The following is a 144,179-nucleotide window of genomic DNA, read 5'->3' on the forward strand; positions in this document are numbered from 1 at the left end:
CATGAGTACAGTGGAGGTAAACCTAGGCATTGAGTGATGATGAGAGACGTTTTGTCTCTAGAGGCACCAGTTAAGCCAGGTGAGATCACCGAATGTGTGGGGGGTGGAACAAAAGGGCTATCTAAGGCAATAGACAAGGCATATTGACATTATGGAGAGGCAATGGGGCTTTGGTGACAAAACTCATGGCACTGTGATAGACTACATCCAAATTGCTGAGTAGAGTGTTGGAGGCTATTTTGTAAATGACATAGTCGAAGTCGAGGATCAGTAGGATAGTCAGTTTTCGAGGCTATGTTTGACAGCATAACTGAAGGAGGATTTGTTGCGAAATAGGAAGTTGATTCTAGATTTAATTTTGGATTGGAGATGCTTGATATGGGTCTGGAAGGAGAGTGGCGCAATAGCGTCTCCACTTCATAAGGCCGTTGAAGAAATTTGGCATGCCACCCCAGGTTCTCTCCAAATACTACCACTGCACCATCAAGTGTCCTGACCAGTTGCATCACAGCCTGGTACAGGAATTGTTCAGTCCAGAACCATAAGGTCATCCTGGTAAAGACGGCCCAGTACATCACTGGGACCGTGCTCCCACCCATCCAGGGCATCTACTCGAAACAGTGCCCGAAGAAGGCCCACAGCATTATCAAGGACCCCACACACCCCAGCCACAAGCTGTTCACCTCCTTACCGTCGGGCAGACAGTATCGGAGCGTGAGGTCTGATACCTAAAGACTCAGAGGCAGTTTCTATCTACAAGCCATCAGACTGCTGATTACTTGAACTGGACTGACCACCTGCACTCACTCACGCACACACACAGATATACACACACATACAGTACATTCATGCTACACAATCACATCACAACTACTGATACCAGACTCGTATTATTATTACTAAATACTGCACAATTTAAAAACTTGGTCATCGATCCCTGTTTTCCCCAAAACACAAGTAAATATTGGACTATATATTGTGCCTTACTATATATACTTAAAGTGCTTATTATATCCTACTGAGTGATCTACTTTATGTTTGTATCTTTTATTATTTCTTAACGGCTGTCGTCGGGGGAAAGAGAGGACCAAGGTGCAGCGTGGTAAGTATTCATTATTTTGAATGTAAATCTGAACACTATCAAACAAGCAACAAAAGAACAACCAAAACAGCTCCGTCAGGTGCAAAACACACTAAACAGAACATTTCTACCCACCACCCATAGTGGGAAAACAGGCTGCCTAAGTATGATTCTCAATCAGGGACAACAATTGACAGCTGCCTCTGATTGAGAACATACTAGGCCGAACTCAAAAACCAACATAGAAAAACAAACATAGACTGCCCACCCAACTCACGCCCTGACCATACTAAAACAAAGATATAATAACAGACCTAAGGTCAGAACGTGACATTAATGGTGTTGATAATGGTGTTAATGGTGTTGCATTATCAAGAAATAACCTGCAACCTGAAATAACCTGCAAGTAAGCACTTCGTTGGACGGTGTATACCATGTGTATCCCGTACATACGATTAATTAAAACTTGAAATTGAAACGTGAAAATAAAATGGTTTAACATGCACCAGTCTATGGTAACAAGTCATGGTAAATGATACAGCAGATGTCAGTTTGATCATTACTCATGCAGCCCTACTCAATGCATCTCCTATCCTTGTTAGATTGATGTTATTCAATCAAGTTCCTCTTCCAATTGTTTCAAAATAAAAGCTATGTACTTTCTCTTTTCTGTCTAAAACCAGAGCAAGCCCACATCCCATTCACACAGAAATTAAAGAGTGTGTCATCAATGTAGCTCAGCCAGAGCAATCAGACAGTTATCCTGTTTGTCCTGCTTATCCCCTGAACAGGCTCTGGTTGGGCTCTACTGTTCTACAGAGTGATAAAACATTATTCATGGGCCCCCTGGGAGGGGCAGTAGCTCCTGGACCCTCAATACAACAGTATTTTGGTGAAGTTTAGTGTTGAACAGGAGCAGGGTAAACATTGACAGAGAGGACAGGAGAGGCAGGTGGCAGAGGATGAAGAAAGGCTCAGGACAGTCAGGACACACACAAGTTCTCATGTCCTCTGTTTGGCTTTGGTTTTGTGGTGGGAGAGAGCCTCTCCTGAATCAACAATCCGAACCAAAGTCATGATAGAACTCTAAAAGTATGCCCTGCAGTTAGTTTTGTTCCATCCAAAGCGAGAACAAACAGATCAACAGAGCCAGGCAGAGAGCCCTTGTCTGGACACATTGAACGAACTCTGTCCCTCCCAAACAAACAGCTCTACAAAGCCTCCCATCCAGGCCTCCCTGGTTCCTTCTAGCACAGTGACACTTAACAGTGTTTCAGAGGCTGCCAATGGAACATCAGTGTTTCCCTGACACAAAGGCTTCAGAAAAAGCCAAACATGGTACAAAACACGGAGCACATTACAGCCATTTAATCAGTGGGCTTATGGGGAGAGGCCCTCTCGATGGCGCTGGCTCTGGAGCTGTAGCTAATTGTCTGTGCATTGTCTCTGCCTGTCCTGGACAAGAGAGGCTCTGTCAAAGCACCAGCGCATGGCTGGGAGAGGAACCAGAGTGCCATGTTTGTTTTTGAGGTGTTCTCCTGTATTGCCGCTTGTATTGTCCATGTGGGTTGTGGTTATTGTCTACTGGCACGATAACCCACGGAGGAGCATACATGTGGGAGTCAGCCTGGAGCCCTGGGTACTACCGGTAGCACTGCTTCTTTGTGGGTCTCCACCTGCACAGACTCTTCCCTGGCTCAATCATTCACAGTCCGTAATCCCTCATCTGACAGAACACACAAAACAACCAAACCAAGCTCTTTTCAGGGTCTAAGCACTTTTTAATCCCCATACCGACTAAATAAGTTTTATGTTCTGTTTAAGTGTGCTTTTCAGGTTCAACATATTTCTTTTCAATCCAGGAAACAAAGAGAACTCCTGTTGTTGTGGTACATTTCTGTCTGTTGTTAGTCTATTCAAATACTCTTGAGTTGAAAAAGCAAATAGATGCATTTTGACTTGTAGATTATTTCCATAGCAAAAGTTAAACGTCTGTTTATTCCATTTATGCTAATAATATGGTAGTTGATGTAAAAAGGGATAATGAAAACAGAAATCAATTGCAGAATCTAAAATATCAAATTCAACAGGAAAAGTGAAACATAGGTATTCATAACACAATCTGCAGTTACTTTGGTTTACTTTGCTTTGGTTTCCCATGGTTTCAAATGCTGTGCTCTGTTTGGAGAACGAGAAAGGAGATTCACTCACTATCTATCCGCAGTCTGTAAAACAACTTTCACAAACGTTGTATATAACCCTTGCAACAAGCTCTCAATCACAATGCCAAATTAAACATTTATCCACATTTCTCCAAAGTAACATTTCTAAGTTGCTCCAAATGTAAAATTTCAACGTTTTTTTACACCCTGGATCGACTCCTCCTGTTCAGTATCATTCCATTTCTCCACACATAACATTTTGAAGATACTTAGAACATTAAGGGTTAAGGTTTTGGATGGGGTTAAAACGTTCAGTTTAGGGACTCATTCGGAATGGTTAAGTTAAGGGTTAAGGTTTGGGATAAAGGGAAAAAGAAAGGGGGATACCTAGTCAGTTGTACAACTGAATGCATTCAACTGATCGAGTTAGGTTGCATTGTCAAACTAACACAATTCGATATGGGCCCAATTCAGACTTAGGAAACGCATGACTTTCCTACTTCCCTACATTACATAAGCCATCAACAAAGATGATGGATACAATTTGGGATTTTAACTTTCCTGACCGGGACAGTAATATAATAATAATATATCCCATTTAGCAGACGCTTTTGTCCAAAGCGACTTACAAGTCGGCTGGGGCCACTACTTTTACATATGGGTGGTCCTAGCGGGAAACGAACCCACGACGCTTGGCGTTGCAAGCGCCATGCTCTACCGACTGAGCAATACTGGAATATAAAAGAAAACCAGAAACCCTGAACATATGAGTGGAAATATTATTAATGAGCTAGCAGTGCTGTGTGTGTGCTCATCCGGAAAACGAGTGTGTGTGGCATTTGACAATTCAGTATGGGGTGCAAGTCCAACTGACCATCAGCTGGCTAGAGATTGTGTGTGTGGTGTAACGTTACAGATTCAAATAACCCATTGAATGTCAGAATACAACTATAGGATTATATTAATTCTAGGTTTAATAGTTTGAAGCTAGTATAAACTGCCAAAACGTCACAACCTACCTAGCTAGCATAAATGTGAAGCAATAGATTTATGGGAACATGTAGCACAAATATATTGCTTCACATTTATGCTAGCTAGGTAGGTTCTGATGTTTTGGTAGGGACATGTCAGTTTTAGCTAGTTGGCTGTCACTGGCTAGAAATTGTGTGTATGGTGTACTGATTCAAAGAAACCATCAGATTAAATTTCAGAATAGAATTAATTATATGGCTGATAGATTTAAGTTAGTATCCATTGCAGATCTCCTCTTATGAGAGCAGGTAGCATTGTTAGTCTCTGCTCGTTAGCTAGTTAGCTAGCTTAGCTTGCTAGCTAACTAATTAATATTGATCTCAGATCTACTTAGCTAGCTAGTTCTTACCAGTGTCTGGATGTCGGCATTTCAGAGCAAATTCAACCATAATTTTCCCCTGGGAATGCTGTGCCATGGGGTTGTATCCCTAGATTAGCAATGTATATGTGTGTAGCTGTCAGTCAGTGTCATACAGGTTCGACTGCATCACTATCAGAATAGAATTATATGAAACCAAAGTATAACGCAGTAACTGCAGCCAAGGGTAGGTTGAAACCAAGCTAAAAGGCAGTAAGTTCACTTGGTTTCACAGTAACGTTTTGCGGTTACTGCTAATACGACCCCCATTTTCTCCAAAACACAATAGAGGCAGGATACTTCTCCACATGATGAAGCATACATTTAAAGTAACAAAAAATAACATTAACTCATTTTCAACCAAATGAGCAGTTACTGCCTTTTTGCTTGGGAGAGCAGCATAGGATACACAGAGGGGTGTTGTTACCCTTGCTTTTTATCCATTGAGATATAGATTCATGGAATAACTTGCGAATTGAAGGAAAATTATGAAACACATAGAGATTTTTAAAATTATTATATAATATTTGTATTTTAATCAAATCACTGTATTTTTGATTCATCAATATATTGTGTGTGTAACCCTCCAACCCCCATCCACTCATTCCAGGGTTTTTCTTAATTTTGTTGTATTTTCTACATTGTAGAATATAGTGAAGACATCAAAACGATGAAATAACACATATGGAATCCTGTAGTAACCAAAAAAGTGTTAAACAAATCAAGATATGTTTTATATTTGAGATTCTTCAAAGTAGCCACCCTTTGCCTTGATGACAGCTTTGCAAACGCTTGACATTCTCTCAACCAGCTTCATGAGGTTGTCACCTGGAATGCATTTCAATTAACAGGTGTGCCTTGTTAAAAGTTAATTCGTGGAATAATTTTCCTTCATAATGCGTTTGAACCAATCAGTTGTGTTGTGACAAGGAAGGGGTGGTATACAGAATATAGACCTATTTGGTAAAATACCAAGTACATATTATGTCAAGAACAGCTCAAATAAGCAAAGAGAATCAACAGTCCATCATTACTTTGAGAAATGAAGGTCAGTCAATCCGGAAAATGGCAAGAACTTTGAAAGTTTCTTCAAGTGCAGTCGAAAAAACCATCAAGCTCTATGATGAAACTGGCTCTCATGGAGGCCGCCACAGGAAAAGAAGACTCAGAGTTACCACTGCTGCAGAGGATGAGTTCATTAAAGTTAACAGCACTTCAGATGGCAGCCCAAATAAATGCTTCACAGAGTTCAAGTAACAGAACCCTGCGGTACCCCAATAGAGACTGCCAGAGGTCCAGACAACATGCCCTCCGATTTGACACACTGAACTCTGTCTGCAAAGGCAAGGCTATTGAGTCTGCCGATAAGAATACGGTGATTGACAGAGTCGAAAGCCTTGACCAGGTCGATGAGGACGGCTGCACAGTACTGTCTTTTATCGATGGCGGTTATGATATGGTTTAGTACCTTGAGCGTGGCTGAGGTGCACCCGTGACCGGCTCGGAAGCCGGATTGCACAGCGGAGACGGTACGGTGGGATTCGAAATGGTCAGTGATCTGTTTATTAACTTGGCATTCGAAGACTTTAGATAGGCAGGGCAGGATGGATATAGGTCTGTAACAGTTTGGGTTTAGGGTGACCGCGGCAGCTTTCCAATCTTTAGGGATCTTGGATGATACGAAAGAGAGGTAGAACAGGCTGGTTATAGAGGTTGCAACAATGGTGGCAGATATTTTTTAAAAGAGAGGGTCCAGATTGTCAAGCTCAGCTGATTTGTACAGATCCAGGTTTTGCAGCTCTTTCAGAACATCTGCTGTCTGGATTTGGGTGAAGGAGAAGCTGGGGAGGCTTGGGCAAGTAGCTGCGGGGGAGGTGGAGCTGTTGGCCAGGGTTGGAGTAGCCAGAAGGAAGGCATGGCCAGCCGTTGAGAAATGCTTTTTGAAATGTTTGATTATCATGGATTTTTCAGTGGCAACCGTGTTACCTAGCCTCAGTGCAGTGGGCAGCAGGGAGGAGGTGCTCTTGTTCTCCATGGACTTTACAGTGTCCCAAAACATTTGGGAGTTAGAGCTACAGGATGTGAATTTCTGCTTGAAAAAGCTAGCCTTTGCTTTCCTGACTGACTGTGTGTATTGGTTCCTGACTTCCCTGAAAAGTTGCATATCGTGGGGACTATTCGTTGCGATTGCAGTCCTCCACAGGATGTTTTTGTGCTGGTCGAGGGCAGTCAGGTCTGGAGTGAACCAAGGGCTATATCGGTTCTTAGTTCTGCATTTTTTGAACGGGGCATGCTTATCTAAGATGGTGAGGAAATTACCTTTAAAGAACGACCAGGCATCCTCGACTGAAGGGATGAGGTCAATATTCTTCCAGGATACCCAGGCCAGGTCGATTAGAAAGGCCTGCTCGCAGAAGTGTTTTAGGGAGCGTTTAACAGTGATGAGTGGTGGTCATTTGACCGCGGACCCTTAGTGGATACAGGCAATGAGGAAGTGATCACTGAGATCCTGATTGAAAACAGAGGAGGTGTATTTGGAGGGTAAGTTGGTCAGAATAATGTCTATGAGGGTGCCCATGTTTACGGATTTAGAGTTGCACCTGGTGGGTTCCTTGATGATTTGTGTGAGATTGGGGGCCTCTGGCTTAGATTGTAGGACTCACGGGGTGTTAAGCATATCCCAGTTTAGGTCACCTAACAGAACAAACTCTGAAGCTAGATGGGGGGGCGATCAATTCACAAATGGTGTCCAGGGCACAGCTGGGAGCGGAGCGGGGTTGATAGCAGGCGGCAACAGTGAGAGACTTATTTCTGGAGAGGTAAAAAAATATATAATTACAAGTTCAAACTGTTTGAGTATAGACCTGGAAAGTATGACAGAACTTTGCAGGCTATCTCTGCAGTAGATTGCAACTCCTCCCCCTTTGGCAGTTCTATCTTGACGGAAAATGTTGTAGCTGGGTATGGAAATCTCAGAATTGTTGGTGGCCTTCCTAAGCCAGGATTCAGACATGTCAAGGACATCAAGGGTTGACGGAGTGTGCTAAAGCAGTGAGTAAAACAAACTTAGGGAGGAGGCTTCTGATGTTGACATGCATGAAACCAAGGTTTTTTCGATCACAGAATTCAACAATTGAGGGTGCCTGGGGAAATGCAGGGCCTGGGTTTACCTCCACCTCACCCGCGGAATAGTGGAGGAATAGGATGACGGTACGGCTAAAGGCTATCAAAACTGGTCGCCTAGAGCGTTGAGGACAAAGAATAAAAGGAGCAGATTTCTGGGCGTGGTAGAATAGATTCAGGGCATAATGTGTAGACAGGGATATGGTGGGGTGCGGGTACAGCGGAGATAAGCCCAGGCGCTGAGTGATGATAAGAGAGCTTGTATCTCTGGATAAGCTGGTTATAATGGGTCACCGCATGTGTGGGAGGTGGGAGAAAGGAGGTATAATGAGTGGAACTAGGGGCTCCATTGTAAACTAAAACAACGATAACTAACCTAAACAACAGTATACAGTATACATATACATATTGACATATGAGAGAGACATACAGCGAGGCATAAAGTAATCACAGGTGCTGATTTGGAGAGCAAACTAAGACAACGGGTGAGACAACAACAGCTAATCAGCTAAAACAACAACAGGTAAAATGGCGATGACTGGGCAGAGAGGGTCGGTTAACTGCACACAGAGCCTGAGTTCGTGGCTGGGGCCGACAGATATTTTTTTTAAATAATAATAAACAGAATGGAGTACCGTGATTAATGGACAGTCCAGCGGGCATCAGCTATGTAGCCAAGTGATCATAGGGTCCAGGGGGCAGCAATAGATGGAACAGGGAAGCCGCGGTGTAGTCGTTACTACGCTAGCACGCGGGCAACACGGCGTATAAAGTTAGTAGCCCGGGGCTAGTAGAAGCGTCTGCTCTGATTTCGGGGCAGCTTCGGGGCAGGGGCGTTAGCCACTATAGCCACTCGGTAGCAGCGGTGATCCAGTGCCAAGGTCCAGAGCTTACGGATCCGGTGGAGTAGTGGATTCTAGCCGTGTTTGGGTGGAGTCCGGGTGAACAACTGAGTAGGCCGGGAGGTGGGCCTCAGGGATAGTTTCGGTACTGGGTAACTCGGTGGGTGCTAGCTAGCTGTGAAAATCAGGAGAATGGTCCAGGGATTTCATCAGGAATCCGGTGTTGTAGAGGGGAGACAGTTCATTACTGGTAGGCTGGCAAAAATTATCCAAACTAAAAAAAGTGCTGGTACCTGTGTAGAAGGTAAAGGCCGCTAGCAGTGGCTAACAATGACTAAATAGCTTGTAGCTAATTAGCTGGTTAGCTTCTGATGGCTAGGTGGTTGTTGCTATAAGGTTTAACAATTAAAAAATAATAGCGGTTCAGTATCACATTGGGTGAGGCAGGTTACCGGAAGGTATAATTGAACTAAAATGGAGAAGAGATTGAGAATAAAATTGAAATATATACAAAAATAAATAAAAATACAAAAGTACACGAGAGGACGAGCAAAACACGTCTGCACTGCTACGCCATCTTGGATTACTTCAACAGGACAATGAGCCGAAACACACCCCAGGCTGTGTAAGGGCTTTTTGACCAGGAAAGAGAGTGATGGAGGGCTGCATCAGTTGACCTGGTCTCTACAATCACCCGACCTCAAACCAATTGAGATGGTTTGGGATGAGTCGGACCGCAGAGTGAAGGAAAAGCAGCCAACAAGTGCTCAGCATATGTGGGAACTCCTTCAAGACTGTTGGAAAAGCATTCCTCATGAAGCTGGTTGAGAGAATGCCAAGAGTGTGTAAAGCTGTCATCAAGGCAAAGGCTGGCGACTTTGAAGAATCTCAAATATAAAATATTTTTTGATTTGTTTAACACTTTTTTGGTTACTAGATGATTCCATATGTGTTATTTTAGTTTTGATTTCTTCTTTATTACTCTACAATGTAGAAAATAATAATAAATAATCTCTTACTGTAGGCCTTCATATGACACTCTCTCCTTGAGGAAAGGGGGGATGTCATGATCCCTTTATTATAGCTATGACAATCTTTCCCACTTTGTGTGTGTGCCACCATAAGTCCTCCCATGATCAGCATTTCACTCTGATCACACTGGAGGTGAGGACAGATCTCCCTATGATTGAACTGATCCACTCCTCATTTTACCCAATTCACATTATCTCTGTAGCTAAAAGTAAACTGTGGAAGCAGTTGTTTTGGCTCTTCCCCAAGTTCACTCAGTGTTGGGAGTGTGATTCATCAATGTGTAGTTTATAGTGTATAGGATAAGAAGAGTAGGAGGGAATGGATAGACAAATAAACAGCACCTACAAGTGGGAAGCACATACAGCTTAAGTTAAAAGTTTTGAGAATGACACAAATATTAATTTCCACAAAGTTTGCTGCTTCAGTGTCTTTAGATATTTTTCTCAGATGTTACTATGGAATACTGAAGCATAATTACAAGCATTTCATAAGTGTCAAAGGCTTTTATTGACAATTACATGAAGTTGATGCAAAAAGTCAATATTTGCAGTGTTGACCCTTCTTTTTCAAGACCTCTGCAATCCGCCCTGGCATGCTGTCAATTAACTTCTGGGCCACATCCTGACTGCTGGCAGTCCATTCTTGCATAATCAATGCTTGGAGTTTGTCAGAATTTGTGGGTTTAAGTTTGTCCACCCGCCTCTTGAGGATTGACCACAAGTTCTCAATGGGATTAAGGACTGGGGAGTTCACTTGCCATGGACCAAAAATATTGATGTTTTGTTTCCCGAGCCACTTAGTTATCACATTTGCCTTATGGCTAGGTGCTCCATCATGCTGGAAAAGGCATTGTTCGTCACCAAACTGTTCCAGGATGGTTGGGAGAAGTTGCTCTCGGAGGATGTGTTGGTACCATTCTTTATTCATGGCTGTGTTCTTAGGCAAAATTGTGAGTGAACTCACTACATTGGCTGAGAAGCAACCCCACACATGAATGGTCTCAGGATGCTTTACTGTTGGCATGACACAGGACTGATGGTAGCGCTCACCTTGTCTTCTTCGGACAAGCTTTTTTCCAGATGCCCCAAACAATCGGAAAGGGGATTCATCAGAGGAAAATGACTTTACCCCAGTCCTCAGCAGTCCAATCCCTGTACCTTTTGCAGAATATCAGTCTGTCCCTGATGTCTTTCCTGGAGAGGAGTGGCTTCTTTGCTGTCCTTCTTGACACCAGGCCATCCTCCAAAAGTCTTCACCTCACTGTGCGTGCAGATGCACTCACACCTGCCTGCTGCCATTCCTGAGCAAGCTCTGTACTTGTGGTGCCCCGATCCCGCAGCTGAATCAACTTTAAGAGACGGTCCTGATGCTTGCTGGACTTTCTTGGGCGCCCTGAAGCCTTCTTCACAACAATTGAACCGCTCTCCTTAAAGTTTTTGATGATCCGATAAATGGTTGATTTAGGTGCAATCTTACTGGCCGCAATATCCTTGCATGTGAAGCCCTTTTTGTGCAAAGCATTGATGGCGGCAAGTGTTTTCTTGCAGGTAACCATGGTTGACAGAGGAAGAACAATGATTCCAAGCACCACCCTCCCTTTGAAGCTTCCAGTCTGTTATTCGAACTCAATCAACATGACAGAGTGATCTCCAGCCTTGTCTTCGTCAACACTCACACCTGTGTTAACGAGAGAATCACTGACATGATGTCAGCTGGTCCTTTTGTGGCAGGGCTGAAATGCAGTGGAAATGTTTTTTGGTGATTCAGTTCATTTGCATGGCAAAGAGGGACTTTGCAATTAATTGCAATTAATCTGATCACTCTTCATAACATTCTGGAGTATATGCAAAATGCCATCATACAAACTGAGGCAGCAGACTTTGTGAAAATTCTTATTTGCGTCATTCTCAAAACTTTTGGCCACGACTATACAGTGGGGTCCGCAATTATTGGATCTCTTGATATAGATGAGCAGGAAATACTATACAAAATAGATAATACAAATGCTGATGTTTATTGTATACACCCCAAAAATATTATTTTATGCTAATACATTTTTCATCAGAGAAAGAGATTAATGTAATGACACTGAGCCTTTTTCTAAAAAAAATTATGAGATTGGAGAACAAATTGAGAGGGATATTAGACCATTTCTCCTTACAAAATCTTTTCAGATCCGTGATATCCTTCATCTCCTAGGGTTAGACACTTGGTTAAAGGGTTATGTTTAGGGTTAGCTAGCTTGCTAAGTGGTTGCATAGTAGACTAAAAGTTGTAAGTAGGTGCTAATTAGCTCAAATGCCAAAGTTGTCCGTGGTGATATTTGAACAACCTTTGGGTTGCTAGATGTTTGCGTTATACACCTACCCATCCATCCTGACCAGCCACCCTTCTTGTGTTTTTGCCTTAAGTAAACTTTGTCTTAATTTACCTTACCAAACGTAACATATCATACTAATTTGAGTGTCCCTGGATTTACATTTACTATGTTATGTCTTGTCTATGATACCAGGCTGCAAAATCAACATTTTGCAATTGCCATCTCAGTCTCCGGCCTTGAACCCTATTGAAAACATGCGGTTTGAATTGAAGAGGATAGTCCAAAAGCGCATACGAAGGATATCAAGGATATGGAAAGATTCTGTATGGAAGAATGATCTAAGGTCCCTCTCAATGTGTTCTCCAATCTCGTAAAACATTTTAGAAAAAGCCAAAAGATTGTTATCTTTGTAAGGGGTGGGTGCGGGAGTATTGCAAAAAACAGGGCACTTTTTTATTACTTATTGAGCAAAATCTCCTTCTCTGAGCAATTGTATTAGTATAAAATAATAACATTTTGAATTTGTTTCAAGCATAAAATATAGCTAAGTATTTGTGTTTTTTAAATTTTAAAGTAGGTTTTGGTCATCTTTATTGAGGGATCCAATAATTCCAGACCCCACTGTATGTGATCAGCTGGCAAAATGTGACATTTTCGAATTTTCGAAAGAAATCAAGACTGGACAGCTGAACTCTGCCATGTTGTTATCGTATAAATCCTCATATTGGTCTTAGATGTCATGTATCTCACTTATGGACACACTCCAGTGACTCTGGCAGGAGGCGAAGACAAGTCAAATAGTATCAGTCTCACTGTGTTTGGGTTGGTGTCAAGTCTGCTTACGCACTGAGGAGTCTCCTTTCACAACCACATCCCACTGTACATAATTGCAAAGTGGTGACATTCACAGCTTTGGAAACCACCGCCACACCACCGCCACCTTTTGTAATCAATATGGATCTATACTTAACACACTTAATATCATGCAAGACTCAAGGGGCAAAAGAAATACAAGAAACTACATCCAACCATTCATGATAAAACTGCATGAAGTCTAAATCATGAATGCTCCAATGCAATAGAGAGCCAAAGATATACAATGTCATGTAGTGCCAAGTTATTGATCCAACCCAAGGCCTAGACATCTGTCTCTTTAGAACAGACTTCTACCCCAATTAGTGTGTCACAAATCCCCCCAAAAAGGCTGAACGCTGCAAACAACCATACTGTAGAAATACCATCCTCCCCATACAACACTTGCCAGTCACATTGTGTTAAAGGTCCCCAAAGCACACACATCTCTGGGTTGCTCCTCTTTTCAGTTTGCTGCAGCTAGTGACTGGAACGAGCTTCAACAAACACTCAAACTGAACAGTTTTATCGCCATCTCTTCATTCAAAGACTCAATCATGGACACTCTTACAGACAGTTGTGGCTGCTTCACGTGATGTATTGTTGCCTCTACCTTCTTGCCCTTTGTGCTGTTGTCTGTGCCCAATAATGTTTGTACCATGTTTTGTGCTGCTACCATCATGTGCTGCTGACATGTTGTGTTGCTACCATGTTGAGTTGCTACCATGTTGTTGTCATGTTGTGTGTCATGTGTTGGTGCTATGCTATGTTGTTGTGTTAGATCTCTCTTTATGTAGATTTGTGGTGTCTCTCTTGTTGTTTTGTACTATATTTTTATTTAATTGTTAATTCCAGCACCCATCCCCGCAGGAGGCCTTATGGTAGGCCGTTATTGTAAATAAGAATTTGTTCTTAACTGACTTGCCTAGTTAAATAAAGGTTAAATGAAATTAAAAATTTAAAAATTAAAATACAATCCATTTCATATTATTCTTTACCATAAATCCGAGACCCTCCATTTAGCATCATATGTTACATTTCGTACCGTATGGTATTCATTTGTGGAGGATCATCATCCATTTTATATGATATGTTAGGAATTTGCAAAATGTACAATATGTTCCGAATTTACAAAACTAAAAATATGTTACGAGTTTGCAAAACATATAATATGTTACAAATTCTAATTTGTTGTGGCTATAGTTAGCTAGGTGGCTAACGTTAACATTGGCTAGCTTGTTAACATTAACTAGACAGTTAGCCATTAGGTATGTTTGGAGGCCGAGCAAAGCGTTGGACTGTGTGGGAGAGTCTGCACTGGGCCATCAGCGTCCATCTTGTATCTTTCTTAGAGATTTCAGCATGCTGTATCTGGGTGTCTGTCTGGGCTGAGATGCTGCAGCAGCTGAGGGTCTGATATACTGAGGCCCATCTGAATGTGTAGGCTATGAAGAGGTAACTGCCAAAAAAAGGAAACAAAAACATAAAGTGTCTTAACAGGGCGTTGGGCCACCACGACGGAACTCTATTGGAGGGATGCGACACCATTCTTCCACAAGGTGTTTTGTTGATGGTGGTGAAAAACACGGTTTTAGGAGCCACTCTAGAATCTCCCATAAGTAGTGCTCAATTGGGTTGAGATCCCGTGACTGAGAGACGCACGCACGCACCCTTTAAACCCCCTATGCTCCTTTGAAACCCCTCTTTCAAAGTCACTGAGATCTCTTCTTCTAGCCATGGTAGCCAAAATAATGGGCAACTGGCCATTTTTATACATGACCCTAAGCATGATGCGATGTTAACTGCTTAATTAACTAAGGAACCACACCAGTGTGGAAGCACTTGCGTTCAATATACCCTGTACTTTGTATCCCTAATTTACATAAATACCTGTAAATCCGAGACACTTGGATGCATTATTTTGTGGATGTCCATCAGCCATTTCGTATGATATGTTACGAATTACAATTTGTATGATATGTTACGAATTTCCTAAACGTACAATATGTTACGAATGTGGCTAATGTTAGCTAGGTAGCTAGGTGACTGACACTAATATGAGCTAGCTTGCTAACGTTAGCTAGACTAGGGTTTAGTGTTACATTTAGGAGATAGGTTAAAGGATTAAGGTTATGAGTAGGAATTGCCTACTAATTTCTAACTAATTGGTTGATGATGTAATTGGAAACACTTATCTTCTATCTTTAGAAATAGAAATGCAACATCTTCACATACAGTATGTTGATGTTGGGGTGGTGCTGGAGATGATGAATATGAAGTAAAAAAATTGTAAGGGAAACTGATTTTGTCCCAAATGTCAAGTTTGTAACCATACACTTTAAAATCCCATTAGCCTGTTGTCCTCAGGATCTTTATGCAAATATGTTGGGATATCCCTGTCTTTTAGAACATCATTGCTACTAGCGCCTTGATGCCTGTAGGTTCTCCATTCCTAAGGTTCTGACCTTTCAATGTATTGTTTTGTGGTTGAACTGTGCTGCCAGAGACCCAGAGATTCTATCAGAGCTGTAGCCAAAGCTTTCCCCTCTCACCTGGGTTTACTCCGTCATACCCAGCGCACTGACAGAGAATATATTGTATTTGTAATAGCACAATGGGGATAGTGTCCACATATAACATGTTTCACACAACAATGCCTAACACAGAAAGGCCTGCGGCGAGAGTCCATTCTGATGGACAGAGAAGGGGAGAGACGGTTATAGGACTGAGCAGGACTTGTAGGCGTTCGGCACAAACAGTCCCTTGACAGAAAGAAACAAAAGAACGTCTGCCAATTTTCAGCCACTGCCCTTCATGTGAATTTTGTCACTCAGGTCTGTAAATTGACAGGTGATAAGTTCACAGATATCCCACCTGACAGGTTTTGAGGGACAAAGAGAGGAATGACCCTTTCAACAGGTATCCTTGGACCCAATGAAGGCCTCCTCTAGGCTCCAGGCCATGGCAGGTACTCCATGGTGGGGGGTCACGTCACTCTGGATGTAGAGACCCCACTCTAACACACACTCTGAGAGGCCAGTCAGCTAAACACACATTGACAGCTGTCATATGGTACATGGCATCATTAACACACAGACCACTAGATCTATGACATCTTCCTTACAAGTTCCCTAATACCAACGTGTACAGCAGGAGAGAGACCCAAATTCATCATGACACATTTTCATCCTGAACAGGAGAGAATGAATCCTACTGAGGTTGTTGCCCGGAGCAGAGGTGCCCGTCACTCAGGCCGAGAGAGAACGTCATAAAAGGCCACTAGTTTCCTGATGAGATCTCATCCGTCTCTGTGACACCAGCAGGGACAGGACGATGAGAGTGGGGCACAGGAGGAGGGAGGGGGCAGGAGCAGATTTTTCAAAGGAGAAGGCCTGTAGCCCAAGGGCTTGGTGTCATTTAGATCCAATCACAATCCAGCACGTAATCAAAACTGACAGGTTGCATATGTTAAAAAGCCAATCTTTGCTGCCAGCCAAAGATCCCCAAAAATAACAAAAACAAAACCTGGAGGGGAGAGCAAAAATGTCTTTAGACAAATGTGTTTTTTTTTTCTCTCTGACTTTTTGTTAATCTTACCTGGTCATCCATAAAAACATATAGTTAGCCACAAGGCATGTTTGGTGGCCGAGCCGAGCGTTGGACGGTGTGGGAGAGTCTGCCCTGGGCCCTCAGCGGCCATCTTGTGTCTGTCTCAGAGGTTTCAGCATGCTGTATCTAGGTGTCTGTCTGGGCTGAGAGGATGCAGTAGCTGAGGCTCTGATATACTGAGGCCAATCTGAGTCTAGTTGACCAACTCTGCATCTAAACGTGTGTTTGAAAGTGAAACCATGTTTTACTTCTTATAGAGACTATTACAAATAATAGTTTATTTATTTGGATAGGAATAAAAAAACTTACAAAAAAGTAATTGCACATGTTGTTGTTGGACATTGCTTTCTTTCATCAGATTCATGTTTTTTTACTGAATGTGCAAGCTGTATACACGTAACTGCCAAAATAAAGGAAACACAAACATAAAGCGTCTTAATAGGGCGTTGGGCCACCACGAGCCGCCAGAACAACTTCAATTTGCCATGGCATAGACTCAAGATTCTACAAGTCTCTAAAACTCTATTGGAGGGATGCGACACCATTCTTCCATGAGAAATTCCATCATTTGGTGTTTTGTTGCTGGAGGTGAAAAACACTGTTTCAGGTGCCACTCCAGAACCTCCCATAATTAGTGTTCAATTAGGTTGAGATCTGGTGACTGAGGCACGCACGCACACCCTTTAAACCCACTATGCTCCTTTGAATCCGCTCTTTCAAAGTAACTGAGATCCTATCTTCTAGCCATGGTAGCCAAAATAATGGGCAACTGGGCATTTTTATGCATGACCCTAACCATGATGGGATGTTAATTGCTTAATTAACTCAGGAACCACACCTGTGTGAAAGCACCTGCTTTCAATAAACTTTGCATCCCAAAGTCTGTGTACGATATACCAATATACTTTTTTAGATTTTACTCAAGTGTTTCCTTTATTTTGGCAGATACCTATACACTGTGTGTCCCCAGAGCAGTGACCTCTGTGTGTTTGTGCCTCATCTGCAGCACCATGTCCCTGTTACACACAGGAGGCCAAGCCACCGTTAGTGTCACTGAACTGTCACTCACCCTGGGAAGGACAACCAGGTCATCAGCTGTGGGATGCAACCCTCCCTATTCTTTTAAGATAATAGAGCATGAGGAAAATGTATCTGCAGAGAATATAGACGTTGTGAAATAATCCCTTTTGAGTTCTTCTGCACTGTGGTACGTTTTGTCAAATCATAACAGATAAACTTAACCCCTGACCCTTGACTTGGCACCATTATTGTGAAAGGGTAGGCATTCTTTGTCTGGAGACTGTTATCACAGGACACAGTGTACAGAAAACTGTCAATAACAGATTGTGGCATTTGGGCCATGGGGAGGGAGTGACAATGGCCAGGCACACAACCACTTTCTACCCACACCTTCTCTTCCTCCATCCCACCCTCTCATCCCTGGGGCTGGACACTCAGAGGGACCAGGAACAAGCTACAAAGTTCAGATCTAATGCTCCCCGGTCCCATTCCCCATGTCCAATGTGAATTAGTTATTCTAGGAGATTTTAACCTGGATTGGCTTACTCCAGCCTCTGATAGTTTGACGAATTGTTCACTTGACTTTAACCTGACTCAACTAATCTCCAAACCTACACAAATTAATGTAAGAAACCAAGACAATTACACGCTGATTAACCCTTATTTTGACAAATATTTATTGAGTAGTGTCTTTGGTAATGACATCAGTGATCACTGTCCTACTGAATGTATTAAAAACATTGATCCTCATATGATTATGAAGACTACCACGTGTATTAGAGATACCAACATTGAAAACATTGATCGTTGTATGATTATGAAGACTACAGTCGTGGCCAAAAGATTTGAGAATGACACAAATATTAATTTCCACAAAGTTTGCTGCTTCAGTGTCTTTAGATATTTTTGTCAGATGTTACTATGGAATGCTGAAGTACAACTACAAATTGTGAGGGAGCCCACTCCCTTGGCTGAGAAGCAACCCCACATATGAATGGTCTCAGGATGCTTTACTGTTGGCATGACACAGGACTGATGGTAGCGCTCACCTTGTCTTCTCCGGACAAGCTTTTTCCAGGTTCCCCAAACAATCGGAAAGGGGATTCATCAGAGAAAACGACTTTACCCCAGTCCTCAGCCGTCCAATCCCTGTACCTCTTGCAGAATATCAGTCTGTCCCTGATGTTTTTCCTGGAGAGGAGTGGCTTCTTTGCTGTCCTTCTTGACACCAGGCCATCCTCCAAAAGTCTTCGCCTCACTGTGCATGCAGATGCACTCACACATGCCTGCTGCCATTCCTGAGCAAGCTCTGTACTTGTGGTGCCCCGATCCCGCAGCTGAATCAACTTTAGGAGACGGTCCTGGCGCTTGCTGGACTTTCTTGGGTGCCCTGAAGCCTTCTTCACAACAATTGAACTGCTCTCCTTGAAATTCTTGATGATCCGATAAATGGTTGATTAAGGTGCAATCTTACTGGCAGCAATATCCTTGCCTGTAAAGCCCTTTTTGTGCAAAGCAATGATGACGGCACGTGTTTCCTTGCAGGTAACCATGGTTGATAGAGGAAGAACAATGATTCCAAGCACCACCCTCCTTTTGAAGCTTCCAGTCTGTTATTCGAACTCAATCAGCAAATTGCCATCACATAAACTGAGGCAGCATACTTTGTGAAAATTAATACTTTTGTCCACGACTGTACATGACCAAAAGTACGTGGACACCTGCTTGTCGAACATTTCATTCCAAAATCATGGGCAGTAATATTGAGTTGGTTACCCCTTTGCTGCAATAACAGCATCAACTCCTCTGGGAAGGCTTTCCACATGATGTTGGAACATTGCTGCGGGGACATGCTTCCATTCATCCACAATAGCATTAGTGAGTTCGGGTCACTGATGTTGGGCGATTAGAACTGAACAGGCAGTCGACGTTCCAATTCAGCCAAAAGGTGTTCGATGGGGTTGAGATCAGGGCTCTGTGCAGGCCAGTCAAGTTCTTCCACACCGATTTCGACAAACCATTTCTGTATAGACCTTGCTTTGTGCATAGTGACATTGTCATGCTGAAACATGAAAGAGCCTTCCCCACACTGTTGCCACAAAGTTGGAAACACAATATGATCTAGAATGTCATTTTATGATGTAGCATTAAAATTTCCCTTCAATGGAACTAAGGGGCCTAGCCCGAACCATGAAAAACAACCTCAGACCAACAAAATGCAAATTAATTACTTAAAAATCATACAATGTGATTTTCTGGATATTTGTTTTAGACTCTGTCTCTCACAGTTGAAGTGTACCTATGATAAAAATTACAGACCTCTACATGCTTTGTAAGTAGGAAAACCTGCAAAATCGGCAGTGTATCAAATACTTGTTCTCCCCACTGTAAGTATTCAGACACTTTAATCAGTACTTTGTTGCTGCACTTTTGGCAGTGATTACAGCCTCGAGTCTTCTTTGGTATTGGATGGTGTCAGGTTTTTTCCAGATATGACGCTTGGCATTCAGGCCAAAAACTTCAATCTTGGTTTCATCAGACCAGAAAAGTTGTTTCTCATGGTCTGAGAGTCTTTAGGTACTTTTTGGCAAACTCTAAGTGGGCTGTCATGTGCCTTTTACTGAGGAGTGGCTTCCATCTTGCCTCTCTACCATAAAGGCCTGATTGGTGGAGCGCTGCAGAGAGGGTTGTCCTTCTGGAAGCTTCTCCCATTTCCACAGAGGAACTCTAGAGTAATGGCAGAGTGACCAACGGGTTCTTGGTTGACTCCCTGACCAATGCCCTTCTCCCCCAATTGCTCAGTTTGGGTGGGTGGGCAGCTCTAGGAAGACTCTTGGTGGTGCCAAACCTCTTCCATTTAAGAATTATGGAGGCTACTGTGTTTTTGGGGACCTTCAATGCTGCAGACATTTTTTGTTACCCTTCCCCAGATCTGTGCCTCGACCCAATCCTGTCTCAAAAGGACAATTCATTCGACCTCATGGCTTGGTTTTTTCTCTGACATGCACTGTCAAATGTGGGAGCTTATACTGTATAGACAGGTGTGTGCCTTACAAATCATGTCCAATCAATTGAATTTACCACAGGTGGACTCCAATCAAGTTATAGAAACATCTCAGGGATGATCAATGAAAACAGGATGCACCTGAGCTCAATTTCGATTCTCATTGCAAAGCGGCTGAATAATTACAATGCCTTGCGAAAGTATTCAGCCCCCTTGAACTTTGCGACCTTTTGCCACATTTCAGGCCTCAAACATAAAGATATAAAACTGTATTTTTTTGTGAAGAATCAACAACAAGTGGGACATAATCATGAAGTGGAACGACATTTATTGGATATTTCAAACTTTTTTAACAAATCAAAAACGGAAAAATTGGGCGTGCAAAATTAGGTCGCAAAGTTCAAGGGGGCCGAATACTTTCGCAAGGCACTGTATGTGAATAAGGTTATTTATAATACAGTTCCTAACATTTCTAAAAACCTGTTTTCATTTTGTCATTATGGGGTATGGTGTGTAGATTGCTAAGAAGCAAAAATATATTTAATATATTTTAGAATAAGGCTGTAACGTAGAAAAATGTTGAAACAGTCAAGAAGTCTGAATACTTTCCCGAAGGCACTGTATACAGTATCTAATGCAAATAGCATTACTTGGCAAAGAAGGGTAGAAAAAAGAGGCAGTTTGAGCTTACCCACAACTATCTGTGGTCAAAGTTCAAAAGACTAGCACCCCCCAACCCCCTAATTAAATGGCTATGGATTCCTAAAGTTTAGCATTGCAGGCTATTCATTGAAATTTACATTGGAAGTAGCAACATTGACTGTGGCTTCGAATTGAACATAGTTTGAAGCAATTAAACAGGCCACAGAATTACATTTACATCGGAATGTATGCTATGTATTAATGGCGTCAATACAATAGACAAGAATTGGCTTCGTGACCACACTCTAAAGTTTCCAAAACGGTTAAAATAATGTCTGTGAGTATAACAGAACTGATTTGGCAGGTGAAAACCTGAGAAAAATCCATCCAGGAAGTGGGATTTTTTAAACGTTTGTAGTTTTCTATTGAATGCCATTACAGTATCCATTGACTTAGGACTCAAATTGCACTTCCTATGGCTTCCACTGGATATCAACAGTCTTTAGAAATTGTTTTAGGCTTGTATTCTGAAAAATGAAAGCCCCGGCCTCGAACTCAGGTCCTGTATGTACCTAACTGACCGGCTCTGCCCATTCATTGCCATTTAAATACCCATTGTGGTCTAAGCTCTCCTGATCAACACCTGTGATTGCCTTATACCTCTCTCTAATGTCAATTTGCCTTGTCTATTGCTGTCTTGGATAGTTCTTATTGTTTCACTTCACTGTAGAGCCCTCAGTCCCGCTAAAAATGACTTAGATATCTCTTTTGTCCGACCAAAAACACATGCAGAGACCTCACCTGGCTTAACTGCCTCCAGAGAAGAAAACTCTCATCGTCACTCAACGCCTAAGTTTACCTCCACTGTACTCACATCCTACCATGCAATTGTCTGTACATTATGCCCTGAATCTATTCTACCACAGACAGAAATCTGCTCCTTTTATTCTCTGTCCCCAACGCACTAGACGACCAGTTCTTATAGCCTTTAGCCGTACCCTTATCCTACTCCTCCTCTGTTCCCCTGGTGATGTAGAGGTAAACACAGGCCCTGTAGCCCCAAGTTCCACTACGATTCACCAGGCGCTATCATTTGTTAACGTCTATAACCGTAAAAACCTTGGTTTCATGCATGTTAACATCAGAAGCCTCCTCCCTAAGTTTGTTTTATTCACTGGTTTAGCACACTCTGCCAACCCTGATGTTCTAGCCGTGTTTGAATCCTGACTTAGGAAGGCCACCAAGAATTCAGAAACTTCCATTTCCAACTACAACATTTTCTGCTAAGATAGAACTGCCAAAGGGGTCGGAGTTGCAATCTACTGCAGAGATAGTCTGCAGAGTTCTGTCATGCTATCCAGGGCTGTGCCCAAAGTTTACTTTTAAAAATCCACCTTTCCAGAAACAAGTCTCCCACTGTTGCCACTTGTTATAGACACCCTCAGCCTCCTGCAGTGCCCTGGACATCATATGTGAATTATTTGCCCACAATTTATCTTCAGAGTTTGAACTGTTAGTTGACCTAAACTGGGATATCCTTAATACCCCAGCCATCCTACAATCTAAACTAGATGCCCTCAATCTCGCAAATTATCAATGAACCTACGAGGTACAACCCTAAATCAGTAACCATGGGCACCCTCATAGATATCATCTTGACCAACCTGCCCTCTAAATACACCTCTGCTGTCTTCAACCAAGATCTCAGCGATCACTGACTCATTGTTTGCGTCCGTAATGGGTCCGCGGTCAAACGACCACCCCTCATTACTATCAAACGCTCCGTCATTAGAGGATGCCTGGTTATTCTTTAAAGGTGCTTTCCTCAACATCTTAAATAGGCATGCCCCATTCAAAAAATGTAGAACTAAGAACATATATAGCCCTTGGTTCACTCCAGACTTGACTGCCCTTGACCAGTACAAAAACATCCTGTGGCGTTCTGCATTACCATAGAATAGCCCCCGCGATATGCAACTTTCAGGGAAGTTAGAAACCAATACACACAGGCAGTTAGGAAAGCAAAGGCTAGCTTTTTCAAACAGAAATTTGCATCCTTTAGCACAAACTCCAAAAAGTTCTGGGATACTGTAAAGTCCACGGAGAATAGGAGCACCTCCTCCCAGCTGCACACTGCACCGAGGCTAGGAAACACTGTCACCACCGATAAATCTACGATGATCGAGAATTTCAGTAAGCATTTTTCTACGGTTGGCCATGCTTTTCACCTGGCTACCTCTACCCCAGTCATCAGTTCTGCACCGCCCACAGCAACTTGCCCAAGCCTCCCCATTTCTCCTTCACCCAAATCCAGATCGCTGATGTTCTGAAAGAGCTGCAAAATTTGGACCCCTACACATCAGCTGGGCAATACAATCTGGACCCTCTCTTTCTAACATTATCCACCACAATTGTTGCAACCTCTATTAATAGCCTATTCAACCTCTCTTTTGTATCGTCTGAGATCCCTAAAGATTGGAAAGCTGCCGTGGTCATCCCCCTCTTCAAAGGGGGAGACACTCTAGACCCAAACTGTTACAGACTATCTATCCTACCCTACCTTTCTAAGGTCTTCGAAAGCCAAGTTAACAAACAGATCACTGACCATTTTGAATCACATCGTACCTTCTCAGCTATGGAATCTGGTTTCGGAGCTGGTCACGAGTGTACCTCAGCCACGCTCAAGGTCCTAAACGATAACATAACCACCATCGATAAAAGACAATACTGTACAGCCGTCCTCATCGACCTGACCAAGGCTTCAATCACCGCATTCTTATCGGCAGACTCAACAGCATTGGTTTCTCAAATGATTGCCTCGCCTGGTTCACCAACTATTTTTCAGATAGAGTTCAGTGTGTCAAATCGGAGGCCTGTTGTCTGGACCTCAGGCAGTCTCTATGGGGGTGCCACAGGGTTCAGTTCTCGGCTGGACAGTTTTCTCTGTATACATCAATGATATCACTATTGCTGCTGGTGATTCTCCGATCCACCTCTACACAGAGGAAACCCATTCTGTATACTTCTGGCCCTTCTTTGGACACTGTGTTAACAAACCTTCAGATGAGCTTTAATGCCATACAACACTCCTTCCGTGGCCTCCAACTGCTCTTAAATGCAAGTAAAACTTAATGGATGTTCTTCAACCGATCTCTGCCCGCACCCTCCCGCCCGTCCAGCATAACTACTCTGGACGGTTTTGACTTGTGGACAACTACAAATACCTAGGTGTCTGGTTAGACTGTAAACTCTCCTTCCAGACTCACGTTAAGCATCTTCAATCCAAAATGAATTATAGAATCGGCTTCCTATTTCACAACAAAGCATCCTTCACACATGCGGCCAAACATACCCTCGTAAAACTGACTATTCTTCTGATCATTGACTACAGCAATGTCATTTACAAAATAGCCTCCAACTCTCTACTCAGCAAATTGGATGTAGTCTATCACATTGCCATCCGTTTGGTCACCAAAGCCCCATATACTACCCACCCCTGGAACCTGTATGCTCTCGTTGGCTAGCCCTCGCAGCATATTCATTGCCAAATCCACTGGCTCCAGGTCATCTATAAGTCTTTGCTAGGTAACTTGCCCAAACCTTATCTTAGCTCAATGGTCACCATAGCAGCACCCACCGGTAGCACGTGCTCCAGCAGGTATATTTCACTGGTCCCCCCCAAATCCAACACCTTCTTTGGCTGCCTTTCCTTCCAGTTCTCTGCTGTCGATGACTGGAATGAATTGCAAAAATCACTGAAGCTGGAGTCTCATATCTCCCTCTCTAACTTTAAGCATCCTCTGTCAGAGCAGCTTACCGATCATTGCATCTAGACACAGCCCATCTGTAAATAGCCCACCCAACTACCCCATCCCCATATCGGTATTTTCTTTTGCTCCTTTGCACCCCAGTATCTCTACTTGCACATCTATCACTCCAATGTTTAATTGCTAAATTGTAATTATTACGCCACTATGGCCTATTTATTGCCTTACCTAATCTTACTACATTTGCACACACTGTATATAGATTTTTCTATTGTGTTATTGACTGTATGTTTGTTTTTCCCATGTGTAACTCTGTGTTGTTTGTGTCGCACTGCTTTGATTTATATTGGCCAGGTCGCAGTTGTAAATGAGAACTTGTTGTCAACTGCCCTACCTGGTTAAATAAAGGTAAAATAAATAAAAAATAAATAAGCAAACAGGAAAATGCTCATCCAGAGGCGACACTCCTGGTGGCCGGGGACTTTAATGCAGGGAAACTTAAATACATTTTACCTAATTTCTATCATGGTGCCCCGGGTTAATGAGTTAATAATTGCTTGATTCAGTTAATCACGCAGTTAGAAACTTTTAATAATTCGATGAACAACAGATGAACAACAGTAGCCACATTAACTAATACAACGTCACGACACCGACAACACCGACAACAACGAGACAGCCTGTAGGGAGGATGTCAGAGACCTGACCGAGTGGTGAAAGGACATCAACCCTCAACGTGATCAAGACAAAGGAGATGATTATAGACTACAGCGAAGGGAGGACTGAGCATGCCCCCATTCTCATCGACGGGGATGTAGTGGAGCAGGTTGAGAGCTCCAAGTCCCTTGGTGTCCACATCACCAACAAACTAACATGGTCCAAGCACACCAAGATAGTTGTGAAAAGAGCATGACAAAACCTATTCCCTCTCAGGAGACTGAAAAGATTTGGGATGGGTCCTCAGCTCCTCAAAAGGTTTTACAGCTGCACCATCGAGAGCATCCTGATGGGTGCATCACTGCCTGGTATGCAACTGCTTCGCCTCCGACAGCAAGGCACTACGGAGGGTAGTGAGTACGGTCCAGGACATAAGCTTCTTGCCATCCAGGACCTCTATACCAGGCGGTGTCAGAGGAAGGCCCTAAAAATGGTCAAAGACTCTAGCCACCCTAGTCATAGACTGTTCTCTCTGCTACCGCATGGCAAGCTGTACCGGAGTCTAGGTCCAAGAGGCTCCTAAACAGCTTCTACACCCAAGCCATAAAACTCCTGAACATCTATTCAAATTGCTACCCAGACTATTTGCACCCCCCTTCTACTCTGCTGCTACTCTCTATTAGTATCTATGCCTAGTCACTTTAATATCTCTACCTACATGCACATATTACCTTAATTACCTCGACACCGGTGCCCCCCCACATTGAATCTGTACCGGTAACCCCTGTATATATCCCAGCTTTTGTTATTTTACTGCTGCTCTTTAATTATTTGTTACTTTTATCTCTTACTTTTTTTTAGGTTTTTCTTAAAACTGCATTGTTGGTTAAGGGCTTGTAAGTAAACATTTCACTATAAGAATACCTGCTGCTGTATTCGGCACATGTGACAAATAAAATGTGATTTGATATTGATTTGATTTAGTATATAAAACAAATGAAAAAATGTGGGCTATTACTGGCTATAAACTGTAAATTATTAGGTGTATCACTTTCTATCATCTTCGATTATTTTTAATGCATTTGCTCCTAGTGTGGTTGTTTTGTTTTTAAAGTGGCAAATAAATCAAATCAAATTTAAATCACAAAAAAATGTAGGCTAAGGTTTATAGATCACAACGAAAAGAGCTTGCAGCCTCTGGCTGGCTGTGTTTGGCTGGAAGGTGGAAGAACTAATTTGAGATTAGCAAAACTCTTGGCTATTGTCTTTCAGATGAACTCAGGGCTCGATGGCTTGCCTTGGGCATATAGCGGTCCGCTGAGTGGAGGCTAAATGCCAGAGATGCAAAAGCGGCCTGCAGAGGGCTTATAGTGGTCCTCTGAATGGGGAGATGCAAATCACGTCTTGAGCGGCAAGCTCCATTCGCCTGCTGGCAGTAGGAATTTAGAGCCTTGGGTGTAGCAACAGCAAGAAATAGCAAGCAAGGGGACATTTTTTTGCTATCAGAGTAGCATAAAACTGTTAGAATTGCTATTCCACTGTTGTGTAATACATGCTCTTTATTTTTCTCCATTACAGAAAACTCCTTCCACCATTACTTCCTTTTTCAATTCTGTGTGTGTCTGTCTGTGTGATATGAAAAGCATGAATTGTATCTCCTACTGATTATTCTACATTCTCTAACCGGGACAGTACCTATATTTTAAACCGGCACCTCTATCAGTGGCATTCTCTTTGGTCTGAGTGACAGCAGCAGTCCTCCTGTCATGCTGACCCTGTTTGTGAAGATGTCCTCACCAGTGGTACCAGCCAATGTGGACCCCGAGGAAGACCCCTGCACGCTGGTCCTGCCCCCCAAGAAACACTGGAGAGAGGCCCTGTCTGACTGATGCAGCTAATTTACCTAGTTTAATAAGCTATCTATGAACAATCTGCTGTCCTCTCATCATGTATTACCAAATAGCTGCAGAATAAATATAAATAAAATCACACAGTCAATATACAAAAGAGATGGTCTGATATCAAAATTTAAGTTCATGCCAAAAGGCTTAAAAGTTTTTAGTTTATAGTGCAGTACCAGTATTCTCAAGTGTAGAATGTGCATATCACCCTCTTTTTCTTCATTTCAGTAGTGCCCTCTCTAAAAGAGCCACAGTGTTAACATTTCATGCTACTCTGTGATTGCGATACACAATGTAGTTGTCTTTTCATCCTACAAGAACTCCTATTAGTTATTGCAGAACTACTTTTGTGCTCTTTATTTCCTCCTAGCTGTTTGCAGAGGAGCTAGTGTGTTTTAGCTCTCCCCAGCACAGTAATAAAATCAGTGTGGCTGCCTGCCTGGCTCCGTGTGCTGACTATAACTGGTGCAGGCGGTCTCCAAGGAGGAGCATTGATCTAAAAGCCCTCTTCCACTCATGTCTCATGTCTCCTCTGGGTGGATTTTCTCCTCGGCTTCACACTGAAAGAGCATCTCTACTGGCTTGGAAACATGGCGGACAGGTCAACCACAAGTTCTTGCAGTCAGCAGAAAACTTCTTACTGCAGGGTCAGTGAGAGTGTTCTGCATGGTGGTCAGAGGAAGGGAAGCAGTGGGCAAAGAAGAGCTCGACTCCTGGCGCCAGAGCCCTCTCTTTCTCTCTCTCTCTCACTCTCTCTCTTTCTCTCTCCCTCCCTCCCTCTCACCCTCAACCATCTACTGCTGTGGGCTGAGGCGGCTGGGGAAGCAGGAGGAGTAGGGATGGGAGAGAGAATGATATCAGCTCACACTGCTGTGTGTAGAATACTCACTGAGCCGTGTTAAAGAGACAAATGAGAGAACTAGCACACAGAGCAGAACTCTGCACGCCTGAGCTGGATTGTGAAATCAAGCGAGGTCAAACTTCCTCAGGTCTGTAAAGGTGATGACAGGAAAACTGGGATATGACTTATTGATTAAACATCATCCTTTGCATGCTGTAACGTCGAAGCGACTAAAAAAACCTGTTTGTCAACATTTGCCAGGGGTCCCCATAAGAATGTTTGCCTCACAAGTGCACTCCAATTCCATAAAGCACTGTCTTGAAATATTCATTATACAGAATTTACTTTCATCATAATAACTGCAGTCACTTCAGCTTGTCTAAACATTAGCACGTAATCCTACAACAACACAGATGGCAGAGAAATACACTTAGTGAAGGCCTGTGAATAATGCATATCTCAACTATTTCATACAGTAGGTAAGCGGTCCAGTTACAGTGTCTTACACATAAAACCACCTAGTGTATTTTTAGGAAATTTATAATATACAGACCAGAGAGAGACGGGGCATGGCAAAGACAGTGCCTTCAGAAAATATTCCGACTGTCACGTCCTGACCTTCGTTCCTTTTTCATGTCTCTATTTTAGTTTGGTCAGGGCGTGAGTTAGGGTGGGCATTCTATGTTTTGTTTTATATGTTTTATATCTCTATGTGTTTGGCCTGGTATGGTTCCCAATCAGAGGCAGCTGGCAATCGTTGTCTCTGATTGAGAACCATACTTAGGTAGCCTGTTTTCCTATTTTGAGTTGTGGGTGATTGTTTTCTGTTGTGTGTCTGCATCAGCTGTTCTTTCGGTCATTGTCTTTGTTATTTTTGTTATTTCTGTGTTCATTAAATAAATATGGACACATACCACGCTGCACCTTGGTCCTCACCTTCTTCCACCTACGACGATCGTTACACAGACACCTTGACTTTTTCACATTTTGTTCTGTTACATCTTTGTTCAAAAATTTACTAAATGAATTGTTTTCCCTATCATTCTACACACAATAACCCATTATGACAAAGCGAAAACAGGTTTTTAGACATTTTTGCCCCCTAAAAAATGTTTAACTACAGAAAAATAGATTATTTACATAAGCATTCAGACCATTTGCTATGAGACTCAAAATTGAGCTAAGGTGCATCCTGTTTCCATTGATCATCCTTGAGATGTTTCTAAAACCTGATTGGAGTCCACCTGTGGTAAATTGATTGGACATGATTTGGAAAGGCACACAACTGTCTATATAAGGTCCCACAGTTGACAGTGCATGTCAGTGCAAAAACCAAATAATGAGGTCAAAATAATTGTCCATAGAGCTCCGAGACAGGATTGTGTTGAGGCACAGATCTGAGGAAGGGTACCAAAATTATTCTGCAACATTGTCGGTGCCCAAGAACACAGTGGCCTCCATCATTCTTAAATTAAAGAACCACCAAGAACCACCAAGACTCTTCCTAAAGCTGGCTGCCAAGCCAAATTGAGCAATCAGGGGAGAATGGCCTTGGTCAGGGAGGTGACCAAGAACCTGAGTTTGCCAAAAGGCACCTAAAGGACCCATGAAAAATAACGTACTAGGTCTGGTTATTTATTACTTTTTTAACTGCATTGTTGGTTAAGGGCTTGTAAGTAAGCATTTCACTGTTGTATTCAGCGCATGTGACATATACAATTTGATTTGATGAAGCCAAGATTGAACTCTTTGGCCTGATTGCCAAGTGTCACGTCTGGAGGAAACATGGCACAATCTTTACGGTGAAACATGGTCGTGGCAGCATCATGCTGTGGGGATGTTTTTCAGCGGCAGGGACAGGGAGATTAGTCAGGATCGAGGGAAAGCTGAGCTGAGCAAAGTACAGAGAGGTCCCTGATGAAAACCTTCTCCAGAGCACTCAAGACCTCAGACTGGTTCACCATCCAACAGGACAATGACCCTAAGCACACAGCCAAAACAACAAAGGAGTGGCTTCGGAACAAGTCTCTGAATGTCCTTGAGTGGCCCAGCCAGAGCTCGGACTTGAACCTGATTGAACATCTCTGGAGAGACCTGAAAATAGCTGTGCAGCAACACTCCCCATCCAACCTGACAGAGCTTGAAAGGATCTGCAGAGAAGAATGGGAGTAACTCCCCACATACAGGTGTACCAAGCTTGTAGCGTCATAGCCAAGAAGACTTGAGGCTGTAATCACTTCCAAAAGTGCTTCAACAAAGTACTGATTAAAGGGTCTGAAAATGTGACATTTATTTTTTATTTGTAAGAAATTTGCAAAAATGTATAATTGTTTGTTTTTTTGTCATTATGGGGTATTGTGTGTAGATTGATGAGGGGAAAAAAGATTTAATCAATTTTAGAATAAGGCTGCAACGTAGCAAAATGTGGAAAAAGTCATGGGGTCTGAATACTTTCAGAGTAAACTGTATGTCCCAGAAAACCATAGCAAATGCATGCATGACTACACTGCTTTCACAACACTACATAACATTTAGATAGGCTACAGTAACTAGAGATTACTGTATTTTCAAATCAATGGGGTGCAATTCATCAAGCAATGTGCAGTCTTTTCCAAAGAAAACTGCTCAAACTGCTCAAATATTTTATCAAGTTTCTTTCTTCTGGATATACATGACAATGTGTTGTCTGGTTATGACGTTACATTTTCTTTAGCTCTCTGACTGCTATAAGTTGCATTGCTGTTTTTTCTATCCCTTTAATAATAATGGAGGGGATCAGCAGCACAATGGCCACATAAATGAAACATAGAGAAGAAGCCTTTCAGAGGCACCAGATAACAGGACGCACATGGAGATGTGAATTATTCACACTCTGTACATCACAGTCATGATCACCCCAAGGATGGTAGGTAGGGCCCAACTACCTCTACCATGTTTGGACAAGGGAGTTGTGGACAACAACATGATTTGACCAATAAACATCAAATTACATACAATATGTAAATATGTCCCAAAATCAGGGTTGGAGGGGGCACTTATGCGTACAACCACAAATCCAGTAATAGTTATGTGTGTGTTTATATTTGTCCTATTTCACACATGTTCAAGTGTGTATTATACACATGTGAATTGGAAATGTGTTTTTTGCATATCCCAACTCCGCTTCAGACACCCTCAGAGAGTGGGGCCACGCCAGGCTCTGCCATTATCAACAGCAACCCTGGAGTAATTAGGGTTAAGTGCCTTTCTCCAGGGCACATCAACAGATTGTTCACCTTGTTGGCTCAGGGATTCAAACTAGCAGCCTTTCAGTTACCTTCCCAGCATTCCAACTGTAAGGATATTTGCTGCCCAAACTATGAACAACAGACAAGAGTGGATTAAGCTTTAAACAAAAGTGTCTACATAAAAACATTGTCTGTTACAGTATGCAATACGGACTGTATATGAATTGACCTGGAAATATGAGAAGGCTTCCAAAGCATTACTGTAGTAGAATTTGCACTAATAGATTGCATGAAAGATACAACATTATTAATCTCAATAGCAGGACAGAACAAAGAGGGCAACAGAGTATTCATCAATGGGCTCCTATGGTAAACACACAGAGTGTAAGCTGAAACAAAGGAAAGTTAAATGTGAATTGTAAACTGAGGTTTTGGACGTCATGTATTATACATACCAGCTGCTTATTATCACTGCTTTGAAACCTACACCCACCTTCACAATGAAGAATTTATGATGCATAACCGCACAGTAATATGACAGCATTTTAAGGGCAACATTTTTACAGAAATGTACAAACAAAGATGGTAGCTGAGTTGTGTCAAACAATGGCCTCTGTAGACATCTAGTGGATTAGCAAGGCAATGGCCTCTGTAGACGTCTAGTGGATTAGCAAGGCAATGGCCTCTGTAGACATCTAGTGGATTAGCAAGGCAATAGCCTCTGTGGACGTCTAGTGGATTAGCAAGGCAATGGCCTCTGTAGACATCTAGTGGATTAGCAAGGCAATGGCCTCTATAGACGTCTAGTGGATTAGCAAGGCAATGGCCTCTGTAGACATCTAGTGGATTAGCAAGGCAATGGCCTCTGTAGACATCTAGTGGATTAGCAAGGCAATGGCCTCTGTAGATGTCTAGTGGATTAGCAAGGCAATGGCCTCTGTAGACGTCTAGTGGATTAGCAAGGCAATGGCCTCTGTAGACGTCTAGTGGATTAGCAAGGCAATGGCCTCTGTAGACATCTAGTGGATTAGCAAGGCAATAGCCTCTGTGGACGTCTAGTGGATTAGCAAGGCAATGGCCTCTGTAGACATCTAGTAGATTAGCAAGGCAATGGCCTCTGTAGACATCTAGTGGATTAGCAAGGCAATGGCCTCTGTAGACATCTAGTGGATTAGCAAGGCAATGGCCTCTGTAGACGTCTAGTGGATTAGCAAGGCAATGGCCTCTGTAGACATCTAGTGGATTAGCAAGGCAATGGCCTCTGTAGACATCTAGTGGATTAGCAAGGCAATGGCCTCTGTAGACGTCTAGTGGATTAGCAAGGCAATGGCCTCTGTAGACATCTAGTGGATTAGCAAGGCAACCATGTTTTAGAAAGGAAAGACAAACCAAAAGGAATTAATTGCAAAATAGTATCTTTGTGTTCTATTTTTTGTCTTGGGAGAGAAGGCTATCCTTTGGCCACAGAGCGAGGAGCCTCTGTCTGAGTGAGAGGTGGATGTGATTGCACCAGGTAGCCTTAGCCCTTGATCTCTGTGTAAAGTGTAGGGCCATGTCTAAATTGGTTCCCAGAAGCTGTCCTCATTCTCTGCATCAGTTCAACATCCCAGTAATGTATTGCTGTGGAAACACCAAAAACATATTTTACACAGGCACTCACATATCACTCACTACACACATTCAATTCATCAGTGTATCAAAGACACCCAGCTCTATGGAGCTGGAGTCTCCTTCAGAGAGGTGTTCTGGTACTGAAAGCAATTCACAGCACTACACTTAACAGCATGGAAGGAGGTGAAATTCAACCAGAGAGTACACTTATCAGAGATCTGAGCTTATTATGTTAAATTGGAAGCTCAATTTGCCCTCTTACATCAAAGTGATGACCCCCTTCACTTCAGACACAAAAGCAATACAACTTCTGAACTACATCAAGGAGAAGGCACTATCAGTAACGTCCTCAAATAACAAATCCTCATCTCTACTCGTCCCTCTCCTTTTTCAACCTTTCTCTTTTCAAACTATGATCAGTAAGGCTATATCCTTTATAAACAAATAGTAAGCCAACGGCGTGTGTTGCACCACAATACCAGGGATCAAGCTGCCTCCTTAGCCTCCCGTTGCGGTGGAAAGGACAGACTCCGGTTACCTGCTGTCCTTCTCAAGCTTGTTTGCCATTAAATATTACAATGCGTGATAGAGTGGAGGTGAATGTGACCCCTTTTCGAGCTGTCAGTCAGGGAGAGAAAGAGCGCTCAGTGGCAGGTAGGGTTACGGCCCTGCTGGAATTGGTACACACTCGGCTCCAGTTGCCCGTGACAGGGGATCACTTTACCTACGGCTGCCACATGAAATAGTCCATTCCAAGTGCCCGGCCTCCGTGATGGGATAATTACTTATTCATCACGGTGGCGAAGAAGGGGAGAGTTGTGAATGGGGGTCCTTGTCAGCTGCAGCGCAGGACACAGCTGACACAAGAGTATCTGTTACCCGTCCCAACACTCCCCCCAGCCCAACCCAACCCTCCACCTTGAAGATGCCTGCCACAGTCTCAGCTTCAGTCACACCGACACAGCAGGAGGCCGGGAGTCTCCTCTGGAATGTAGATAACAATCCCACATCCGAGTGAACCCTCCCATCCCAAAAACTACTGCACCCACACTAAGTGACCATCATAGATCATCATACCACCTGCTGTTGTTCATCTCATAAATTCATGAGGTTAAAAGGGTAAGATAGGGAGCACCGTGGTAATTTCTGAGGTGATAGTGAGATGTTCAGGACATACTGGATTACACAATCCACAGAAGTGTATCTGAGGGAGGCTAATGTGGCTGAGATAAGGTATTTGCCAGTGTCCTTTACACACAGGGCTTGGTTAACAGGTTATCAGTCTGTCTTTTCACTCGGTGGAGGTAGCCTGATACCCAGTAGCTCCTGGGCTGTGAGGAGAGAAAGGAGAGAAAGTGGCTCGGCCTGTGTGAGCCTGAGACCTCTCTCTCTCTCTCTCCCTCCATCTCCAGAACGGCTGTTCAGACACCTGAGAGCGGCCACGGTGTTTGGGCGGTGTGAAATCTCACACGGCCGGACGCTCCAGGGAACCTCTGGCTCAACTGAGCTGGCACAGCCTCACAGTGACTCCAGCAGCTCTCCTCTGGTTCCCCTGGTCTCCTCTCCCCCAGACCCCACTGCAGGGCTCTCAAGTGAGCCCCTCTCACAAAGCATCTGCCTGTATCCTGGGAGTCATGCACTAACCAGAAGGTGAACTCCATTCAATATTTATCACGGGGGCTCTCAGATCACTGTGAAGCCGGGCAAACGCTTTAATTAAACTGGAGCTTGCCTCAAAAGCTGCATTCAAGGATGTCAATCAGCGATAGAGGGATGGAGTGAAACCTTATCCGGCCACTTTCCTTCTCGCCGTGGCAATAAAGGGGCCAGGGCCCCGGTGCCCATTGTAACAGTCTGCCAGTCTCCAGGAACGTGTAACTGAATCACCCCGAGCCCATTGTACCGATTGTAAGCAATATGTTCCTCTGTGTGATGGGTGAGCACATTAACACAGATTCTTTTCACTGCAGGACTCCAGAAACCCAGGGTGTTTGTTACAATGCATTTGATTTTCAGCGACTCCTGGCATAGAGGGACAAAGAGTGATGATAGGCTTCCACTGGCCTTTTTAGTCATTTTATTACAGCATTTTAGACCCTTTATTGTGAAAAGTAATCTGTATTCCTATCAAAATGAATCATAATTACTGGTCATTTGTTCACATCTTGTTGAGTGTTGTAGAAAAGGGCTATACATTACTCTACTGCCAGAAAAGAAAACAGCTTTATCTTACCCTCCAGACCTTTACTCACAAGGTAAAGCACAACCTCCCCTGGTAATTTGACATTTGAATTGGACTATTTCCAAGCCATTTCCCTTGATCTGTGCATGTGGTTATGTACATATCCAGAAGGCATTATTGCTGGGAAAATACTGGCTGGATTCTGCTGCACTCCAGACAGGAGACAGAGCATGCAAACACAGATTAAATCAAAAGATGGAGACACTTGCAGTGTTAGTAAATATCCACTGGGTGGCAGGGTTGTACTGTGATCTTTATGTGGGTTTACCTAACCCTATCGTCCACTTTTTAGACTAGACGACATCACCTTCTGTTTAAGGAGGGGAAGGACCTCAACCTTAAGGCCTAGAATGTTCCCTGCACAATTCCCAACAGATTAAGAAAAAGCAAAATGGAAATTTTATTACAGCGTTTAAATAGTTTCACAAGGGTTACGGAATGGGTGATGGTTATAAATTCAAAATACTCTATCCTGTCTAGCCGAGCACCAGATCTATCCCGGGGAGCTGGAGCCCGCTTCCAACCCATGTCCCTGCCCCAGGCATCTGCAAGGGAAATAGTGATGTGGAAAAGAAAAAGAGAAGGAAACGCACAGCAAACCAGGGGCGGACTGGCTATCTGGCATGTCGGGCTAATGCCAGATGAGCTGGTTCATGTTTTGCCTAGTGGGCTTGTCTAACTTCATTCCTCAAGGGAGGAAGGAAAAAAAAATGGGCCGTGTGGGGGCCTCAAGAAAATAAATGGGCCGGTGTGTTAGAAATGTCAGGACCGATTTTTCTTCAATGTTGTCCCTGCAGCAAACCACAAAGAATACCAAAAAGGAGAAAGCTTGTAAACACCCCGCTTTGCAAGCCCTGTACATGCACCTAGACTGGCTCCCATTTCACCATCCCTCCTATTGGGTTGGAGCTACGAGATGAGATAAGGGCCGAGTCCAACCGTGTTCTGGATCAGACGATTCCCGTGCATAACCTAAACACAAGATTGGATTCATTCACATTACAAAGTTTTACACGTTGCGACAGAGAAAATGTATGTAAGTACAATATCTCGACTGCAAATCTACACACACACACCACACACAACCACAGCACAGCAGCACATTCCCACGCTCTTCTTTATTGTGGTCAGCAAACAAGTGTTAGAGATGCATGCCCCCTCCCTACTGTACGAGTGGTAAATTATAGAAAAAATATCCATTGTAGGAAAAACTGACATCATACAATAAAAAAACAAAAACAATTATAGCCTAAGATCCTACTCCTTAAGTCACATTCCAATTCAAGTTACATCCCTACCAGTGGAGGCTCTTCAGAGGAGGAAGGGGAGGGCCATCCTCCTCTGTGAGGAGGGGGTGCCATCCTTCTCTCCTCTGCGGCAGGTCGGGGAAAGGCGAGAGTTCATAAACCAGGTCAGAGTCCAAGCAGTACCAGACGATAGGCAGTCTCGAGGTCAGCCAGGCAGGATGTCAGAAACCAGATCCGAGTCCAAAACAGTACAAGGGGATAGGCAGGCTGGTAGTCAGAACAGGCAGGCTGGTAGTCAGAACAGGCAGGCTGGTAGTCAGAACAGGCAGATTGGTCAGGCAGGCGGGTATGGAGTCAGTACAGGCAAGGGTTGAAACAAGGAGGACTAGAAACAAACAGAGACGGCGAAAAATAGGAGCAAGGAAAACCGCTGGTTGACTTGGCAAACAAGACGAACTGGCACAGAGAGACAGGAAACACAGGGATATATACACCAGGGATAATAAGCGACACCTGGATGGAGTGGAGACAATCACAAGGACAGGTGAACCAGATCAGGGTGTAACACCATTCAGCCACAAGAACGTTAGTGAGGTCAGGCACTGATGTTGGCTGATGTTGACCTGGCTCGCAGTTGGCGTTCCAATTCATCCCAAAGGTGTTTGATGGGGTTGAGATCAGGGCTATGTGCAGGCCAGTCAAGTTATTCCACGCCGACCTCGACAAAACACTTCTATATGGACCTCGGTTTGTGCACGGGAGCATTGTCATGCTGAAACAGGAAAGGTCCTTCCCAAAACTGGGGGGAAACTGGGGTCCTTCCCCAACTTTGCCACAAAGTTGGAAACACAGAATCATTTAGAATGTCATTATATGCTGTAACGTTAAGATTTCCCTTCACTGGAACTAAGGGGCCTAGCCCGAACCATGACAAACAGCCCCAGACCATTAAATCCACTCCACCAAACTTTACAGTGAGCACTAGGCATTCAGCGTTCTCCTGGCACCTGCCAAACCCATATTAGTCCTTCGGACTGCCAGATGGTGAAGCGTGATTCATCACTCCAGAGAACGCGTTTCCCTTGCTCCAGTGTCCAATGGCGGTGAGCTTTAGACCACTCCAGCTGACATTGCAGCATCCGGGTGTCCACTACAGAGGACATTTCTTGATAATCTCTTATTTAGCTCTTATTTAATGTGAAAAATATATTACACTGTCCCGGCAACTCACTTAACTATTCCTGAGATATTCACTTACTAGAAACAATTTGAATACCAAACACAAAAATTATAAATAATAATTGCACACTTATTTTCAACTTTCCATAACATTTTCTAAAGTTGTCAGGGTCACACCCCCACACTTATTATCACAGAAAATACACAAATGTAATCTCAAAGGGACAACAGTGGCTTGTATGGCCTCAGAGATATGACCAAGAACTGATGGACAAAAATGTATTGCTGGGTCTTAGGAGGAGCTCTTAATTGCCAAGAAACATTCACTGATGCAGTCTCAATTACCATTGGGTCTTCAATGCCACTTGCTCCTTCCACTCTTCTCAATGCCTCCAAATAAGAGACCCACTGGACAACCCTTTTTCTCACCACCTCTGTCTCCTTCATCCTAACAAGGCAATTTGTGGATTTGGGTGCATGTTCGTCAACACAGTTGCAGTATATAACCTCAGCTGGCATACACTCAAAACATTTTGAAGAATCTTAGGGTTCTTGGCACTGAAAATGGCACCCCAAAAAGTTGTTTAAAGAACCCCATAGGAGGTGGGGGTTCTTGCAGGAGCCTAATTGCCCAACTGAACCATTTGGATTTGAATTTGAAAGGATTGCAGGTTAAGGCACTTAACTGAAACATGTAAAGATCTCCTCAATTTAAGGTAAGGTTGTCCCTTGTATGATCTACATTGATATTGTTTTATGATGATACCATCTTTTCATATTTGTGCAAATATTTCTAAAACAGAAAATGGACACAATTCAATGGATATGAATCAACAAAGAGGTAAGAATGTGTAGGCTATATCCAGGCTGTATCACAACCGGCCGTGATTGGGCGGCACACAATTGAAGAAGAGTCCCATAGGGCGGCACACAATTGGCACACCAGCATAGTCCAGGTTTGGCCGGTGTAGGCCGTCATTGTAAATAAGAATATGTTGAAGGCTAGCTGTACTGGGTGCAGATGACTGAACTGCTCACTTTTCTGTCTGTGTCTGCAGGTATACAGACAAGGAGGCATACAAAGGTATGTCAATTGGTATTGGTATGTTATGCATATCACATTTACCATCCTTCTCCTTTACCTCTTCAATGGATATCCCATAGGCCTCTACATTATGGACAATGTGTGTGTTTGAAAACTATTATCAAAACAGTTTTTTTCATTCACGTTCACCATGAATACTGTTGTGTGTTTTGTTAATCATCTGTATAATTATATTTATGGGATTCCCAGACTTCACCCTCTCTACACCTCTGATTAATATAACAGGACACCTGTTACAACAAAATCATTGTGGCTATGGATACGGAGAACATCAAGACATTAACATCAACATGCAAGAGGATATACCCATTGGACTTGGGGCTCTGTTGGGAGTTTACCTCATATTTGGATTTTTAAATGCTGCTTTGCCACTAAAATCATAATAAACACTGAGAACTAAAATCTTGTGTTATTGTTGTTATTGTTATACATATTATTATAATTAATAATAACAGAGGAGGGGTAGTTTAAAAATTAACCCCAAAAGGTTCTTCAAAAGGTTCTTCGAGGATCCATTAAAAGGGGTTCTTTGAAGAACTTATAGGGGTTCCACCACAGTTTCAATTTGAAGAACCCCTGAAGGATACTCCAGGAGCCTTTTCTTTTTAGGGTGTACATTATTCTTCCCTATCTGCATACACTGGATGCATGCCCAAATGTTGTGCATGTATAACACTGGAGCGGCTTGTGCACCAAAGCTCTTGCAAAGGTACCTCATAAAGCCTAGCTTTACATGATAAAACAGTCATATGGACAGAATGTGTTTCCTTACTCCATCCACCATACAGTCCACGTGCACCAATCACTTCATCTACTTTTTCTGCGTAAACTTCACGCGCAACCCCAAAAATAGCCCCCTTGAGAAGGGCTTTGCTTTGGAAATCCATACACAAAATATTCCAATCGCAAAGCATGCTACCAATCACAAAACACGCAAAAAAATCTGAATAAGATCACTTCTTGTGACTCTCACCCAAGCCACCTTACCCAAACGCCTCCATGATACTCTTTGAGAGTTCAAACATTTACCAATATCTGAACAAGAGAGCCTCATCGAAATTGCAACGTGGTTCTGTAAAAATGTACTTTAATCAGAAGCCACTGCAAGATTTCTGGAGAGGGCTGCACTCAGAGTTTCTTGCCTTGGCAAATCGCGCTGTTAAGACACTGATGCCCTTTGCAACCTCGTACCTATGTGAACTCGGCCCTCACTAGCATGCAAACTAAATGCAGGCACAGACTGTGTGTGGAACATGATTTAAGAGTGAGACTCTCTCCAATACAATCCAACATTGCAGAGTTATGAGCATCCTTTCAAGCACATCCTTCTCATTAACATGTGTTGAGTAATTCACAATTTTTGATGAACAATACAGTTTTATATGTAAGATGGCTAAATAAAGAGAAAAAATATTTATTATTATTATATTATTTTTGCCCTGGTCCTATAAGAGCTCGTTGTCACTTCCCACCAGCCGGGATGTGACAAAACTCATTCTTATTTTTAATAAATGTATCATATAGTGTGTGTGTTGCAGGCTTACAATGATGGCTAAAAACAACATTTGAGAGTGCGCTGATCCTGGTGCAGCTGGAGGTTGAATGATTGAAGGGGTACGGGACTATAAAAATGTTAGGAACCACTGTCTTAAGGTATCTAAACTTTTACTACGGAGTATACCACCCCAGGCCATACTGGACCAAACACGTGGGACAGTACAAAGGTTTTCTCATTGGGCACACCTCCTCCCAGTCAGTTCCAGTTATGGCTCTTTCTGCCCTCCTCCTGAAATCGTCGCGCAATCCGATTGGTCCTCCGCTGCAGCGTGAGGCCAAAAGTAACCCATCTTCGCATCACACCATTCGTTGATGTCAAAAACGTCTCTTGTAGTTGCGTTAGGTCATCATAGTGTGATTTTTGTTTGGAAATGCATGTCTGAACCAGAGTGAATAAATAATCACCCATTTTGGGATAAAATATCCAGGATTGCTTGTCGGTTTATTTCACACGGTGAGTATCTTAAGCTCAATACGAGTACACTGACTGTCTGTGTACAGTATAACGCTAAGTAGCTAGCAGCCTGTATATAACTACACCTTGCATGCCATTGTGCTAGCTAGTCAGATGCCGGTCTGACTAGCTAGCTAGCTGCAAATGTCAGTAACCAACGATGTCTTATATGATACGCATTCACATCCACCAGATTTGTATTGCGACGAAGGCGTTTTGATTGATTTGATTGTAGTTAAACCATAACGCGACACAAAATTAGTAGTTACTAGCATGATTTGATGTAGCTACTGTAGCTAGCTAACGTTTGTTACTTTGCTCGACATAGGATTCCCATCCATAAGATTCACCAGTTTTGGGCCGGTGCGGGGGAGACATTTATTTCCCCATCATTAGTCAACATGGACTCGATGGTAGACGTAACATAGTAAACGTAAATCCGGAGTACTCTATTTAGTTTGCTATGTTTCGTTTAGTTCGTATGGTATGTATTAAAATGCGGCTAATCATCCAATTCGTATGCTATGCTGCAAATGTCAATTCTTTGTGGATAATGTTTATTAGGCTATGATTTAGGATTGGGCAGTGGTTTCTACTAGTTATGGGTACTTTTCAGCCGTGTACTTTGTCCACTTAAATTAACTATGCTACTTTTTTACAATTCGCAAGGCCGAAAAAAGTCAGCAAAGCCCTCTCCCGCTTGAATGGAAGATGGGAATTAACTCGGCTACTGTTCGTTTCGCAAGTCAGAAAGTCGTCAGCTGAGCCATCTCTCTTTAGGATGAACGATATGCATCTTCTAGCGATCTATTGATGCATATCACGAAGTGAGCGATGACATAGAAACACTACTGGTTTGACAGTCTGCTGTCTGTCACGCTTCACTATACCTGGGTGTGTGTGTTGTGTACGCTGTTGATGCAGTCAAATTTCTTTACATGGATGGAGAGTGCATGATATTCTTTCAATGTCTATGTGAGTCCTTGTATAATGTAGTAACAATGAGTCCAAATCCACTTAGCCTATTGTTTTGGCACGTTAATTTATTTTATTTTGCGTGTTTCATATGCAGCCACGAAATGCTGGTGCGTAGGCTTACTGTGATTTGATTTACGAACTGCAAACTTGACTAGTTTATAAATGGGCTCGAACTGACTAAATACAATATCATATCCTTGCCATTAATGCATAATATAATGTAGGTATGTCTATGGTATCGTAACAGGACAAGTAAATGAAAGATCTTGTTTTTGATATGAACTCGTTAGTAGCCTACCAAATCGCATTGGTAAGAGCCATTAATTTGACTCTCTAATTTGTAGCCTTTTTGGTGGTTAAATTATGAAAACATTAGATGAAGATGATGAGTCCTCCTCACTGCAGGAACAAAAGGTAGGTTAGTGGAGCAATGGCCTCACTCTGGTCCAAAATATGATAAAATAAAATGGATTGAATTGTTTTTAAAGCTAATGACACTTGTGGTATTTTCAGAGATTGATATAGGTCTACTAATTTGATCAGTGTTGACAATGGACTGTTGTTTTCAGTGTAGGAAGGCCCATGATTAACACCTGCTTCATTCTTCAGTCATACCTGTATTGCAGATAGCTGAGAATTCATCTTAAAAGGAAGTTTAAAGCCTGTGGAAGTCAGCAGAATCTTAAAATTATTTAATAAGAAATCTGTGGGTCAGTTGTTAAAATAGTACTTTTTTTTTAAATAAATGACATAACGCAGTTCACATTTTGAAATTCTTTCAATAATTTAACTGCTGTTCAGTCTTTTCTCAACATTTATGGACCCAGAACTTAATTGAGCATCTCTTGTTTATTTTAGAGACCAATTTTTCTGTTGGTGGAAAAATAATGTCCTATTAAAAACATACTTTATGTAAAGTTGTTGGTGCTATAGCTTGAAAAATAAACACGTGACTTTTGGTGACAAAATACTGTTTGTTTCTAACATTATAACTGTTTGCCTCAAGAAATTGAAATCTGCTTCATGTTTTATTTCCGTGATACTGGTATTGTGACAACACTGCAAGAGTGTTCAATAATTTCACTGTGTATTTAGGATGGAATCAAGCTAAAACACTGAAGTTGTCCGGGATAAGATTTGAACACGCAACTTCCTATCCACCCCGAACAATCGCCCTACTTTAGTTTTTGTCTTAAGTAAACTTCTTTCTTATGTAACCATATCAAACGTAAGATATCATACTAATTTGAGAGTCCCGGATTTACATTTACTATGTTATGTCTTGTCTATGATACCAGGCTGTTAGAGCCCTGTTGTAAAACATAATGTATTATCATGCTGGGTAGCTATGTCTTTGATCACTTAAATTATGTCTGCGGTGCTGGGCTTGTTTTTCAGGTCCAGCAGCTTAAACTGCTGCTGATAAGGTGTGTCTGTCTTCTGGTTGCTCTGCTCATGCGCAGTTGCAGTTTCGAGAAATTATACCCCCTCAAAGACTATCAAGGCAGACCATGCCTCTCAAAACAGTCAACTAGCAGTAGTTGACTTTGTGGTTTTGGATTGGAGTTTGTTGTAGCTATGAGATATATTACAGTAAGCACTTTATTTAAGAAGGATTGGGAGGTATTGCAATCTACCATTCTTTTTGCAATATGAATGCAGCGTCAGTATAATTGTTGTGCAACTCAACTCACTGAAGTCTGACTAACAGCAGCCCATGACAGGATGACCCTGTCATCACGCTGTGGCCTGACTTTAGTACTCTGTCTATCTCCTGCTTTATAAATACATGTGGTTTTGATTCCTCTCCCTCCAGTGTTCACAGCCTGCCAGGGTGGTGACAGTCCAGCCATGGCCCAGCAGGATGCGCCTGCCAATAAGGCTGCTGCCCCAAACCTGGCCGTGCTGAACTCCAATTTTATCATCGGCTCTGTGTCAGAGGAGAACTCTGAGGATGAGTTTTTGGGGAAGCCAGACCTGACGCTGGGCCTGGAGGAGAAGGAGCGCTCCATATCCCCCACCTCTAGCCTCAGTTCAGAGAACAGCAGCTACGAGATGGGCTTTGACAACATTGACGGACCCCACATGAGGTCAGAACCCAGGCTTTTCTTGTTTGTTTTACCTGAGTCTCTGTTTGGTTTGTATTGTTTATCCAGGCATGGCATCCACACAAGTGTTTAATCATACATGGTCTTTACGGAGGTTACCGTTATCTCAATAGATTATACAAGATGGTACTGCACTAGGTTTGATTGCAACAACAATCTTCCCCCAGTCATATGGGAGGAAGAAACCTCCAATACAGACCTGTCTCCATCAGATGAGTCTGGAGGGGAGTATTCTGAAATGGCAGCAGGAGGAGAACACTGGGTTCAGTTCAGTGCTAACCCCCTGGCTGGCTCCCTCTTCTCTGCTGTGTGTGTTTAAAAACGTGGCCAGGCCAGCTTCACACCCTGCCTGCCTGCTATAGAGGAGCTGTGTGTTCTGGGAGGACTGGCCTCCCTGCTGCTGCTGTCCTTCTGCCAGCAGCCTCAACCCAGAGCTCTCCCCGGAGCCTTGTTTCACCAGCTCTCCTTTGTATTCAGCGGCTCTTCTTACAGCTACCGGGACTAGGCTGTAGAGAATGGAAGTTGTGAATGAGTGTGGTATACATCAGACTTGATTTGTATGGTTAAGTGGCAAATATGGTGCTGGCAGGAAAAATATGGCTACATTTGTACATATAGTAAGTTTTGGCTGTTTTGTTTCTCACTGTTTTTCTTGTTGCAAACTTGTTTTTTGTGTAGGTTATTTGGTCTAGATAGGTTAAATTAGAGTATATGCCTGCCTCAGCCCTGGCTGCTTGTTGGAATTGAAGCATTGTAATAGAGACTCAGGCTGTGACAGTCATGGAATTTTGGATGATGTTATTGGTCAGCCAAATGATCGCTGTCACCGTTATAACCCTTTGAATAAAAACAATGATATATACATTTCTATATTACACTTTCTTATATCATCTGCGCCTGACTGCATGTGCTCTTGCTGCAGGGAAGGGCGTGTTGCCTAGGCAACCGAAAAGGTGTCAACCACAACACCTTGCTTGTTTCAATAAGGAGCAACACAGTTTCATCACATTGTAGAGCAGAGATCATCAACTAGGTTCAGCCGTGGGTGGACTTTTCTTCTTCTTTTGAGTGGATTGTCAGGGGGGCAGGAACATCTTTGCAAATAATTTGTATACTGCAAATTGACCGCAAGAAGCCCAAATATATTAATGTATTTATTTAGGCTTCTTGCGGTCAATTTGCAATGTATATAAGTTATTTGCAATGATGTTCCGGCCCCCCTGACAATCCACTAAAGAAAAGAAATTGGCCTGTGGCTAAATCTTGTTGATCCCTGCTCTACAATGTGATGAAATATTATATTTGACTAGAACATATTCATTTCAAACCTTGCTTATGTTTGTGTACGGTCACATGCACTGAGTGTACAAAACATTAGAACATGCTCTTTCTGTGACAGCTTTCACCTGGTCAGTCTATGATCCCTTATTGATGTCACTTGTTATATTCACTTCAATCAGTGTTGAAGGGGAGGAGACAAGTTAAAGAAGGCTTTTTAAGCTTTGAGACAATCAAGGCATGGATTGTGTATGTGTGCCATTCAGAGGGTGAATGGGCAAGACACAGATTTAAGTGCCTTTGAACAGGGTATGGTAGTAGGTGCCAGACGCACTGGTTTGTGTCAAGAACTGAAACGCTGCTGGTTTCTTTTTACGCTCAAGTTTCCTGTGTAAAATGACTGAATTTGGCCAGCAGGCCACCAGTTGGGGGGGGGGGCCCTTTTTTAGAGCCCATGTTAAAGCAGAAACGGACTCAACCGCACAAATGCCCGGCTGTCCAGTCTTCAGTCAGCTTTTTTAGAATACGTAGATGGTGTCATGGTTATTTTAATGCTGGTTTTCATCCATAAATCATCGGTTACAGTTATACAGTGATTGTGCCAGCCCTAATAGAGACTGGTTAGAGTCAGGCCTACAGTCACTCTAGCAGTAAGGTTTTAGTGTTCTAGTGGTGCAATACCCCGAGGAAGTAAATATTCACACTGCGGTTCACCTGTCAGCTAGGCCTAACTCTTTCATACACCTCGGGCTACATGCCATGGTTGGACAATAGCAGTGTACACACTCCTATATTAACCAATTGGCAATCATTTGGTGGTAGGATAGAAAGAAAACAATTAAAATGTACAGTGGGGGGAAAAAGTATTTTGTCAGCCACCAATTGTGCAAGTTCTCCCACTTAAAAATATGAGAGGCCTGTAATTTTCGTCATAGGTACACTTCAACTATGACAGACAAAATGAGAAGAATACAAATCCTACAATGTGATTTTCTGGATTTTTTATGAATTTATTTGCAAATGATGGTGGAAAATAAGTATTTGGTCAATAACAAAAGTTTATCTCAATACTTTGTTATATACCCTTTGTTGGCAATGACAGTGGTCAAATGTTTTCTGTAAGTCTTCACAAGGTTTTCACACACTGTTGCTGGTATTTTGGCCCATTCCTCCATGCAGATCTCCTCTCGAGCAGTGACGTTTTGGGGCTGTTGCTGGGCAACACGGACTTTCAACTCCCTCCAAAGATTTTCTATGGGGTTGAGATCTGGAGACTGGCTAGGCCACTCCAGTACCTTGAAATGCTTCTTACGAAGCCACTCCTTCGTTGCCCGGGCGGTGTGTTTGGGATCATTGTCATGCTGAAAGACCCAGCCACGTTTCATCTTCAATGCCCTTGCTGATGGAAAGAGGTTTTCACTCAAAATCTCATGATACATGGCCCCATTCATTCTTTCCTTTACACGGATCAGTTGTCCTGGTCCCTTTGCAGAAAAACAGCCCTAAAGCATGATGTTTCCACCCCCATGCGTCACAGTAGGTGTGGTGTTCATTGGTTGCAACTCAGCATTCTTTGTCCTCCAAACATGACGAGTTGAGTTTTTACCAAAAAGTTATATTTTGGTGTCATATGGTCAGATGAAATTCTCCCAATCTTCTTCTGGATCATCCAAATGCTCTCTAGCAAACTTCAGACGGGCCTGGACATGAACTGGCTTAAGCAGGGGGACACGTCTGGCACTGCAAGATTTGAGTCCCTGGCGGCGTAGTGTGTTACTGATGGTAGGCTTTGTTACTTTGGTCCCAGCTCTCTGCAGGTCATTCACTAGGTCCCCCCCGTGTGGTTCTGGGATTTTTGCTCACCGTTCTTGTGATCATTTTGACCCCACGGGGTGAGATCTTGCGTGGAGCCCTAGATCGAGGGAGATTAGTGGTCTTGTATGTCTTCCATTTCCTAATAATTGCTCCCACAGTTGATTTCTGCAAACCAAGCTGCTTACCTATTGCAGATTCAGTCTTCCCAGCCTGGTGCAGGTCTACAATTTTGTTTCTGGTGTCCTTTGACAGCTCTTTGGTCTTGGCCATAGTGGCTTGGAGTGTGACTGTTTGAGGTTGTGGACAGGTGTCTTTTATACTGATAACAAGTTCAAACAGGTGCCATTAATACAGGTAACGAGTGGAGGACAGAGGCGCCTCTTAAAGAAGAAGTTACAGGTCTGTGAGAGCCAGAAATCTTGCTTGGTTGTAGGTGACCAAATATTTATTTTCCACCATAATTTGCAAATTCATTAAAAATCCTACAATGTGATTTTCTGGATTTTTTTCTTTTCATTTTGTCTGCCATAGTTGAAGTGTACCTATGATGAAAATTACAGGCTTACTTTACTTTACTGCTTACTTTTTAAGTGGGAGAACTTGCACAATTGGTGGCTGACTAAATACTTTTTTGCCCCACTGTATATCAGATCAAGGTTTAACTAAACATCATGCCAAAGTATTTACCGACAGTCTATTTGGTGTTGACTGAGCTTTCAGACTTATGATGTGCCAGTTTGACAAAGGAGGCATGTTTTTGTTGTTGATCCTTTTTTAGTGATCAGTTGTAGTCTCACAGCTCTCCACAGCTGCCCTCTCATGTCTGGTTGGGCTTCAGGGGACAGGGGAGTATGTGATGAGGGAATGTGAGCGTTGATGGTGAAACTGGACAGTGGGAGAGGAGACTCTCCTCCCCCACCCCCCTCTCCTATAGGGCAAGGGGGAGCTCGGCTTAGCTCTGTAACGGGAAGTGCCATTCTCTGGGGGGCTTCATTCAGAAGCCTCTGTCTGAATGTAGCATACCTGCTGAGGAGAGCACAGATCTCCCCAATATCCTCATGATGCAACAGTGCAGTGTCAGGCCACAGCAGCCAGCCAAACGCAGACTGGGGGCTCTGCCTCCGCCACACCCTCCTGGGTGAATGGATGCCTGCTCCTCCTCCCCATCCTCCCACTGGCTCTCTCTGTGGGTGTAACCTAGTTTATTTTTCCCTCAGTGGAAACACAAGAGTGTGCAAAGCTGTCATCAAGGCAAAGGATGGCTGCTCTGAAGAATCTCAAATATAAAATATGTTTGGTGTGGATACTACATGATTCCATGTGTAATTTCATAATTTTGATGTCTTCACTGTTATTCTACAATGTAGAAAAACTTTGGACTGAGTAGGTGTGTCCAAACTTTTGATTGGTACTGTACATTTTTATGCTAGATTGTGTTATGTTTATGCTGGGAAATGGTGAACCTCATCAACTGTCCACTCTTAATGCGGAAATAATGTTAGTTGTTCACACAGACCAAGCATGTCTGGGCTGCACCTGGTCAAGCAGGGGCGAGATCGCCGTCGCATCGACCTGCAGAGAGATTTCACTGTGGCCTCCCCCGCCGAGTTCGTCACCCGCTTCGGAGGCAATAAGGTCATCGAGAAGGTGAGACCAGGGCTTCTTTAGATTCTGTTGCCTAGTTTTACCACATTGACAGAGTATTTCAGAGACTAGTCCCCCACTCACATCTCTTCCTGTCTCAGGTCCTCATTGCCAACAATGGCATTGCGGCGGTTAAGTGCATGCGCTCCATCCGCCGCTGGGCTTACGAGATGTTCCGCAACGAGCGTGCCATCCGTTTTGTCGTCATGGTAACCCCCGAGGACCTGAAGGCCAATGCAGGTGTGCTTTACATTACGGAAGCATCACCACTAGTAACAGCAAAGTGACTAGTCTCTACCCATCCTCTCCTAACTCTGCTTAATAAACAAGCAGACCCTCGAGTCTCCCAGGGATGGACCAGAGTAGGCTGTCTGGTTTTGTCCTGCAATGCACTGAACAGTCAAGCGTGACCTTGTTCAGAAGAAAATGCTCTGTCTGATGGTGTAGAAAGGCAGTGCATTCTGAAAGTGCTGTCATGTGTAAATAGTTTGACACTGATGGTTTAGATGAGATGATATTGAGAGACAAAAGGTCAGATTAAATGTTGGACTGTTATACATGCTATCTTATGTGCAGAGCGAAATGGTTTTCACTCCACTATCTTCTACAGAGTACATAAAGATGGCCGACCACTATGTGCCGGTGCCAGGAGGGACCAATAACAACAACTATGCCAACGTGGAGCTCATTCTGGACATTGCCAAGCGAATACCTGTGCAGGTACTGCTAGACATTCATTTATTTAGGCCTTGAGTAGACCTTCTTTTAAATAACGATTGAACTTTCTTGAAATCTGTATTTGAACTTGTTGTTTTTATAATTCTTGTCTTGTGTCTCCAGGCTGTATGGGCTGGGTGGGGCCACGCCTCAGAGAATCCCAAACTCCCAGAGCTGCTCATGAAGAATGGCATTGCCTTCATGGGTAAGACTGTTTTCTACTGAGTCTAGTTCTTTCTTCACACACAGAGCCATGGATACTGCTTTTAGCCCCCCTGGGCTGCGCATGAGTTGGCCTGTAAGATGTGTTTCGCTCCCACTTCCAGGTCCTCCTAGCCAGGCCATGTGGGCACTAGGGGACAAGATCGCCTCATCCATCGTGGCTCAGACAGCTGGCATCCCTACCCTGCCATGGAGTGGAGCAGGTATGTCCGTGCACTGTTTAAAAAATATATATTTTTCATTAACCTTTTATTTAACCAGGCAAGTCAGTTAAGAATTAAGAGCAAATTCTTATTTACAATGACTGCCTACCAAAAGGCCTCCTGCGGGGACGGGGGTCCGGGATTAAAAATCAATAATAAATACAATATAAATATAGGACAAAACACACATCACAACAAGAGACAACCCAACACTACATAAAGAGAGACCTAAGACAACATAGCAAGGCAGCAACACATGACAACACAGCATGGTATCAACATAACAACAACATGGTAGCAGCATAAAACATGTTACAAACATTATTGGGCACAGACAACAGCAAGAAGGGAGAGACAACATTACACAAAGCAGCCACAACTGTCAGATTGTCCATGATTGAGTCTTTGAATGAAGAGATTGAGATAAAACTGTCTAGTTTGAGTGTTTGTTATAGCTCCTTCCAGTCGCTAGCTGCAGCGAACTGAAAAGAGGAGCGACCCAGGGATGTGTGTGTATTGGGGACCTTTAACAGAATGTGACTGGAGGATGAGGGCTGCAGTAGATATATCAGATAGGGGGGAGTGAGGCCGAAGAGGGTTTTATAAATAAGCATGAATATTTCTGATGTCTTAAGTAAGTGTGTTGTCAAATGGCTCCCATTGTGTGTGTGTGTGTGTGTGTGTGTGTTAGACTTGGGCGGGATATTTTGAAATACACACAGTGCATATATTTTCGTTGAATAATTGTTTTCACAAAAATCTAATTGAGCCAGTCACATGGTGTTTGTCTCAAAGAGCACACAGAGCAAACAGAAGTTTTGTGATGTGATGAACCAGTGTGAGAAAGGTGATCAAGTTATACTTGAAATTCACTAGCTACTAATGTTTGTCAGCTGAATATCTTATAACTATAAGTTAACTATCTAAGATGTGCCAAATAAATGTTTTCCAGCTCAGGGCTTCAGCTATGCATTTGGTTTGCTAGGCTATGTGGGGTGGCCAGTCCTCTTCTGGCTGTGCCAGGTAGAGATTATAACAGAACATGGCCAAGATGTTCAAATGTTCATAAATGACCAGCATGGTCGAATAATAATAAGGCAGAACAGTTGAAACTGGAGCAGCAGCACAGCCAGGTGGACTGGGGACAGCAAGGAGCTGGGATTTCTGTGCTTGCAATTATTTTATGTTTGCTTGCATTTGTTAGCATTTAGCTAGCGTCCGCTATGGGAATTCGCTAGTACTTTGTTTGCATTTCTTTGCATTTGTGAGGGGTGAAAAAAATGGAGCCCCTGCCGGTAATACCAAACACACTAGTATGGTACAGGAATGGTATGGAAATCTGGTAACCGGCCAACCTGTGTGTGTGTGTGTGTGTCTCAGGACTCACAGTGGATTGGACAGAGAGTGACCAGAAGAGGAGGATCATCAACGTTCCCCCTGATCTGTATGAGCTGGGCTGCATCCATGATGTGGAGGCGGGACTGAAGGCTGCGGAGGTGGTGGGCTACCCCGTGATGGTGAAGGCCTCCGAGGGAGGTGGAGGAAAGGGCATCCGCAAAGTCACCTGTGCTGAGGACTTCCCCAACCTCTTCCGACAGGTGAGAAGTCCAGTCTCATTCCAGTATCACTAGAAGGTTGAGCTGAAATACATGATCAGTATGATTATGATGCCTTCTCTCCTTGGCTCCTCAGGTCCAGACCGAGGTTCCAGGCTCACCCATCTTCGTGATGCAGCTGGCCAAACACGCTCGTCACCTGGAGGTCCAGCTCCTGGCTGACCAGTACGGCAACGCCATCTCCCTGTTCGGCAGGGACTGCTCCGTACAGCGGCGACACCAGAAGATCATAGAGGAGGCTCCCGCCACCATCTCCACCTCAGCCGTTTTTGAGGACATGGAGAGGGTATGGCACAATTTGTGCTATTGGATGGGAAGAGCTATGCCAATATGTTTCATTTGAGAGAGACTATGACCAGAGGGACTTGTTGACCTGTGGTTTAGTTGCCGGGTTGTGACTGAGTGTCTATTCCTCACTCCTCAGTGTGCAGTGAAGCTGGCTAAGATGGTGGGCTACGTCAGTGCTGGCACAGTGGAGTATCTCTACAGCCAAGATGGCAGCTTCTACTTCCTAGAACTCAACCCTCGTCTGCAGGTGGAACACCCCTGCACTGAGATGGTGGCCGACGTCAACCTGCCTGCTGCACAGCTACAGGTCTGTGTCTTTTTAGTTTTACTATCCTTATCGGTACCAGAAGTCTTCACAAAGATAGTGAAACAAGGACAGTTTGTGTATTTTAGGCTTAGGTGTTTAGGTTTAGGGTTAGGGAAGCTAGGATTGTGAATGGGAATCAATTGTTTGGTCCCTACAAGTATAGTAAAAGAAACACGTGTGTGGTGTCCTGCCCTGCTCATGTTCAGTCTGTTGTACGTCTCTGTTGATGACACACTTCACTGTTCTCAAAGGTGTTTTATCCCAGGCCTCTGTCTCCATGGTAACTGGCTAGATTAGAGCGAGCTAAACTAAGCTACTCCAGCAACAGCTTTGTCTAGATGCTGCGAAGAAGGCAGGCGTCTGTCTGTGCTGTGGTGGAGGGATCTGCTGTCTGTCAACCTCTCTGCAGCAGAGACACGATCTAATCTCACTAGGCAGGAAGGTACAGACCACAATGGGATACAACAGCGCTTTGACTCCTGAGTTACACAAAGGTCCAGGCAGGAAGAGTCCATAGGAGAAAATTCATAACCGTGTTCTAAGTGAGAGAAAAATATCTGTTTCTTTCAAGATACAATGTTCCTCTTGTCAGCCAAATAAAACCCTAGCTACCATTTAGGAAATAAAAGGGACATTTTCCTTTGATAAAATTGTTAATAATGATCATGTCATTTCTAAACATTGGACTTTTCAATTAGTTTGACGGAATATTCTTAGTTCTACAGACTATAATGGTCTTCCTCCTCAGATTGCCATGGGGATCCCCCTGCACCGTATTAAGGACATCAGAATGATGTATGGGGTCCAGCCCTGGGGAGACTCTATGATTGACTTTGAGGGTCTGTCCACGGCCCCCTCCCCACGTGGACATGTCATCGCTGCCCGCATCACCAGTGAGAACCCGGATGAGGGTTTCAAGCCGAGCTCGGGCACGGTGCAGGAGCTGAACTTCCGCAGTAACAAGAATGTGTGGGGATACTTCAGTGTGGCTGCGGCCGGAGGCTTGCATGAGTTTGCAGACTCCCAGTTTGGCCACTGCTTCTCCTGGGGAGAGAACCGAGAAGAGGCCATCTCGTGAGTACACACACACACACACACACACACACACACACACACACACACACACACACACACACACTAGAAATACTCATGTAAAGTTTGTTGTGTTGTCAGTAACACCCAATGATGTATGGTAACACCTCTCCTGTGTGTGTAGTAACATGGTGGTGGCCCTGAAGGAGCTGTCTATCAGAGGAGACTTTAGGACCACAGTGGAGTACCTCATCAAGCTGCTGGAGACTGAGAGCTTCCAGCACAACACCATCGACACAGGCTGGCTGGACAGGCTCATCTCAGAGAAGATGCAGGCGGAGCGTCCTGACACCATGCTGGGCATAGTGAGCGGGGCTCTCCATGTGGCTGACGTCAACCTGAGGAACAGTGTCTCCAACTTCCTGCACTCTCTAGAAAGGTCAACACTATTTTAAGCATTGAAGAATGTTACAACTTTAGTCCAGAGAGAAGCTGCAGTGCTCCAGTCACTTTGGGATTGCTATTGATTATGACCCTACACATCTCTACACACACACACACACACACCCTCTCTCCCCCTCTGCAGAGGCCAGGTGCTGCCTGCACACACCCTTCTCAACACCGTGGATGTGGAGTTGATCTATGAGGGTACTAAGTATTGTCTGAAGGTGACACGTCAGTCCCCCAACTCCTACGTGGTCATCATGAACAGCACCTTGGCCGAGGTAGACGTCCATCGCCTCAGCGACGGGGGCCTGTTGCTCTCCTACGACGGCAGCAGCTACACCACCTACATGAAGGAGGAGGTGGACCGGTAGGCTGGATGGAAAGAATAAAAGCGTTCTTTTATTAAAATAAATATTGAGGCGTTTGCTTGGGGTTGATTTTAGAATTGGGCAATAGACTGAAAGAGAATTTCTCCCAGGTATCGTATCACCATTGGGAACAAGACGTGTGTGTTTGAGAAGGAGAACGACCCGTCCCTGCTTCGCTCGCCCTCAGCAGGGAAACTCATCCAGTACACCGTGGAGGACGGGGGGCACGTGTTCTCTGGCCAGTGTTACGCTGAGATAGAGGTGTGTGTGTGACATATGGTTGAGGTTTGGTTATATAGGCGAGATGTGGTTTGGCCATGGTCACACACTCCATTAATGGAGTGAACAGGCATGTAAACCGTGTGTTTGTGTCTCTGTTTCAGGTGATGAAGATGGTAATGACTCTGACTGCGCTGGTGTCCGGCTGTATCCACTATGTGAAAAGACCCGGTGCCGTGCTGGAGCCTGGCTGCGTCATCGCCAAGCTGCAGTTGGATGATCCTGGCAGGGTACAACAGGTCAGTGTGGCAGGGCGTGTCTGACACTGGGGGGATTTGGAAATATTTGACTAAATATGCTCCTTTTGTAATTTGTACCTGAAATATGGAGAAGGTGTACAGAACGTTCCATGTGAGACTTTAGAAGTATTTTGTAACGTGCGTGTCTCTCAGGCGGAGCTGCACCACGGGGCCCTGCCCGTCATCCAGGCGGCGGCGTTGAGAGGAGAGAAGCTCCACAGGGTCTTTCACAGCACCCTGGACCACCTGGTGCACATCATGAGTGGCTTCTGCCTGCCTGAACCATTTTTCAGTGGAAAGGTAAGTTGTGCACTACTACTGTACACACACAGACACACACTAGTATGCGCCCAAAGATGTAAAAACAAAAGATGCCAATATTCTGTCTTCATACATGAATCTGTTTTAAATTGGTAATATTGTGTGTTTCCCCAGCTAAAGGAATGGGTGGAAAGGCTAATGAAGACTTTTCGGGACCCCTCCCTGCCACTGTTGGAGCTGCAGGACATTATGACCAGTGTGTCAGGCCGGATCCCCCTCGCTGTAGAGAAATGCATCAAGAAGGAGATGGCCCAGTATGCCAGCAACATTACCTCTGTGCTCTGCCAGTTCCCCAGTCAGCAGGTACACACACACACGTTGTATTATTCAGGCTGCTTATTACATTATTTATGATTATATGGAGAGTGCATTGGGAATACACCAGACTGATTGTACATATTCTTTGGTCCAGATTGCCAACATCCTGGACAGTCATGCTGCCACTCTGAACAGGAAGTCGGAGAGAGAGGTGTTCTTCATGAACACTCAGAGTATTGTACAGCTGGTGCAGAAGTGAGTCCTGCTCTCAGCTTCAGGGATTTAAATTGTTGATGATAAATACACATACTTTGTTCACACTGATTCTCTGTGCCAGACCATGTCCATGTTGTCTCCGTGTCCAGGTACCGCAGTGGCATCCGTGGTCACATGAAGGCTGTGGTGATGGACCTGCTCAGACAGTACCTCAAAGTAGAGGTCCAGTTCCAGCATGGTGAGGAACATTACACTCTACTGCAAACATCTGCAGGCTGTTAAGCAATGGGTATCCTGGGTTGGTAATAGGGGGAAAGGAAAGGATGAGCCATTGTTTTTTTTTTAGTCCTGTTGGTCTTTGTTTTATAAATACGATTCAAAGGTCTTCTCTCAGGATTGCAGTTGCACTATTTGTCCATGTGAGGGCACTGTTAGACAACACACATTTCAGTTGCAATCCTGTTTTGTGTATGTGTGATTCCAGGACACTACGACAAGTGTGTGTTCACACTGCGTGAGGAGAACAAGAGCGACATGGCCAACGTGTTAAACTACATCTTCTCACACGCCCAGGTCACCAAGAAGAACCTCCTGGTCACCATGCTTATTGTAAGTCCTTCCCTCCTTTAGGAATTAATCATGACCAATGTATTTCTAAGTGTTTGTGTGACACTGTTGACTGTGTGTTTTCCTGTTTGTCTAAGACCAGAGTTTGTGTGTGTGTGTTGTAGGACCAGCTGTGTGGTCGTGACCCCACCCTGACTGACGAGCTGATGGCCATTTTGACAGAGCTCACCCAGCTCAGCAAGACAACCAACGCCAAGGTGGCACTGCGCGCCCGCCAGGTCAGCCCTCATCACTTCCTGTCTCTCTGAAGGGTCTCTTCCTGTTATTGTTGTCATCTGCTCACTCCCTTCCGTCTCCTCCTCAGGTGCTGATCGCCTCCCACCTCCCATCCTACGAGCTCCGCCACAACCAGGTGGAGTCCATCTTCCTCTCTGCCATCGACATGTATGGACACCAGTTCTGCATCGAGAACCTGCAGGTAGGGACCATGGCTGTTGACTTTTTATTGGCATTGCTGAAGGCAGTATATTGAGGATCTTTGTTACTTTTTCACAGCCTTTTCAAGATTCTGAATTCTCTCTCGTTCTTTGTAGAAACTGATCTTGTCTGAGACGTCCATCTTTGATGTGCTGCCCAACTTCTTCTACCACAGTAACCAGGTGGTCCGGATGGCTGCCCTGGAGGTGAGAGGAAGCAGATCGTGGTTTTTGGATTCAAATCCACAGTAGCTGTTTGCCCAGAGAATTTAACCGTATTTGCCAATGAACTAAGAGGGACATTTCAGGGGATTAAAGGAGACAATCCTCCACTGTAGCCAGATCTCTACTGTGTTAACTCTCGTGTCTGTGTTCCCCACCCCAGGTGTACGTACGTAGAGCCTACATCGCCTATGAGCTCAACAGCGTCCAGCACAGACAGCTGAAGGACAAAACCTGCATTGTAGAGTTCCAGTTCATGCTGCCTACCTCCCACCCCAACCGGTACACACACACACACACACACACACACACACACACACACACACACACACACACACACACACAGGAGATGGTTCTATATGGGAGGTGGTTTCGGAAAGTATTCAGACCCCTTCACTTTTTTACATTAGACTTTTTCTAAAAATTGATTAAGTGAACTGTTTACCTCATCAATCTACTACACACAATACCCCATAATGACAAAGCGAAAACAGGTTTTTAAAAACAGAAACCTTATTTACATAAGTATTCCGACACTTTGCTATGATATTCGAAATTAAGCTCAGGTATATCATGTTTCCATTGACCATCCTTGATGTTTCTACAACTTGATCGGAGTTCACCTGTGGTAAATTCAATTGATTGGACATTGATTGGATTTGGAAAGGCACAGGCCTGAATGCCAAGAGTCAAGTCTGGAGGAAACCTATGGTGAAGAATGGTGGTGGTGGCAGCATCGTGCTGTGGGGATGTTTTTCGGCAGGGACTGGGATCGAGGGAAAGATAAACAGAACAAAGTACTTGGTGAAAACCTGCTCCAGAGCTCTCAGGACCTCAGGCTGGGGTGAAGGTTCACCTTCACCTTCCAAAAGGACCCTAAGCACACAGCCAAGAAAACACAGGAGTGGCTTCGGGACAAGTCTCTGAATGTCCTAATTAAGTGGCCCAGCCAGAGCCCAGACTTGAATCCAATCGAACATCTCTGGAGAGACCTGAAAATATCTGTGCAGCAACGCTCCCAATTCAACCTGACAGAGCGTGAGAGGATCTGCAGAGAAGAATGGGAGAAACTCTTCAAATACAGGTGTGCCAAGCTTGTAGCACAATACCCAAGAAGACTTGAGGCTGTAATTACTGCCAAAGGTGCTTCAACAAAGTACTGTATAAATGGTCTCAATACTTATGTAAATGTGATATTTCAGCTTTTATAAATCTGCAAAAATGTCTAAACCTTTTTTTTGCTTTGTCATTATGGGTTATTGTGTGCGTGGATTGATGAGGTAAGAAAACAATTTAAATCACTTAGAATAAGGCTGTAACGCAACAAAAAGTGAAAATAGTGAAAGGGTCTGAATACTTTCCCAATGCCCTTTATATGGGAGGTGTTTCTACATGGGAGATGAGCACTAACAGAGACCAGAGTTTTCAGGAGACTGTCTTTCACCATCTCCAGAAGGGTCCAGCTCTCATCCACGGTGCCATGCTTCGTTTACCCACATTCCACTGTGTTCAACCCCTGAGAAACGCTCCTCATGTGCAAAAGCAGGTGTTCTGTGAGAGATCAAATACTTTCTCTGGTTTACGGAAAAATGTCTGAGTGGAAACTACCTAGTCTCCTGTCAGCATAAGAGTCCACTTTTGTCGATCTGTCCACTGGATGACTACAAGATTGACGTATTCTGAAGATCTGTTTCAGTAACACACAACCAGGACTTGTACTGTACATGTTCAGCGTTTGTGTCGACTGCCCGTTACTGATCCCAAATACATAGATGTTCTGTGTAATGTTGTGGATGATCATGTCTTTGCTTCTTGCTGTTGTGCCCATGTACAATTTTGATATGGCTGATAAATAACTGTGATCCAGTGTGTTGACCCCCTCAGACATGAGGGGTCGTCTCCCATTGACTGCTATGCTCAGCTTGTTGCAGGCACCAGCTTTAACCTATTTTAAAATGTTTAACCCAGTTGCATTAACCAACCATGATTGGCTTCCTCTTTGGAACTAAGCTAGCTGCGTGCATGTCTCCCACCTCGGGAATGAACCAATACCCTGACCAAAGAATAGACGTCTAGGGAGGTTTAGGACTATTGTTGCATTTCTGGAGGATCAATCCTAGAGTGCAATGTGTATGTTTATGAGACAATCCATTTGTTGTAATGATCCTTAGTCTGACACCACTGAGCATCCAGCCCATGTGCTGCCTGCCATTTGTAATACATGGTTAGTTCATGAAGCCCTTGAAGTCAACCATAAGGCCTATGTCATGTGTTACTCCTGACAACCTAACAAATTCTAACAATGTTCAAAATGTACCATATGAGACGCCAACCATATCCATAATACATAGTCTCACACTTGTATGATTGACACACACACTTCTCTGAGCCCTGACTGTTTCCTTAAAATGATGCCTAACTAACCAATCAGTGTTGTTTGATTGCAGAGGGAACATCCCAACTCTAAACAGGTATAGTACACATTCTTCTTATTGCAACCAATATGTAGACTTCAGTGGAGGCTGGTGGGAGGAGCTCTAGGAGGACGGGCTCGTTGTAATGTCTGGACTGGAATGGGTGGAATGGTATCAAACATATGGAAACCACGTTTGACTCTGTTCCATTTATTATATTCCAGCCCTTACAATGAGCCTGCCCTCCTATAGCGCCTGCCACCAGCCTCCTCTGGTAGACCTGAGACGCTCTAGACTAGAAAGCAGCATGGTCAACAATCTGCAGAGAAACTTTACTGAAAGCCTTAATGCCTGCAACATTTAGAATTTAATCAAATTGTAATTCTTCCATTTACACTTAACAATTTTTAATGCAACATGTAAAGTGTTTTTTTTTCATGAGCTGTAATTAAAGAACACAGACATTTTCCATATCCACATAAAAGATTATTTTTCTCATTGCGTGCACAAATTTGTTTACATCCCTGTATGAACTAACTCAGTAAAATATTTTAAATTGTTGCGTATATATTTCTGTTCAGTGTGGGTGTAGATTATATATAGATGGATTGCATCTTGTGGCAAGACAAGATAACATTGGGCATTATTGAAATGTTTGGCTATACTGCTTGTTCTGTAAAGTGTTACAAGTTATTCCAAAAATAAATCTGATTTTTACAATTGGCGCTGAATATGTTTGATCACGGATCATTTACTAAATCAATGGTAACAGCATGGCATGATGCAGCATACTGAGCTTCTGTCTTTCTGTGGGTGTATTGTCGGTGTATGTACGCTACATTGTGTGTATGCAAATCATGGATCTTGTGCCGTTTTTCCGGTGAGAAAAGGGGAGTCAAAAGATGTTGACTACATGTACATTAACTTTGTAATATTCTGGGGCAAAATGTTATCAAATAGTGCTCTGTGTGAGATCGGATGTCCGGTTTTGCTTTGTTAGCTGTGTTCTGAATGTGCTGCCTGCTACTGTCCTGTCCTCTCAGGAGACTGTCTGCCCTGCCTCTTCTACTTAAGCCTCTGTCTGTGGACAGGAAAATACAGGACACTAAAGCACAGGATGATAAAACAAAGGATGACTCTAAAACGGAGCAGAATAAACCTCCAGATACGGATGACTCTGTGGACAGGTTGGGCCCTAAAGCAGCCTCTAGGCTATATATCATTCTGTGGGCTAACAGACTTCTGGGCTTAACCTCTCTAAAGGGGGACTTGGTCTCTGTGTGGAGGGGAGAGGAGGACCTCTGAATACTAAAAACACCTGGGGGAACTTTTGGGTCTTTCTTCCATGTTTGGCTGAGGGGAAAATCTACAATGCTTCCATGTCCACTAACATTATACAGATGTGCTCCTCCACATAATCTACAGTACCACTCAGCGTTTGAACACTGCTGCTGGGCTGCTCCATGAGTATTACATCCAGATCTATAAGAGGCACATTTAGTTCTTATATTCCGATCGTCATTCACTGATCTGTGAGAGCATGGTGCTATATTACTGTTGGTTTGGAAGTGAATGAGGAGTCAATGTTCCTTCTGTCCCAGCAGTTTATCACAGAGATGGTAAATACTGGTGTGTGTGATAGAAGTGGCTGGTGGGGGGCTCTTAAAGGTGACTCTCCTTTGGACCAGAAATGGGCTCTGTCCTACTCTGGGTGGGTGAGTGAATGTGTTTGCTGCAGGTCCCCTGTCTAATGGCTGTCTGTATTGTGATCCCAGGATGTCGTTCTCGGCTAACCTGAACCACTACGGCATGGTGCACATGGGCAGCGTGAGTGACGTCCTCCTGGACACCTCTTTCACCCCACCCTGCCAGCGCATGGGAGCCATGGTCTCCTTCCGCTCCTTCCAGGAGTTCACCAGGTGAGGGCTCTTTTGACCTTTTCAAAAGCATTACATTATAACTTTATTATTATCCCACATTGGGAAATGGCATTATTGAATTAGAGCTGTAATACTTAGATTTTACCTTAAGTGTCTGTCTGTGGTGTCTAACCGTGGTCCTTTCCACTCCCTCAGGGACATTAAAGACGTGATGAGCTGTTTCTCTGACTCTCCTCCTCACAGCCCCACCTTCCCAGAGGGAGGGAACCCTGTGCTCTATGGAGAGGAGGACACCAAGGTCAGAACGTTCTGCTAGAACTGATTCGGAGGTGTATTGCAACACTAGAGTATTGTGACTGAGAGCCCTTTGTTCACTGCTACAAAGTAGAATGACCTTGCTTTTCTTCACATAGTTGCAATATTCACGACTGAAATGATTGGCACCCTTGATACAGATGCGCAACAAAGACTGTTAAATAAATAATAGAAATACTGAGCTACGTTGGATGCAATTTATTTTAAAGAGATTAATACAATTGCTCAGAGAAAGAGAGTGCAGAACAAGTCATATTTTATCTTCTCAAAGGTAGCGGTCAAAATGATTGGCACCTCTGTTTTCAGTACCTGTGGTTTGAATTAAAGGGGGGAAAGATGGATGCATAATGAGTTGTCCAACTGAATGTATTCAACTGAAATGTGTTTTCCGCATTTAACCCAACCCCTCCGAATCAGTGAGGTGCGGGGCCTGCAACCTTTCAGTTACTGGCCCAACGCTCATAAACGCCAGACTACCTGCTGGGCAGTCCATAAGTGCAGACTAAGGATATGGAAAGATTATGTATGGAGGAATGGTCTAAGATACCTCCCAATGTGTTCTCCAATCTCATAAAACATTTTAGAAACAGTCTGTCCTGGTATCCTTGCAAGGGGAAGGTGCTGGAGTATTGAAAACAGGGGTGCCAAAAATGTTGACCCCTATTTTTTTGGGAGAAAAAAGTATTACTTGTTAAACAAAATCTATTTCTCTGAGCAATTGTATTATTATAAAATAATACATTTTTCTCAACAGCTTACAATATAGCTCAGTGTATGTATTGTTTATTTCATGTATTTTTTTGCTCATCTTTGGTTGCGTTCCCGTGCTCAGGCGTGGCATGGATCAACCATTGATTGCGTGCCTCGTCATCGACGGATTGCTGTAACATGTATGTGGTTAGCTGATACATAATATACCTATCCAGGCTTTGTAAATCTGGCATGTGTCCGCAAAACCCAGGTGGAGGAACGCGCCCAATATCAAGGGTGCCAATCATTTTGGTTGTGACTACTTTCTTTGAATTGTATGACTGAGGTTTTCCTGCATGTGTTTGTGTCCCAGAGTATCCAAGATGAGCCCGTTCACATCCTCAACGTGGCCATAAAGACTGACAGTGACATCGACGATGACGGCCTGGCTGCCATGTTCCGGGAGTTCACCCAGTCAGAGGTCAGATGAGCCTTTCAGGAAATACAACTGGACACATTGGCATTTTAGTCATTTAGCAGACACTCTTATCCAGAGTGACTTACAGGAGCAGTTGGGGTTAAGTGCCTTGCTCAACGGCACATCAACAAAAAAAGAATTGCCTGGTCTGCTCGGTGACTCAAACCAGCAACTTTTTGGTTACTGGCCCAACGCTCTTAACCGCTTATGCTACCTGCCTCCCAGTTGCTCACACTTTCTCTTCCTCTGTCTTCGTTCCCCAGAAACCCCTGCTGTTTGAACATGGCATCCGCAGGCTGACCTTCCTGGTAGCTCAGAAGGTGAGGACTAAGATTCCCACTCCCCTACTCTACCCTTGGTTTTCTAAGCAACTCTCTGCCAATCACCATCTTATCTTAATCACAGTGAATCTCCAGACATCCAGACAGAATGAGACTCACTTTTTTAATTTGGAATGGCCTATAATCTGTCTAATTTGGCTGTTTTGTTTGCTTGCCATCTTTTCCCTCTGTATCCATGTCTTGCCTTTGCTGTGGGGTTTGTGCTGACAGGATTTCAGGAAGGCAGTCAACTATGAGGTGGACCAGAGGTTTCATGTGAGTAGCCTGGGAGGATGTGGATGATGACTGTGAAACAGTACAGTTTGTCTTCCTGTATTGTCAACTCTTTCCTTTAAGCACTCAAAGTAGCTTTTAGATTCTGGGATAAAATGAAAGCATTTGAGACTAAAGACATTTGGGTAAATGCCAGGTTCCCTTTCTCCCCGCATCGTGACTTCAGCCCTTTGACTCTGTCGTCATTAGTTAAAACAGCCACAAAGTCATCATAATGGCTAAACCCTACTCATTTAAACATTTTATTTTCTTAAAATCTGATTTTAAACCTAACCTTAACCTTATGCCTAACCTTAAATTAAGACCAAGAAGCCAATTTGGACTGTCGCTGTGTTATCTACTGGAAACACTTTAAGAGGAGAACGGGTCCCGATGAGAGCTAATTACTGCCATTGGTGTGGCTGCCCTCGTTATGTGTGTCGGAACAAATTTTTATTTACGACAACATATACCAGCAAAACCCGGACGACGCTGGGCCAATTGTGCGCCGCCCTATGGGACTCCCAAAGACAACTGGTTGTGATGCAGCTTGGATTCGAACCAGGGTGTCTGTAGTGAAGCCTCTAGCACTGAGATGAAGTGCCTTAGACCACTGTGCCACTCGGGAGTAGCCAACCCTCTTCACAGACTACACTGGCCAGTGTATTCACGCATATTAAATCGTGTCTTCTCTGTTATAGAGAGATAGGGGATGTGATGTACTAACACCATTGTGTTGACAGCTCTCGTGATCATGTACACATCCAGTTGATGAGTGTTTGCAATTAGGCCAGTATTGTTTGGCCAAGTGAGGTACGATCATCAAAGACAAACCTGCCAACCAGGCTTCTAGCTTGAGCATTCAGAAATACAAAGCACTCCCTGTTGGAAAGATAATGTTTTATTCATTGGTTCAGATGTGACTGCTGCCTGTTGCGGTCTGTCATTATGTAAAAAGGCAGTTTTAGGAAAATACACTGTAATTTCACCCTCGGACACCAGGTCAAATAGGAGATCAGGGCTGTTGAATGTTAAACAGGCTGTTGCTGATCAGACTGATGCCATAGTGTTCCTCTTCAAGCTCACAGCAATTCACATGATTGCGCTCATCACAGCTTATTGAGGGAGAAATGTAGCCGCTTAGTCTTGTTAGAATGTCGCTGTCATTTTCACCTGCAGTCGTTGGGTTCTCTAGATGTCATGTCTATTTTTAGTCTAGATGGTTCTGTAACATTAGGTTATTTTCATACTTGGTCCCTTTCAGACAAAACGTTTTTAACCCAGTGCGGTCGGCTTAATGTTTTGGTGGAGTGTACAATCCGATGCCTCAAAAGAGCCCCCATAGCGAAGCGAACTGAGAGTGAGGGGTTTTTCACATATAGTCCTCTTTAAAGTGACCTCTGGGGCAAAAAACAGCAAAATAACCATTGTCTTTGTATTCACACTGCCCTTGCCTTTTTGCCAGTTCACTTGACCTATTTTGTGGTCCGAGTCCTCTTTACATTCACATTGCTATCTAGAAAGGAACCAAGATCTTTTCCCAACATTGACTCAATGCACTCTGGGTTTTTACAATGTGCAGGAAAAACCATTCCATCAGAACGTGTTATCAGACAGCTAGATATACCTACTTACAGTTTGGAAGCTTTTAACTGCGTTTAGTTAGAATATGAGACAAAATACTTTTAATCAGAAGATGCTATTAACAGGTTTGAATAGTGTAAACATATTTTCTAAAATAAATTCTAGCTCTTAAAGGGACAGTAGCCTACATTGGGTGTACAATTGTCAATTAGAGCATTATGAAGCTCTCTTAGCCTAGAGATCACATATTGCAAGCAAATCATCTGAACCTGCACGTTATCTCTCTTTTGTAGCACCAATGTGAGGGGTTATGGCAGGGGAAGCGGTGTAGCAGTAGTCTAGTGTGAGGGGTTATAGCAGGGGAAGTGGTGTAGCAGTAGTCTAGTGTGAGGGGTTATGGCAGGGGAAGCGGTGTAGCAGTAGTCTAGTGTGAGGGGTTATGGCAGGGGAAGTGGTGTAGCAGTAGTCTAGTGTGAGGGGTTATGGCAGGGGAAGCGGTGTAGTCTAGTGTGAGGGGTTATGGCAGGGGAAACGGTGTAGCAGTAGTCTAGTGTGAGGGGTTATGGCAGGGGAAGCGGTGTAGCAGTAGTCTAGTGTGAGGGGTTATGGCAGGGGAAGCGGTGTAGCAGTAGTCTAGTGTGAGGGGTTATGGCAGGGGAAGCGGTGTAGCAGTAGTCTAGTGTGAGGGGTTATGGCAGGGGAAGCGGTGTAGCAGTAGTCTAGTGTGAGGGGTTATGGCAGGGGAAGCGGTGTAGCAGTAGTCTAGTGTGAGGGGAGGGGTTAGTCTGGTGAGGGGAAACGGTGTAGCAGTAGTCTAGTGTGAGGGGTTATGGTAGGGGAAGCGGTGTAGCAGTAGTCTAGTGTGAGGGGTTATGGTTATGGGGGAAGCGGTGTAGCAGTAGTCTAGTGTGAGGGGTTATGGTAGGGGAAGTGGTGTAGCAGTAGTCTAGTGTGAGGGGGGGTTAGCATGGTTATGGGGAAGTGGTGTAGCAGTAGTCTAGTGTGAGGGGTTATGGCAGGGGAAGCGGTGTAGCAGTAGTCTAGTGTGAGGGGTTATTAGCAGTAGTCTAGTGTGAGGGGTTATGGAAAGCGGTGTAGCAGTAGTCAGGGGAGCGGTGTAGCAGTAGTCTAGTGTGAGGGGTTATGGCAGGGGAAGCGGTGTCGCAGTAGTCTAGTGTGAGGGGTTATGGCAGGGGAAGCGGTGTAGCAGTAGTCTAGTGTGAGGGGTTATGGCAGGGGAAACGGTGTAGCAGTAGTCTAGTGTGAGGGGTTATGGTAGGGGAAGACGGTGTAGCAGTAGTCTAGTGTGAGGGGTTATGGCAGGGGAAGCGGTGTAGCAGTAGTCTAGTGTGAGGGGTTAGTGTGAGGGGTTATGGTCAGGGGTTATGGCAGCGGTGTAGCAGTAGTCTAGTGTGAGGGGTTATGGGAAGCGGTGTAGCAGTAGTCTAGTGTGAGGGGTTATGGCAGGGGAAGCGGTGTCGCAGTAGTCTAGTGTGAGGGGTTATGGCAGGGGAAGTCGGTGTCGCAGTAGTCTAGTGTGAGGGGTTATGGCAGGGGAAGCGGTGTAGCAGTAGTCTAGTGTGAGGGGTTATGTCAGGGGAAGCGGTGTAGCAGTAGTCTAGTGTGAGGGGTTATGGCAGGGGAAGTCTGGTGAGGGGTTATAGCAGTAGTCTAGTGTGAGGGGTTATGGCAGGGGAAGCGGTGTAGCAGTAGTCTAGTGTGAGGGGTTATGGCAGGGGAAGCGGTGTAGCAGTAGTCTAGTGTGAGGGGTTATGGCAGGGGAAGCGGTGTCGCAGTAGTCTAGTGTGAGGGGTTATGGCAGGGGAAGCGGTGTAGCAGTAGTCTAGTGTGAGGGGTTATGGCAGGGGAAGCGGTGTAGCAGTAGTCTAGTGTGTGGCGCAGGAATGACAAGCGAACCTGGGGAGCTTTGTGTTCACATTTCCCTAAAAAAGGGAGCTGTACAGAGGATTTCAAGCAAACCAAACTCAGACCACCTCTCAATGGGTTTGCTTTGGAGGCTCTTTCGAGGGGTCTGAGTTCCATTGGAATGTTCATACTGGATAAAAAATTAAGCGAACCACACGAGTTCACAAAAATGGTCTGAAAGAGACCAAGTGTGAAGAGGACTATATGTGAAAACACACTTAGTTGGTAGGGATCCTTGAATTCCTGCACTCAAAGCCCTAACTGTCATTCTTAGCCGGTCTTAACCAGTAGAACTGGTAGGTTGGCAACGTGTGTTCTTTGTAGCATGAGAATCTGTTTAACTCTCTCCTCACCTGTCTGTCCCACACAGAGAGAGTTCCCCAAGTTCTTCACCTTCCGGTCCAGAGACAAGGTTAGTATCTTCACACTGTCTTTGTGTCAATATGAACACTGGCTTTATGGGCTACCATCAAATAATAGGGAATGGTCTGCTCAGTGGTAGTGGTCAATAAACGGGTTGAATCCATCCCAGAACGATAAGGGAATTCATATTTGAAGTGCAAACACCGACTGAATATATTACTGAGATGAAAGATGAGCCCAAATGACCATGTTTCTCAATGTGTAGACTAGAGTTACAGTGGAAGAGGTAAGCCAGTTTCAACTAGGCAAGTGTCAATTTCACATAATGACTAGAATTGAGGTGAGGCAATTTGAATAAGATGGTTGCAGAAGTACCTTTCCTCTGTCCTTGCTCACCCCTTCGTTGGCACTGAAAGTCTCTCTAACAGGCCGAGGCCCCTGATAGTCTCACTACAATGGCACCACAAACTCATTACCGTAATTATCTATTTAATGACGTCTCCATTTAAGAGAAATTACATCCATTAGCAGGCTGAGATTGCCTTTGATTTAATTTACTTAATGCAGTGTATGGCTGGCGGGCACCCTCTACTCTTATACAAACCAAATGCTCATGAAACAGCCAAGTTCCCTGAGTTCTGCATATTAATATCGGGGATGATGGTAGAACAGCCTTAACGTTGTCATTTCTAAGCCTTGAGGAAAGATCATTCCCATGTCTTGAACCCTCATTGGTTGGTGTGACCGTATCTTGCTGTGGGTGGCTGTGTCCTGCTGTCTGTGGCGGTGTCTTCTTGTGCGACTGCCTTGCTATGTAACGTACTGTCACCATGCGTCTCCAGTTTGAGGAGGACAGGATCTACCGTCACTTGGAGCCGGCGCTGGCCTTCCAGCTGGAGCTGAACCGCATGCGTAACTTTGCCCTGACCGCCATCCCCTGTGCCAACCACAAGATGCACCTGTACCTGGGCGCTGCCCGCGTGGAGGTGGGCACAGAGGTCACAGACTACCGCTTCTTTGTCCGGGCCATCATCCGTCACTCAGACCTGGTCACCAAGGTGAGAGCAATATTGACACACTGCTTTGTGTGTGTGTGTGTGTGAGAGTGTGTTTTGATTGTTACACCTGTTCAGTTTGTATATGACCCTCTGACCTCTGCTTCCGTCCTGTGTCTTATCTCCAGGAGGCGTCTTTTGAGTACCTCCACAACGAGGCAGAGCGTCTGCTGCTGGAGGCCATGGACGAGCTGGAGGTGGCCTTCAACAACACCACCGTACGCACCGACTGCAACCACATCTTCCTCAACTTTGTCCCCACCGTCATCATGGACCCCTCCAAGGTCAGTGGTAGCACACGCAAGACCTGTACCTGCATTGTGTACATTGGTTTTGTACATGTTGTGTTTTGGTATTGTATATGTTTATAACAAATTTCTCTCTGTGTAACCATGCTCAGATTGAGGAGTCGGTGCGCTCTATGGTGATGCGTTACGGCAGTAGGCTGTGGAAGCTCCGGGTCCTGCAGGCTGAGCTGAAGATCAACATCCGGCTGACGCCCACAGGCAAACAGATCCCCATCCGCCTGTTCCTCACCAACGAGTCAGGCTACTACCTGGACATCAGCCTGTACAAGGAGGTCACCGATTCCCGTACGGGACAGTTGGGGCCTAAAGACCGACAGGTGGGGCACTCGCATGTCCCTCATGCCCCACACTCCCATCCAATCACAGGCCGGGGAAGCAGCTTCATACATAAGCCTCAGCTCCCAGAATGCACCTTTAATGGGCCACTCTTGGTTCTTGACATGCCAACTGTGGATCAGTCAGTCCACTGTGTAAAGTGGAGCTGAGTGTTCTATAAGTGTACTGGCCAGCCTGTTGGACAAGACTAGCAGTGATCATGATATTTTCCTTTTATATAGGAGAACAGCCATCAATATGTCATCCCATTCCAGGGTAAATGATCCATAAATCAAATGGTCATTGGCAGAGAGCATATGCAGGAGCTAAGAGTGTAGTAGTGGGGGAATTATTTTTCTTAACCTGTCTGGACCATAGTGGAGAGATACTGAAATGTAACTCTTCCCATTTGTATTCAGGGCAGGTACCTTTATTCATTTAATGACTCTGGGTTCTATTTTGGAGGTGGTAGGTGCTAGGTGAGGATCCGGTGCATTGAGCTTAGCCTTATTCGTTAACACATAAGCACCGGTGACGCCAGACCTATTCTTACCTTATGCTACTGTAGGTCCATGAGAACGTCTCAATAGCCAGATGTGTTCGATTAACGCTTCTTTTCTTCAATGACTTCTATTGTGTTCTCATTCTAAGGAGTCGATATGCTCCTGTCTCTAATGTGAAATGACCGCTCAGGTTACCAGGTCTAGTCAAAGAACCTAATCAGACGATGTGCTCAGCTGATTGGGATTTGAAGTATGTAGATATAACTGATTCCACAACTCTAAACACCTTTCTCACCATTTCATGTTTATCTTGGAATACAGTCCATGCCTGACGTCTGTCTGTCATTACAATTTGGGTTCTGTGTTGTTTTTGTGGATGTGTGTGTGTGTGCTGCAAAGGGCAGCTAGTGTCTGTGTGTGTTGAGTGACTCTGTGTCCCCTCTCCTCCAGATCATGTTCCAGGCATATGGGGACACGCAGGGGCCTCTACATGGCATGCTCATCAACACCCCATATGTGACTAAGGACCTGCTGCAGTCCAAACGCTTCCAGGCCCAGTCCCTGGGAACCACCTACGTCTATGACTTCCCTGAGATGGTCAGACAGGTACGGGCCGTGACACAACGGCCCACAGTGGTCTCCGTTGATGGTGTACATAAAAACATACATACAATCATGTCAGTTAAGAACACATTCTTATTTAGCCTACCCCGGCCAAACCTTAACCCGGACAATGCTGGGCCAATTGTGCACTGCCCTATGGGACTCTCAATCACGGCCGGTTGTGATGCAGCCTGGAATCAAACTACGGTCTGTAGTGACGCCTCTAGCACTGAGATGCAGTGCCTTAGACCGCTGCACCACTCGGGAGCCCTGTTTGGGGTCAACTGCAGTTCAACTCAGTCAATTCAGAAAGTTAGTTGAAATCCAATGCATGAAATTAAGATTTCACATTGTAAAATAATGGGAAATGTCCAATTCATTAATTAAAATGTCTAACCTGAATTGAAATGTAATTGACCTCAACCCTGCATGTTATCACTTTCCAGTAAGTTTGTTATATTAAGAGTGAGCAGCAGTCCCTCGTGTCTCTGGCTCCTCTTTCCTCCAGGCTCTAAAGAAGCTGTGGCAGTCCACCAAAGCCTTCGCCCACCTGCCCAAATGCCCTCTGCCCTCTGAGCTGCTCACTTTCACGGAGCTGGTCCTGGATCCACAGGGACAGCTGGTGCAGATGAACCGTCTACCAGGAGGGAACGAGGTGAGAAGTAACTCCTTTTTAAAGTTGCAGTTCCATTTCTGATCTGTAGGTGTCTCTGTGTTTCTTTGGCAGGATTGTTCAGGAGCTGTTTGCCAGGTTATTGTATTGCATGGGTAAATGTATTGTCTTTGTGAAAATGCATACAACAGTAATGTCTCGACTACATAAATGAATGTGTACCTGTGTGTGTCCCTCTAGATTGGCATGGTGGCCTGGCGGATGACCATCAGGACCCCGGAGTACCCGGCAGGGCGTGAGATCATTGTGATCAGTAATGACATCACACACAAGATTGGTTCGTTTGGGCCGCAGGAGGACCTGCTGTTCCTGCAGGCCTCGGAGATGTCCAGGGAGAGTGGCATCCCTCGTATCTACATCTCTGCCAACAGCGGTGCCCGCATCGGCCTGGCAGAGGAGATCAGACACATGTTCCATGTGGCCTGGCAGGACACGGCAGACCCCTACAAGGTCAGCTGGCAGAAGGGGGCATGGCGGTGTAGACCTTCCATTGAAGAATTGAAACTATTTTGATTTGGAGATTAGTGTTGTAGCTGTCTGTTAGCAGATGGTTCTATTGTGATGCTGTTTTGTACTATAGGGATTTACTGTTCTTTTGTCTGTGTTGGTGTATTCCATTGGGGACCACGTTGGAAACCAGTGATGTTGGCTTTAATGTGGAATCCCCTGGGTTGTACTCTGCATCTTTTTTTCCCAATAAATGAATCAATCTACGTACGTCCCTCGCAGTCTGCTGATGCAAAGTCTGTTTCTCTCCCCCAGGGCTTCAAGTACTTGTACCTGACCCCTCAGGACTACAAAAAGGTGTCAGCCCTGAATTCTGTTCACTGTGAACACATAGAGGATGAGGGAGAGTCCAGGTGAGTCCAGACGTTACCCCCTCAGTCATATTATTACTCACTGTCACCCTATTCAATACAGATAATACATCCAGCTCACTGGATTAGGCCAACGGAGAAACTGTAAATCTACAAATTAAGAGAATCGATGGACTGTGCATGAATACACATGAAAAGCACCTTGTACAATAGGAGAAGTGGGATAAGGATGAAGTGATGATTTCCATCGAGAAAGGCGGGATGTCTGACTGAGCCTTTCCTTGTTCAGGTACAAGATCACTGACATCATCGGGAAGGAGGAGGGTCTGGGGGTGGAGAACCTGAAGGGCTCCGGGATGATTGCTGGAGAGTCCTCTTTGGCCTATGATCAGGTCATCACCATGAACCTGGTACGCACCGACACACTGGATGCACCGACACACACAGGCCTACGCACAGCACTTATAGGAATGGTGGACTTAACACCTCTTTAATTCAAAACTGTCTTTCATGTTGAAGTTAATACTTAAAGACGAGCTCTGGAACTATGGCGACTACTAAGTATATTTTCAGACGTGATGGATGTGTCAATGTGTAGTTCATACATTTAGAATATATGAGCAGAATTACTCTCTTGCATCGATTAGCAAAGAAATCCCTATATTGAAAGCGGATGTTTTTCTGGAAGCTGTGACGTGCCATTTTCCGCCACGCGGGCCAGCGCCTTAACTATTCGAGTTCTAGCCAATGGGCTTCAGTCCCTCGCGGTTTGAGTAACAGCTAGCAAGATGCACACATAGCAGAGAGGGAGTGCAATGACATGGTGCACGTATATCTGCAGATATGCACTTTGGCTATTTTTAGATCTACTGGCTGAAAAGTATACAGAAGTACTGGGGAATCTGAGGCAGAGGATGGCAAATCTAAGGATCGGTTTACCCTGATCACTGACATGCACTTGACCAGTGGTTTCCTAACCAGGCTGTGTACTTCTCTCTCCAGGTGACTTGTCGAGCAATCGGGATCGGAGCCTACCTGGTTAGGCTGGGTCAGAGGACCATCCAGGTGGAAAACTCCCACATCATCCTCACTGGGGCTGGAGCACTCAACAAGGTAAGGACCAGTATCACTCCCCCTGTCCTAGCTGTACCTCATGGCACACACAACTGAAATATGGGGGGGATTCTGCTTGGATGCAGTGTTCAAAACAAACTTTATTTGTCACATGCGCCAAATACAAAAAGTGTAGACTTTACCGTGAAATGCTTACTTACAAGCCCTTAACCAACAGTGCATTTCAGGAAGAGTTATGAAAATATTTACCAAATAAACTAAAGTAACACAATAACATAACAACCAGGCTATATTCAGGGGGTACCGGTAATGAGTTAATGTGCGGGGTACAGCTTAGTTGAGGTAATTTGTACATGTAGGTAGGGGTGAAGTGACTGTGCATAGATAATAAACAGTGAGCAACAGCAGTGTACAAGACAATTGGGGGGGGGGGGGGAGATGTAATGTAAAATTGTTCAGCAGCCTTATGGTTTGGGGGTAGAAGCTGTTAAGGAGCATTTTGGTCCGAGACTTAGCGTCCTGGTACTGCTTGCCGTTCAGTAGCAGAGAAAACAGTCTACGACTTGGGTGACTGGGGTCTTGACAATTTTATGGGCTTTCCTCTGACACTGCCTAGTATATAGGTCCTGGATGGCAGGAAGCTTGGCCCCAGTGATGTACTGGGCCGTTCACACTACCCTATAGCGCCTTACGGTCATATGCTGACCAGTTGCCATACTAGGCGGTGATGCAAATTGGTCAGGATGCTTTCAATGGTGCAGCTGTAGAACTTTTTGAGTATCTGGGAACCCATGCCAAATCTTTTCAGTCTCCTGAGGGGGAAAGGTGTTGTGCCCTCTTCACGACTGTCTTGGTGTGTTTGGACCATGATAGTTTGTTGGTGACGTGGACACCAAGGAACTGGAAACTCAACCCCGCTCCACTACAGCCCCGTTGACGTTAATGGGGGCCTATTCGCCCCGCCTTTTCCAGTCGTCCACGGTCAGCTCCTTTGTATTGCTCACATTGAGGGAGAGGTTGTTGTCCTGGCACAACACTGCCAGTTCTCTGACCTCCCTATAAGCCGTCTCATCGTTGTTAGGCATCAGGCCTACCACTTGTGTCGTCAGCAAACTTAATGACAGTGTTGGAGTCGTGTTTGGCCACGCAGTTGTGGGTGAACAGGGAGTACAGGAGGGGACTAAGTACACACCCCTGAGTTTGAGGATCAGTGTGGCGGATGTGTTGCATACCCTTACCACCTGGGGATGGCCTGTCAAAGTCCAGGATCCAGTTGCAGAGGGAGGTGTTTAGTCCCAGGGTCCTTAGCTTAGTGATGAGTTTTGTGGGCACTATGGTATTGAACGCTGAGCTGTAGTCAATGAACAGCATTTTCACATAGGTGTTCCTTTTGTCCAGGTGGGAAAGGGCAATGTGGAGTGCGATTCAGATTGCGTCATCTGTGGATCTGTTGGGGTGGTATGCAATTTGGAGTGGGTCTAGGGAGGATGCTGTTGATGTGAGCCATGACCAGCCTTTCACAGCACTTCATGGCTACCGACATGAGTGATACGGGGCGGTAGTCATTTAGGCAGATTACCTTCGTATCCTTTGGCACAGGGACTATGATGGTTTGCTTGAAACATGTAGGTATTACAGACTCCGTCAGGGAGAGGTTGATGTCTGTGAAGACACTTGCCAGTTGGTCTGCGCATGCTTTGAGTACATGTCCTGGTAATCCATCTGGCCCCGCTGCTTTGAATGTTGACCTGTTTAAAGGTCTTGCTCACATCGGCTAAATATCACAGTCATCCAGAACAGCTGGTGCTCTCGTGCATGCTTCAGTGTTGCTTGCCTCGAAGCCAGCATAAAAAGCATTTAGCTCGTCTGGTAGACTCGTGTCACTGGGCTGCTCACTTCTGGGTTTCCCTTCGTTGTCCATAATAGTTTTCAAGCCCTGCCACATCCGACGAGCGCCAGAGCCAGTGTAGTAGGATCCAATCTTAATCCTGTATTGACTCTTTGCTTGTTTGTTGGTTCGTCTGAGGGAATAGTGGGATTTCTTATAAGCATCCGGATTAGTGTACCGCTCCTTGAAAGTGGTAGCTCTAGCCTTTAGCTCAATGCGGATGTTGCCTATAATCCATGGCTTCTGGTTGGGATATGTACGTACGCTCACTGTGGGGACGACGTTGTCGATGCACTTATTGATGAAGCCATGACTGAAGTGGTATACCATTCAATGCCGTTGGATGAATCCTGGAATATATTCAAGTCTGTGCTATCAAAACCGTCCCGTGGTGTAGCAGCCACATCTGACCATTTCTGTATTGAGTGAGTCACAGGTACTTTGTGATTTAGTTTTTGCTTGGAATCAGGTGGATAGAATTATGGTCAGATTTGCCAAATGAAGGGCAGGGAGATCTTTGTGGTCTAGAGATATTTATTATATATATTTTTCCTCTGGTTGCAGTGCAGTGTCTGCAAAGGGACATTGGTTCTTTGTCTGACGAATAAAAGGTATATTCAGCTGTAGCACTCCACCATGCATCACTAACAACAAGACCACACATAATTAAATGAACCATTTTTAAAACAGATACCGTGAAGGGCATTTTATACTCTTTTAATTGTCCTGGTTTTTTGAAGAATAGGCGATGTTCATGTGTGCTTTATGCACTGTGCTCCGTCAGCTGTGACGCACATAGATTGTTCCTTAGTTGATGCAATTAACGCATCTTCATTTTAATTTGGAATTTCACTATTAATATGTATTACTCTGTCATGCCATTTTATTTTGCAGTTAATTTGAGGAAGAGGACAAAGTGTGTAGTTTTGTTACTGTATACTGTAAGGACAGAGCGTTGGCCATTGGATAGATATCCTGTAAGAGACCTCCCTCTGAAATAGTATGGAGGCAGAAAGACTGCATCATGTCTGAATCCAACAATACAAATTATAATGGTGTTTTGTGATCCCATATTATTCTCTCACTCCGTGTGCAGTTTTCCACCTCAGTGATCAGGCCTTTTTCGCCCTTATTCTGTGGTTGAACCCCCCCTCGTCTCCCCAGTCATACTGCTGCAGCTCCTGGTGGAATAATAGAAAGAGAAGTGTCAAGTTGTTGTTTGCATAGAAATAGCAGCGTGATGCCTGAGGCTGCTGCTGGGACGAAGGACACCCATATCATTTGTCTCCAATCAGAATGAAAAGTTTTGCTGAAGCAGATTGTTCTCTCTCTCTCTCTCAGGGCTCCACTAGCACTGACTACCCACTGCTTTCCCCATCTCTCTGCCTCCGTCTCTCTTCCCTTTATCCCTCCTCAGTCTCAGCATTAACGTGACTTTATAATAAATTACATGACAAAACACAACATGAGCGTTTCCATTTGCAGGTTTTGCTGCGTGTGTGTGTGTTTTTCGGATGCTAGAGAAACATCAGATTATGTAATATATCACAATTTTACAAATGTATTGTGTTACATTAAATGTTTAAATGGGAAACTATAGATTTTCTGAGAAATGTATACATCTACCAGTGCAGTGGTAAATCTATAGTTTTTCCCAAATGGATGTCACAATGATGGACCGTCCATTCAACAATAATATGGCAGAACAATGTACCTAGACATTCACTATAACCTTGCCTTCATATTATATCCCCATAGACTCCTGGTTCACCAAAGCCGTAGATAGTCTGTCATCTAAAGACACTCATTTCATTCACTGATGGACATCTTTCTCCTATTTGTATGGTGACTGGATAGTAACTGCTGGTACAAATATCCCAGTGGGCCACTAAAAGGGCCTGCGTCCCTCTCTCGTTCCTCCACCATACCTCTTTTCTCCCTCTGCTGTGGAATGTTAATGAACCAAGGCCCAGCCCGGTGGCACAGTGGCCCTGTGTCTGCCTGTCAAGGTGACTGCAATGCTTCCCGGGGCCACGGGCTGGCCTGACAGCTTTAGGAGAGCACCCAGGATTTGTAGCCAGGGACATATCCATTAATGGGAACAGAGAAAGTAAATGATGGTGAAGAGGTGAGAGCTGAGTGATCAACGAGCACCTCTGTGTTTTACGGGACTGTGTCCCCTGCACGGCCGTGTGTGTGGGGAGGTTAATGGATCCATGCCATCCTTCATTAGCCTCTCACACCAAGAGACGCACAATAAACCAATATGCACGCACACATACAGGCAGTCTCATACACATGCTAGTCACTGTGTGTGTGAGCATGTGTGTTTTTGTATGTGTGTGCGTGCTCATGAACTGGCTGTGAGGCAGTGTGCGGTGCGGGCGGGCAGCTCTTTGTCACAGCTCCTGTCGATTGTGTCGGGGAGGAGAAACCTCGGGTATTAATTCACTCTGGAGGTTACAAATAACCCCTGGGAGGGAGAGCGCTGGATGCTAGCGGCCCCCCGTGACCGCCGTGATGCAGTGATCCCTAGCCACCGATCGACAGTATTGACGAGGCGGTGCCACGGTGGGGTGAAGGGGGGGTCCCTGTCCCCTTTCAGATGTGTGTCATCCTATTGATCCACAGCCCCAGGGAGCAGAGACTCGGTGACACCACCCTTTATCCTTGGCCCTAAGCCTCAAAGGGCCTGGTTCACTATGCCCTGTGGGGAGAAGAATGGGTGTCTCAACATAAAAATACCCATTATTGTATATCTAGTGTCTACATATGTTTGGAGGTCTCTCTGCTTGTAGGGAAATTGGATTACATGGTTTGACACTACCAAGGAAGAATTATACAGAATGACGTCACCCCATCTTCTTTCCCATAGGTGCTGGGTAGAGAGGTATACACCTCCAACAACCAGCTGGGTGGGATTCAGATCATGCACAACAACGGTGTGACACACAGCACTGTGTGTGATGACTTTGAGGGAGTCCACATGCTGCTGCACTGGCTCTCCTACATGCCCAAGGTAACCATCCGCTCTTACTGTCAACATGTATTCCACTGTCCATTCATTTAGGCTTAACCAATGCAAATGTACCTTTATGCTGTTACCTACTCAGTGAAGCTGTGTTAAATTCAGAGGCAATGTTTTTACATTTTTTTCTACGAGTTCTTGAATGTTTGTCCCCCATAGGACCGCTCTAGTCCTGTGCCCATCATCAATGCCAAGGACCCCATAGACCGGCTGGTGGAGTTTATGCCCACCAAGGCTCCCTATGACCCCCGCTGGATGCTGGCAGGACGCCCCGGCCAAAGTTAGTAACCCCCATTTTTATTTATTTTTTCCCTCCGATTAATATTTCTTCAAAACATTTCTATACCCCACAAATGAGAAATAACTACTTTTCATTTACAACATATTGTGACCTTTGTACCCCACTCATCACCAACTCTATCTAATCTTTCCATCGCTGTGCAATAAAGGATCTTATTATTGTCTTATTGTACACGTGAGTTATTTTAACAGTAGTCATTCATCCTCTCATCCAGTCTCACTGTGCTTCCTCAGCAGGTGTGGAACAACAGCTGATTGTCATTTAAAGGTTGACATGCGATATGCGCTGCTAATCTTTTGGGCAGATCTCCCTGAGGTCAGGGGTTAAACTAATTCCTGACTGTTAGAGAGGGTTATAGGCTTGATGTAGGGGGGATATTCCTCATTCAGACACTGTGAGAGACACTGAATCCTGGGCTCGCTGGGTAGATGAAGAGGTGGAGATGGATGGCTTAGGTTTTACATGCATGGTCAGGACCGAGCAGATTCCATATCAGTGTAATTACAACTTTTGGCAGAGGAAGCGACTGAGTTGTGGTGCGCGAGGCCATGTCTTCAGTAGTCCATGTCTAAAGCTGTGATGAGCGGGGAGGCTTAATTGAATGGTAACCTCTTGGACTAGCCCTGTCCTCTGTCTGCCAGGAACAGCAGAGCTGAGCAAGGCTCTTTGCAGCCTCCTCTGTCTGAAGATTAGAGATCCCTGTTCAAAATATAAAACAAACTCTGCTTTTGGCCGCATGGATATGACATGAGTGTATGGTCAGCATCTGGAGGGAAAAATGTATTATTCTGCCAAATAAAGGCAAATTGTATTTCTCATTTACAGATGTTTACTTTGTAATAATCAATTATTAAAACTTTCTCGCTCTCCTCTCTCTCCCTCTCTTTCTGCAGCTCCAAAGGGCCCGTGGCAAAGTGGGTTCTTTGACCATGGCTCATTCATGGAGATCATGCAGCCTTGGGCTCAGAGTGTGGTGGTGGGCAGAGCCAGGTAAGGAACCACATCACCACTATTTCTAAGCAATATAGACACTATTAGTCCTTTGTCAAACATACCAGAGCATTAAGACCAAGTAATTCTCGAGTGTCCGCAGAGCTTCAATGGTTATCTTGGTCACAACATAATTTGTTGAGAATGTATGTAGTTATAGAACAGAATCTTGTTTGAGCCATGCAGGAAATATATTAAGTGGCCTGAGATCTTTCATCTGACTCCGGGAAGTAAAGGGATTCCTTGCTAAAATCCCAAACTATCTGTTTAAAAGGCTCTTACTATAGTGATTTTTTTATTTAAGCTCTTGAGATGGGAAAACATACTTTTTAATAAGTTGAACATGTGCTCTTTATGACAATGTTCAAATGAGGGGACTTTTTATTTTTTAAACAGTTACACTACCAAAAGGTACTCGTTTGGTGGAGCGACCCTCCCATCAGCCCTCAGTTTCATAGTTGTGTGTCCTGTCCTGATATGACCCTCTTCTCTCTCACAGGCTAGGTGGCATACCTACTGGAGTGGTTGCTGTGGAAACTAGATCTGTGGAGCTGTCAATCCCAGCCGATCCAGCAAACCTGGACTCTGAAGCCAAGGTAACATCCTTTCAATACCTACAATATGTTGTGTAAGGTTGTTTTACATGAACACAGAGAAATACACACACACACACTTACTGTAACCCTCTGTTGTCCTATCCTCAGATCATCCAGCAGGCAGGCCAAGTGTGGTTCCCTGACTCTGCGTTTAAGACATCACAGGCCATCAAGGATCTGAACCGCGAGGGCCTCCCTCTCATGGTGTTCGCCAACTGGAGGGGCTTCTCTGGGGGCATGAAAGGTACCAGATAACAGATGTTTTGTAAATATCTTAGTTATACCTGTGTCTGTGGGTTTTCAGTCTGATATATAAAATCCCACTCCTGTGCCTCCCTCAGACATGTATGACCAGGTGCTGAAGTTTGGAGCCTACATCGTGGATGGGCTGAGAGAGTACCGCCAGCCTGTTCTGGTGTACATCCCTCCCCAGGCAGAGCTCAGAGGAGGGTCCTGGGTGGTCATAGACCCCACCATCAACCCCCGCCACATGGAGATGTATGCTGACAAGGACAGTCGGTGAGTTTCTCTGAACACAACCCAGGTGGTAAGGGAAAGCAACAACAACACATCTGCCAAGCTGATCCTCAACACTGGGGCCCATTCTCTCTACTATTATTCTGACATTTCACAATCTTAAAATAAAGTGGTGATCCTAACTGACCTAAAACAGGGAATATTTACTAGGATTAAATGTCAGGAATTGTGAAAAACTGAGTTTAAATGTATTTGGCTAAGGTGTATGTAAACTTCCGACTTCAACTGTATATACTAGGCGGTGTCAGAGGAAGGCCCAAAAAAATGGTCAGACTCCAGTCACCCAAGCCATATAATGTTGTCTCTGCTACCGCAATGCAAGCAGTACCTGGAGAGCCAAGTTTAGGACCAAAAGGCTCCTTAACAGCTTCTACCCCCAAGCCATAAGACTGCTGAACAATTAATCAAATGGTCATCCAGACTATTTACATTATCTATGCATAGTCACTTTACAAATGACCTTGACTAACCTGTTCCCCCTGTATATAGCCTCCATTATTGTTTTGTCATTTTCATTTGTTACTTTGTTTTTAATTGTATTTTTATTATTTGGTAAATCTTTTCTTAACTCTATTTCTTGAACTGCATTGTTGGTTAACGGCTTGTAAGTAAGCATTTCATGTTGTATTCGGCGCGTGTGATAAATTTGATTTAACAAAGCACTTTCCAGACCGATTTCTGCTTCTACTGTAATAGTGTTTTGTCAGTAATGTTTGGGTGCTGTGTTGAAGATGTCCTCTGTTTGTTCTACAGTGGTGGGGTGTTGGAGCCAGAGGGAACGGTAGAGATCAAGTTCAGGAAGAAGGACCTAGTGAAGACTATGAGGAGGGTGGACCCGGTCTACATGGGCCTGGCAGAGAGACTGGGTGAGTAAGATACTCTCGCTTTATTCCTATTTTCTCTAAATCACAATGCTGTTCTCTTTTGCAAATAATCAACTCTCACAACTGCTCGTCTCTCTTTTTCAGTTTCTCCTTTGCGTTCTCTTTCTCAATCTCTCTCTGTGAGGGAGGGATGGTAATATGTAGCGGAGTATGTGTGCTGTAATTCCCTGTCACTCTTGTTCTTTATCTGAGGGTGATCGTATCGTCCCTGCTCTGTTCCCTGGGGAGATGTGTCAATCACGGCAGGGCCAGATCAATCAGCAGGGCCTGCTCTCCCCCCACCCAACCCGGGCTTATTGATTTTCCTCTGGGCTCACAGGAGCACCATGGAGCAATGGGCCAGCGCCGGGCCTCTAGGGGCTGTGGTGGGGGTGCTGACCGATTGGCTCTGACAGAAATCAATCTCTGCTGACAGGTAGCACAGCAGCCAGAGGTTCTGAAGAACAGTGTAGCAAAACAGACAGTGAAACAGAGAGCTGAGCCTGCACTCAGTCATAAAGAACCAACCAACCCCAGGATAATGAGTGGCGCTTACACACTATTGCATAAAACCAACACCATGCTAATGGAGTGTAGCTTCTTACCTAAACACTCCTGTTGTCACGCGGTCATCACTGTTTACTCGGACATCAGCCAGCCTCAGCCCGGTCAATTTCTGCCAGTCTGCACAGCGCGATATCAACCCAGAGCATATTGGACTGCTTTTTCCTCTACCACATACCACATCTCCGGATTCCTACCGCAAGCTCTGAACCTTTACACCGGATCATCGCAGCTAGCTAGCTGCTATCCGAGTAGCTACTCCTGGCTAACGTCTCTGTCCTGACGTAAGCACCAGTTAGCCTGGAGCTAGCCTCGAACTCGGCACATCTCCCGGCTATCTGAAGAGGTCCATCAGCCAATTCTTGGGCTACAATACCGATTTTGCCAATTGGCCTGGATCCTTTTACTGCTGACACGGAGCCCCGCCAATCCATCACGACTGCTCTGCCGACATAATCGTCCAAGGGGGTTTCAACAGGCTCTTCCGCTGAGACGTCCCCCTGAGGCCCATCTGCTAGCCCCAGCCCGCTAGCTGTCTGAATCTCCTTGACTCTAGCTCGCCTAGCTACTCACTGGACCCTATGATCACTTGGCTACACATGCCTCTCCCTAATGTCAATATGCCTTGTCTATTGCTGTTTTGGTTAGTGTTATTGTCTTATTTCACTGTAGAGCCTCCAGCCCTGCTCAATATGCCTTAGCCGAGTGTAGCCCTTTTGTTCCACCCCCCACACATGCGGTGACCTCACCTGGCTTAAATGGTGCACTCCCATTCCCCAGGCGCTCTCATTTATTGACTTCTGTAACCGTAAAAGCCTTGGTTTCATGCATGTTAACATTAGACGCCTCCTCTAAGTTTATTTCTCTGCTTTAGCACACTCCACCAAAAATCCTGAAATTTCCATCCTTAACTATAACATTTTCCGACAAAAGAACTGCCAAAGGGGGTGGAGTTGCGATCTACTGCTGAGCGAGCCTGTAGAGTTCTGTCTTACTATCAGGTCTGTGCCCAAATAATAATTTGAGTTTGTTCTTTTAAAAATCCACCTTTCCAGAAACAAGTCTCTCACCATTGCCGCTTGTTATAGACCCCTTTCAGCCCCCAACTGTGCCCTGGACATGAATTGTTTTCCTCCCCATCCATCTTCAGAGTGCGTACTGTTAGGTGACCTAAACTGGTATTTGCTTAACACCCCGGCCGACCTACAATCTAAGCTAGATGCCCTCAATCTCACACAAATTATCAAGGAACCTACCAGGTACAACCCTACACCCGTAACCATGGGCACCCTCTTAGATATCATCCTGACCAACTTGCACTCTAAATACACCTCTGCTGTCTTCAACCAGGATCTCAACGATCATTGCCTGCATCCGTAATGGGTACACGGTCAAACGACCACCCCTCATCACTGTCAAACGCTTCCTAACACTTCTGCGAGCAGGCAATTCTAATCGACCTTGCCTGGGTATCCTGGAAGTATATTGACATCATTCCGTCAGTAGAGGATGCCTTGTTGCTCTTTAAAAGTACTTTCCTCACATCTTAAATAAGCATGCCCTGTTCAAAAAAATGTAGTACTAAGAACAGATATAGCCCTTGGTTCAACCCAGAATTGACCCAGACCTGACTGCCCTCGACCAGCACAAAAACATCCTGTGGCGTTCTGCATTAGCATCGAATAGCCCCCACGATATGCAACTTTTAAGGGAAGTTAGGAACCAATATACACAGGCAGTTAGGAAAGCTAAGGTTAGCTTTTTCAAACAGAAATTTGCATCCTGTAGCACTAATTCCAAAATGTTTCGAGACACTAATGTCCATGGAGAATAAGAGCACCTCCTCCCAGCTGCCCACTGCACTGAGGCTAGGAAACACTGTCACCACAGATAAATCTACGATAATTGAGAATTTCAATAAGCATTTTTCTACGGCCGGCCATGCTGTCCACCTGGCTACCCCTACCTCGGCCAACAGCTCTGCACCCCCCGCAGCAACCATTTCGAATCCCACCGTACCTTCTCCACTATGTAATCTGGTTTCCGAGCTGGTCATGTGTGCACCTCAGCCACGCTCAAGGTCCTAAACGGTATCATAACTGCCATTGATAAAAGACAGTCCTGTGCAGCCGTCTTCATCGACCTGGCCAAGGCTTTCGACTCTGCCAATAAGAATGTGGTGATTGACAGACTCCATAGCCTTGGCTTCTCAAATGACTGCCTCACCTGGTTCACCAACTACTTCTCAGTTCAGTGTGTTAAATCGGAGGGCCTGTTGTCTGGACCTCTGACAGTCTCTATGGGTGTGCCACAGGGTTCAATTCTCAGGCTGACTCTTTTCTCTATATCAATGATGTCGCTCTTGCTGCGGGTGATTCTCTGATCCACCTCTACGCAGACAACACCATTCTGTATACTTCTGTCCCTTCTTTGGACACTGTGTTAACTAACCTCCAAACGAGCTTCAATGCCACACCACTCCTTCCAAGGCCTCCAACTGCTTTTAAGTGCAAGGAAAACTAAGTGCATGCTCATCCACCGATTGCTGCCCGCACCCTCCCGTTCTCATTGTAAATGAGAGCTTGTTTTCAATTGGCCTACCTGGTTAAATAAAGGTGAAATAAATAACAAAATACCAATTCAGTGAATAAGGAAGTGTAGCTCATCCCAAACGTCCAGCATCACATTGACACAATGTCCTTGGCATGTTAGTTTCTAATGTTCCATAAATGTTCTCGGCTTGAATCATACCTCCGTGAATAATCCCTGTCTCACCATAACCTGCTCAGTATGGTTTGTGTTGTAACCCTCCTGCTCATTTTGGTCCCCCTCCCCAGGTACCCCAGAACTGGGCCTGCCAGAGAGGAAGGAACTGGAGACCAAACTGAAGGAGCGGGAGGAGTTCCTGTTACCCATCTACCACCAGGTGGCCGTGCAGTTCGCTGACCTCCACGACACCCCGGGACGCATGCAGGAGAAGGGCGTCATCACGGTGAGACGACACTGTCACGCTGAAGCAAAAGTGATCACAACAGAGATTGTGTCAGAACACTATGAAAATGAAGGGTGTAATAGTGTCCCCCATAGCTATATGAGAAGAAATTGTAGTTTTTCTTTGATAAAATCTAACTCGTACACACAACTGTGTCTATGCGGTGTGTGAGTAACCAAGCCTGTATTACCCAGGATGCAGTAGCCTGGTACAGTTGATGAGATGCCTAGGGTATGGTGTGTTCGGTATATGCCTAGGGAATGGTGTGTTCCAATCTCTCTCTCAGGCTGTGAGATGTGTCTTTATAATTATCTGCTGATGACCCAGCCCATCACCTCAGCAAGCACAGAACAGCCCCAGGCAGGATTCCAGGCTCTCTATCACACACACGGTTACACACTTGAAACACACACTCATGTATGCACAATGGGTTACTTCGTGAGAGAAGACTGCTGGGGCATTTCTGTATAAGAGATGACAATCTCTGACGCTCTCAAGATGCCTGCAAATGCAACCGCACAATAATCTGTGATTGACAGACACACAGATTCCCATTAGAATACGAAGGACCAATGGATGTCTCTCTTGCACTCAGTGGCGATTTTAGCATGTAAATCTTGGTGAGCCAATCACTGTGCAATGCTCCTAATTTCTGCTGGCCCGTCCCACCACCACAAAGCACTGAGTTAGACTGAAACGCCTGCATTTTGGAGCTGCCTTACACACGGTCTCTTGTTTTCTTGAGTATGCGGCTTTATGAACTCCAATTATATATATTTTTTTTTTCACATTGCTTTCAAACTGATATGTGACACGTATTAATAACAAAATATGTACCTCAAAGCAGGTGTTGCTCAGCCCAAATAAATGACAGGATGCCACTGCTTGCTCTCAAGTTCTCATATGATGAACAAATATTTTATTCAGTTCAAATAAAACCTGTATGGAAACTAAGTATTGTCAGATATTAGACAATGTTTTGGTGATAACTACACATTATACGACTATTTAAATGTTACATGTACAGTGTCAGCCAGTATGGCTTGTCTGTGAGATCTTCTCTGAAGCTCTGGTGTGTTTGTGTGGTTTGTTGGTTTCCCAGGACATCCTGGAGTGGCGGACGTCGCGGCACTTCTTCTACTGGCGTCTGAGGCGTCTGCTGCTGGAGGACACGGTCAAGATGAAGATCCAGGTGGCCAATAGCGAGCTGACTGATGGACAGATTCAGGCCATGCTGAGACGCTGGTTCGTAGAGGCTGAGGGGACTGTCAAGGTGACTGGCCACTAGCTGCTCCTCTACTTTCCTTAAACCAGCCCACCACAGCACCGAGACACTGGCGGTCACTGTCGGCTAGAGGCTGCAGAGTATATCTATACCTTCCTTTACGGTGTCATTAAAGTATGGTTTTAGTCATTTTCAAAAACCAATACATTCTGATCAGTTACATTTCAAACCAGGAGTTGTTGTGGTCTTGGATATGGCTAGGTAGAAATAACCTGATGTGATGGTGACAGAAGAGATGTCCCTCAGCCCAGACTTCTGCCTTCAGGGGTGACTAGAAAAAGCCCAGCTCCTGAGGTACACTGAGAGTATATCTTTAGAAGCGGCCGTCTTGTTAGCTTAATACATTACTCCAATCAGGACCGGCTATCTTAAGCTACAATTAATCCGAGCCCTGGCACGTGCAGATAGGAGTGCGACACGCTGTTTCTTAATTAAAATCAAACGGATAAAAAATGATTAATAAAGGGCATTAAATGTTCTTGCGGGCTACAAGCAGGAGCGCTCTTAAAACGGCATGAGGTCACACCCTCCCAATCTGCCTAAGCCCCCGTCTGCCTTTGTTTGGGATCAGAGACTGGCTGTGCTCATGAATAGGGATCTCTATCAGGTCCAGTCAAAAAGGCATCAGTGGTCTGCTTTGTAACTCTTTCACTTCTGATCGGATATTATTTTCATTTTTTTAAAATATTTTCACTTTCTTGGTTTGCTAGTTCAAACAAGCAAGGCTGAGATAATTATTGTAGTACTCTCCTGCTTGAAAATGTGTAAATATGAGGCCAAAAATTAATCTTCCCCTCTTCTCTCTGTGTATGTGTGCAGGCGTATCTATGGGACAGCAATGAGGAGGTAGTGGAGTGGCTGGAGAAGCAGCTGAAGGAGGAGGAGGGAGCCAGGTCTATCGTCGACGAGAACATTAAGTACATCCGCAGGGACCACATCCTCAAGCAGATCCGCAGGTGAGACAGACGGCCTGTTTAACAGGCTGATCACTGGGAACTTACCTGCCTTTTGATGTCCGGTAACAGTCAACTCAAAGCCTTGTATAGTACCGTCTGTTTATGCAGGGGGATATTTCCCGGTGTCAGGAAAGTGCAATGTCACTGATTCCCACAGAATCCATGTAATCCTTTGTTTTGCTGTGCATTGCCTTGATTTTACACACTCATCTCTTTTCTTAGCCTGGTCCAAGCCAATCCTGAGGTTGCCATGGATTCCATCGTGCACATGACCCAACACATCTCCCCAACACAGCGTGCTGAGGTGGTGCGCATCCTGTCTACCATGGATGCTGCCCCGGCTGCCACCTAAGCCTCATTTATACCTGGTTCTAACATGCGTCCTTTGTCTTGATCTTGTCCACATTCTGATCTTGTTCACATTTTTAGAAAGGTATAGATTTTTGTGATCATATCTTCCTGACCACCTCCAGTTAGTCAGGGACCCATTGTAAACAGATCAGGATGGTCAATCCATTTAAATCATTATAACGGTCTCTAAAACCATTGACGGGTATCTCCATTGACTAATGGCATCAATAATTGTCTTTACAAAAAATATATATTTTGAAAGAATATCTCACAATTTGCATACAGGGAGGCACCAGGAAATCTGGTCACAATGGTTGGCGGATAAGAGACACATTTTACTACCATGTGTAGATCAAATTATATGTCACATGCTCTGAATACAACAGGTGTAGACTTTACTGTGAAATGCTTACTTACAAGCCTTTTCCCAGCAATGCAGAATTAAAAGTATTAATAACACAATCAATTAAAAATATTGAGGCTAAATACAAGTCGTACCGAGTCGATGTGCAGGGATACGAGGTAGTTGAAGCAATCAGGAAAGATAAGCGTATCACCAGTGTGTGAGTGCAAGAGAGTCAGTGGTTTAAAAAAAAAAAAAATACAAGGGGATTAATCTGAGGCAATGTGGGTGCAATCAGAATGTGAATATGATTTGGACAAAGGACTCATGTTAGCACCAGTTCTAAACCTAGAGGTCCTCTCTTCCCAGCCTGGCCCCACTGTCTCCGGTGCACTGCCCCTGTGGAGGAACTGTGTTGGAAACTGGGGTTGGAGGAGCCCATGAGTTTGTGCTGTTACTGATCAAACTGTTGGCAATGATTCTGGAGGGAGGGGGGACTGGTGTCCAGGGTAATGAATTTACACAAGTCTTACAGAATGTATTTGTTTCGATAAACTCCTTTCTAATATTGAGTTGCAACCCCTTTTGCCCTGAGAATAGCCTCAATTTGTTGGGGCATGGACTCTACAGGGTGTTGAAAGCATTCCACAGGGATGCTGGGCCATGTTGATTCCAATACTTGCAACAGTTGTCAAGTTGGCTGGATGTCCTTTGGGTGGTGGACCATTCTTGATACACATGGGAAACTGTTGAGCATGAAAAACGCAGCAGCGTTGCAGTTCTTGACACACTCAAACCGGTGCACTTGACACCTACGATAGCCTGTTCAAAGGCACTTAAATCTTTTGTCTTGCCCATTCAACTTCTGAATGGCACTCATACACAGTCCATGTCTCAAGGCTTAAAAATCCTTCTTTAACCTGTCTCCTCCCCTTTATCTACACTGATTGAAGTGGACATCAATAACTCATCATACTATAGCTTTCACTTGGTCATTCTGTCATGGATAGAGCAGGTGTTCATGTTTTGTACACTCAGTGTATCTAATAGGTGTATATGTAAGTGCAATTTGAAAAATTATCAACAAAGCAGAGCCCAGAAATGATATACTTGTATAGCTAACATTTAATGAGGCCAAGCTTAGGGACTACACAATTGACCAAAGTGGAAGCAGCTCTTCATCCATTTGCAATCTTAAAGAGCCTCTGTCCTATAGGATAGGAAAACATGCATTGGGGTGTTTTGATGGTTATCTTGAAAATAAAATGCCTGCAGATTGGAACTTTTGGAGGGAGCACTTATTTACTGATAAAACCCAGGGTAGTGAGTGTTGCATGGCGCTACCGGGGCATTGTGATTGGGGAAAGTGGGTCGATCTGCCCTGGGCCTGGAGAGAAGAGACCAGCAGGAGGAGAGGCCAATTCAGACCAACTACATGGGCCCTGGGGTGAGACAAGGGCAGGCAGACACACGCTGAAGCAGATAGACGAGTGGCTGTCGCCTTACACACATTGCTTTGAATACACCTTACTGTTCTATTACTTACATCAGGCTTTAGTGCAGCACAGCTTGCTCTGTAGTATACTAAAGGTCTGACACAGAAGCAAACACTATCAATGGTAATTGTTGCCATAATGGTTAAGAATGAAGTTTTCTACCGTGGGGTATATTTTTGGCAATTATTGTAGCTTATTCCAACCAAAACATGTTCAAAATGTGTTTCTGTATTTGTTTTTGTTGAAAATGTGAAACATTTAGTTGACTAATTTATTAAATGGCAATCATGTTAAAGAGAACTAGGTACTGTACACTGGAGTTATACAGTCAGTATTACAGGTGTGTTTTAAAATGTTCACTGTAATTGAGTTAATTATTGATCCGCAGTTCTTTCTCTCCATGGAGTCATTGGGATCAGGGTTTGCTATTAAAAAAATAAAAAATTGCTTGCTCACTCAACCTCTAGGCCTAGGTCCTATTACTACAACATTCAAATGTACAAAGTATGTGAAATGGAGCATACACAACTGTCATTTTATATAGTTTAATAGCAAGTGGTGTAAAAAATACTTTAAAGTACTACTTAAGTAGTGTTTTGGGGTATCTGTACTTCACTATTTATATTTTTGACAACTAAATGTACTTTCTACTCCATACATGTTCCCTGACACCCAAAAGTACTCGTTACATTTTGGATGCTTAGCAGGACAGAAATGGTCCAGTTCACATAATGCAAGAGAACATCCCTTGCCATCTACTGCCTCTGATCTCTGGCAGACTCACTAAACACACATGCTTTGTTTGTAAATTATGTCTGAGTGTTGTAGTGTGCCCCTGGCTATCCGTAAATAAAAAAAATAAACTGCTGTTTGGTTTGCTTAATATAAGTAATTATAAATTATTTATATTTTTACTTTTGATACTTTAAGTATAAACCAAACTTTTATTCAAGTAATATTTTACTGGGCGACTTTTCCTTGAGTAATTTTCAATTATGGTATCTTTACTTTTACTCAAGTATAACAATTGGGTACTTTTTCCACCACTGTTAATAAAAGATAGATATTGATCTCCACTAGACTGATGACATACAAGTGTATACAAGGGTCAAACTTTAGTCCAATTGTGGCCTGGGGTGGTCAATCTGTTAGGGCCACTGACTTCAGCACGCACATATAGGCCTACCTTGTTGGTGTGGGTTCGATTCTGGCACAAATGCCTTGCATTCAGGAAGTATTCAGACCCTTGACTTTTTCCATATTTTTGTTACGTTACACCCATTTAGAAAAGGGCTGTAATACATTATTTTTCCTCATCAATCTACACACAATACCCCATCATGACAAAGCAAAAACAGGTTTTTAGATAATTGTGTACAATAATTGTGCTGGAGAGGATATGTTCATTAGAGTTACCAGCCTCAGAATGGTTTTTTTTAAGCCTCAGAAATTGCAGCCCAAATAAATGCTTCACACAGTTTAAGTAACAAACACATCTCAACATCAACTGTTCAGAGGAGACTGTGTGAATCAGGCCTTCATGGTCAAATTTCTGCAAAGAAACCACTATTAAAGGACACTAATAAGAAGAGACGTGTTTGGGCCAAGAAACACGAGCAATGGACTTTAGACCAGTGGAAATCTGTCCTTTGGTCTTAGTCCAAATATGAGATTTTTGGTTCCAACTGCTGTGTCTTTGTGAGATGCAGAGTAGGTGAATGGATGATTTCCGCATGTGTGGTTCCCAGCATGGAGGTGATGTGATGGTGCTTTGCTGGTGATACTGTCTGTGATTTATTTAAGATTCAAGGCAAACTTAACCAGTATGGATACCACAGCATTCTGCAGCGATACGGCATCTCATCTAGTTTGCGCTATCATTTGTTTACCATTTGTTTTTCAACAGGATAATGACCCAACACACCTCCAGGCTATGTAAGGGCTATTTGACCAAGAAGGAGAGTGATCAGATGACCTGACCTCCACAATCACCCGACCACAACCCAATTGAGATGGTTTGGGATGAGTTGGACAACAGAGTGAAGGAAAAGCAGCCAACAAGTGCTCAGCATGTGGGAAGTCCTGTTGGTAAACCATTCCAGGTCAAGCTGGTTGAGAGAATGCGAAGAGCATCAAGGCAAAAGGTGGCTACTCTGAAGAATCTCAAAATATTTTGATTTGTTTAATACTTTTTTGGTTACTACATGTGTTATTTCATAGTTTTGATGTCTTCACTATTATTCCACAATGTAGAAAATAGTACAAATACAGAAAAACCCTTGAATGACTAGGTGTGTCCAAACTTTTGACTGGTACTGTAAGTATTCAGACCCTTTACTATGAGTCTTGAAATTGAGGTCAGGTGCATTTTTTTTCATTGTTCATCCTTAAAATGTTTCTACAACTTGATCTGGGTCCACCTGTGGTAAAAACCATTGATTAGACATGATTTGGAAAGACACACACCTGTATATATAAGGTCCCACAGCTGACATTGCATGTCAGAGCAAAAACCAAGCCATGAGGTCGAAGGAATTGTACATAGAGCTCCGAGACAGGATTGTGTCGAGGCATAGATCTGGGGAAAGGTACCAAAACATTTCCATCACAACCCATATTTTCTTTGAGGTATATTAGTATATTATGTAAAATTTACATTGATTTGTTTTAGATATGGAAATCATATGGTTGTTATCATAATTTCACAAAAGGTTGGGGTGGAAATATCTTATTTTTCATGATGTTTTCAGCTGTGACCAAGGCAAGTTTATACATTCAGGGATAGGGTTGAACTATTAATAGTAGGAAAACCTTAAAAATGACTTAAAACAATATTCAATACAAGGTCATGTACAAATGAGTTAAATAATATGATATTTCTTTTTCAACTAAAATGGATGTTTAATGACGATGGAAATGACATTTGTCTCTGGCTGTCTGGGGAAAATGACAATTATATAAATCCCTAAATAGTACGATCGCAGACATTATCAGATATTGTTTCTGGACAAATCAAAGACAATTATAATACTGGTAAAATGGTGTTTCAATAAAAAATGTATTTCTGAAAGCTTGCAGGGCCAAAGTGCCCGAAGTTACAGAATCACCCAAATAGGACATGAATAAAATAATTATCGGTTACACAAACATTCTTTTCCATTTATACAAAGCGTCGGGTGAATTGCCACAGTAGATTTGTCATGGTAAATAAGGAAATACTGTACTTTTTATATTGTACGGAATGCTTGTGAAATGAATAAATCCCCCTTCGGGCTCAATTCAATATATTCAAACTAAAGAGTTACAGATTCCGTGATAAAATGTAAAGGTAATTTCCATTTGAGGCGACATATGCGGCGTTTACCATGAATACAGTCTCTGTTAAAGCGGGAACACTACCCTTTAAATTTGTGTCATGCTGTAAAGCTGGACTTCTGCGATGCGGAATGAATAGATGTTCAAAAAGGACACTACATTGTTCCGATTACAATAACAACCAGAGGGCGAACATATCTTGAAAGACGTTGGTTGCAAGCAGGACTAACTTCAAGGTAACACACACATTTTAGGGAGCGGTAATGAGGTGACCATAAATGGTTGCAACTGGAGATCAGCTGTGCGGGTGAATTTAGCATGTAGGCCTATTCATGTTTGAATGACATCAACTGGCGATAATCTAGTGTTATTTGATTATATTCCAATAGGCTACCCGTTAGCCTATCCATTGTCACATCATGGAAAACCGATAATAGGTTAGTCCAGGGCTTCCCAAACTCGGTCCTTTGCTGAACTAACGCCACTGGACTGGTCACTAGATCGCCCAGCACTCATGAGTCTTGGAGCCGGAGCGCGCTGCTTAGATCACTGCGCTATGGCAATTCACAATGCTCTCGAGCAAGCACTAAAATAATACTGATACGTAGGCACGTCGTTTTTTTATCATTTTGTTTTAGACTTCCCGAACCATTGCACTAACCTTAAGGACTCACTAACCTTAAGGACTCACTAACATCTACCCCTTAAAAATGTCAATTTATAGTTAACAAAAATATAAACACAGGATGCACATTTCTAAGGTTTTACTGAGTAACAGTTCATTCAAGGCAATCAGTCAAATGAAATACATTGATTAGGCCCTAATCTATAGATTTCACATGACTTGTAATACAGATCACAGATATATTTAAAAAAAGGTAGGGGCGTGTCCACCATTTGCCTCGCAGCACAACACATCTTCTCATAGAGTTGATCACGCTGTTGATTGTGGCCTGTGGAATTTTTATTTTACCTTTTATTTAACTAGGCAAGTCAGTTTGTTGAGTGGGAATGTTGTCCCACTCTTCTTCAATGGCTGTGCGAAGTTGCTGGATATTGGAACATGCTCTCGTACATGTCGATCCAGAGCATCCCAAACATGCTCATTGTGTAACATGGCCGGTGAGTATGCAGGCCATGGAAGAACTGGAACATTTCCAGCTTCTAGGAATTGTATACAGATCCTTGCGACATGGGGCGGTGCATTATTGTGCTGAAACATGAGGTGATGGCAGCAGATGAATGGCACGACAATGGGCCTCAGGATCTCGTCAAGGTATCTCTGTGCATTCAAATTGCCATCGATAAAATGCAATTGTGTTCATTGTCTGTACTTTATGCCTGCCCATATGCCACCATGGGGTACTTTGTTCACAATGTTGACACAGCAAACCGCTCACCCACACCACACACGTTGTCTGCGGTTGTGAGGCTGGTTGGACGTACTGCCAAATACTCTAAAACAATGTTGGGGGCTTATGGTAGATAAATGAACATTCAATTCTCTAGCAATAGCTCTGGTGGACAGTCCTGCAGTCAGTGGGCCAACTGCATGCTCCCTCTCAACTTGAAACACCTGTGGTATTGTGTTGTGTGACAAAACTGCACATTTTAGAGTGGCCTTTTATTGTCCCCAGCACAAGGTGCACCTATGTAATGATCATGCTGTTTAATCCACTTCTTGATATGCCACAACTGTCAGGTGGATGGATTCTCTTGGCAAAGGACAAATGCTTACTAACAGGGATATAAACTAATTTGTTAAGAACATTTAGGAGAAATAAGCTTTTTGTGCATATGGAACATTCCTGGAATCTTTTATTTCAGCTCATGAAACATTTAACCAACACTTTACATGTTGTGTTTACTGTATATTTTTATTCAGTGTACTAGAATCCACATAAAAATCTCTTCATGGCAAAGTGACGGTGGCCTAGCCCCTGGACAAATAGATGATCCATGATAGATTATCACATCACCATCATACTTCAGCAATTCTGCCAAATGCAGTGAGAGAAGTATAATACTTGTGGAGAGACATTCTGATTACTCTGAAATGATATTCTCTTCTCATTCCTCAACCCACAGATGATCAGTGGCATTTTTTTAAACAGTGGGCTTTTAAACTTCAACCGTCTTAAGAGGAATGAGACGAATCAAATAAATAGTGAGGAATCCATCTCATCCCTTTAGTTGTTTTTCCTGTCTCACTTTCATATCGTCCCCTTGGCTCTGTCAACTCTATTACCATCCTACCAACAAATATGTAAGACAAATTGAGTTGCATACACCCAATACCCATCACAATTATGGGAGACCCAATAAGAAAATGAGTAATTTGGTGGTATAATTGGAAATGCGCCTTGCCTGGCCTCTCCGGTCTCCCAGGGGGCTTTGCTCATTTGTAGAGGCACGCTAGGCTGGCTAATTCCAGCGCTAATCACTGACAAACTGCAGCATCAGACCCTTCCTCCACTACTTCTACTGGAGCGGAGAGAACGGGATTGTTTGGAGAAAGTTACGAGGAATTGCTTTGTTAGGTTTGGCATGGCTGCTTGTTAGGTTTTTAAGTGTTGTTTTCCCCCATAATAAGTTTAATAACAACAATACATTTAATCACCAACCAACTCTGGGGTGGGTTAAGTTCCCTCCATTGGTCAGCAGACAAATCACCTGACAGACATAAAATGGGGATAATAGAAACAACTTTTTATTGATTTATTTTTATTTAACCTTTATTTAACCAGGCAAGTCAGTTAAAAACAAATTCTTATTGACAATGACGGCCTACCAAAAGACAAAAGGCCTCCTGCGGGGACGGGGGCCTGGGATTAAAAATACAAATAAAATACAATATAAATATAGGATAAAACACACATCACAACAAGAGAGAGAGTTTGAGTGTTTGTTGCAACTTGTCCAAAAAAATAATAATCTGATAGTATTTAAACCAAATAAAGAAAACCGTATCTTCAAGTCAATGAGGCAGATTCCAAATCAGTCAGGTCCATTCTGAACTAACATCTAGACTGGTGCTGTTCATAAGCCTTTAGAGGAGAGGGCCAGACCACAGGAAGAGGCACTCCCGCACTGCACCTTCAGCAAAAAAATGTTTTTGTATTTAACATGGCAAGTCAGTTAAGAACACATTCTTATTTACAATGGCAGTTTACCCCGGCCAAACCCGGAAGACGCTGGGCCAACTGTGCGACCTCTCTATGGGACTCCCAATCACGGCCGGATGTGATACAGCCTGGATTCGAGCCAGGGACTGTAGTGACACCTCTTGCACTAAGATGCAATGCCTTAGACCGCTGTACCACTCGGGAGCACAATGCGTTCTTCCCGAATAGTGAGCGATACAACTCAGTCCTACACCATCAAGGAGAAAAACATTTTAACATCACCTTTTTCAATAACAAGAAGCATGGCAAAATTATGATCAAACCTGGCTTTGCCACAGACTTAACGTTTCAATATGACAGAAGAGGAAATCAACCGATGACAGAGGGATGAGACAGAAAAGAAGGAGAGGTCTCAATCATGCATCGGGAGCAGGAATAATTCCACATTCATGCGTCTCAATGACTTGACGGTACTTGAGAGATAATGGCAGTGACCCAGTTGCAGGATTCCAATTATGGAGGTATATGCAATAGGCCAGATGAGACAGAGAAGGGTCTTTACGGAGCCCAGTGCCGTCTGATTACAGCCTGAACACAAGTGTCTGTCACTGTCTTTGACAGGCCTGTCCATGACAAAAAGCAGACCAACACAGGCAGGCAGGGAGGGAATCAGGGAAAGGCCCCAGCTGCTCTCAATCTACATCTTGCTGGGCTGCCTCCTCCTTCCCTGACCAGCTCAGTCATTTCAATCAGTCAAATGTTCCAGCCAAAGTGGCTCTACTCAGATAGATAGGCCAATAGAGCCTAATTTTGAGACGGGGCTAGTTTTGTTTGTGTACGACGACTGTCTGCACGTAGATCACAACTGTTTTCTACATCCATAAAACAATGTTCAACATTTACATACAAATGTACATCCTGTGAAGCCTGTGTGCGTCTGTCTGCATATGGAATAGACACTAGATGGCAGTATGTGATGCCACCAGAAGTGACATGTCTCTGTTAATTGTGTTGAGATTATTAGAGAATCAAGGGAGCCAGTTGACCTGTGCTGCTCCGGTGCAGCCAGTTGACCTGTGCTGCTCCGGTGCAGCCAGTTGACCTGTGCTGCTCCGGTGCAGCCAGTTGACCTGTGCTGCTCCGGTGCAGCCAGTTGACCTGTGCTGCTCCGGTGCAGCCAGTTGACCTGTGCTGCTCCGGTGCAGCCAGTTGACCTGTGCTGCTCCGTTGCAGCCAGTTGACCTGTGCTGCTCCGGTGCAGCCAGTTGACCTGTGCTGCTCCATGCAGCCAGTTGACCTGTGCTGCTCCGGTGCAGCCAGTTGACCTGTGCTCTCCATTCTGAACTAACATCTAGACTGGTGCTGTTCATAAGCCTTTAGAGGAGAGGGCCAGACCACAGGAAGAGGCATGTGTTTATCTCCTGGGTTCTGCCTTCTGTTCTGCTGTGCACCTCTCCTACTAGCTCAGAGCATGTCACTCCCGCACTGCAACTTCAGCCAAAACTGCAGTGGTGTCAAACAACCTATAGTTTGTGTTGGCCAGGGTAGAGAAGTAACCACTCCTACAATAGCATGCTATACAGATTATAACCTATTACAAATCTGTGTGTCCACTACAGCATAACAGTCAGTGCAGGGTCCCAGTCCCTGTATCTGTGTAATGTGTTGTGTTAAAGAGGAGCCTTGTGTTGTTCTCAGGGGGCAGGGAGCCAATGTGTCTGTCAGCCAGCCACAGGGGCTTAATCCCCAATCCTCATTTGAAATGCGCCACCAGGGTCAAGGATTACAATACATTCTGATCATCACCACATAATGCATAAATTCTCATTCCGCCAGAGCTCGGTAAATATCGGCTGGGGAATACTGAGGAGCGCCGGGAAAACAAGGGAAGGAAGAGGCTCAGAACCCAGCCTAAAATAGGACTGACTGACTGTGTGTCTCTGTGTGTGTGTGTGTGTGTGTGTGTGTGTGTGTGTGTGTGTGTGTGTGTGTGTGTGTGTGTGTGTGTGTGTGTGTGTGTGTGTGTGTGTGTGTGTGTGTGTGTGTGTGTGTGTGTGTGTGTGTGTGTGTGTGTGTGTGTGCGCCTGTGCACGAGGGAGAGAAGACGGGAGACGAGGAACAGGGGAGCTGAAGTGTGGTTGGAGGTGCAGCCTGCCTCAAATTGCATCTCCTATGTATTACATGCAGAAATGTGCCATGATGAATGTCTAAATACCTTCTAGAGGACTTAAATGTGCACAGGTGTGCAATGTGCATGAAATGTATGCATGACACTTGCATGTGTGTGTCAAGAGTGATCAAATGCACATCCTTTAGTGGGTGCAGGGCCGGAAAAAGTCAGTATAAAATAAAGAGCCCACTCACTCAACTCTACCACGTACCTTTATTAATAAACAAACCGCGTTTAGATCCTGCATTGTATGTGGGACCTGTCTGTGACAGCCCCCCTCCCCCCTCACATTAACATTCATGGAGCCAGTGGAGCATTGCGGACTGCGTCCGTGAAGCCAGCGCAGCATTGAGATACGGTGGTGGGGGAGAGAGATAAGAGGGCCGGGAGGGAGGGTGATATAGAGGGTGAGGAGGGCTGTGCCGGGGCATTCATTCCAAAAGGTCACCCAGTGTGTCTCTCTGGGAAAGGTCAGTGACCAGCCTGATGCAACGGTCATACATCACCATTATTACTGTAGGCCATTGATTGCTATGGAAATGAGGTGGGCTGTAAACACGGCAGGGCAAGGTCACGCCATTGGTCAGTTATTACCGTGTTTAGAATACCTGTCATCTCACAGTAAACACAACCTCTGCCTGCACTACCCTACCTACCTACAGTACGTACTGGAGGACAGATAAGGAGGACAGTCAGGGAACTAGCCATCTACTGTCCTCTCCGTCTCCAGTGTGTGCTTGGAATCAATATGGGCCCACTAGCAATTGGAAGACTACAGCAGTCCTGCTATGGCATTTATAAACTCACATAATAGGACTATCAGCAGTTAATACATTACAGCTGAAGAACCTGTTCATCTCATTTAGAAATCACACTGACCAACTACAGACGATGGCAACAAAAAGGCTAAAAGGGGAACAACGTATGTGTGTGAGTGCAGGAGAGCAGCCGAGCACAGCAGCATTCAGAGATTTATGGGAGGGTAGCCGTTATAGGGACAGTCATTTCAGGTTTGTGAGTGAGGCTGTAGTGAGTGTGTCAGATGGCTGTGACAAGAGGACGGAACAGAGGAACACTGAGCTCTGTGATTTCCAGCCCCAAGATAGAGGAGGTGATAGGTTGAAGAACAGGTCAATATTGGCATGTCAGTGAAGAGTGCTGCCTTTACTCATCTAATGCGTGAACAATAAGAGACTCGCCGTGCATCAACATTCATGGATCTGTGGTCGATGGGGGCCATGATGTTCACCAGCTTACTGTGGATGTGGAACCTAGACAGATACGCACGCAAGAACAAACATCAAAAATAGGGAATACACACCATTTCAACTATGTTGTAATTCAATCTGGATAAGAGTGTCTGCTAAATGACTAAAATGTTAATGCAATGTACATGTGTGTAACTGTGGTTTGTCCATTAATAAATGTGAGTATTTGAGTTCATGTGTTAGTTCAGTGTGCCTGTGTGTATAAGATAAACACAGAGAAATACAATGGGCACAAAAGGCCCCAAATAAAAGGCTGACCACTTGCAATAAATGGCGAAAACAAATAGCGTAGTTGACTTTTTTTTTTAAATATAAATATAAATGAAATAACTGAAAGGACTATAGACAAACCAGCATTAGAGGAAGTGAAATCTATTTGTTTTTTCATAAACGAACCAAGGGTAATACATGCGGTCATTGGCGCCTCCACGGACAGAGAAACACAGATTGTTCTGCAGTGGATGCTAAAAACAGACCTACTACACCTAATACTGCTAACGGACATAAATGGAACAAGACGTACATGGAAACAAGGGCACTCAATTATTGTCAGAGTTCTAATGTGGAGAAAAGGAAATATTCTAGTGAATCAATATTTCCTCACTGTATACCTTCACTGTTCCCTCCACTCAACTGACTTTGCGGCTCTTGCTCGCCTTGGTGGCCACTTTCTTTTCGATCTTACTGCGAAGCTTCTGAATGGCTTGTCTGTCTGTCTGTCTGTACGTACAGAGCTCCCTCTCTCCCCCTCCTCTCTGCCCTAGCAGCAAATCCATTCACTTAGCGTTAGCCCAGCAGCCAACCACAGAACCTAGGCCCAGACCAGCCAGGCCCTGCCAGAATGAAGCACCACTGGGCATCAGCCTCAGTTAGAAGAGTAACACAGTGCCAGGACCCCAGAGGATCATCAGCACTGGACCTCACAGTACAACATCTTAATGAGGACAGTTCTCATTGATTCACACTCCATTCACACAACTGACTCTGACTACACATCACCCCACACAGCCCCACATTACAGGGAGTAGTTTCATTACTCAGCCCTGTTCCTTTGTGTTCCCCCCAGAGATAATAACGTCTCGTCTTGACTGACTGGACCATTTCGTTTTAAAATCGGCCACCATGCAGCCCTCTCCCTGACCCCTATCAGGAGAGAGAGAATCTTCATTAATGTCCCCAATTAACCCCTCTGGCTCCCCCTCTATGGGGCTCCCTCTCTGTATGGCCAGCTTCCAGGCTCTGAGACAGGGAAAGATAGCGAGAATGGGCACTACCAAGTCACCAGCAACACAACAGTGTGCATGTCCCCATAGCTTTCCTCATCCTTGATCAGGACGTAGGTTAGGAATGTGCATATCTTGCAGTTCCTTGGTGAATGTAACTTAAAGCTCCATTGGTGCTACATAATGACTCTAATCCAGTGTGGGAGTGATCGCTCTGTTCACAGACATGGTTAATGACTACGCCTCAGCTGTACTGAGCGGTGTAGAGAGAGCCATTACAGTACTATAGGAGTCAGCATCACACACACAAATGCACAACAGTGATTTATGGCATGCACAGAGTTGCTGACTAAAAATGTTTCGGTGGATGCAAAGATCAGTCCAGCTCTGGCCTGCTGTGAGAGGTTAACCACATTAAAACCATGTATTACTGGAGTATTACTAGAGCAGGCTTAGTCCCACAGGGAATGGCTCTGAGCTGCACTTCCGGAGCCCTCAGACTGGGGGAGACTGGAATGACAGGATGTTGCCCTCTGAAGGACCAACTATAATAACAAGGGCAGTCTTGGTACTTCACACGACACAATGTAGATCCAGGCACCATTCCCAAGAGCACAGCATCGCTTACTCCTGATATGCTGCCTGTAACACACATCCACTTTTGTAACAAAACGGAGGTGTGGTATCAAACAATATATTTTCAGGAATGCTTCAGGCTTTGTGTGATGATTGTTTCATGCAGAAGGGTTGATATTTACCTGGTGATAGAAATCATCATCATCGAAGATCTCCTCGTCCAGGTCATTCAGACGTGTGTTAGCATTCAGCGGCTGCTTTGTCCCCTGAGAGAGAAGAGAGAGGAAGAGGAGGGGTGAGAACGAGGGAGAGAGGGAGAGAGAAAGCTCTCTGTCATGTAGCGATGCAGGAGGTGAAGCCATAAACTACAGATGTGGCACCCCAGATAAACAGGCTGCTCTCCAGATAAAGTGGCACCTCTGGAGGAGGAAGAGGGATGGCTGAGCTGCGCGGGTCCTAATCTAAAACTGCTGAAACAACCCCTCTATCTCCCGGAATGTATTTAACAACCTACAAATGCTCCTTGCTTGAAATCATTTTGGGCCGTGACATTGCCTACATTTCAGGTTAATGAAGTTCAGATGCTGCATTTGCTGACTAGATTAAGTTAAGATACAGCATTAACTGACTGAGATACATTAAGTTCTGTAACAGATGAATGCTTAACAAACTAGAAGGAATCTGACTGAAGAGGGGTTTCATGGTGAAAGCTCCCACCAGAGAGAGATTCTTTAAAGGGCCAATGCAGCTGTTTTTACCTCAATATCAAATCATTTCTGGGTAACTTTGAAGTACCTTATGGCCTAAACTCACCAAAGGTGAATGTATGAGGCATGTGTGTGATTTATTTTAGAATGCATTGTTTTGAATTATTATGACCCAACCGAAGTAGGTCAGACGGGTTGTCCGCTTTGACATCGCGCTCAATTAGAACGTGTCTCTATTTTTGCGTTTCATCGCTGGCGCTGCAGGCAAACATTTTTATTTTAATGTAGTCATTATTACATTTTTTTTAGCTCATTTGAATTGGAAGAGACCGCTAAGGCTTGAGGCTTTAGCATACATGCTAAATTAGGCCAATTCATCCACTTTTGGAAACACAACATTGCTCTCAGCAAAGATTATTGGCGATATGGACTATCCTGCTTGCATACAGTCACTGCTCTGCCTGTCCCATTCTTTCCACTGCCTCGCTCTGCTTTCTCCACCAGGTCACTTCTGGTGAATTTTTAGCAAATAGCAATTTCTCAAGCAAGAATTATGCTAGGACTGTCTGGGAATGGTCTGAGCGGGGAAGGGAAAACTGAAAAACAGCTGTTATTGGCAGAGTGGTCTGGAACGCTCTTTCTTATTGATCTATGAAATAATTTTACAGCCGGGTGATGTCACCAGGCAGGCCAAAACTCCATCCCACCAAAACAGGCTGAAATGTCAGGTGGTCTTTTCAAACAGCTCTTACACTAAAATGAAATGATCATCATTTACTAAATGTCACAGTATTATTCTAATCTCATAGTGTGGAAATATATATAAAACACAGGAAACTCCCATCTTTGACTGCACTGGGCCTTTAACTAAAGTGCTTCTTGTACAGTTAACTTTAGGGGGGTGAGTTCTCACTAGTATGGTTATAGTTACCAGGGCTTGACATTAACAAGCAGGACAGATTTTTTACTTGTCTGAAAGTCACGTGTGCCCCCCCCCAAAAAAAAGGTAACTGAAAATCGCATTGTATGATCCAAGGAACCACTTTTCAAACTACAATTAGTTATTAGGCCAATTACCATGAGACAAAAATGTAGGCTATCCTCTGTCTATTGGCTTCTTTGTATATTCAAGCCTGTCTCAAAATACAACATTGCCCCTTTAAGGCTCTTCTGGAGGATGGTTGGCCACCCTTCATAGCCTATAAAATATTGCAACATTAGATTACAAGTACAACCAAATACTTATCATCTATATAAAAATAAATGTACTAATTGAATCAGGGATCAAATGGCTAAAGTAGGCTATTTCAAAGCAAGGTAACTAAGGCATGTTTATATATAAACTTGTAGGGCTAGAATATTCTGGTTTCAGGGTAGATCTATTGACAGCATGGGACCGTACAAACCCTGTTTGCTGACCAAAAAGTTGCTATAACTGTGGAAATAACTCACTAATTAGCAAGGAATATACATTACATGCTAATTAGTACATATAGTTACTTGCTTTGATCTCAAACGCTAACAACCAGGGATGATTGACAGGCTGCTCCTGCCTGTCAATGCAATAGTCCTACTTGATGTGCTCTGCAGAAATTGGGAGAACAACAATACAACGCGTCCAGAGGACAAAAGATCCAATTCTGATCAGAGTAATTGTTTGATATTGTGATTTTGTGGCCTCTAGCTTCCCCAGGACTCCGTACTCTGAGCGTCTGATCTGGGTGTGTCTAAGCAGGCTCTTCTTGTCCATCAGCACCTGTTCCACCTGGGTGAGGATGTTTCTGTCAAATGCCCCAAAACCATGAGAGAAGAGATAAAGAACTGTCAGAAACAATACCTTAACTCAGTTTGTATTATTTTTATTTCACTCTCATTAACCAGGTAGTCCAGTTGAGAACAAGTTCTCATTTACAACTCCGACCTGGCCAAGATAAAGCAAAGCAGTGCGACAAAAACAACACAAAGTTACACATAAACAATTGTACAGTCAGTAACCCAATAGAAATATCGATGTACAGCGTGTGCAAATGTAGAAGATAAGGGAGGTAAGGCAATAAATAGGCCATAGAGGTGTAATAATTACAATGTAGCATTAACACTGGAGTGATAGATGTGCAGATGATGATGTGCAAGTAGAGATACTGGGGTGCAAAAAATCAAAAAGATAACAATATGGGGGTGAGGTAGTTGTGTGTGCTATTTACAGATTGGCTGTGTACAGGTAAAGTGATCGGTAAGCTGATCACTTAAAGTTAGAGAGGGAGATATAAGTCTCCAGCTTCAGTGATTTTTGCAATTTGTTCCAGTCATTGGTAGCAGAGAACTGGAAGGAAAGGTGGCCAAAGGAGGTGTTGGCTTTGGGGATGACCAGTGAAATATACCTGCTGGAGCGTGTGCTACGGGTGGGTGTTGCTATAGTGACCAGTGAGCTGAGATAAGGCGGGGCTTTACTTAGCAAAGACTTATAGATGACTTGGAGCCAGTGGGTTTGGCGACGGATATGTAGTGAGGGCCAGCCAATGAGAGCATATAGGTCGCAGTGGTGGGTAGTATATGGGGCATTGGTGATTAAAAGGATGGCACTGTGATAGACCACATCCAGTTTGCAGAGTAGAGTGTTGGAGACTATTTTGTAAATGACATCGCCAAAGTCAAGGATCGGTAGGATAGTCAGTTTTACGAGGGTATGTTTGGCAGCATGGGTGAAGGAGGCTTTGTTGCAAAATACGAAGACGATTCTAGATTTAATTTGGATTGGAGATGCTTAATATGTGTCTTGAAGGAGAGTTTACAGTCTAATCAGACACCTAGGTATTTGTAGTTGTCCAGAGTAGTGATGCTAGTCGGGCGGGCGGGTGCGGGCATCAATCGGTTGAAAAGCATGCATTTAGTTTTACTAGCATTTAAAAGCAATTGGAGGCCACGGTAGGGGTGTTGTATGGCATTGAAGATCATTTGGAGGTTTGTTAACACAGTGTCCAAAGAAGGGCCAGATGTATACAGAACGGTGTCGTCTGCGTAGAAGTGGATCAGAGAATCACCAGCAGCAAAAGCGACATCATTGATACAGTTGAAGTCGGAAGTTTACATACACCTTAGCCAAATACATTTCAAGTCAGTTTTTCATCATTCCTGACATGTAATCCTAGTAAAAATTCCCTCTCTTAGGTCAGTTAGAATCACCACTTTACTTTAAGAATGTGAAATGTCAGAATAATAGTAGAGAGATTTATTTATTTCAGCTTTTATTTCTTTCATCACATTCCCAGTGGGTTAGAAGTTTACATACACTCAATTAGTATTTGGTAGCATGGCCTTTAAATTGTTTAACTTGGGTTAAATGTTTCAGGTAGCCTTCCACAAGCTTCCCACAATACATTCCTCCTGACAGAGCTGGTGAAACTGAGGCAGGTTTGTAAGCCTCCTTGCTCACCTACGCTTTTTCAGTTCTGTCCACATAGCTTTCTATAGGATGAGGTCAGGGCTTTGTGATGGCCACTCCAATACCTTGACTTTGTTGTCGTTAAGCCATTTTGCCACAACTTTGTAAATATGCTTGGGGTCATTGTCCAGTTGGAAGACCCATTTGTGACCAAGCTTTAACTTCCTGACTGATGTCTTGAGATGTTTCTTCAATATATCCACATATTTCTCCTTCCTCCTGATGCCATCTATTTTGTGAAGTGCACCAGTCCCTCCTGCAGAAAAACACCCCCACAACATGATGCTGTCACCCCTATGCTTCATGGTTGGGATGGTGTTCTTCGGCTTGCAAGGATCCCCCTTTGTCCTCCAAACATAACAATGGTCATTATGGCCAAACAGTTTTATTTTTTCATACTTTTCATGACTCTGTACTAGTACCCCCTGTATTTTACTGCTGCTCTTTAATTATTTGTAATGAAAAAATTGTACTTATCTATTTTTTACTGAACACTTATTTTTCTTAAAAACACATTGGTTAATGGTTTGTAAGTAAACATTTCTCTGTAAGGTCTACCTACACCTGTTGTATTTGGGAAATGTGACAACATTTGATTCTGGTTAACAATTAATAAGAACCTTACTGTAATAGTTTTCCATTCAAATGGTCAAAGAGATACAAAAATTGCTTTTTAGCAAAAAACTATTTCTCAAGCTAAAATGTTGCAAGGGACTGTCTGGGAGTGTTCTTAGTGGAGAGGGGGAAGGATATGTAATCTTGAAAACTAGCTGTTATTGGCAGAGTTTTTAATGTTAATTTATTGTTTTGGTACATTTTACCCCTTTTTCGTGATATCCAATTGGTATTTACAGTCTTGTCCGAACGCTGCAACTCCCGTACGGACTCGGGGAAGGCGAAGGTCGAGAGCCAAGCGTCCTCCGCAACACGACCCCACCAAGCCGCACTGCTTCTTGACACTGCTCGCTTAACCCGGAAGCCAGCCGCACCAATGTGTCGGAGGAAACACCGTACAGTTGTTCACCACCTCATGGGTCTCCCGGTCATGGCAGAGAGGTTTTGAACTCGCTTTGTTATTGGTCTATATCAACTTTTTCCCACCTGGTGATGTCACCAGGCAAGCCCTATCAGGACATAACACAGAAAATGTATTCATACTTTTTAAGTGTTAGTTTTATCAGCTGTTGTACAATATGATACAAAACACAGGGGGAAAAAAACGTTTGACTACACTGGGCCTTTAAAGCCGGAAGTAGGTTGAAATTCCAGAGCATTTAATGTTAATCAGGAGAGTGGTCCATGTAGCAGAGTACAACGTGTGCTGTCTGTGGGTGTGGAAGAGAGACAGTGCTGACCTGTGTGCTCCCCAGGTCTTACCCAGGGAGATGGGCCTATTGTCTGGGTTCTGATGGAGCAGCTGGTCCTGTAGCTCCAGTGGAGAGCCTTCAGGGCTTTGTGACCTTACAGAACATCATAGAGAGAACATGCTGTCAGGATGTAATATACAAACAGAGAGATATGGGAACCGAGAGGGTAAAGATAGAGGGAAACATGCTATGAATATGGTGTCTAAAGTAAACATAACATTGGTCTTTGTCAAACTCTGAAATTACGATTAGTAGTAAATATGATTACACATTTTTAATGAATTAGGGAAGTATGAGTGTAAATGGCATAACGGTACAAGTCAAATCCTCAATATTAGCTGGGTGGAAAAGGGAAAATAATAAAACAAAGTTATGCAGCATAACAATAAAAAATATAACTTCACTTGTCCAACCAATCTACAGAAAGTATTCCCCCCAAGCATAAAATGTTTTGGAGCAGATCTGCCTCGGCTGTTAGTCCACATCTTGTCAACATCCATTAAAACATGCCACAAATCCTCGAGACTTTGCCCTCCAAATCACAGGTCGTAGGAAAAGAAAGGAGGTGGGGAACACTTATGATTCCTTCCTCTTCAACTTTAATCAAAAGTACACTGGCACGCTGGAGCCCCCTCCCTCCCTTTCATAATAATGGGACGCTAAAAATTCAGGAGGCAGGCTCCACATCAATCACTCGCCAGATTTGAGTCCAATGTAATAAATATGCAAATGAGGAGAAGCCAGTGTCTCGTAGCTTTGAGATCAGCGCGGGGAGAAAGAAAGGGAAAAACTGTATTAATTGCCCATGGCCAGAGGAATCCTATTACTGTGGGCATTGATTCTAAAATTGTGTGAGTGATTTTCATGAGGGAGGTGGACTACCATCACGCCTTGAGAAAAATAGTATTAGAAGAAATACGACAAATCTGTCAGGTTTAAACAATAATGAGAGAAAGGCAAACTAGCGTTTCACATATGATTCCACTGTGGAAACACAAGGATTAAGATATTCTTATAAGAAAAGACAGAAAATATTATTTGGTTATGACAATCTTCCTATAGTGATGTTTTTACCGAGAGCCAAGCCTACTTCAGATTCTAGTCACACAGTTTGAATTATTTTCTACACACCAAATACTAAACCATAACACTAGCTCCAGCCTTGTCCACCAAGATTAAAAATGAATGTTTCAAATGCCATTGCGTTTAAAGTAACTTATTTTACGCACTAATAATCACTGCATATGCAGGCAAGCAATACTAATTTTCTAAATCTGTGTCTGTGTCTGTGAGATAACATGTCTAGACAAAACATTCAGTATTATCACCACATAATTTACTGGGTTGTAAACTTTAATGTGTGTTTTTGTGTAATTTCCCTTTTTTCTCAATTTCCCCCTGGGGATCAACAAAGTTAAATTAATTTCATATTCTTGGTAGCTGTAAAATAAAATGTAATGTTTAAAATATAACCAGAAACAATGCACTCACTATTCTTCAACGCTCCAGCAAACTCTGCTCCACCCCTCTTCTTGAACTATGGGAAGGTATGTGGTTGTGGCAGCTTATTGGCTGTCAGAAGAGCTTTCTGCACATTCATTTGCCATTCAAGTAGCTGGTCCCAAAGAGCTGTGAAGATTCAATAAAATAATGACAAGGTTGTCTACTGAGAAAAAGAGATGATAATATGGGCTTAAGTTGGTTCATCATAGTGAAGAATATATATTACACATAGCAGGTCTATCAAAATACCTACCAAGTTGATCTTTCCAAGCTTTCCATTTCTCCACCTCTTCATCCACCTTCTCTTAAGAAAATATCATCACAGCTCCCACATCGTCAGCTTCATCCTCCATCTGTTCATCCTCATCTTCCTCGTTCTCTCCATCCTCATCGCCACTTTCTTCATCATCCTCCTCTTCGCTCTTTCCAAAGTGATCCATCCCCTCTGTTAGCTTATGTAAGTCTGTCTCTGAGGGAAGTGTGATGTCTGTCTCCTTCTGCTTAGATACCAAGCTTTTCTTCTTAGCAGTGTCACTCTCAATCTTTTCATCATCATCATCATCATCATCTCCATCTTCAGCCTCTCCATCCTCCAGATCAGCATCATCAACATTGTCATCTTCAGCTTCCTCCTTGTTTTCATCATCATTGTCCTCATCCTCTCCTAAAAACCCAAATCGCAATAGAATGATAAGACCAGGATTCAATATTACATTTGAAAAAAAAACAAACAGATGTTCATTAAGAACCATACGGCGATAAAATGTAGCATTTCTAACTAATGCAAGCAGTTAAGGATGTAGATGGCCTTCCACTCAGCAGCTGAATAATAGTAGTGCATGCCGTATACACAACAGCTTAATGCTGTAATCTGTTGTCTTCTAAGTTTAAATTGATTAGCTGCATGGCCCGTGTTTGACTTGTAAATCTTTGCCTTAATCAAGGCATTTTGTTTGGATAAACAGGGATTAGCTTGATTAACAGCAATGCAATTTCTCCATTTAATAGCCAAAAAAAAAAACAGCCCACTTGAAGATGTAGGCCTAAGCTATTCTATGTTACATGCTTATTGTAATTTAACGTCTAGACATGATATGACAATACACAGCTGAGCATAGATTCAATTGGAAATAAGGAACCTACATCAATCTATTAAAGATACGGTATCTTGTTGACCAGCAATGTGTTATGGTAATAATTATAGGAGACGTTAACAAGATTATAAGAGAATCTAGTGTGGCGTGAGAGGCACATTTACTTGTAGTTTATTTTGAACTGAATGATGGACAGTTACTAAATGTAAAGGTGTCCCATGCAGAACCACAAGAGGGCAGAATTCTACAGAAGACCATTTTCAAATGCAGTGCCTTGATGAAATTGCTTTTGAAATACGTTCTCCCTTCCTCCCGTTCTATTTATTTATTTTTTATTTAACCACGCAAGTCAGTTAAGAAAAAAATATGATTTACAATGACGGCCTAGGAACAGTGGGTTAACTGCCTTGTTCAGGGGCAGAACGACAGATTTGTACCTTGTCAGCTCTGGGATTCGATCTAGCAACCTTTCGGTTACTGGCTCAACGCCCCAAATGGGTAAGCATGTATCATAAGGGTAATCATGTATCTGATTAAATAAGTAAAATCAAGGTTACTACCTTATCGTTTCACCAGTCCAACCTTGTCCGTTCAATTCCAGGGACAGAAGGAGAAAAATATGCATTTCAAGTACTTGAACCCAAACAACCAGCTCTCATCCAACTTTCTAGACAGGTTCTTTATTTCCTTTTCCCTGTGGTCAGTTGCATTGATTATCCAACATATATGTTTAACATTATTATAAATGACACATTCATGTTCCAACTCACCAGAACCTTCGATCCCCTTTAGCATGTCTTTACGAGAGGTTGCCTTGCCCAGATACCGTTTGTCTGTCTCTTCCAGCAGAGGTCTAGCTTTATTCCGGAGGCCACTCAAGGCAACCACATCATCATCACCACCACCACCACCCTCAAATGCCTCGACCACCTTGGCTTTCGTCTCTGGGAGGTATCCAAACAGTGAGATTGAATGATTGAAAACGGCAAGTTTATAGTCATGTCTGATCAATATACAAAGTGGCTGGCAATAATAGCTTACTGTTCAGGATCAGAATGTTACAATTAAATCAGAAGAATTCTTCAGGAGAAAGACAAGTCAAGTGGAATAACTGACAGGATATTGTCCCACTCCATAAGGTCATGTCAATGTTGATGTGTACTCTTCAGCATCGAGCCGAATAACTAGCAATGACAATGAATATAAGAGGTTTGGAGAGATAAGAATACTAGCTAGTGAAAATATTAAAATTGTCATCATAGCTAGCTAGCAGCAACAATCGCAGAATCATGTTATTGGAACTGGTGCAGTGGGTGTTCATCCTACCTCACAACAAACACATGTCTAAGGGGATGGTTGCCAGTACTGTTGATAACTTTTGGCTAACAGGGTAGTCCTTTTTGAGCATCACAATCGTTTATATAGGTGTTTCGTGCTTTCAGTGTACTACTAGCCTGTTAGCTAACTGGCTAGCTTAGTTTTGCATGCTACCCGGCGTGGGTGTAACGAGTTGATACATGAAGACGGAAACATTGTTCTCAAATTGAAAGCAAAATATACCTATAAAACATTACAACTAATGTATATCATTATCATCCCCTGGATTCGTGAACTTGGGCAGAGGATTTAATAAATCCTCGAGCTGTTGTGATTTGTAGCCAGTCATCGTTCCATGCACTCACAACTAACACGTGTTAATTCCTACGTCATCAAGAGGCGACTCAAATATCAAAAATAAAAATTGATTGACGAAATAGATCTGCAATAGTTTAACTTCAAGCAACCGGAGGTTGTTGTTTAGGCTATTGATTTTGGATTATTAAAATAATTCAACCAGATAATGTCGGGTGGACGAATACTATCCGACGTAATTGTTGTTCAGCATAATACACCTTAAACCCTTCAGATAGAGTGGGTTATAATATATGGTAAATGAATAATGTACTTTCAATATGTTGTAGGCCTACTTCTATAATTAGTGCCACAGGGTTGTGACTGCAATTTTTTGGTGCCAATTCATACATGTAGGATCTCATTATCATATTTAAAAAAACTTATTGCATTTGAGAAATATGTAGGTCTACCGTTATATCATATGTTCTTAATTTATAGGCTTGATCTTCCTCTTTCCAAACTCCTATCCACTTATAGAAGAGGCCTGCTCAGACATCCTCATGTCAATGTATCTGATGATGGAGAGCTGAGCAGCGTTGTCGACGTGGATGTGGCCCTCTGTGTACTGTAGTCTAATCAGTGAGTGGATTCTGTTCATCAGACACACCCAATGTCAGGGATTTAAATAACATAACACTAGGGCCTAGGGGCAGTTGGGTAAACTGTACTTTAGGTCGACTGTTTAGAAATCAAGAAGTGTGCAGAAGGTGTGTTAGAAGTGAGTGAGGAAAGAACAGTAGCGTCCATCTTTTCAACCTAAAAATGTCCACCCCTTTATCGTTAAAAAAGCTTGCAGTTTTTTTGTACATGTTTTATTATACAGTGAATGGTCTAATATGCACTAGAGGTCACATAATCATATGAGAGTTGATATTTTAAGAATATAGCAGCTGCTGGTAACATATTTGACCATCAATGCTTAATCATTTGGACTTTCATGTAAAGACACAAAATAAAGCCTTTAGGACACAATCGACAGCCTCATTATATAATTAACTATAATTTAACACATTCTGTTAAAAATGCTACTATGTTTCTTGTAGTATGTTCAGCAATTGATGACGCAAAGCACTAACAAATTGTGCTTTTATCCTTATTTGGCAACTGTCTATTTGTGTTTTAAATGTTCTTCGAAGTAAACACAATAATACAATCTAGCACAGTGAGGAACCATGACCATAATATAAATAGAATAAATACAAAAGTTTGGTTTGTTGCTTGAACGATGTTCACATCTGAATCAAGAGGTTTCAAACAATGCTGATATTCAAACCCCTGAAGTACTGTAAATATATACGTAAACAGTTGACTGTTCTACTGTATGTCCACCTCAAACCATCGTCCATAGATTTTTAGAAGGTTGACTTCTTCTTCAAATTCAAGTTATTTTCAATTAAATAAAAGATTATACAACTTTTTAAAGTTTTCCTTTTGAAGGCAAACTCTATAGGATTTGGCAAAACACAGAAATATACAGAGAAACAAAAACAAATTGACAAATAAGCACGAATACCAAAGCCATCATAAAAGCTTTAGGTAAAATAATCATTATCATCTGATATGGTAGACCCTCTAAAGCAAAAGTTCTGCTGAACGCTTGTACACTATTCACCATTATATGACTGCTTTAGAGTCTACACTGTTACTGTGTGAATCTTTAAATAAAACGGCAACAATCAAAACAGCAGTAAAGGTAGTTAGAGACAAGTAATAAATTAAATGCGTATATATTATTATATATAAATTAATTGATGAATAAATAAATAATATAAAGTAAAAGGGATACTCGCTCAGGACTTCAGTTGCCTCCTAAGTCAATAGTTAGCCTTGGCTTCATGATGTCCTGTGGGCTACCAGACAGTGCCTTCGCTCATCTCTGAGGAGGGGTGTGACAATTGGTTGCTGTATCCACTGCCGTTGATGGACAGTGAGGTGAAGGGTGTGCTGATGCCACACATCTCACTGGAGATGCTGTGCATTGACCCGGGTCCGTTGGGCTCGGGGCTAGGCGAGTCCACTGGATGGTGAGATATGATGTCAGTGAAGCACTGCACCTCACCAGATGGGTGGTGCCCAGCCAGGTGATGGTCCATGCCACCTAAAGGGGTGCCAGCAGGGCCAGAGGAGAAGCCTAGGTCCACTGGGGTCTGGGCCTGCAACAAGGGGGGGCCTTGGGTGTAGTACTCAAAATTTCCTCCAGGTCCATAGTATTCACTCTGATAATCTACAAACATATACACCAGAATTATTATGGGAAATGCTTATGTGGTGTGGTACAATGCAACTATAGGAATGTCATTTAAATGACAAAAAAGTACAACTATTACATGTCCAGTAGTATAAAGGGTTAATTTGCCATAATAGTTATTTGGAGGATGACAATATTGTAATTAGACTTTTTTTATGCAATAAAACACCTGTGAATTATGAGGGAAATTGGGAATTTAAATAAGGTAAAAAGGCCTGTGCATGGCGCTCATAGTCAAAATGCATTTCTGATGATCTTTAAAACACAAATGTGTTATTTGGGTGGACCATGGTGAATATAAAATACCTTACCACCATAGTATGAGAAATGGCCGTTGGGGACCAGCTCCCCGGGTTCGAGTCGGTCCACCAGAGTTCTCATTCTCCTTGGACTGCGGAAGAACGAGTGCCTTCTCGCCCCCAGTGCACTCAGCTGCTTCATGCGCCGCTCTTTAGACCGCCGATTTTGGAACCAAACCTGCACACCACAAATTACATGGAAATGGCTGATTGAAATTGAGTTTTCAGCCCCGGTCAAATATTATTTTGTGCATCAGAAATGTGTGCAGCATCTCGAGGTCCCAGATCTGATGACATGTTGTGAAATGCCTTTTAATAACCATGACGTGATTAGCCTATAGGCCTATACCTCTAAATGGGTCCTTGGCTCAACTGTCAAATGCTCAATGATCCTTAACCCAGTTTATCGTATGTTTCGTGAATACCAGGGACTTAACAGCCACGGACCCCCCCCCCCTCCCACCACCCTTTTATAGCCGCTATTTTCAAAATGAGAAAACAAAGACCTTTGCATTGATGTGTATAGACTATAGATAGCCTAGAGGTCATGGTGTGAAAACATTGTGAAGTCATGACAATATGTGCTTCTGCACCACTTTCGTGGTAAGCAATCTGCATATCTTGCCATCTGCCATTATTGACCTAGGTGCCATTGAATTGAAAATAATTTTTCACTGACCCGTATAATAATTCTGAAAATAAGCTTCTTTTTTTATTGTTCATGTGATACAGACGTACGCGAAATGGACTCTTACCTGGATCACTCTCATGTTGAGACCTGTCTCCTGCGCCAGCTGTTCTCGAATGTGTCTTGTGGGTTTTGGCGTGGCCGTGAAAGCAGCTTTGAGGACCTCAAGTTGCTTGGCTTTTATAGTTGTTCGAGGCCCACGTCGTTTCCCCCCTACGTTCTGCTCGTCGTTTTCATTGCTACCCACCTCTTTATCGGATAAAGGCCCGATTTCCGAATCTTTACCATCATCCTGTGGGTCTTGGGAATCTGGAGATAGACTTGGGTCACTGCAGGTCGTGACTGTGAGATGAAAGAAACATGAAATGAAATTACTTTAAATCTATTCTTGTGTCTTTATAGCCTATTCATGAACGAATATACAAAAAATAATCGACAAGAATATCATATCATTAGAGTATTATCAGGCTACTATTGGGCCAATTAATAGTGTTATTGTTAGTATTATGCACTAGACATATTAGCCAACTACCTTTAGACATATTATTATTGGTGATGATAACATGAATTAACAATAAATTCTAATCCTTATAATAATATTTGAATCGTCATCAAGGTCATTGTTTAGATTTGTACTGTTATTGAACCTATCAGGATACTGTTATCGTAACTTTCCCCCGTCCCAAAAAAATAAATATAGTTTTTATAAATGGAATATAAAGCAATAGCAAAAAGTTGAAAATAATGATTCACAAGAGGCTATAGAATTATATAGAATATACATATATATATTAACGCTTTATGGTTGAAAATTGGGATGTGGTTCAAGTCATGTTCCATACCTGAGAGGAGGGTTGTGTCCTTTCCGTTGCTGTTGCTTAGGTAGTCCTCTTTACAAACAAACTTAAATTCATCTAAAATGTACATTTCCTCTCCAGTAGATAGCTGTTTGTTACACATCATGCACGTGAAACAGTTCAGGTGAAACACTTTGCTCTTTGCTCTTCGAACCAAATCGTTGGGCGAGATTCCCTGGGCGCAACCTCCACACTTTGTGCCAAATCTCCTAAAAGAAAGAAAGCAAAAATAAATACCATCATTGATCAAACAAAACAGGGTTGACAGTGTAGCAGCAAATAGCCACAGAAAATATTCACATCAGATTACTAATAACATGGAAACATTATTGGCAACATTATAGATGTTTACACGAAGGGATACGCGTTTTTCATGACGCAAAATATTTAATTTTCAGTATTTTGATGCTTAATATATTTTTGATGAGATTCCAAGTGAATATAAATATATATATCAATTTCGTAGGCTTTTTCTTTTCGAGTTGGTTTGTGAATCTGGAAATTACAGGCGACACGGATGTTGGGCCTGCACTAGCTTCACCGCCACTATATTAATTTTACGTGGGCCTATTCACACAGATAATCAGTTATTTAGCAACCATAAATATAAGATAATAATTATGTTTTTTAGGCTAAATACATTTTAATAAATAAATATAAATGTATCTTATATTTAGGCCGTGTTGTAGAACTATTATTAGGCCTACCTAAAACTATAATTCAAGAAAGGCCACGCCGTTTAATATTAGGTTATTGTATGGAGAGAAGTCAAACATGCATAAAACAACGGCCCATTATTGAAATATATCCCATTTAATGCTTGAAAATTACAAAGCCACAGTTAAATTTTCAATGTTGCAATATATTTATGTAAATAGTTGTGTATTTAAATAGTTAACAAACGTGTGGACTGGAGTTCTGTGATTGCAGTGTGGGTTTTCTCAAGATGATTTATTATTCAAATCCACTTATCACATTTTCACTAGAGTCTCAGCAAACAAACGGGCGTGCGCCGACTGATTGAACGCAGAATACACTTCCGTCAAGAATCCTGGCATAATTTTAATCCCCGCGGTTTGTTTGACAGCCTTTCCTTGTACACAAAGGACGCTTTTTTTTAATCCGTCACAGAACATGGTGATATATGCTTATAATGTATCATCTTATCCTGGATCACCACTCATAATCTGGGTATCCTGCCTCTGGTTTGTTCAAATTATGTCGCTCATGAGGATAGATTAAACAAGATGGACACTAGGCATATACCCCTGTTGCAAAAAAATAATAATAATCTTGCAATAGAATTGTATAATTATAAAACTTGCATTTCACATAATCTGTTGTACATTTGCATAGTTCTGCTTAATTGGATACCCAGTAGAAGCTAAAGCTCTTCCGCGCAATATTGAAAGGCATGTGCCCAGGCGTGCTTACCTAAAGAAGTCGTTTTTACAGTACAACCTCCCTTCCCGTGAAAAACATTTTTCTGTCAAATTGCATTTACAGTCACAGCACTGTACGCACTTGATGTGCCATGGTCTGTCCAGAACATTGAGTAGAAACCTGTCCAGAATAGGTCTTTCGCAGCCGGCACAGTGAACCATATTTGGATAATTCCAGCTATTCCAAGTGAATGTCTTTCTTTTTTTGTCCCAAACCAAAGCGATGTGTCTGTCTCCTTGGTCGCTTTGTTGATTTAGAGAATGACCTGCTCTAGTCCACTCCTACAATCCAGAGGATGCAGCTCATCCAGACGAATCTCTCAACAATGAGCTAGCATCATCATATCCCTTGAGCAAAAATATTATTGCATTCCTCTTGCATGGACAGAACAAAACTTGGCTATAAAAAAATGGTATCAAAAAAAACGAAAACGAACAAATAACTTATCAAAGTGAATACATTTCACAAGCAAGAATGCAAACTTGAGAGCAGCAAGGCCTCCGCTTGTCCATCAAAATGAGCCAAGAGGTGCGATAGTAGGCTAATGATTTAGTGTAGCTGAACAAGGCATCATGCCACTACAATTACGCACGAATACATAACTGCCACACAGCCAAATAATTATTGCCAAAGTCGAAAGTTAACACAAATATAACAAAAATTTGTTCAATATCTTGTCGTTTCTGTCATAATCCTTCTATTCTTCGAGTATGATGCACTCTTTAGTCCAAGCTTCAGTATCCGTACCTCTGAAAGCGCACGAGCTAGCCTTATTACGAGCCTCCTGACGTCATGTTGAATCGACACCTATCAGCAGCTTGCTGTTGGAGTGGCAATTAATATGCCCGCTAAACTTGCCCGACGGACCCACTAAGGACTAGGGAACAGAGAACGACTATTGCCTCGTATCTTTGAAACTGTCGTATTGTTTTAGAAACTCGTAAATTCCAACTCGATACATCAGGTATATCACATATTCCAGGTCGAAGCGGAGCTATGGTCTCCGGATAGAATACATTTAATAAGGTACAGTATTTCATGAAAACAACAACTTTTCTTGTAGCTTACAGTCATTTTGGCAGAGGGAACTAAGTTAGTTTACATCTAACATTATTTATCTGAAATTGGAAATATAATGTATTAGGCTATCATTATGGTTAGGCCTTCCTATATCATTTTTTTGCACGTCTTAGGAGAGGAGAGAAAGTGAATGACGCGGACGCACTGAAGTTCACAGATCGATTAATCAAACGGAAATGTATCTCTGACTCATGCATGGATATTTAGATAGTTCACTGAGAAACGTACGGATAAACACGCAACATATGTGACTGACTTCTCACTTTATTTGAAAGGAAACCACCACCCTCACATGTGGAAAAAGGGCAATGCAAAACGACAGAGTTAGGTTAACTTGCAATTATAGAGGTTAATGTGGTCAGACTTGGACGATGATGATGATGATGAAGATTACATATATTTTATAATTACAAAAGTGGGCCATTAAACGCACATTAAGAATTCGTTTGGATGTCTTTTACAGACATTAAAAATATTTTTAAATTAATTGTCTTAATTTAGTTTTCACTCTATGGCTCTTAACTTCAAACAGGACAATATGCTTGTCTAATAGTATCTGGCCCTGTATATGGTATGCTTACGTATTTCCTTATTGTGTTCTTCATGTTTCTTCTTATTTCTCGTGTGTGTTTTGTCTAGTATTACATTGTTATTGATTATTGCATTGTTGGTTTTGAGTTTGCAAGAAAGACATTTCACTGTACTTGTGCATGTGACATTAAAAACTTGACACTGGATGTTTTTCATAGAATAAACCAATTTTAACCTCCGGAAATGTACATGGTCATTTATGACTGTGTTTTGATGTCTTAATAATTTAGAGTAGCCTATATTTTCGCTAACTAGAGTTGAACTAACATAATTGTTATAACCTTGTCAACAACTATAACAATTTGTCAATTATTATAGTCAATTATTATTCACTATTTAGGCCTACTCTGTATACAGGTTTACATTTTACTAGCCTACATTGTCTTTCAACGGGTATTGTTATAATACTGTAGCGAAAGAGTAGACCTGAGAATAAGACTGTGGAGCCGTGACAGAAATGACAAATCATCATGACTTCATCATCTGCAGATGAGGGGAGGGAAGGGCTCTGGGAAGTCTGAATACAAGCTTTCTACATAGATTAATGTTTCCCTGCGCTTATTCTAAATTTTGGGTGAGAGGGCAAGGATAATCATTATAATATCATGTCTAGCGATAGGCGCTCCCTGAAAGATAGTATCGCGCAGTGGGCAATGCACTTGGGACAGTCTTCGGGGCTGGGAACATGGAGATAGCGGATTTTCATGCCCATTTTCTCCCACCGGCCACAGCTCTGCGTGCTGCTGATATCTGTTGCCCGGGGAAATGTATAAACAATCAACCGTGTGGACGACTGAAACTGTTGTGATATAGTCTCATTCAGACTCTGAAATATAAATCCAGGTCTATTCTTGTAGGCCCAGCTCCTCATATGATGTATTTATTTGTATATGTGCAAAGTAGGCTTCCCACTGGGCACAGACGTCAATTCAACGTCTATTCCACGTTGGTTCAACATAATTGAATTGAAATGACGCAAAAACAACGTTGGTTCAACCAGTGTGTACCCAGTGGGTTTATAGGCCATGGTGAGCCATTTTTATCTCAATGTCAAATCATTTCTGGTTAACAATTCATTAAAATGCTCAAAAAGAGCCATTTCTAAAGCAATAATTTTGATAGGACTGTCTGGGAGTGGCCTGACTGGGGAGGGGAAACTGATGTGTTATTGGCAGAAAGGTTTGGAACTCTTTTGGTTTATTAACTCATTTAAACAGCTCTTACACTAAAATTGCATTATCATAATTTTCACAATTTCACACAGAACCTCATAGTTTGGAAATATATATATGTTTTAAAAACACAGAGAAATCGTTTTTGACTGCACTAGGCCTTTAAATTGATCAAATACAGTTTATCATAACACTGGGGCAAAAATCGGGTTGGAAAATTAGATTAAGATTAATTAAATCCGCGAGGGAAAAAACCTGTATTTGCATAGCAACCACTGAGTCTTCAGAAAAAATAGAGCCGAAAGAGAACTGATTTCATTTGAGTAGATTATAGGGTGGCTCGCGCATGAGAATCACCACAATCTATTCCATTCGTCTGATTGTCTTCATAGCCTTTTGTGTGCGCAAGTGCAGGTCTTGTTGAAGATAGAGCCACCACAGGTGGACGTGTTTAATTTTCTAGCACATAGATCAGGAGAGATGCAACGCTTTACTTTCGCCAGGAGAGAGATAGTTCACCACCGCCTTACGGTTTTATGTTGGGGATATGTCAAGCAGATTAAAAGAATGGCTAATGCATAAGCAAAACTCAGTAGTCCCTGCACTGCGTACATTGAGATAGCGTATGGTCCTTATTTAGGGTCCTTACCATGCATGTGCGAGGCCAATGCATTTTGAAATCAAGGATGTAAATTGATAGTGAAATTCTCACAGACACGCACACGCACACACACACATAGACACACACGGCATACAAAAATATATAGAATAGGCCTAATTTTGAATACACAACAGGTTTACAAATTCATCAGTTAATATTTAATAGTCTAAAATTAAAATAGACGTTTCAGATAACTATTTTCATGCCGTGTAAAATATTTTTTCTTGCAGTCGCAGGTTTAACTTAGCCCTAATAATAAAACCATTGGGTTAATTTATGTTTCCTATTTTTGGACCAATCATCCCTTGCACACAGCGTCTATTCAAATGACAATCTGGCTGTAGCTGATGGATGGCTGAAGTCTACCTCCTCTATCCTATACCCAGAGGCTGTGAGAATCCAGAAATCACCCAAAACACAGTACACATAGGCCCCATCATTTCAAACACATTGTTGTTCCCCTGGTTACTTAATATTTGAATAGATGTGAGATGCAGACAGAGAACAGGCCTGAGCAGAGGGTGATGGGAACGACCTGGCTGTCAGACCTGCTTTAAGTACCAAAACACGCAATGCATGCAGTTCTTGTATGCTTTCAAATGCAGTATTATTCATGAAGATATGAAGATCCTGTTCCCACAAATGATCTGTTGATGAACACATATCATCAACAATAAAGGGCTACATTTAAACTATATACAAAGATATACACTGAGTGTACAAAACATTAAGAACACCTGCTCTTTCAATGACATAGACTGACCAGGTGAATCCAGGTGAAAGCCATGATCCCTTATTGATGACACTTGTTAAATCCATTTGAATCAGTGTAGATGAAAGGGAGGAGACAGGTTAAAGAAGGAGTTTTAAACCTTGAGACAATTGAGACATGGATTGTGTATGTGTGCCATTCAGAGGGTGAATGGGCAAGACAAAACTCAACATTAGGAAGGTGTTCCTAATGTTTGGTATACTCAGTGTACATTTAGGCTACTAAGTTGTCCAATTCCAAAATTCCCCCTTCTCCACCAAACTGAAAGACACCGATCTCTCTGCATCGTAAAGCCCAATAATACTACCCTTCTCCCATCCATACCCCTCTACCCTCTTACAATACCCTTTCCACTCCTCCTAGAATCCTAATGTTGCCCCTCCTTTACCCCTGTAGAAAACTCTGCATCATAGTAGGTTACTGTTACTAGGAATAATCAGACTCTTCCCCACAGTGAGCGAAGCCTCCTTTCCTGTACCACTCTGATCATTCTATTTCACCAGGGAATTTCTCTACTACAGGGGTATTCAACCGGAGTTACTGCAGTGGGACCCTGGAAAAGTATATAGAAAAATGTTTCAATGTTTTTATGAATATCTCTAGTAACAACAGAATAAACACATTTTGAATTACATACCGACAGTAGAAAAGAGGAGAATATCCTCTTTCTAATGATGCCAACTTTATTTCCTAATATTGAGCAAATTACTAATTGGAGCCAAATAATCTTATTGAAGTATCTGACATAGGCTTTGAAAAAGCACCCATGAAAAGGCTACTAGTGCAGCAAGTGTCGCTCGCTGCTAGTAAGCACTTTATGTTTTGCCAACACATGGCTAACCTTTGTTTAACAGCTGCTCTTAGCGGACATGTTTGTGGAGTTACCTTTCCAGCTAATAGGCTGAGAGTTTACACTTCATCGTCCAGTTCTAATGTGAGGAGGTCAAAATAATGAAACATTATCTTCCAAATCTATTCATTTTAAGATGAGGATTACTTCTCCTTGCCATTATCATTCACCTGATGATAACATAGGATGGGGGTCCCTGGGAAAGAAATGGTTGAAGACCCCTCTCTAATATATCCAGTAGAGTAAGTAAGAATTCTTTCTCCCCTCTGTTTCTGTCCCTATCACACTACTCTCTCTCCCTGAGAATGTTACCGAATTGGTGGGAGAGAGTGTCTGATACAGTGTGAGCTGATGTTGTAAAATACCTATTTGCTAGCCACCGTGTGGTTCTGTATACAAAATATTTTCAATACTACCTACTTAACTACAATAGGTAGGTAATGGCATTTTCCATGAATTATCCATTAATCCATTTTCCATTCTGCTGAGGATCATGTAGCCTTGTCTAGCTCAAACAAAAATGTTAATTGGTGGTCATAAAAAACTGTAAAAACAGCAGAAAATCAGCTCCAAGTGATTTTAATTTAGGAAATCTGTTCTCAAATACTTCCACTTATAATAGAGAGACACGTGATCTTATACGAATGTAAGCAAGGTCTGAAATGATTATGTTTTAGTCAAATATTATATCTGTTTGGGCTTCTTGCGGTCAATTTGCAGTCTACTTGTATTTGTATTTATTATGGATCCACATAAACGGCTTCCAAGGCAGCAGCTACTCTTCCTGGGGTCCAGACACATTAAGGCCCTTACATCACACATAACACAGTACATCATACAACATAATTACACAACTACATATCTACTCTACAGAGTGTGTAACACCACCATACAACAATATTTCAATGTACATGTGTAAAGTGTGTGTTCTGGCGTGTGTGTGCGTATGCGTGTGTCTGTATCTGTGTGTCTGTATCTGTGTGTATCTCTTCACTGTCCCCGCTGTTCCATTAGGAGTATTTTTATCTGTTTTTTTAAATCTGATTCTATTGTTTGCATCAGTTACCTGATGTGGATTAAAGTTTCATGAAGTCATGGCTCTGTGTAGTACTGTGCACCTCCCATAGTCTGTTCTTGACTTGGGGATTTTGAAGAGACCTCTGGTGGCATGTATTATGGGATATGCATTGGTGTCCTGGCTGTGTGCTAGTAGTTTAAACAGACACATCGGTGCATTCAGCATGTCAACACTTCTTATAAAAACAAATCAAATCAAATGTTATTTGTCATATGCGCCGAATACAAAAGGTGGAGTCCTTACAATGAAATGCTTACATACAAACACTTAACCAACAATGCAGTTTTAAGAAGAAAAAAAAGTAAGAGATAAGAAAAACAAATAATTAAAGAGCAGCAGTAAATAACAATAGCAGGGCTATATACAGGAGGTACCGGCACAGAGTCAATGTGCGGGGGCACCGTTGTCGAGGTAATTGAGGTAATATGTACATATAGGTAGAGCTATTAAAGTGACTATGCATAGATAATAACAGAGAGTAGCAGCAGTGTAGAAGGGGGGGGGGGGCAATGCAAATAGTCTGGGTAGCCCTTAGATTAGCTGTTCAGGAGTCTTATGGCTTGAGGGTAGAGGTTGTTTGGAAGCCTCTTGGACCTAGACTTGGCGCTCCAGTACTACTTGCCATGCAGTAGCAGAGAGAACAATCTCTGACACAGCCTGGTATACTGTAGAGGTCCTGGATGGCAGGACGCTTGGTCCTGGTGATGTACTGGGCCGCACAAACTCCCCTCTGTAGTGCCTTGCGGTCGGAGGCCAAGCACTTTCCATACCAGGCAGTGATGCAACCAGTCAGGATGCTCTCGATGGTGCAGCTGTAAAATCCTTTCAGGATCTGAGGACTCGTGCCAAATCTTTTCAGTCTCCTGAGTGGGGAATACGTTTTGTTGTGTCTTCTTCACGACTGTCTTGGTGTGCTTGGACCATGCTAGTTTGTTGGTGATGTGGACGCCAAGGAACTTGAAGGTCTCAACCTGCTCCACTACAGCCCCGTCGATGAGAATGGGGGCGTGCCCGGTCCTCCTTTTCCTGTAGTCTACAATCATATCCTTTGTCTTGATCCGGTTGAGGGAGACATTGTTTTCCTTGCACCCCACGGTCAGGTCTCTGACCTCCTCCCTGTAGACTGTCTCATAGTTGTCGGTGATCAGGCCTACCACTGTTGTGTCATCGGCAAACTTAATGATGGTGTTGGAGTTGTTGCAGAAGGAGGTGTTTAGACCCCGGGACTTTAGCTTAGTGATGAGCTTTGAGCGTTTGTCCAGGTGTGAATAGGCAATGTGGAGTGCAATAGAGATTGCATCATCTGTGGATCTGTTGGTGTGGTATGCAAATTGGAGTGAGTATAGGGTTTCTGGGATCATGGTGTTGATGTGAGCCATGACCAGCCTTTCAAAGCATTTCATGGCTACAGATGTGAGTTCTACGGGTTGGTAGTCATTTAGGCAGGTTACCTTAGTGTTCTTGGGCACAGGGACTATGGTGGTCTGCTTGAAACATGTTGGTATTACAGACACAAACAGGGACAGGTTGAAAATGTCAGTGAAGACACTTGCCAGTTGGTCAGTGCATGCTCGGAGTACACGTCCTGCTTATCCATCTGACCCTGCGGCCTTGTGAATGTTGACCTGTTTAAACGTCTTGCTCACATCGACTGCGGAGAGCGTGATCACACAGTTGTCCGGAAAAGCTGATGCTGTCATGCATGTTTCAGTGTTACTTGCCTTAAAGTGAGCATAGAAGTTATTTAGCTTGTCTGGTAGGCTCATGTCACTGGGCAGCTTTCAGCTGTGCTTCCCTTTGTAGTCTGTAATAGTTTGCAAGCCCTGCCACATCCGACGATCATTGGAGCCGGTGTTGTACGATTCGATCTTAGTCCTGTATTGATGCTTTGCCTGTTTGATGGTTCGTCAGAGGGCATAGCGGGATTTCTTATAAGCTTCCGGGTTAGAATCCCAATCCCGCTCCTTGAAAGCGGCAGCTCTACCCTTTAGCTCAGTGCGAATGTTGCCTGTAATCCATGGCTTCTGGTTGGGGTATGTATGTACAGTCATTGTGGGGACGATGTCCTCAGTGCACATATTGATGAAGCCAGTGACTGATGTGGTGTACTCCTCAATGCCATCGGAAGAATCAGAGGAACATATTCCAGTCTGTGCTAGCAAAACAGTTCTGGAGCTTAGCATCTGCTTCATCTGACCAGCTTTATATAGACTGAGTCACTGGTGCTTCCTGCTTTAATTTTTGCTTGTAAGCAGGAATTAGGAGGATATAATTATGGTCAGATTTGCTAAATGGAGGGCGAGGGAAAGCTTTGTACGTGTCTCTGTGTGTGGAGTAAAGGTGGTCTAGAGTTTTTTTTCCCTCTGGTTGCACCTTTAACATGCTGATAGAAATGAGGTAAAACTGATTTAAGTTTCCCTGCATTAAAGTCCCCGGCCACTAGGAGTGCCACCTCTGGATGAGCCTTTTCCTGTTTGCTTATGGAGGAATACAGCTCATTGAGTGCGGTTTTAGTGCCAGCATCCGTCTGTGGTGGTATGTAGACAGCTACAAAAAATACGTCTGAAAACTCTCGAGGTAGGTAGTGTGGTCTCCAGATTATCATGAGATTCTCTACCTCAGGCAAGCAAAACTATGAGACTTCCTTAGATATTGTGCACCAGCTGTTGTTTACATATATGCAGAGGCCACCGCCCCGTGTCTTATCAGAGGCTGCTGTTCTATCCTGCCGATAGAGTGTATAACCCGCCAGCTATGTTATTAATGTCATCGTTCAGCCGCGACTATGTGAAACATAAGATATTACAGTTTTTAATGTTCCGTTGATAGGATATAGTAGTGATGAAGTCAATCTCTCTTCCACTTTGAGTCATGAGAGATTTACATGCATGTTATTTATGTTAGCTCTCTGTGTACATTTAAGGGTCAGTGGTGCTGCCCTATTCTGAGCCAATTGTAATTTTCCGAGGTCCCTCTTCGTGTCACCTGACCACATATCTCCAGGTGCGACAAAACTAGGGCTTGTAGGAACTGCCTTGTTGATAGAGTTGTTTTGAAGGCAGAGCAGCGCTTTATTATGGACAGACTTCTAAATATTTAGGACTAACTTATTCCTTGCCACCCATTCTAAATCAAACTGCAGCTCTTTGTTCAGTGTTACATTGATTTCACTCGCTGTAGTATACATGGACACACTGGCTTTACTCTTTAGTAAAGACTGAAAAAAGTAAGGGGCCTAGACAGCTGCCCTGGGGAATACCTGATTCTACCTGGATTATGTTGGAGAGGCTTCCATTAAAGAACACCCTCTGTGTTCCATTAGACAGGTAACACTATATCCACAATATAGCATGGGGTGTAAAGCCATAACACATACATGTTTTCCAGTAGCAGACAATGATCGATAATGTCAAAGGCTGCACTAGTCTAACAAAACAGCTCCCACAATCTTTTTATCATCAGTTTCTCCAATATTCAGTCATATGTGTAAATGCCATACTTGTTGTCCAATGTTCCTCCTTATAAACATGCTGAAAGTCTGTTGTCATTTTGTTTACAGTAAAATAGCATTGTATCTGGTCAAACAATTTTTTTCTCAAAAAGTTTATTTAGGGTTGGTGACAGGCTGATTGGTTGGCTATTTGAGCAAGTAAAGTGGGCTTTCCTCCAGGCCTGAGGGCACACACTTTCTAGTAGGCTTAGATGGAAGATATGGAAAATAGGAGTGGGAATATCATCCCCTATTATCCTCAGTAATTTTCCATACAAGTTGTCAGACCCCGGTGGCTTGTCATTGTTGATAGACAACAATCATTTTTTTAACCTCTTCCACACTCACTTTACAGAATTCAAAATTACAATGTTTGTCTTTCATAATTTGATCAGTTATTCTTGGATATGTGGTGTCGGCGTTTGTTGCTGGCATGTCATGCCTAAGTATGCTAATCTTGTCAATTAAAAAATCATTAAAGTAATTGGCAATATCAGTTGGTTTTGTGATGAATGAACCATCTGATTCAATGAATGATGGAGCTAAGTTTGCCTTTTTACTATAATTCTTCATATCATTTAGCTTTGTTTCATACTACAGTTTCTTCTCTTTATTCAGTTTAGACACATGATTTTTCAATTTGCAGTATGTTTGCCAATTGGTTGTGCAGCCAGACGTATTTGCCATTCCTTTGCCTCATCCCTCTCAACCATACAATTTTTTAGATTTCTCATCACTCCATGGGCATTCTCTTCATGGGTGCGTTCTTATCAGTAACTGGAATAAGAAATGTCATCAATGTGTCAAGTGCAGCGTCTGGTTGCTACTCATTACACAACACAGACCAGCAAATATCATCAACATAGGAATCACAACAAAACATCTTGTATGACCAGTTATACACTATGTTAGGTCCAGCCTTTGGAACTTTGGTTTTCCTAGATATGGCTACTATATTGTGATCACTACATCAAATTTCTGCAGCATTAGTAAAGATGTGATCAATACATGTTGATGATTTCATTCCTGTGCTGTTTGTAACAACCCTGGTAGGTTGACTGATAACCTGAACCAGGTTGCAGGCACTGGTTACAGTTTGAAGCTTTTTCTTGAGTGGGCAGCTTGACGAACGCCAGTCAATATTTAAATCACTCAGAAAATATACCTCTCAGTTGATATCACATATATTATCAAGCATTTCACACATTATCCAGATACTGACTGTTAGCACTTGGTGGTCTGTAGCAACCTCCCACAAGAATGGGCTTTAAGTGAGGCAGATGAACCTGTAGCCATATTACAGTATTTAACATGAGATCCTCTGTAAACTTTACAGGAATGTGGTTCTGAATCTTTCACACCCGCGGCCCAACAATGGTTCTGTACCTGAAATAAGTGGCCGCTTTATGGAATCTTTCAGTGCTAGAATCAGTTCTTTAAAATAAATGTTCGGAATTTCCGAGCTATTCCTTCTAATGTCGTTTGACCCCACATGGACTACGACAGCGTCAGTTCCTGGCAACTGTCGTAGAATGGTCAGAAGCAGCCTTGTAATGTCCTTTACTCGTGCTCCGGGATAGCACAGGTTTTTTTTCCCTGGGAACCATGGTGTTTCTTACCGTAGAACTGCTGATGACGACAGCTGTTGCAATGGCTGAGGAGGTCCGGCCGTTTCGCCTCGAGTGGTTTCGCAAACCCCTTGAGGATCGAGGGATGGTGGGGCCCAATGGACCTGAGCCAGCTGTAGTATCCATCATGGATGATGAATGGGCCAGAGTCTCAGACAACCTCACGGTCTGCTGAGGATGGAAGCTCTGAGGATCTGAATCTGAGGTAGAAGCCATTGGAGAGGAAGACAGAACAGAGGATGAAGGCGCAGGTACCTCCGGATCCGATCTGAAATAGGAAGCCCCCAGGGAAGAAGGTGCCGGAGCCTCTGCATCCAGGGTGGCAAAGCTTATTCTAGTCTGTGTCCGGTCCGGACTTAACATCTCCAAGGAGGCCCCCGTTGCCAGAGGACACTGTTTTCCCCAGTAGCTTGTGTAGGTTCGCTAAGTGTTTGTTAAGAGTAGCCACTGTAGTCCTCTGAAAGCAAACAGTTGCTACTGTCTAGAAATTATTTGTGAATATGTTCTCACCATCCATTCAAAAAACAATCGCCCCCCCTAGTTGTTAATCCCTGCTGTAAACATACTGTATGCAATCTCCATTCACTCGGTCTCCCATTTGAAATGCAACAAACACCAATATGATAAATATCACAATGAAAGAAATCTGTTGCAACACGTCAATGGAACGTGAAAATGATTTGCTTGGTTATATTGAATGCTGCTGTGCGGTGGGGCTGGGAGCCTCCAGCTAGGTTTGTGTTCGTTCCTCTGTGAGATCGAGGTGTTGATTGGAAGCCTGGCCCAGTGCACTTGGTCTCCAGCACCACTCTAACACACAAGAGGTCTGAACAGCTCTGGAATCAGGCAGGGTGCACGTTGTTTGTTTTGGACTCAGAAAGCATCTCATTAGTGTGTGCTAATTGCAGCTAATTGTCTCTAATGAGATGAACAGGCAACCCGGTGGGATCATTCATACAAATAATTTGTAGTAAAAAATAAATGACTAGATGCTAATTGGAGCCAATTAACGCTGATTACGCAATACTGGAATGTGGAAGTAATAGATACAAATATTAAATAGCAAAGAATCTGAAAATACACAGCATATAATAACAGCCTTGAGCTGCCTGACCCTTTGAAACAAACTGATTATCACCTGCATGTACAGCACTTCATCAGCTGTAGTTGATATAACAAGTAAACTCCTGTTGCTCTCTCTCTCTCAGCTGATTAATCAGAGACTCTCCTACAGTGCCAATCACACTTCACCAGAGCTTTATCCATTCATCAACCACCACTCTGTTCTGAACTACAGAACGACTTCACTGTAACATTGCAAAATTAAGGGCTCCATTGTGCAGCACCTCAAACAATGGGAAGTGATGTATATAAAAAGAGAGAGAAGAGGAGCGAGTGGGGGACACTATATCCTCTCACTTGTTGCAGAAACAGGGCTGGGTGACGGGGCAGATGGTTCAGTCTTTGTTGTGGGCAAGCCTCTATCTGGCTCCAAGATAGGGGCTTGTGGCTCAGCCGGCCGTGCTATTCCCAAAGAGGTGACAAATAAAGGTATGAACACTTAATAAAACAAAGACATGCCACTAATAGTGAGTGCATAGAGTGTAGGCTATTCATAAAGAGGCAGTTAGTCCTTGAGCATTGGATAGCTGACAGGCACGGCTGAGACAGAATTTGAAATCAGCACCTCCACTATGTGGACAGCTCCATTACTGTGTCCAATGTTGTGAGAAGGCTCTGTTCTGACTAATTCAGACTCAAAGTGGTTGAGAACAAAAATACTACTAATTCTAATCAATGACATCATTGAAATAATTGAACCCCGTGAAAGTAAGACAAACTGATATGTTTTTATTGGAATTATCTCAACATGCTTGTTACTGTAATGTCAATTGATAGTTACATTTTTTGACACCATTGTCTGATTTTTAGTTAGAGCGGAAGCAGGGTAAATAACACAAGAGGTACCAGAAGGCTACATTGAGAGAGTTAAGCAAGGTTTAAGCCTCCTGACACCACAACACCTGCACCTCCTGTCCTCTCAGCAAGCAGTGCCGAAGGCCATTGAGAAATGACACACTTCAGCAATTCTTCAAGGCAGGGAAGTGGGGCAGCACTAGACCCCTCAGTGTAGCACTCAGCACGTAGAGCGCTCAGCAAAACCAAAACACACCACAACAGTCCTTGAACACCTTACGTACATGCACAACACCTTTAGCTAGGTGAAATATATGCACATGATTTTGCTGTGTTTTTCCATTCCCAATCATCTACTGAGGTCTTCATCCTATCCAGTTGACTAGTGATTGTGTACCTGCTTAGTGCCTGCCCAGCTGGCAGTGGTTGGTCTGTGTGTGCCAGCACATTGTGACTGGGGAGGGCAGGGATAGGAGTGGTGGAGCTTTCAGGTATAACAGTGGTCTTCACCCTGCCAGTTACGGCCCACCCCCAACCCCACAGAGCAGGGGCTTCTGGGAGAGCCCGTCAATGCCAGGGCCAACAGCCACAAAGAGAAGAGGCTTAGCTGTAATCCGTATCGACCGCCTTTCCCCTTGTCTGCCAATTCATATCATGGATTTGTCTCGCTCAATGATGTGCCTTCATCAAGACACCCCCTGTTAGTCCATACCATTGATAGTCCTCAATGTCACCATCATCATTTAGGACTCTGCCAAAACTACCACAGAGGGAGAGGGAATGGTGCAGACAAATATTCATTTACATACCAAAACCACCCAGGGAGAGTACAGCACATTAGGTTAATGAAGCAGTCTTCAGTGTCTCTAATCAAACAGCTATGCTCACTATGGTGGGAATCATTCACACAGATCATGGTGCAGTTTTGTTATGGAATAGACATTAAAAATCATGATTTCTCAGCTGACCCTGAAGATTACATTGAGCAACTGTTAGGTTTCGCAGGCTTACAGGCTATGTGACATTATTAGTTCATACAATAACCTACCATCCAATATAAGGCAATATTAGGTCATAAGTAATAATTTATATAAATAATTAGTTCAAGACAGGCAACATCATTTGAAACCTCAACTTATTTTGTTTTTTTTAATAGATGGTAAATGTGTGATTTTGTTTGGATAAGATGGTCAAACATAAAGCAATTTGACAAATATAATAATGTTAGGGAAAAGAGAGAGCGGTAACATGAGGGAGGAACCAGGCAGTGTGACAGGGGTTGTGTGAGTGATGATGAGAGAGGGTGGAGGAAAGAGGGTTAGGTAGAGGACAGGGGACAAGGGAGAGAAGGAGAGGGGCTCCCCCAGGGGGAGAGGATGCCTGGGGGCCTTGCAGTAAGAGAGCCTTAGGGACAATGTGCCTGGAGCCCAGTGATGATGGTGATTGATACAGGCACAACTCAGACACCCCAGACGCTCAGGCAAATTAAAAGGCTATTTTGTAAAGTTGTAAAAGAGCAGAATGGCAGAAGGTCCTCCCCACCCCTCTCGGTCGCGGCTGCTTCTGTTAGGTCTCTTTAGTGTCATCAACCCCTCAGGGAGAGGGGCTGTTACACGCCTTTCACTCACACTCACACTGGCCACGTCTGTGAAGCATGCCATGTTGCCCCGCTCTCTGTGTATGTGTGTGGATGTGAGAGAGAGAGAGATGTTGAGGAAGTATGTCAAATCTGTATGACATCATAGTAGAGTAACACTCAGTAAAACAGCAATACATTTTTGCTAATTAGAATTCTGCTATGTTTTGAGTTATATCGTTTGTCATCTGTAAACACAGTCAATATGCCAATATCAGTCAGGCATTTCCTCTCAGTTCCATGAATCCATTAACACAATAACCCAGACTATATGAGTAAAGTCTTAGCCTTTGTAAACCATAAAGAGGAACTTAACTTGAATTACTCTCTTATTTGTATATCATTTGCAGATCATTTATCCTCAATTTGAATTTAATTGACCCATGTGACCTGAGGACGCACACAGGCCCTGGATGGCTGCCCCAGCGTGTTTGGGGAGAGGAGATAGAGAGACAGCCTGTGTCAGGGTGGAGGTATAGCCTACAGGGAGGACATACACAGCACAGGTCAAACTTGTGTCAAGTGGGGAGAGGAGGCCAGCTGAGCTGCCCTGCCCCATGCTTTGTGCTCATTTAAACAGCCATGGCCAGATACCGGGGATGTGTGATGGGGGTAGTGGAGGGCTGTATGGGGGCTTGACGAAGCTGGAGGGCATGTGGACCCTGGCCAACAGGACCTGGGGTAAGAGGGACCTGTGGTGTGTTCCTGTCCAAAACACATGCCAACTCTCACACAAGCAAATCGCCTACCCCATATCCCCAACCTGTCTGGGTTTAATGCTCCTCTCAGATCATCTACACAGACATCATGGAAAATATCACTCAAAGTATGAAAGTTTTCATTTTGCCAAAATTATTTTGAAGGCTTTCATTACTTATTGCACTAATTCCATATTGAATCATTATGTTTTCTCTCTTTCATATCATTGGATTTCTATAAATGATTTAGGTTTCTGTTATGGAAATTACAATATGTCTGTAAATTCTGGCTATAGCCTCACTACAAACTAGGATTTTTTTCCGTAACTAGGGTGAAGCAAACCCCATGACTATTTTGACATATGACATAAAATTATCATTGACATTTAATGATCTGATGGGTGACAAGTATGACATAGTAAATAGGGCTTGACATGAAAAATCACAAACACCTAACATTAACAGCTATCCTTACTCTAACTTTGGGGTTTCCAACAATCTACCCCTAAACTTTATTTCAACAAGTCAAAATACGTTTCTATTTACTCCTCAGATACCCTAACATGTAATTAGACTATAATACTTTTTTCGGAAAGAAGTATGTTCAATAGGAAACAGATTTTAGCGGGTGCGTAATTCCTTTATTGCACACAAAGACACGGATTTCCAAGTCTGTGGCCTCATACGAAAACTGTTATTTCTTATTCGTTTTTGAAGTTACAAGCCTGAAACATTGAACATAGACTGCTGACACCCTGTGGAAGTCATAGGAATTGCATTCAGGGAGCTATTTTACAATATTTCTAAGATAATGGTCTCTCAAACCAAAATAATTCTGGTTGGTTTTTCTTTGGATTTTCTTCTGCCATATTTATTGTGTTATTTTCTCCTACATTATTTGAACATTTCTACAAACTTCAAAATGTTTTCTTTCCAATGGTAACAATTATATGCATATCCTGGCTTCAGAGCCTGAGCTACAGGCAGTTTACTTTGGGCCTGTCATTCAGGTCAGAAATGGAGAAAAGAGGGCCTAGCCCTAAGAAGTAAAAAAAAACAATATGTTGCAAGCTACTCATTTCTTTCAAGCTTTCAAATAGGCACATTCTTCTCTTCTCCCCTGCAACTTTTCTTCAGGTCCTTAGTCTACAAGAGAAAGCAATGAACATGTTTTCTGTCATCAGAAGACAGTTTTCTTTCGGTCAGAAAGAAAATAAACACATTTAGATTTTTGAGTGTAATTCCCCTTTAATTGCACATGGCCCTTTAATCTAGCATGGTTCTCTACTGCTTCTGCTCATTTCATTGAAAAGTTTGCCAATAACAAATAATCGATACAAATGATATACTAAATCATGATAAACTTCTACCAGGTAAGCCTACTTTGCAGTTAACATTTAATTGAGAAGGTTTTTCTGTCAACCAACAAGATGGTTATCACATCAACTGGCTACACTCGGAGTGAGAAACAAATGCGCACACCACACAGACAGGGGCAAGAGTGCTGTAAACTCCTTGGCATATATTGTGTTATGTTTGTCTTTTTAAGCCAATAGTGGCTAACCATGGATGGGATAATGTCAATGTTGCTTGATTAGATAGCAGCTAAGAGCTGGTAGCTCGTGATCGACCTGTTGGAGACCCTACTCAAACGTAATGTGTGATCTATTGGTTTCTACCATGTTAATGGGTTCCTCCATGGTGTTTGTTGTGAGAATATGTTGCAAGGGATAATATAATGTGCCACTGAGAGCAGAGAGCCAGTAACAATGGGTGGTCCATGGAGGTAATCAGGCTGTTTTGCAGCGAGGTCACGACTCCTAGCTGAGTGATATGACTGGCCTGCTGCGGCTTATCATCTGCACCCACACCTCCCCATCCTCTTACTACAGACAACAGGGAGTGAGGCCACTGTATCAATCGATCTGGGCTCACACAGAAATGTGCTTCTCAGGGGTTACTGAGTCTAGGTAATATGTACATTGGCAAGTCAATAAGAAAATATTGGCCAAACTGCTGTGCCTGGAGAGGGAAAAGAGTTGGGAAACATACAGACACAATCTTGGCGCGCACACACATGCATGCACACATCTAGGCTTGTACTACCACCATACACATATGCACAGGCGTGCACACACACTGTGTGATTCCCTGTGTGTCTAGCAGCAGTCTCTGATCTCTGAGTTGTATGCGTGAGGGGTAGCCCAGGATGCTCCATTAGAATAAGAGAGCACTGTGACACACGGGGAGGAAGGAGCTCCACAGACGGGCATCCTGAGGCAGCCGCCCACCCTTGTGTTTTCAGCTGGCCCCTCTCACACTCGACCTTTCATCCAGTCCTCTCAGTGGGAACCAGCCCGTTCCCGTGCACCAAACAGATGGGCGCCTCACAAAGGCCCCCGCGCTTCAGCAAGCTGGTGTCCTACACGCCCGATTACACCCCAATACCAAAGTTAGAATTGATACAGTGGCTCGTGGGGACTTTGTTTGTGCATAGGGCACGGAGAACAAGAAAGCAAGAGGTAGTTAGAAAGCCATTTTCCTCTCCGCCGTTATAGTGCTGCATGCGTGGAAGGGGGAAATCGATGCTCTGGTGAACCTGTGTGTCGTGTTCTCTCGGGCTGCGTTTGGAGGTAGTGTGTGACAGCAGACACATTTGTATGCACTCCATGGATTTATACCCTGCCAGGTGACCATGGTGAAATCAGTCGAGGTAGATTTACCTTTTAGGAGAATATCACAGTATGTTCTATGAGGATTTAAAAAAAAACGTATATACTGTGAGACTATGAGAACATACAGAGGAATAAAACATGAATGAGAATGAACCAAATGAATCATATTAAATCAATGAAAATATATTAAATGTATTATTTTCCAAATATATAACAATTATAACAATCTAAACTATATAACAATATAACTATATATAACAATCTAACAATTCCTTTATTTTGTTCCAAGCACTCCACAACATTCATTGCAAACACATTTCCCATGCCAATAAAGCCCATTGAATTGAATTGAGAGAGATAGAGAGGAAGAGTGAGACAGAGAGAGACAGAGAGAGAGAGAGAGAGAGAGAGAGAAATGTTGGAAGATTGCTGAAGGGACTTGCTTCCACTCAGCCACAAGAGTGTTAGTGAGGTCGGGCGCTGATGTTGGGCGATTAGGCCTGGCTCGCAGTCGGTGTTCCAATTCATCCCAATGGTGTTCGATGGGATTGAGGTCAGGGCTCTGTGCAGGCCAGTCAAGTTCTTCCACACCAATCTCGACAAACCATTTCTGTATGGACCTCGCTTTGTGTATGGGAGCATTGTCATAATGAAACAGGAACTTCCCAAAACTGTTGCCACAATATTGGAAGCATAGAATCGTCTAGAATGTCATTGTATTCTATAGCGTTAAGATTTCCCTTCACTGGAAATAAGGGGCCTAGCCTGATACATGAAAAACAGTGCCAGTCAATTATTCTTCCTCCACCAAACTTTACAGTCGGCACTATACATTCGGCTGGTAACGTTCTCCTGGCATCCACCAAACCCGTATTTGTCTGTCGGACTGCTAGATACTGTAGCGCGGTTCATCACTCCAGAGAATGCATTTCCACTGCTTCAGAGTCCAATGGCAGCGAGATTTACAACACTCCAGCCGACTCTTGGCATTGCGCATGGTGATCTTAGGCTTGTATGCGGCTGCTCGGCCTTGGAAACCCATTTCATGAAGCTCCCGTCAAACTGTTATTGTGTTGATGTTGCTTCCAGAGGCAGTTTGGACTCGGTAGTGAGTGTTGCAACTGAGGACAGACGATTTTTACGCCCTACGCATTTCAGCACTCTGCGGCCCAGTTCTGTGAGCTTGTGTGGCCTTACACTTCGTGGCTGAGCCATTGTTGCTTCTAGATGTTTCCACTTCACAATAACAGCACTTGCAGTTGACCGGGGAAGCTCTAGCAGGCCAAAAATCTGATGAACAGACTTGTTGGAAAGGTAGCATCCTATGAAGGTGCCATGTTGAAAGTCACTGAGCGCTTAATTAAGGCCATTTTATTGTCAATGTTTGTCTATGGAGATTGCATGGGTGTGTTTTCGATTTTATACACCTGTCCGCAACAGGTGTGGCTGAAATAGCTGAATCCACTCATTTGAAGGGATGTCCACATACTTTTGTATATATACTTTCGTGTATATATATATATATATATATATATATATATATATATATATATATATATATATATATATATATATAGTGTACACTGCACATAGAGCTGCATGACTAGAATAATCTGTCTCCCTGAAGAAACCTTATCCAAAATGACAATTGTGCTTTCTGTGTTCAGGCTTTCATGTGTCTGTCTTTCTCTATGATCCCTGATGGGGTGCCTTCTCTCTGTGTTCGTGTGTGTGCGTGTGTGTGTGTGTGTGTTTGTGTGTGTGTACGTGTATCTGCAAGCGTGTGTGTCAAAACAGCGCCCTTAGCCATCCTATCCACATTTTACATCGACATAAAAAACAAGCCAGTGTCTTATCAGCAGCCACTGTCCTTTCATTTCTCTCCCTGCCCTCCCACCCCTGTCTGTCTGGGCTTCAAGATATGCTAATCGCTGTGTAAGAATATCCTGTTGGATAATTACCATACATTACCCTGTGCTCATCTCCGGATGAATTCTTCACGTGCATAATCGCATTGGGGCTTTCTTCCTCGCCCAATGTGAAAGGAGAGCCATGGGTAAATACAATCTATCATTGATTGAATATCAGCCACTATTGTATAGGTAGTATGAATGTGTTGACAAATCTTAGCTTCAGGATGCTAGCTGTCTGAAGACACAAATAAAAAACACAGTATTGGGGATTATTTCTACAATATGCAGCCCAGAGTATATATGTATGTTACCAAGTGGAATATTTCTAAAGTGTCACCAAAGGCAGTATTAGATAGAGAGGGAGATTTGATGAGAAACACCACCTTGTGGAGAAACACCAGAGGAGAGGGGGAAGACAGACAGGTGGAGGGGAGGACAGGACAGGCAGGGTGAGGGAGAGGACAGGACAGGCAGGGTGAGGGAGAGGACAGGACAGGCAGGGTGAGGGAGAGGACAGGACAGCCAGGTGGAGGGGAGGACAGGAAAGGCAGGGTGAGGGAGAGGACAGGACAGGCAGGGTGAGGGAGAGGACAGGACAGCCAGGTGGAGGGGAGGACAGGACAGGCAGGGTGAGGGAGAGGACAGGACAGGCAGGGTGAGGGAGAGGACAGGACAGCCAGGTGGAGGGGAGGACAGGACAGGCAGGGTGAGGGAGAGGACAGGACAGGCAGGGTGAGGGAGAGGACAGGACAGCCAGGTGGAGGGAAGGACAGGACAGGTAGGGTGAGGGAGAGGTTTGCGGAGGACTGTCCTATACCTATACAATGGATATTTACCCTGTCCCTCCCAGGAGTGGAGTTCCCACCTCCACTTCCCCTACATAGACTGTTTTTTTCTGTATATATTTTAATCTCACTTTTCATCTACGAACTAAACATACCTTCCTGCAACCCGTCTCACCCAATGTGGTACGCAGCCGCTCATTTTTTTTACCTTATAACTGCTGGCCAGTAAACTAACTACTAGCTATTAGCCATTGTTTGCCACTGCTAGCGGTCTTCACCTTTAGCTCGGACACTAGCCAGCTTTCAAACAATTACCTGCCAGCCTGCACAGCACAATATCAACCCAGAGCATATCGGACTGCTTTTCTCCACCACATCAAAAGATTCCTGACTCAAGCTCTGGATCATTACACCGGATCATCGCAGCTAGCTAGTTGCAACCAAGTGGCTCCTGTTGGCTTACGCCTCTGTCCCGAAACAAGCACCAGTTAGCCTTGAGTAGCCTCCAGCTAGGCTCATCTCCCGGCCAGCTAATTCTTGGGCTTCAATACCTCTTTTGACAATTGGCCTAAACCCTTTATTGTCGACACAGAGCCACAGAATCCATCACAACAGGTCTGCCGACGTAATTGTCTAATGTGGTTTCAACAGGCTTTTCCGTTGCGATGTCGCCGAAGACCGATCTACTACCCCGGCCCACTAGCTTTCTGAATGGCGTGTCTCCCGCTCACCTAGCGTAGTAGCGACCACCAAACAGCTCCCTGACTCACCTACTGCTGCTCATTGGACCATATGATCAATTGGCTACACAGCTGATGCCTGCTGGTCTGTTCATTAACTGTGTACCTCATTTTGTTTATCTGCCTCGAACTCAGGTCATGTGTGTACCATTTACCCGTTGTTGTCTTAGCTCTTCCGACCATCACCCGTGATTGCTTTATGCCTATCTCTAATGTCAATATGCCTGCTGTTTCGGATAGTTATTATTGTTTTATTTCACTGTAGAGACCCCAGTCCCGCTCAGCCTGCCTGAGTTAGCTCCATGCATGCGGAGACCTCACCTGGCTTAACTGGTGCCTCCAGAGACGCAACCTCTCTCATCGTCACTCAATGTCTAGGTTTCCATCCACTGTACTCACATCCTACCATACCCTTGTCTGTACATTATGCCCTGAATCTATTCTAGCACTCCCAGAAATCCTTTTATTCTCTGTTCCCAAAGCACTAGACGAACAGTTCTTATAGCCTTTAGCCGTACCCTTAACCTAGTCCTCCTCTGTTCATCTGGTAATGTAGAGGTTAACCCAGGCCCTGTAGCCCCCAATTCCACACCTATTCCCCGGGCGCTCTGATTTGATGACTAGACGAACATTACACCGGATCATCGCAGCTAGCTAGTTGCAACCAAGTGGTTCCTGTTGGCTAACACATGCACAAAGTAGATGTCCTAACCGACTTGGCAAAACTATAGTTTGTTAACAAGAAATTTGTGGTGGTTGAAAAAAGAGTTTTAATGACTCCAACCTAAGTGTATGTAAACTTTAGAGTAGAACTGTATATATTATCCTGACCAACTTGCCCTCTAAATACAACTCTGCTGTCTTCAACCAGGATCTCAGCGTTCACTGCCTCATTGCCTGCGTCCATAAGGGGTCTGCGGTCAAACGACCACCCCACATCAATGTCAAACGTTCCATAAATCACTTCAGCAAGCAGGGCTTTCTAATCGACCTGGCCTGGGTATCCTGGAAGGATATTGACCTCATCCTGTCAGTAGAGGATGCCTGGTTGTTCTTTAAAAGTGCTTTCCTCACCATCTTATATAAGCATGCCCCATTAAAAAAAAATTGAACTAAGAACGTATATAGTCCCTGGTTCACTCCTAACTGCCCTTGACCAGCACAAAAACATCCTGTGCCGTTCTGCATTAGCATCGAATAGCCCCCGCGATATGCAACTTTTCAGGGAAGTCAGGAACCAATATACAGTCAGTTAGGAAAGCAAAGGCTAGCATTTTCAAACAGAAATTTGTGTCCTGTAGCACAAATTGAAAACATTTTGGGACACTGTGAAGTCCATGGAGAATAAGAGCACCTCCTCCCAGCTGCCCACTGCACTGAGGCTAAGAAACACTGTCAGCACCGATAAATCGGCGATAATTGAGAATTTCAATAAGCATTTTCTACATCCGGCCATGATTTCCACCTGGCTACCCCTACCCACAGCCAACAGCTCTGCACTCCCCCCACTGCAACTTGTCCAAGCCCCCCCACTTCTCCTTCACCCAAATCCAGATAGTTCTGAAAGAGCTGCAAATTCTGGACCACTACAAATCAGCTGGGCTAGACAGTCTGGACCCTCTCTTTCTAAAATTACCTGCCGCAATTGTTGCAACCCCTATTAATAGCCTGTTGGCTCCAGGTCATCTATAAGTCTTTGCTAGGTAAATCCCCACCTTATCTCATCTCACCGGTCACCATAGCAACATCCACCCGTAGCACGCGCTCTGGCAGGTATATTTCACTGGTCATCCCCAAAGCCAACACCTCCTTTGGCTGCCTTTCCTTCCAGTTTTCTGCTGCCAATGACTGGAAAAAATTGCAAAAATCACTGAAGCTGGAGACTTATATCTCCCTCACTAACTATAAGCATCAGCTGTCAAGGCGGCTTACCGATCACTGCACCTGTACACAGCCCATCTGTAAATAGCCCACCCAACTTCCTCATCCCCATATTGTTATTGTTTTTGCTCTTTTGCACCCCAGTATCTCTACTTGCTCATCATCTGCACATCTATCACTCGTGTTAATACTAAATTGCAATTATTTCGCCACTGTGGCCTATTTATTGCCTTACCTCCCTAATCTTACTACATTTGCATACACTGTACATAGACTTTTCTCTTGTGTTATTAACTGTACATTTGTTTATCCCATGTGTAACTCTGTTGTTGTTTTGTCACACTGCTTGCTTTATCTTGGCCAGGTCAAAGTTGTAAATGAGAAGTTGTTCTCAACTGGCCTACCTGGTTAAATAAAGGTGAAATAAAAAATAAAATACATCTCCCCTTTCCTCCCTAAACAACTTCCCTGACAAGCGGCCCTCTCCCTGCCCTTTGACCTCACACCCTGCCCCTAAGCTGTGTGCCAGTCCTTATTTTACACCAACACACACTCCAAACTCTTATATCCATAGCCTTAATAAATAAAAACAAGTTGTCAAACCTACAGTATGCATGACTATTATTCTTTAAACCTACTCTAGCTTACCGTGTAATCATCCGTCTCAGTGGTGGGCCATATTGGTGTGTAGTGCCACTATGGTGATAGAGAGTGAGCAGTGTCTGCAATCACAGACAGACAGGAATACAGCTGAGACGCTCCCAGTATTGGCTCACCCTGCCCCTGTTTTGCATGTCTCATTAGAATATATTGAGTGGGCCATCTGTAAGCCATTTATCTCATTCAAAAAGCCGTTAGGACTGTTTCTCCTCCCCCCGATCCTTCCTCCAGCCATGTCAACACATACAAATCAACACATGCATACACACATGTAGGTGAACACACTCATGCACATGAACACAAATAGGTGTATGCAGACATACTTGAACAAACAAAACACACAGCGAGTCAGATACTCCAACAACAGACACAGAGAGTCAGATACTCCAACAACAGACACAGAGAGTCAGATACTCCAACAACAGGCACAGAGAGTCAGATACTCCAACAACAGACACAGAGAGTCAGATACTCCAACAACAGGCACAGAGAGTCAGATACTCCAACAACACACACAGAGAGTCAGATACTCCAACAACAGACACAGAGAGTCAGATACTCCAACAACAGACACAGAGAGTCAGATACTCCAACAACAACAAGTCAGATACTCCAACAACAGAGAGTCAGATACTCCAACAACAGACACAGAGAGTCAGATACTCCAACAACAGACACAGAGAGTCAGATACTCCAACAACAGACACAGAGTCAGATACTCCAACAACAGACACAGAGAGTCAGATACTCCAACAACAGACACAGAGAGTCAGATACTCCAACAACAGACACAGAGAGTCAGAAACTCCAACAATAGACACAGAGAGTCAGAAACTCCAACAACAGGCACAGAGTCAGATACTCCAACAACAAACACAGAGAGTCAGATCGTCCAACAACAGACACAGAGAATCAGATACTCCAACAACAATCACAGAGAGTCAGATACTCCAACAACAGACACAGAGAGTCAGATACTTCAACAACAGACACAGAGTCAGATGCTCCAACAACAGACACAGAGTCAGATGCTCCAACAACAGACACAGAGTCAGATGCTCCAACAACAGACACAGAGAGTCAGAAACTCCAACAATCACAGAGAGTCAGATACTCCAACAACAGATTCAGAGAGTCAGAAACTCCAACAACACACAGAGAGTCAGATACTCCAACAAAAGACACAGAGAGTCAGATACTCCAACAACACACACAGAGAGTCAGATACTCCAACAACACACAGAGAGTCAGATACTCCAACAACACACAGAGAGTCAGATACTCCAACAACACACACAGAGAGTCAGATACTCCAACAACACACAGAGAGTCAGATACTCCAACAACACACAGAGAGTCAGATACTCCAACAACACACAGAGAGTCAGATACTCCAACAACACACAGAGAGTCAGATACTCCAACAAAGGACACGGAGAGTCAGATACTCCAACAACACACACAGAGAGTCAGATACTCCAACAACACACAGAGAGTCAGATACTCCAACAACACACACAGAGAGTCAGATACTCCAACAGAAGACAAAAGACACAATAACACTTTATCATATCCCTTTCCATCATCATTCCTCCTTCATAGTCCCCCCCCCCCCCACACACACACACTTTTTTTGCCCATTTCTACTCATTACACTCAGTGATTTCTCAAATCCTTCAATCCTTCAGCTCGGTGTTTGGACGACGGTCCGGCCATCCATCACCAGCATTATCCACTACGCTGGACATTGTGTTTTATATCATCCTCATGTCAACCTGACAAGTGATGCCTGGGTCCTTCTCTCCATCCCTGCTCCATCCCACTGGGTCTGTAACACACAAGACCTCTCGGTGCTGACCGTAAAGCACTATTACAGGAGTAATGACCAAATTTAACAGCTTCCTTCAGCACACCTGGGTTCCAGACAGGGACGTATCTCTCCTCCCACAGTCCCACACCTCTGCCGAGCAGCGAGGCACCCGACCACTGAACCAGAACTTCACTGACAGGGCCAATAAAGCCATTCAACTGTTCCAGAGCTTTTCTTTGTGTAGTCTGATTGGACATAGATATTTCACTTTTAAAATAATGTCAAATATAATACTCTGTATTTGTATTTATTATGGAACCCCATTAGCTGCTGCCAAAGCAGCAGCTACTCTTCCTGGGGTCCAGCAAAATTAAGGCAGGTTATACCATTTTAAAAACATAACAATACATTCACAGATTTCACAACACACTATGTGCCCTCAGGCCGCGACTCCACCACTATCACATATCTACAGTATTAAATCCATGTGTAAGTATAGTGCGTATGTTATCGTGTGTGTGTCCGTGTGTGTGTGTATGCATGTGTCTGTGCCAATGTTTGTGTTACTTCACAGTCCCCGCTGTTCCATAAGGTGTTTTTTTTGTCTGTTTTTTACTGCTTGCGTCAGTTACTTGATGTGGAATAGAGTTCCATGTAGTTATGGCTCTATGTAATACGGTGCGCCTCTCACAGTCTTTTCTGTACTTGGGGACTGTGAAGAGACCTCTTGTGGCATGTCTTGTGGGGTATGCATGGGTGTCCGAGCTGTGTGCAATTTTCTACTATGATGCGTTCATTAAAAAAAGTTACAAAAAAACACTCACAACGGGTGCATGCTTACAGCCAAAATCTGTGGTACATACATGCATTTGTAGAAAGAGGTGTGAATGTAGAAGCAGAAAAAGAGCGAAAGGGAAAGAGAGAGGGAGGAGGAGCAGTTGATTATAGCCTCTAAAGGCCCTCCGTCACATGCAGAGAGAGCGGAGGATGATAGAGCAGAGTGACATCAATGAGGGGCAGATGCTCTGATATCCAGACAGCCAGCAGACCTCAGCCTGGAGGCAGCACAGCCTAGGCCAGAGGTCCTCCTTCAGCCCCCACTAAGCTAATGTGCTAATCTGTTTTCTCTAGTTCGCCCCGAGGCTATCTGTAGCCATGTGTGAGGCCTATGAAATTGTCCTTTACTTAAATTGGTTAATTGGTCACACTATAGGGACAGTAAACTGATAGACAAAGTTCACGTTCATCATGACTATGTATACTGAACAAAAATATAAACGCAACATGCAACAATTTCAATGATTTTACTGAGTTACAGATCATTTAAGGAAATCAGTCAATTGAAAAAAATTCAATAAGCCATAATCTATGGATTTCACATTGGGAATACAGGTATGCATCTGTTGTTCAGAAATACCTTTTCTTCAGAAATAGACTCTTCTTCATTGGCTGTGCAAAGTTGCTGAATATTGGCGGCAACTAGAACACACTGTCGTACACATTGATCCAGAGCATCCCAAACATGCTCAATAGGTGACATATCAGGTGAGTATGCAGGCCATGGAAGAACTGGAACATTTTCAGCTTCCAGGAATTGTGTGCAGATCCTTGCGACATGGGGCCGTGCATTATCATGCTGAAACATGGAGTGATGGCGGTAAATGAATGGCACGACAATGGGCATCAGGATCTCATCAGGATTTCAATCTTGTTTTTGTTCAGTTTAGATGCAAGGTATACCCATTCCCAAAAGGCAGTCACTGTCACGCCTTGTGTCTGCCTCTGAAAAATGATATCTGCTCCATAGTGCAGACGAACATCTACTACAAGAAAGTATGAAGGATATTTGGTCTTTACAAAAATTAAAATAAAGACATAATAATTGTGGTTTCAGCATACAGTATCACCAATGAAAACCATCTTTCTGGATAACTCCTGGATATCAAGCAAAAATGAATATTCTACATGACAGATGTGCGTTATGTGGCATCATTCATTGACCATTGGGGCTTCCCCCTGTCTGAGAGCAAGTGTGTGATGGGCAGAGGGAGAGAGAAAGAAAGACAGGGAGAGGGAGAGAGAGCGGGGGAGCGTGGGAAGTGCTAATGTAGCTACGCAGAAGAACAGCTGATCACAGCACTGAGACCCTGCCAATGTCTCTTCGCCTGGCCTGGCATTCTGAGGTTGTTCCACGCCTTGTGACTAAGACATATGCTAATGTAAAAACCCATCTCACATCCAGCTCTGGGGCCCTCTCTGCTCCCTATTCAACCCCCCCCCCATCCCCCGACCCTTCCTGCATGCAGCCCTCCCGGTAAATACACCATCCAGTAGGGTGGGGGCAGAGTGCAGAGCTGAGCCCTCACAGCACTACCCTGACTGGCTGGGCAGGGCATACACCTGCACCGTGCAGCTTGGATCACACCCCTTCAACAACACTGAGATATGGAGACAAGTGCAAAAGTGGACCCTGAGAACACAGTGTCATTTTTCTGTTGCTTTGAACATACAGATATGTCCTTCCTATATTTCTACAGGAAACATAATCATCTAACATTTTTATCTGATGATTTTACATTGAAGTAGATCTAAATCACACTACCAGTCTCTGCGTAGAAAGATGTCCGGTCTCAACTCCTATTAAACTCTTGAAGAAGTATCAAGATAGACATCCTTACTCATTCATATATTCATGAACTGACATGATAGAAGTTATTAGTGTCGTAATTAAGTGACCATTCATCTGCTTGAGCGGCAGGTTCATTTCCAAATGACAAAATAACTTCACATTAAATATTGTACAAATTGCTTTTGAGTAGTAGAAGTCCATCGCAACAGATCCAACAGGAAAAAAAGTATAATTACTTTTAAAAATAAATTATATTTTATGGGATG

At 43.4% G+C, this 144,179-nt stretch overlaps 2 protein-coding genes and 1 pseudogene across 8 annotated transcripts; 1 reads left to right on the top strand and 2 right to left on the bottom strand.

Moving 5' to 3' along the window:
* The first annotated feature begins 40,712 nt into the window (after positions 1–40,712).
* On the top strand, positions 40,713–89,117 carry LOC135548379 (acetyl-CoA carboxylase-like). 7 transcript variants are annotated; one of them, XM_064977914.1, is made up of 52 exons: positions 40,713–40,865; positions 43,660–43,933; positions 48,547–48,691; positions 48,790–48,928; positions 49,299–49,408; positions 49,529–49,610; positions 49,732–49,830; positions 51,211–51,428; positions 51,523–51,732; positions 51,871–52,041; positions 52,790–53,115; positions 53,258–53,512; positions 53,660–53,887; positions 53,999–54,149; positions 54,272–54,406; positions 54,560–54,706; positions 54,842–55,030; positions 55,140–55,240; positions 55,351–55,439; positions 55,686–55,810; positions 55,933–56,046; positions 56,133–56,246; positions 56,362–56,451; positions 56,630–56,748; positions 58,914–58,937; positions 59,924–60,067; positions 60,656–60,799; positions 60,956–61,058; positions 62,139–62,246; positions 62,507–62,563; positions 62,795–62,839; positions 66,717–66,758; positions 67,552–67,767; positions 67,893–68,048; positions 68,165–68,389; positions 69,341–69,496; positions 70,002–70,148; positions 70,347–70,616; positions 70,929–71,026; positions 71,274–71,394; positions 71,987–72,097; positions 76,822–76,965; positions 77,134–77,254; positions 78,169–78,265; positions 78,765–78,861; positions 78,970–79,105; positions 79,203–79,380; positions 80,152–80,264; positions 83,663–83,817; positions 84,920–85,090; positions 85,922–86,058; positions 86,281–89,117. In XM_064977914.1, the coding sequence occupies exons 2-52, from the start codon at positions 43,695–43,697 to the stop codon at positions 86,408–86,410; spliced, it is 7,242 nt and encodes a 2,413-aa protein (XP_064833986.1). In that variant the 5' UTR covers positions 40,713–40,865; positions 43,660–43,694; the 3' UTR covers positions 86,411–89,117. The 7 variants fall into 7 exon arrangements, with proteins under 7 accessions (XP_064833986.1, XP_064833987.1, XP_064833988.1 ...); XM_064977915.1 differs by having other exon boundaries at positions 48,559–48,691; XM_064977916.1 differs by lacking the exon at positions 62,795–62,839.
* Positions 89,118–102,475: 13,358 nt separating this feature from the next.
* On the bottom strand, positions 102,476–109,700 carry LOC135548380 (protein AATF-like; annotated as a pseudogene).
* Positions 109,701–111,497: 1,797 nt separating this feature from the next.
* On the bottom strand, positions 111,498–115,408 carry LOC135547946 (LIM/homeobox protein Lhx1-like). Its single transcript, XM_064977152.1, has 5 exons — positions 115,239–115,408; positions 113,790–114,013; positions 113,015–113,289; positions 112,272–112,437; positions 111,498–111,936 (listed from the first exon to the last, which is right to left on the bottom strand). Exons 1-5 carry the CDS (start codon positions 115,406–115,408, stop codon positions 111,563–111,565), a joined length of 1,209 nt encoding a protein of 402 aa, XP_064833224.1. The 3' UTR covers positions 111,498–111,562.
* Between the last annotated feature and the right edge of the window lie 28,771 nt (positions 115,409–144,179).

The sequence above is a fragment of the Oncorhynchus masou genome, chromosome 11, assembly GCF_036934945.1.
Source record: "Oncorhynchus masou masou isolate Uvic2021 chromosome 11, UVic_Omas_1.1, whole genome shotgun sequence".
In the NCBI taxonomy this organism is placed as follows: Eukaryota; Metazoa; Chordata; class Actinopteri; order Salmoniformes; family Salmonidae; genus Oncorhynchus; species Oncorhynchus masou.

Coding starts and splice junctions, on each gene's coding strand:
- LOC135548379 (XM_064977914.1), top strand. CDS start 43,695: ATGGCCCAGCAGGATGCGCCTGCCAATAAGGCTGCTGCCCCAAACCTG. Junction 52,042..52,789: donor TGCCTGCTGCACAGCTACAG/GTCTGTGTCTTT, acceptor CTTCCTCCTCAG/ATTGCCATGGGGATCCCCCT. Junction 54,150..54,271: donor AGTGTTACGCTGAGATAGAG/GTGTGTGTGTGA, acceptor TCTCTGTTTCAG/GTGATGAAGATGGTAATGAC.
- LOC135547946 (XM_064977152.1), bottom strand. CDS start 115,408: ATGGTTCACTGTGCCGGCTGCGAAAGACCTATTCTGGACAGGTTTCTA. Junction 112,438..113,014: donor TCAACATGAGAGTGATCCAG/GTAAGAGTCCAT, acceptor TGTGGTGTGCAG/GTTTGGTTCCAAAATCGGCG. Junction 111,937..112,271: donor CCATTTCTCATACTATGGTG/GTAAGGTATTTT, acceptor ATATGTTTGTAG/ATTATCAGAGTGAATACTAT.